We start from the raw sequence: 142,564 nt of genomic DNA on the forward strand, positions 1-142,564 counted from the left end.
ACTACCGTTGTCCCTACGGAAGAGATTCGTGTTCTGGGTCGTGCTTGGAGTTGGGGGTTGGTGAGGGTTAGGGTAAATAAAGTAGGGTTCAGGTTTGGGATTAGGGCGAGGGTTAGGGTACAAGTTGGGTTGGCGTAACGGTTAGTATTTCCCCTCGAGAAAGCGAGGATTGGCTTTAGGTTTGCAGTGTTGGTTTAGGATTAAGGTTGGTTTAAGATTAGGGCTGGAGTTCGGGTAAGAGTTGGGTATTGAGTGGAGGGTTGGGGTTTGGGTTTTACGATTGGGGTTGGAGTAAAAGTAGGGTTGAGACTGCCTGGACAAACGATGCACGACACACTTGGATACGACGGTGGCTCCTAAGTTTTCTTTTGGCTCGGTTTGGTTTTTTCGAGTCTCTGCAGGTGTGTGTGATTTTTGGTTTCCCTGTGTTGGGGGCCCCCTGATCGGCTGTGGCTCCTACTGTAGGTATCACAGAGAGCTCCGAAGATGCTATTTATAGACCATCAGTGCTGCTTAATTAGTATGGATTCATGTCAAATGCTTCCCAGTGAAGATGCACGTCTGTAGAAGTGCCACTGATGGCGCAAGTACAAAGGTGGCGGCACTCCAGGGCAAAGTAAACAGCGAGCTGGATGTTAATCGACGAGGCCCCACGAGTGCTTTTCCTCCCCAAGAGCAGACTGAAGTGTGCTCATCAAACTGTGGGAAATAATCCACGTTCTTCACCTCCTCACCTCCAACTGCATGAGGCGTTCGCACACGGCCGATATGTGGCGAGGAGATTACGACAGCTGGCGTCCTTTGAAGGAAGCGATGTTCTCTGCTTCAAGGAAGGATGCTACTGTGTTCACACATCAGAGCAGACATGCACAGCAATCTCACCAGATGCATTTGACAGTGACCACATCAAATGACCTGTTAGGATAGGCTGGACTAGGACTAGGACTAGGACTAGGACTAGGATGGTTCAGACACAGTTAAGGTCAAAGGGCTTGCAGTTCAGCAGAGGTGGGAGCAAGTCAGTGTTTGGCACGTCTCAAGTAAGTCCCAAGTCTTTAATATCAAGTCTCAAGTAAACACGTGCAAGTCCAGGTCAAGTCTCACGTCAAGACAAGTCCCAAGTCACAGGCTTGAAATGTTTGAGTCCTCACAAGTCATTAGCAGTGCTTCGTGTCACCAAATAAGATTCCATTTGAACAATTTGACCGATACAACAAATGCATTTGGAATTGATTGATCTGTGAAATCAAGTAAGACCAGCGTGACAAGACAAAGACAGAAAAAGAGTGCTGACACAGCATTCAGGAAATCAAATCCATACATGCACTGCTTATTCTCAAACCCGACTGGACGAGGCAGATTGAAAGGGAAAATACGACAGCCTTGCGGCATGTCTTTCTTCTTCTGTGGTTTGGTGTGCTTGTGTATGACATCACTTTCACTCAGTGATTCCTTCCCGTCCGGAAGCAACTACTTACTAATCCGGCACAGGATGGGCGCCACCTTTTTGCTCAGGGACGCTCCCGTTGTTTGATGACGTTGTCGGATAAAAGACGCGCCTTTCACAGAAATGTGTCACTTTCACTTTCGGTCATCAACTTCCGACTGTGAGCAGACAAGCCTTTGAAAAAACGTTCACCAGGGCTTCTTGCTTGTCCCATCATTTAGAAAAGCAAACTTTCCATGTCGCCATAAAATGGGCCCTGTCGAGATGTGACGGACAAACACTAAAGATGAAACCACCAATCTGACTGAGCACGCCGAGGTGATGTCGTCAACAGAAGCCCTTGCTGACGTTTGTTTAGCTTGGATTTGTCATCCTTTGTATTTCTGTGAAACAAGAAGAGAAACACAACACTTTTGTTGTTGCTCACGTCTTTCATGACATGAACTGAAAGATGTGAAGCTTATTTCCACGTACACAAAAGCCCGTTTTTCTCTCCCATAGTTGTCACAAACCTAATAAATAAATCATCCATCCACCTCACGACTGTGGCACATCGAGCATGATTAGCATGATTATTGCACAGGGGTGCCTTCGGCTGGCCACAATAAAAGGCCACTCCACAATGTGCAGAAGTGTAGAAGTGTGTGAGTGAAATAAAAAAGGACACAACTAAAAGAGAATATTCCTGTAGGTTTGTATTGCGCTACAATGTCAAGCATCTCATTTCAAACATGTCGTCATCTTCAGGGTTCACATGCAAGTAGCGGACGACTGGAATAAAAACACATGAAAACATGCAACATGTCAACATGATCAGCTATGATCAATGCCACAAGCCTTGGTGTTCTTGCTGTCAAAGACTGTTGTTTCGATATTCAAAGCTATACACAGGAAATGGAAATCCTAAGCGCTACTTCAGGACACGAGAGCTTCTAGAAGAGTGTGGCTTGCATTCATTGCAGGAAGACACGCCGTCGCCTAATCAATACTTCCAGTTGTCGCCACAGGATGTTTCTGGGTGAGCTTTTGTGGAAAGACGTTACCACAACAGTGCAAGTCTTAAAGTCTTAAAGGAAAAGTGCACTTTTTTTGGAATGTTGCCCATCATCCACAATCCTTATGTGAGACGCGAACACGTCTGCTACAGCGACATTGTCGTTATTATTATTATTATTAACACGGTTATGCCGATCGAACTACATTACTTAGCCATACCACACCAGCTAGCTACTAGCCGGCTAGCTACTAGCTTCAACCACAGACTCGCCCGTAGCGCGTCAGTGTCACGGTCAACGCCTCAGACACGACCTAAAGGTAAGGCTCAATATTGGAGATGTTGTGTTTTTATTTCTGGGTTTGGAAAAGTTAACGCTAGGTGTAGGCGTTCCTTTCTACGACGTTGCTATGTGAAATCAAGCAAGGAAGTTCCGCTAATGCTTAGAAATACGCAAAATAGTGTAAGTATGACTTGTTATCATGAATGTTCCTGTCAAGACACGCTCACAGCATGGATAGAACACCAGAAAACCTTGTTGGAGCTTTTTTAGATGGCTTTATAGTCGAAATAGGTGTCCCGTTATCAGAACGGCCTTTACTCTTTACACGTGTGCAGAGGAACAATCATCCGTCCACACATATACAACATACCAACCAATAAAACGGGGCTACACAGGACAGGATGAGTGGGCGATAAAAAGGGGAGAGAGGACAGGGAACAACAAGAGGGAAGGGGAGTGGCAAAAAAACCTCTGCAACAGACACAAATAACCAAATAACCATCTTGGCACCACAAGCCTGCAGGATGTCATCGCGAGAACACGGCAGTTGCCGTGGAGACGTCCATGAGCAGGCCCCCGACAGAGACAACAAACAACAAGTGTCCGTGAAGAAAAAAAATGAGGGGCAGAGCGTCTCACTGCAGCAGTCTCATGGCGGAGTTGTTACAGCACCCACCTTGGTGGAGGCAGATGCCGGGGTTGGGGGGGTGGTCAAATACAATTCAACTGTTCGGGTCAGTGCGGTAGCCACATTCCAATAGACTCGGCTGACCCGTTTGTCCATTCTGGTCTCTCGATCGAGCCATCAATCATGACGGGCAGCTGCTGGGTGTGTCGGACTGCTGTCTCTGTTTTTTGTGATACACCAGGGCAGTGCCCCATCCAATCAGCAGCAATCCTGTTATCATGGTTTCGAATGGGTAGATGATTCCGATGTCCTCAACGGAAAGTGAATTCGCCAGGCACCTGACCCTCCACTACCCCCAACTGTCCATCACGCAAGAAGATTTTGTCAATTGCGTGGAGATTCATGGAGATTGATCAATCCCATGATTAGGATTTGGAGAGCAATGCAGGACAAAAACAGGACATGAAACAAAGCAGGGAAGACAAGGGAGCGGAGGGGGGGGGAAGTTCAACCGCCTTTGTTGAGAGCTAGCAGAAAATGATGAGATATAACGTAACATAATATAAGATGATGACTATGATGACAAAATAGCGTATGACATGTTGTCATGCACGTGTTACTACGTGCTCACAGCACGGACACACAACCTTGCTGGAGGTCTTTTAGTGGGCGGTCTTTGCAGGCAGCATAGGTGTGTCCCATGACGTGCACTACTCAGCTCTCGCTTTTTATATCTTTGAAACGCACAGAAAGACGTGTGTTCATGTCTCACATAAAGATTGTGGATGATGTGCACTTTTCCTTGAAGTCACTTGAAAGAAGTTCATCAGTGTATTTTTATCACGAAGGAGGGCTGTGATTCATGCCAAATTAAACTCACTAAACCAGTCTGAGCAAACCTATTGAACTTGTCTATACAGCATTTTTTATTTTTTGTCTGCTGTTGATCTGCAAAGTTGTGAAGCTGGACGTGAGCGTGGAGTGGAGTGCGGGCACGCAGCTGCTGAGGGTACTGACCGTGTAAACACTGTTAGCAGAGCCACTTCATTCCTCAACTCCCGCTTTCGAGAGCGTCTGCCATCAGAGGATGCTGACCCGCTCGGTGAGCCCTTGCATGTCCGCGTCGTCCCTGCAGTCCCCGTCGTCGTCGGAGGTGGGCGCGGGGGCAGGGGCCACGAGGTGGGCCGGGTAAGATAGAGTGTACTGGTGGGCGAATGCTTGCCAGCGGCTGTCGTCGCTCTCGTGAGTGATGTAACGCTCGCACAGCTTGGTCTCCAGCTCTCGCAGGTCCAGCCATGTCTGATAGTCCTGGGGGGGTGATGGGTGGGAAGAAAGTTTCAGTTAGAAGCTTTGGAATTTGATCCAAAGTTGAAAAGGGCTTTGAGTGCATCATTAGGCAAACACATTAGAGGATGTCTGCATGAGGCCGTGGCTCAGCTTTCCCCTCACTCATCATTTTCATCCAAGTCATTAGAAAACATGATCAAAACATTTTATATTTGCAGGAAAACAAAATGAGGTGCTTTAATTAAGCGTCTTCAGGGCAATGAATCAAACATTGTAATCTTTTTCCTTTATTACCAGTCCCGTGTTCCCTCGTTCACCGTGGGGTAGGTTCCTGAAATAGCCCGCAATGATTATATACTGTATGTTTGAAGGCTGTAAAAGCCCTCACCATACACTTTATACACTTTTCTCAGACGGGCATGAACATTTTCTCACATTTCTCTCTTCATTAAACACTCTCACTCCTTTGAATTTGAATGATCAACCTACGAGGTTGGACACGAGAAATGACTCACGCGTATTTCACTCCTCAGATCGTAGGCAAGTGAAATGTATTTTTACAGCACCTTTCACAGATCCAGAACGTCATACAGTGCAAGATCGGGAACACTGATTACCTTTCTATGCTGATTGGCTGGGAGAAGTCACATGGTGTCATGACCATACTCGCAGCCACGGTGATCCCTGCCACTTCATGCTTCAAATTTCACGACTTCCCTCTATCACGGTTTTTCAAAAATGTATAAATGAATGAATCATGCTGTTTCCTGGTTAGATACGGCCAAAAAAACATGCTTGCTTAAAGAAATTGACAAAAGTAAGCATTGTCAAGCATAAAAATGTCTAAATGAACTAAAATACAAATATGAGGCATTCAGAAGCCACATTCAAAGACCTTGTGCTGAGCTGTAGTATTCTACACTGGTCACTAGGTGTCAGTAATGTTACTGTAATGTTGGGTGAGACACACAAGCACCAGACGTGATCACCAGAACAACAGGCTTTTATTGCAGCTTTGGATGACCTCACAACAGGCACAATAATCCCGAACACGAGCTTCAGCTGGTCCTGTCACTACGCAATATGTACCGGAAACGCAATGGCTTCTGCACCTGCGCACACGTCACATAACATCTTAATACTATGAGAAAAAAGAATGTCATTTTAGTAGCATAGTTGAAATATTAAAGAAAAAAAACACTTTTTTGTCAAAGTCATAATATTAGGAAAAAAAAAAAACAAATAAAGTTGTGGAAAAAGTTACAAGAACAGAGCCAAAATATTATGGGAATAAAGTCATAATATTATGAGAAGACAATTTATAAGAAATAGTTGAAATAGTTGGAAAATAAAAAAAACACACCAAAAAAACAGCAGAAATGGAAAAAACAGCCTTACTTATCAGAGAATAAAGTCAGAATATTAAGACAAAAAAGTCTGAGAATAAACTCGTAATCAACGTCAGAGTAGCACAGAGTTGACATATTCAAGAAAAAAATATTTGTTTAAAAGTCATCATATTGTGAGAAACAAACAAAACAAAGAATAAAGTTGAATAAAGTTTGAGAAAATTAGGATGTGTTTGGAAGCTGAAACTGGACTGAAATGCTGTGGAAATATGCTAAAACGTAGAATGAAAGTAAGAGTAGTTTGGAAGCTGAGATGAACACTAGATTTGAACTAGCAACCTCTGGGTTGGGAAACAAGCTCTGCATCAGCTGAGCTGAGCATTTTTTGTCTGCTAAGTTGTGCTTGCTCATGCTGCTTCCCAGCATGCTTTGCTGCACTGCTCTGTAAATAGTCGTGAATATTACGTGTTTAATGTTATATCATTAGCTTTTCTTCATTCCATGTAGTATTGGTAGATGCCCTGTGTGTATTTACTTATCTGTCAGTAGATGCTCTCAATCACAAATCAATGTTATCAATAAATCTGAATTTACTGTCTCCTCCTAGATTAGATTAGAGCTGATTGGAGGACAGTGGCTTCTGTATGTTGTCATTTATTTTTATTCAACATGATGAAGGCTTACACATGCGTCGAACCAGGCACCTTTGGGTTGGGAAGCACACACCATCAACCAAGCCATGCCACCGCTGTACAATCAGCAGATGGATTCAGTCATGGGAAATGGGAAATGATTTTTCACCAGCAGAGGGCGCCAGTTAAATTGACCATTCATTTTCAATGGGAACATCTTCATGGAAAATATGAAATTACACAAAATGTGGGAATATTTTGAAAAGTCTGAATTAGTAGCTCACATGTCCTGAGTGAGCAGAACATTTTGATGTTGGATTTGTTTGGATTGGTTACGAAATGGAGGAGGAGTTAGTGGACACAAATGAGGCAGAGTAAGAAAAATGGCCGATCACAATATTATACTGTATGTGTCCATGCTTTCAGCATGAATAATACGCTTTAATCTATGCTTTTTACCTCTATCACAAAGCATAAATATATATATAACTTGTTAGCATATGTACATGTGTTGGTTTACAAAATATCAAAGTGGCAAAGCTGCATCCTTTCATTTTTCACTATGTGGCCACCCCTGGTCTACGGGTGTTTATCAGCGGTGGGACTACATGCCTTATTACACACGACATTACACGGCTGATGTTTGTGTTACCTGCAAGTACGCGTGGCTCAGACTCTTGTCAACACTGAAGCGCTTCCTCATCTTCACTTGCAGCAGGTTGTTTATCAAGTCGATGGCTGGAAAGCAAAGAGATCATCATCTAAGTAAAGCCATAAAAGTACTTCCCCGTTTGTGTTTACAACTTGCACAGCTCCGCCACAGCTGTGTTTACCATCATTTGAGATCTGTTTCCAGGGGTTGGAAGGGTACATGAAGGCAGCGTTGTGTATCTGGTCGTTGATATCTTCGTCCTCGTTGAAAGGAAACGTGCCGCTGAGGCTGACGTACATGATGACGCCCACCGACCACATGTCCAGCGAGCGGTTGTAGCCCTGGTTCAAAAGGACCTCCGGGGCGAGGTAGGCCGGCGTGCCGACCACCGAGCGACGGAAGGACTTTTCCCCGATGATGCGGGCAAAGCCGAAATCGCACAGCTTCACCTGGGAGAAGAGCAGAATGGACGTAAAATAGGAGGTACGGCGTTAAGGATAACATACAAATTCAGCTTGTGAATGACGTCACATGGGAGCAGATTCCTCACAACAGTAGAGAGCTCCCGTCATGGAGACAATCTTTGACTACCGTTTTGCAATCTCCTCTTATTTGGAGTATCATTCACTGCTGTTTTTGAGAACCTACTGCAAAAACACTAAAGCGCTCCCGTCATAGAGACAATCTTTGACTACGGTCTTAGCAGTAAGGCACATGCATGTTTTTGGAATGTGGGAGGAAACCGGAGTACACGGAGAAAATCCACGTACTGTACGCACGGGGAGAACATGCAAACTCCACACAGAGATGCTCAATGGAGATTCCAACCCAGATCTTCCCCATCTCCTGACTGTGTGGCCAACATGCTAACCACTAGGCCACCTTGCGGGCCCAGTTGTGGAAATATGGGCCCTTATTTTATTGAAAAATAATACACACTTCGAAATCCCACAGTTTATGTTGTTTCAAGATTCAAGAGTTGTATTGTCATATGCACTGTCTGAAAGTCTATTTGTGTAACATTGATGTCTCTTATAAGTAGAACATTTGTAGCCTTTTTCTGTGATGTCCAAGTGCCCATGAACACAGAAGCAACTTGTTCCTGGGAGGTACGTGATGCACTTGAATGCAACCTTCTTACAAAGGAACTCGCTGAGCAATTGTAGCAGTTTTGCTAGTATGACCTTGCTTCCCATGTGGAGTATGAAGTGTCCATCCTTGGTGTGCGTTGTATGACTCAACAATGTGAGTTTGATAATTCTTTGTGCATTGTTGGTTGTGGTGTGATTGCGGCTACACTTCTGAGGCACGTGCTTGTGGTTGTTTGCTAGCTGGCTCACTGACTAGCATGTTTGCTCTCACTTGTGTATCTCTTAGCATGACTTGATATGTGTACTGTGCATGCCTTTATTTGTGTCATGTGATTGCTATTGGGCTGCTTTATCTGGCATTGTTTGCAATTTCATGCGTTCCTATTGCTTAGACCACACACATACAAGCCTTTGGACACACACCTACTTGGACAAATCCACTCATTTGGACAAACCCAATTTCATCTGCACTAACACACATTTCTAAAGAGCCCATCCACTTACATAATAAAGATGATTAAATGATTCTCTGACCGGAATCTTTCCATGGTGTCCCATCTCTAAAAGAACCACTGCCCCTTTCCCACATGCACAGTAAAACAGGTGTTTTTTGCTATGCAATGAAATTCTTGTTCTGTTCATTCTCCCAAAAAGAGAAAGAAAACATTGAGCGGCACCCCATGCCAGTTTGTTCAATGGTCCTTGAACACACCACAGTTGTGTGCTTTCTAACCATAACTGTAATCCCACACGGCGGATAGACTACTATACTGTATTTTTACCCGTTTTCCTTCACCTCATATTTGCTCCCAAACGCTGATACTATGTGGGAATGCATAAGGTAAGGTTTGAAGATGTTAACCTTTTAGGCACAAAATAGCGACAAGCAACATTGCTGAATTGACCACGGCATAGAGACAAATACGATGCCTCATGTAGTTAGTATTCTACACCAGGAGATGGCGGACAGCTGTAACTTTCATCTCAGCAACATTTGTGGGTGTGTTTCTATGCAAAGTTTAGGAGTTATGACCACAAAGCAGCACGTTTTGGAGCTTCCCCGTGTTTGGAGTTGCAGGAGGTGACGTCCCAGAGGAAAATGTTACTGGTCAAAGCTTGCTCTTCTACAGCTCAGAAGACAAATTTGATATCCTCATCTCAGCCTCATTTACTTTCTATTTTGTCTAAAAATGTTTCTCACATGATTCTCCTAAAATGCAGAATGAGAAATAGCTGAGACGTACGGTGCGTGTAGCACGGGTGGTCAAAACATCGCTATAAAAATATTCTCAGTAATTTCATGTTAAGCATAATAGGAACCACGCATCATAAGAATAATCAAATGGAACATGTGCACTACAACTAGTTCCCCCTGGGAAGACAATAACCTGCGGCACAAATGCGCCAAAATCATAACAGTTGTGGTACTTTTGGAGAATTATCAACACATATGAGTGAGGTGGTATTCATGGTACTCAGCCAAGCTGTCCTCCATGATGGACAAAGACTCCCACCCCCTCCAACATACACTTACTGCATTAAGGAGATCCAATAAAGACAGGATGTACCATGCTATAGTGTGCTCTTGTACGATGGTATAGTGTGCTCTTGTACGATGCTATAGTGTGCACTTGTACTATGCTATAGTGTGCACTTGTACTATGCTATAGTGTGCTCTTGTACTATGCTATAGTGTGCTCTTGTACTATGGTATAGTGTGTACTTGTACTATGCTATAGTGTGCCCTTGTACTATGCTATAGTGTGCTCTTGTACGATGGTATAGTGTGCACTTGTACTATGCTATAGTGTGCCCTTGTACCATGGTATAGTGTGCACTTGTACTATGCTATAGTGTGCCCTTGTACTATGCTATAGTGTGCCCTTGTACTATGCTATAGTGTGCACTTGTACTTTTGCTGCTGTAAACCTGGAATTCCCCCCTGTGGGACTAATAAAGGCATATCTTATGGTTGCCAAAAAGGCCCTGGGGATACATGTGAGGAAATAGGTTGGGTAACACTGTTATTTAGAGCATGTTTGACCAGACCCACTCTGACATGCTGTATTGTAGGCGTGCTGCAGTGTAACATGACCTTAAATGAGTAGTATAACATATCATCCAGCACTAATAAGAATGACAGTGTTGATTTCCTACTTGGGGAAAGGGGTCAGCAGAGGCAAGCAGCACATTCTCGGGTTTGAGATCGCAGTGGACGATGTTCTTAAAGTGCAGGTGTCTCAGTGCTGCAAGAATCTACAAGAAAACACAACCGCAACCACATCCAGACAAGCAAGATGTAGATTACACGCTTTCCTGTGCAAGCAGGCGATAACCTAAAAGCAGCACGCAAACATGAGCACTGAATGTAAATCCCCTCTGTGCCGACGTGTGTGCACACCTGAGTGATGAGGAATTTGGTGAGCCTCTCAGGCAGTCGGCCTTTCTCGCTGGAGAGGATCATTTCGAGCATGTCGCCGTGGAGTTTTTCCATAACAACAAACACTTTCTCGGGGGTCTCAAACATACACTCCAAGTTAACAATGCCCAAGTGGCGCAGACTCTGAAAGAAAGCGTGTGGGAGACATCATGGGAAGGATTCACATTCCTCACACGGAGAATGCACTTTTTGGCACGGAGGACAGAAAAGTGTTGCAAATAAATCACTGTTGAGCTTAAGGTGAGGGGAGCTCTTGAAAAGGTCCTAACCGACATTTTAACGTGGCCTTTGTCGCCACCTGCTGGTCAAAACATGCAATACATTTTTTTTTTCTTAGCCTAGAAACAAAATTACATCAATTCCACATTCACGTCTGGTCAAATGATTGTAAATGACCATGGTTTGAATTGTCAGTAACTTTGAATTTCATTTTCATTCTATCTGATCCTTAGTAGTACGGGTAGTACAAGTAGAATCAATAAAAGTAGCGTAGTAGCATAGTTACCTGCAGTATAGCCACCTCATTCCTCAGCTGGCTCTCCTGCTTCGTTGGGAAGCGAAGCTTGTCGATGACTTTAACGGCCACATCCCTTCCAGTCTTCCGGTGCTTTCCTGGTAAAGAAAATACACACATTTGGGTTAACACATGTTTTTTAGCGATATGACATCAATATGAGATCCTGTAAGCTTAAGCGAAGGTACATACCTCCATACACGATTCCAAATTGGCCAGATCCCAAAACTTCATCAGCAAATATTTGGTACACGGTTCCAATGTCCTGCAGGAAATCATAACAAAAACATGAGCAACCGTGTGTCTTTTGGAATTCATATACTGTGCATAAAAACATCGTACCACATTCTCTTGGATTTGACTGTTGGACACAGAAATGCTGACGGAGGCTTGCCCTACAGAGGAAATATGCACGTTACAGTGTAGAAAATATGGTAAAAACACTCCACAGCCATGAATCAATTACTGTATATCCACATCATCCACATCCATTATTTATTTATTTATTTGTATTATTTACTTGTATTAATGTCTCGTCTGTTGTTGTTGCTTAATTTATTGGTATATATGTTTATGTGTTTATGTTTCTTATGTTCTGATTCTTTCATTTGTTTTCTTTCTTTTCTTGGGAGAATGAACAGAATAAGATTTTCATTGCATGGTATAACTGCTGTTGTACTATGCACATGACAATAAAACTCTTGAATCTTGAATCTTGAATCTTGAATCCAAATACAAGAGTGGCATAAACATAAAAAAGAGCAAACTAAGGCAGGCTAGTGTGATGCAGTACAGGAGTACAACACTGTCAACCACAGTGTCAACAAAAGTAGTAGTGGGTACCAATATCCTTCTTGATACCGTTCTCATGCTGGATCCCATGTGAATTGGCTAACAACTGCAGTAATGTTACATTATCATTTTTATTGTTGCAACATTACGACTTTTGTTCTCACAACAGTAGAACTTTGTTCGCGTTCCATGGTAAGTTTCAGGAAAATATCAGTTCCCGACTAGAAAAGCAGCTTTTTGTGAAAAGCTACATTTCAATCATAACTTTCACTTTTTGTTTGTGACACAATTTTGTTTTTTGTTTTTGTGACAGCTCAAATATAATATAAATATAAACAACTATACCAACATAAACAACACAAAAAAGGCTTGTTTTACATCTGAATAACTTTTTCTTTCCAAATATAACACCATCAACTATTGACAATTTTCACATTTGGAACTAAACTGTGTGTGTGGACGCATGTGTGTGCGTGCATTAAAATTTCCCAACAATGCGTAAGTTTCTGCACGCTACACTCCTCCGCTCTCTTCCACTTCCTCCTCGCTGCGGAGTGTGTTTGTACATGCAAAACACCCATCTTATCAAATCTTATCAAATCTTGCATCTTATCAAATGCACTTGTGCCACCTTGTGGCCGTTTTTATGGCTTAGAACTCCTTGAAAAGTCAACTCTTTTATTGTGCACTTGCATCATCACCTCTTTTTGCCTCTCGCACAAAAAACTTAAACATTAAAATATGTCTTTGGTATTGAAAGAGTTCATTGATCTTTATTTATATCTTTTATTTGTTTATATAATCTATTTTTGAGGGTATAGCGTGTTGTATACTCATGTGAGAGTTAGATGTCTCCCCACAGTCTGAAGGGAGAACTCACCCATTGTATTCTGCGTGCTGATTGGCTGTAGACCACTGTCAATCAATCTCCTTCGTGCAGCACTGCCGTGTTTCCTGTTTGCTAGCGTCTTTACGGGCGTCTTTACAAAATAAAGGAATCTTTGGTTCATGGAGGACGAGGAGGACGAGTAAAATACGACAACAGGAGAGACAAGGATACAAAAGCGCTACAGCCGAATGGCGCCAGGACGAAGAGGCACGGTCAGAGGAGTGAAATATGCGCGAGTCACTCATTTTATGCATCGAACCTAGTGGTTTGATCATTAAAATTCTAATGAAATTTGAACTTGGATTGCTTCAACAAGAGAGAAATGTGATCAAATGTTAATGTCTGTCTGAGAACAGTGTATAAAGTGAATGGTGAGAGCTTTTACAGCCTTATAACGTATGGAATCATTGCGTCTGTGTAGCCTCTCAGTCGTACAGGAGTTGTCCATCGAGGGACGTTTCGCTCTTCGGATGAAGAGCGAAATGTCCGACACATTCTTCACAGAAGTACAGATGACGTCTCAAGAAGCCTTTCCCTCCATATAGAATCATTGGAAACAAAGTTGGCTACTTTGCAGACTTCACTTATTGCGGGCTATTTTGGGAACCTATCCCTCGTGATAAACCAGGGAACTGTATTTTGTAGTCTTTTGTAAATATTGTCAACCCTGTGTGCCCCCTGACTCACTGTGAGTGGTGTTTCCCTCCGCTGGCGGAGCATCCTGGAAGATGACGGGCATGAGTGCCTGGCGGATGGCGCTCTCCCACGCCGTGGCCACCTCGCGGCCGATGCCGCTGTTGGGCGCCACTTGGCTGGGCGAAGGGGGCGTCTGAGGGACAGCCTGCGGGGGGGACTGCGGCGGAAGCGTGTTGGGGTCCTCCCCCACAAAGTAGCACATGGTCCCTGTGATGATCTCAAAGCAGTGCTGGTTTGTTCGGGAGGGCACCAGAGTAAAGTTGCCGGCAGGTCGTACCTCCAGAATTTCTGAGAGAGGGATCTCCTGCAAGAAAGATGATCAGCATGGCAGCCTACTAGAAATGTGGCGTTCTCCACAATGAAACACCTACCTTGTAGTATTTGTTGGAGGTGTTGTTCTGGAAAAGGATGATGCACTTACAGTCCAGGCGCCAGTAGTGCCTCTTTCTCTGTTGGGGATTGAATCAGAGTGGGGGTATCGCAGGTCAGCGACATTCAAGGTGAGGATGGCGACTGACAGTCCATCTCAAAAGGAAGAGAAGAAGAAGAAAGGCCAGGTGGAAGGCTGACAGGTTGGAAACTCAGGAGTGACAAGTGAGAAAAAGAAGAGCAAGTGTTAATGCAGCAAGACAGGAAAGCAAAGTCAAAAGTAGAACGCTACCACAGTAAGTGTAGCACAGACCTCCTCCAAGGCCTCAAGTGGATCAGCACAAAACCATACGTGACACACACACACACACACACACAGTAACATCCGCCACTTCACACTTCCAATTTCGCCGCTTCACGCTCACGTTTTTTCCAAAATATCTTCATAAATCATTGCTGTTTTGTGGTTGAATATGGCCTGTTAGTCCAAACTTTGTGGATCGGAGATATAGAAGTGTGTAAAGATGGATCCTTTCTCAGCAAAGTGGCTTTTATCCATTATTGGCAGACGTAACGAGAGGGCAGCATTGTGGAAGAAAGGGAAAAGAAGGTAGAGGTAAAGAAGTGAGATGATTTAGTGGAGGTAAAGGTACCAGTGTGTCTTTATTGCTGTAGTGAACCATCCATCCCTCCTTGATGGCAGTACTGGATCGACGGGTGGTCTGCCTGACTGACTGGACCACCCTCATGAGGGGAATGTTAACACTGGAAAGAAGCACACAATTGTTCATCCAAATCCTAGGTGTGACGTGTTTATGTTGTTTTTCCACACCTCTGATCTCCACTGACTCCATCCTGGTTGCTCTCGGGGGAGAAGGAGCCTGGGATGCTGCAAGCCTCGTCCGAGTCATCCATGGATGACTTGTCTGAGGTGTCGTAGTCGCTGGTGTAGTCCATGGGCACCTCTGGGTCCATGCTGGAACTCAGCATATCTGGGACCGTAACAAGAGATGATTTATGTTGGCTTTGTGTTTCAAAATGGCTGCCTTTGTCCTTCTGTTGCTACCATTGAGGATGCACGATGCAGACTTACCACTGTTACTTCTGTTTTCTAAAGACAATAAAGACATTAAGCAGTAAGTACCAGTGTTTGTTGTATGAATATTACATGTCATTTGCAAGACAGTCTAAACTAGAGCCCGACGCTGATATATCGGCAGGACGATATTTCGGGCTGATTAAGACATATCGCAGATTCATCAATATCAGTGAAAATGTAGATTCCTCCAGGCAGAAAAAATCCTTATTTTTTGTACCCGAGGTACTGGAATTATTGGAGGAATCGTTGTATCCCTGTCTGCAGTCTTCTGCTTCTTTGTGTTGAATTTTGGTATGATAAGAATTTATGTTCACGTACAGTATATATCCTGTGTATATCTGTATCGGTCCCAAAAATCCCATATGGGTCGGGCTCTAGCGTAACCATGCAGATGAGACTGTTTTCATGCAGGGTTAGAGATGACATTTGAACCTACCTCCAATGGTCTCGCCAAGACAGTCGTTAGGAACTTTGTATGCACAGCGTTTGTGGCAGTTAAACTTGCAGTCTAAAACCAACACAGACAAATGGATTACAGTTAGAATCCCACACGGCAGTGTGCGCTATTATTGCATATTGGCTGACCTTTACACTGTAGGCCCTGTCTGAAGAGCCCTCGGAGGAGCCTCTTGCAGTAGTGGCACACCGTCGGACGCGTGTACGAGTGGATGGCGAACGTGTGCGGCACCTTCACTTTGCTCATCAGGATCTTGTCCAGGTGCACGGGTCGACCCTTGTAGAAGCGGCGGGCTTCACTCGGAGTACGGGGCTGTGGTGTAGTGGAATAGGAAATAAAGCAAAAAAACAGCAACCTGTAGTACTACTACTCTTTACTGTCGGAGTACTGCCACTATTTGAAAGGTATTGTGGTCTAACATATCAGAATGCAATTTATAACACTTGGAACACTCGACTCACATGACAATCATGTATGCAAAACTCATCAACCTGTACGGTGTTTTACCATTTTTATACTGGCAAAAATGTCATATGTTTATATGTGTATATGTATATGCTGGAATACATTGACCAAGAGTACTTTATAAAAATAACAGCAATATATGAAGTATTATAATAAATAAGTAATAATAATAATATAATAATAAATAAACAAATTAATAATAATTAATAACGGCATATTTTTAAATGATATTTTATTTAAATTAATTAATAAAAACACATACATTAAATTTAATTTTTTAAAGTTTATTTTAAAAATAATAATAATACAAATATCAATATATTTAGTATAGTAGTACTATTTTTTTTATCTTCAAATCTTAAGTCTCACTATGACAGAGACATTTAAAAATGGGTAATACTGGATTAGTTTATTATATATAAGCCTGTCATTGCTCGTCAATCAACATTAATGACAACATTTTTTGAGACCATTTTTTCATGATATGAAATGTATATACGGCATAATAATGCCGGTACATCGTATCAAAAGCAATAAACTTCAATTTCTCAAGAGTATTTAACACTGTAATTGGAATGTCAAGAGCTTTTAAATAAAATAAAATAAAATAAAATAAACAACATAATAAAGTCAATGAAAAACCCCAATGAAAATAGAATGGACTCTCTCTTTTAGCAAAAATTGCACTTAAGTAAAACTCACAATCATAACCAAAATAATAAAAAATAGATCTTGGGCCCCAAGATTGTTAATCGATTATTGTGGCAGGCCTGATTATATATACCATATTTTATATATATATATATATATTTTTTCTCTTTAACTACATGAAATACCATTAAATACATTTCATGTCATGATTCTACTAATTAAATAAAATGATTTAAAAATAAATAATTTTCTTGAGTTGGTAGCGTACATTAGTGCGCGTCAGTGAGTGCACTAAGGTAAAGTGCTCTAAATACCATTTGTGTATGTGAGCGCACCAGGCCTGAGTTCTCGGTGCAGGTGGACGCGGTCCCGACGCTGTAAACCGACTGGCTGCTGCTCTGGGAGATGGTGGACAGGCGCCTCTTCCGAGCTCCGCAGTTGTTTGGAATGCTGAATGCGCAGCGCTTGTGGTAGTTTAATCCACACCCTGCAGGGGGCACCGAGGAACCGGGAAACGGGTGAGCGGGACATCAACTGTGGACGGCATCATGTGAGCTCATGAAAAGGGGGTCGCACCATCACACTTGAGCCCTTGCCTGACCAGTCCAAACAACATCTCTCCACAGTAGTCGCAGAAAGCCGGGGCCCGATAGGAGTGCACGTTTAGAGTGTGAGGACGGATCTGGAAGTCTTCTGATGTAGCTGCCGCTGCAATACCATGAGGATGAGATGGTCACAGATGACATGACACAACAGAGCAGATCGCAACCAAGAGAATGGGATTTTCATTGACTCACCAGAGAGCACCACCTCCACCAGATCTCCCTCCTGAATGTCACTTGCAGCCTTAACCAGCTGCAGGATGTTGCTGGTGGAGGTGTCATGCTTAAACAGCAATATCTTATCATAGATGCCATAGAAGCCACACTCGGGGAACTGGAAGACACAAAAGAGAACACTGCACGCTTAGAAATGGAAATATGCCAGCTTTTAAAAACCCGTATTTACAAACTCCAACTACCAAAATATTCTGTTTATTTTGGGCCTGCGAGTGAAAGCGCGGCAGCCCACACTACTAGTCCTCATTATTCTTTATTATTAAAATGATATCTTATTCTGCTACTCCATGAACTGCATTGGCGAGGTCTTGATGATGGCTAGTGTGCTATTTACAGTGTGCAACATTTTGTGTAACCGTTGTGAAGTAATCTCCAAAAAAAGTCTCATTCTGGGGCAACAACCACACCTAAAAGCTGCGCTGAAGGCGTGGGTCACAGTGTGGCCGTTTAGCTCAGTGGTCTTGCTCGCACCTGTCATTCCCAAGGTTCACGGGTTACTCTTATCATTTATCCACTTGCACCATGGATATGATATATGAAACAACTGTTCATGAAACATAGCTACAGTATGCAAATGCAACAATTGCACACAGTCTTTAACCCTTTCTTCACTTGATTGTGAAATAAACATGATACAGTACATTATCATACAGTACAATATTCTTCAGGCAATGAACCAAACGTATTTCTACTGGTGGACTTTATAATGCACACAATAAAGCAAAATAAGCAGGATGCTACGGTAATGCTGTCTTTGTCCAAAAAATAACTTCCATTGAGTGACTAGCGAGGAATGCAATACTCACCGCGTCCTGCAGAGAGCAATCACAAACCACGTATATCACAAAGCCGAGATGTCAATCATCTCTACGTGTGTTGCTTGCTGGATAAAAAGCCTTTCAAGATTTAGCGGGTGGTTCGGGGGATACAGCAGGTCGACCAAAAAGTAGAGGTGATAGAACCCAGCTTCTTCTATCCCAGTCGCTGCCATTGTGTCCTTTGGCAACCCAAACAATTATTAGTACAGGGTTTCGGCTACATGTAATTCATCGTGGCGGCCCGCCACTACAAAATAAAAGCCTCCACACGTTAAAAATGATTTTTTTAAAACTTGAAAACAGTGTAGTAATGTAATGTATTGTATGAATGAATATACTGTATATGCTACATAGATACATATATAGCTTATCATTTACGCAAATATTGACTACAAATAGGTTGAAAACAATTTTAAATATCATAAAAATATTTCACAGTGCTTTATTTTGACAAACTTGCACCTGAATGGCCTGTCTGCCTTGTTGCTACTTGCATGTCTGACCAGATAAAAGTACAGTAATCTTTGTTGAAACGTTTTGCCCTTCACTGCCTCTCTGCGGCAGCTAGCTAGCTAGCTCATTTTTGTCCCGTGACGGACGAGCTACAAGTCATGTTCACTAACTTACTAACTTCGCTAACTTACTTTTTATTTAAGTGTCACTTGTGTGACGCACACAAAATGTATGGTCACATTTGGGAAATGTATTTTATTTTGTTTGAGTATAACAGGGACATTGTAATTGTTTTGGGTCATTATTCTTGTAAGCAAAATTGCACTTCCATTAGAACAACTTGTTTTGTTGAATACCTCATAATTAATGGGACATTCCTAGTTTCGCCACTAGGGGGCCGTGCAGCGATTCTCTCTCGCAAAGGACTGACGTAACTTCCTCATTCTGCTGAGGAGGCTTAATGGAAAAGACAACGCTTGCACGTCTCACTTATTTATCCCTGTTTTAACAGGTGGGTGTCCATTTAAAGTGTCACGAACGACATGTACATATTATTAATATGCTTAGGGACAACTAAGGTGTACTTCTGTGATATTTGGGAAAGATTTAAGTGGTTTTGTAGTCACCTTTGAACACTCCAGTATTTCCGTTTTTTTTCTGTCTGTTGTTCTTTGTGTAAAATGGCGGATCCCGCTCGTTTGTGTCGCTAACGAACAGAAATTATCCTTTTGGCTCCAGAACACGCACATATATATATGTATATAATATAATGTGTATATAATCTAATTTGATGGGATGTTGATGATTATATGTTTGTGACTTGTTGTATACATTAAGGTGATGTTAAGCACTTTGGGGGAAAAAACGTCTGTTTCTAAGCCTGCCATTTTATGCACATAGATATTCACTCAGTGCCCAATACATTAGTTGCAATATGCTAGCCTGTTGAATACATAGTTGAATATGCACTATGAAAATGTCTTTATTCATGCAATTGTCTTATTTTGACAAGAGAAGTATTGAGTTCATTTTAGAGAAATTTGATATGATATGTGGTGATGACTCAGAAGAACCCAATGTTGCATATCAATGTTTGTTAATGGAATGTAAATAAATTCTGCTGAGGAGGCTTAATGGAAAAGACACCGCTTGCACGTCTCACTTATTTATCCCTGTTTTAACAGGCCATTACACCCTCCACAACCAGCGGAACTATAATCTCGTTCATGGGTTCTCATACTGAGACCTGTAACACTTGCTCTCTTGTTATCGTTATATATTTAATACTTATGGCTTGTCTCCAAAACACTCGATATGTGAAACACGTCGTGTGTACAGCTTGAGACAGCAATGCTATCACAGGAGTCTCCAAGCTCACCAGCTGATGTTGAGTAGCTCACCAATGAATATTTGCTTCACTTCTTAGTAGTTTGTTGTATTCAAACATGACGCCTGTATTTAACGACAAATGAGCACACTGAGTGAAGATGTGCTTTGTCATTAAAGTACAATTGAAATGTTGGCAGTCACATCAAACACAAATAGCTAACCTCCACTTTGTTTTTGTCAAAGTAGCTTTAATAGTGCTGCAAGTTGGATACACCTGTGCTATCTTAACCCTGGACTCTCAATTTATAGTCTTTATGTAAAACATGCATTTCTATAACAATAATATTGAAATAGTTATTTTGTTAATTGTGTTATTTTGAACTAACTATATTACTGAACAATTCATTTCCCATGTATTCCTCTACAACAGGCATCAAATTAAATTTAGGATTGTGTCAAATATGTTTTATGTACTTTTATGTACTATTGGAGTAAATAAGGTCAGGTAACAAAAGGAGGCGCCACATTTTAAACTCTCACTTTAAGTGCTCTCAGCAACTTTGCCATTAAATTAACAGTTTTGAAATGTTCTCCGTTCATGTTCTGCTGGTTGTTGAAAAACATCAAACAAATAAGTTATATAAATAAATAAGTAATCAAAAAATATTATGTCATAATTTCAAAAAAAATAAAAAATTGCAGAAGCAGCGGCGGCAGTCCCATGCAGCCCACCACCACAGCTTCAGAAAATCCTACGGGAAACCCTGTAGTAGTAGTAGTAGTAGTAGTAGTAGTAGTAGTAGTTAGTTAGCAAGTGTTTTCTTTGTCAACTACAGTATATCATCATCACAGCAAAGATGATGAATGTAGAGAAACAACAGGTTGGTTGTTGTTTTTCCCGTGCTGGGGTCAAAGTTCACCATAAGGTCAGAAGCTAGCAATGTACAGGAAGCGGAACCTTGCACTGCACTACCTTGGAAGGATACAATGACACACACCTCTTCACTTCCCAACACACACACACACACACACATCGTTAAAACTGCAGTACACACCCTTTTTGTTGCCTTATTTTCACTCCAAGACACACGCACGCACACGCACACACACACACACACGTAGTGGAAGTTTCCAGATGGGTGATTCACGCATGAAATACACATCACCTGTGTGACACACCATCCTGACTGCCTCCTAACAAGACAACTTTTAAAGTTGCTGGATGCTTAATACTACATCAGGAGGTTGACTACAGCCACAGTCGTTAATGACAATATTTGCACCCCGGCGTTTATATGCTTAACCGCAACCCGCCGACTATAGGAGATTTGATAGTTAACTGAACAGAGGAGCTCTCAGTATCAATTCATGGTTTGTGTTTTTTTTAAACATTATTTTTAATAGGATAGGAGATTCTCGCTCCCTGAATGTTCGGAACTCCTGTTTCCAGGGTCATACTGCCCAGGGGAATCGCTCCATAGTATTATTTTGTATAATTGATCGTTTTTAGCTAAGCACGCTGTCCATGTGTTCTTATTTATTCATTGATTGCTTGATTAGATTTTTGTCATTGTCTACATAGCTTGTGCAGCACTTCGGCTGTTTTAAAAAGTGCTATACTGTGTTCCCTCGCTACATCGCGGTTCACCTTTCGTGGACTCGCTGTTTTGTGGATTTTTTTTGTGCTCTTTTTTTTTATATAGCATATGAACGCTGTCATAGGCCAAGCCCGGCCATTTAAGGAGAACTGCATTGTGGGAAGTTGAGTGTTGTAGTTCTGTGCTTTATCTTGAGGTGCCGGTGTCTCTCTATTCTCTCTCTTCTGTCTGCACCGCCCATTGTCTTCTGCGTCCTGATTGGCTGTAGACCACTGTCAATCAATCTCCTTCGTGCTGTCTCTTGTTGTGGTCATGGCTAGCAAACTAGCTAACCGTGTGAGTCGCTTGCTAACTGCCAATACCGTAAACCGTAGAAGAAACAGAAGAAGCTAACCGCGTGAAGAAAATACGATGACAGGAGCAACATGTTTTAACGAGGATACAAAAACGCTTCAGCCGAATGGTGCCAGGACGAAGAGGCACAGTCAGAGGAGTGAAATACGTGTTAGTCACTTTTCAAATTTCTTGTGTCCAACCTAGTAGGCTGATCATTAGAATTCAACGGAAATTTGAATTTTGAGAGAGTTTAAAATGTGAGAAAATGTTAATGCCTGTCTGAGAAAAGTGTATAAAGTGTACGGTGAGGGCTTTTACAGCCTTAAAACATATACCTGTATAATCATTGTAAACAAATACAGTTGGCTACTTTGCGGATTTCGGATTTCACTTATTGTGGGCTATTTTGGGAAGCCCGGTATTAATAAAGCTTGACTTGACTTGACTTGACTTGACATAGTAGCTGAACTTCCAGACAAGCTCTTACAAAGCATGACAGAGTTTCATATAAAAGGCGCTTAGCTTTTTCCACGGACTCCAAAAGACTACACACACACACACACACACACACACACACACACACACACACACAGAATCATTTGCGATAGTAGCGACACACATGCGTCAGTCAGCAAGGGCCAGTAAGGAGCAACAACTTGCATATCGAATTACAAACACCCACAGACCTCAGAACAGCACAGACATCCCACTTTTGCAAAATCCACAGAAAAACCCTCAACCTAAACCCCAAGGACACCCCCCCCCACCCCCCACTCGTGCACGCTTCATTCTAAAACAGGCAGCCCGGCCTTGTTGTCTCACACGGGTCGTCCAAAACATACACAGTGTGCTAACCACAACGCCAGCAGTCGTGTCTTAGTTGACCGCAAGGCTTCGCTACTTGTCTGTGGAGAATATTATAGAGTCGCCTCTGAGAAAATGACTGCTTTCTTTTCCTGCCTGCTGCTGGCTGGAGAGAGTGCGCATTTGTCTGAGTCATCATTTGTATTGACTGGCGTTGTGTACATTGTACGTTGAGGCCTTAGTAGAGTTGTTGTGCAGACGAGCTGTACAATCTTTGCATGTAACACGCTGTTGTCTACAGACTGGCTTATGTCTCCAGCCAGGATTTGGGTTACCAGGGATCAGGTTGCTTCACTATACCTGCGGTTCTTCGGGCCAATGACGCCATTATGCCTGAAATGAATTATGAACCAGGCCTTCTTTACCTCAACCCCACCTATCCCATTTTCCCCTTCATCAACATCTCCTTCCTATTCTTTGGTGGCTATCAGTCTATCTATCCATCATAACCACTGAAAGGGGCAGGAAACTTAAGAGAGTGGAAAAAGATGTTAACAAAAATGCTTGTGCATTGTAAGTCACATATCATCCCGAATGACGTGACTGACCTACTTTCTTCATCTCGCATGTTGTTTGTTCTCCTGGGGACGCGATAGACGTCTGTGGTCTGCATTGTGGAATTGGCTGTGTCTATATGGTTGACTCGGGTCTATGAAACTCTCACTTATGCCATGCCATGCCATGCCATGCCATGCCATGCCATGCCATGCGTATACAACTTCTTGATTTATATTACTTTGATGTTTGCACTTTCTCTGCTCTGGTGTGCTTTTGTATCTGCTCTTGTGCTCTTCTAGTTTTGCTGCTATAACCCTGGAATTTCCTCTTGTGGGACTGATAAAGGCATATCTTATCTCATCTTATGTCATAAGCTCGGAAATGGCACTGGGACCAGTGAAATTTGGTACAGTAAAACTTGAAAAGCAATGAAAATGCTTAGAGAGCACCATCGTACGACATACAGGTATTCCACGGTTAGCCTCCCATGAAGACGTACTCGAGTGCTGCTCATCTACAGAGCAGAGTATAGCGCTTGACAGCATCAATATGATCCTTAACACTGTTACTACAAGTATTACTGGTGTGGCACTAAAATAGTCAAAAGCTGCAGCAGAGTTTCCCCGTGTGACATGTGACAAGACAATTTAGTATATCTGGGGAAAACACACTTTTTTGTTGCTGAGGGCGCTGCTGCCGATAACGTCATCAAGGGCAAACAAGTTGGTACAGTCAGCCGTTATTAAAAACACACAAAAGGACGTACACGCTCAAAACAAAACAAGTAATATATCTCTGTGTGCATTGCACACACAAAAAGCGGTGATGTCATGGAAGCAGCATATCAGGGTGATGTCCCAGAACACGCCTATTGAGAGTGAAAGGTGAGCTGCACACACATCTGGCATCCTCGAGGCACGTTCATGCCTCCTCTCGTCGACCCTTGACCTGGAATGCTTGGTCATCCCTGAGCAAAATGAAGTTTATTCACATGAACTCTGAGTATACTTATTTTATACTAAAACTGAGGAAGTATACTTGAAGTTGACTTTTTATAAACTATATTTTATATACTTAAGAATAGTAGAGTGAAGTATGCTTGGCTTATACTGAATAGTACACGCAATAGTCTAAGATAAGTACATTAACACCAAGACTTACACTTACACTTACACTTTAATACGAAAACTTATACTTAGTAAACCTTTCATGTCTTTCTGCCACAAAGTACTAATACTTAGTATATGTTGCATAATAAGGTCAAGTCATTGACTTGTGCTTAACAGTGAACTTATTCATCATTTGTCATTTTCATTTTCTCCAGTAAGGACGTGATTTCATAGCTCTTTGTTTTTGAAATGTTTGAAAATATATCAAACTTCTGTCTTGTGATTTGATGTAAATGTACCACACTCTTGTGTACATCGAGGATGAGTAAACTTCAAGAATACTTTAAGGAGAATACGTAAGGAATGTAACATCGGTACACCTACGCTCTCGTCTCTGAAGGACCTGCATTGTCCAACCGGCAGTACATTGATAGTACAGTATATATATGAGTGTACTTCTTGTATACTTTAAAGCAGGGGTGCCCACATTATTTCCAGGAAGGACCACATACTGAAAAATGAAAGGATGCCAGGGCCACTTTGATTTTTAGTAAACCAACACATGGAGATGTGCTAAGAAGCTACATGTAGCTCAAGAAAAGACTGCATTTCACCTTTGTGATATACTGTTGGTGAAATGCTGCTAAAAATGACGTGTAATACGAGTTCATTCTTGTAAAATTGAAACTTTTGTTCTTCATTCTTTTATGACTTTTTTCTTAATATTTTGACTTTATTGTCACAAAATTACAGCTGTTTTTTTTTCCCATTTCAACAATAATGTATTTTTTCTTTATTTCAACAGTGTTACCAAAATTAGATTTTTCCAAGTTTATTCTTATAAAATTGCAACATTTTTTCTCATTAGAAATGTTTTTTTCTCTTAATATTTTGACTTTACTCTGGTCACATTTCTGCTGTGGATTTTTTCTGTATAATTTTCCAAATATTTCAACTTTCTTTCTAATATTTTGGCTTTATTCCAATGTTATACATTTTCCAAAAATAACAACTTTAGTAAAAAAATAATAAAAATAATAATAAAAATCTAACTTTTTTCTTTAATATTTCAACTTCATGCTACTAAAATGACATTTTTCCTCATACTATTACTTTATTCTTGTGAAATTATGGCTATAAGTTACAACTCTTCTCTTAATATTTTGACTTTTGATTGATTTTCCCATTTTTGCTGTTTTTTTTAGATTACATTTTTAGACTGTGCCGCGGGTCGCAAATGGCCCCGGGGCCGCACTTTGGACACCTGTGCTTTAAAGTGTAGTTTTGCAAACTTAAAATGAACTTGAAAAGTATCCTTCAAAGGATACTTTGATATGATCGTTGTCAGCGTACAGTCCGAGGCTATCTGGAAGCTGGTGAATGTGAAACAAATGACCTCAGTCTTGCTTCCGCTACAGCACGTGTTCACACGAGGCGCTACAGAAACATTACATGAACTTAACGTGTTGTGACTATGCATGCACTCCCGATGTCCATTGTACCATGTATCACCTCATTTCACACGCCATAGATGACTTGTTCTACAGTACAGTACATATGGCTACGCTATCTCTAATAAAAGGAACATACACACGTGAGGAATACAATGAGTTTTTGTCTGTGCAGCTGAGGAAGCCCTACGCTTCTGCTTTTCATCCTCCCCATCACTTCCCCCTCCTGCGGGTTGGCATGAGAAGCCGCCAAAGACGCACAAAAACAGGCGCGCATGTTCACATGATATCAGGTTCAGGCCTCTTCACCGCCGCCAGTTGTGCCACTATACTGTAGAACCATACTTTATAGACAAGCTTTAAAAAAAGTCAGCAGTGACTGAAGAATACTTTACTTTGAACAGCATTATTTTTTTAGAGAGACAAACATGAGTAAAAACACCTTCATTACCTTTAGAACTACAAATAAACTTCATCCTTAGTTTCTTCATTTAAAATTGGCCATCACTTCATCAAAATAAAATAATTGTAATATTTTATGTTGGCTAGCGCCTCTCAAAGTCTAGACAGCGTCATAATTACCTCCAGCCTCCACCTTTTATCTTGTAGTTAGGACTACTTGTCTATTTATCACACGTTCTGACACGTAAGTGAGCGAGTCCCAATGAGGCTTGAGTGTAAGGAGTTGTCATTTCATGAAGTTTAAGAACCATTTACGTTTGAGATCCTGCTTTTGTAAAACAGGGCAAGATCCGCCCCGGTGGCATCGCACCTCGAGGATGCGTGGATCTCCACCATGCAGCGTGCAGCGTGGGCTTTACTTTCACTTCATGTTCCCGAATACCAGGAAACTCTCCAACGAGCTAGACTTGTGAGAATATATGTCGCCAAGAGGGTTTGGACTGTCGGCAGATCGAGCACGGAGCAGGGCAGTGATGAGTGAGACGGACCTCCGTGTCAACATACAAGAGAACAGCGCGAATCCAGCCTATATCCATATCAATATGATATCGTGTTTTTGATATCGTGCTTAAAAGAAATGTGAATATTGTGAAAATATCAATATATCGCCCAGTCCTGCATCAGTCCTTTGAAATATACCTTATATTGTTTCAATGCTTTCATTTGAACAGATGGTAACCTATTTTCACACTTGTATGAAAACAAATGACGATACCCTGGAACTGACAGGGTAACATGATTTTACCGACCGTTTCAAAATCCCACCAGAACGAACGCCTGCTCCCTTCCCCTGCAGCTAAGATAACCATTTTATTGTTGGTGTATATGAGAGACTAGAGTAACAATAATAAATTGACATTTGAAATGCAGCTTCTCCTGACATGTCAAGACCAAAGCAAATATGCTTGAATGGCGTTGTTGATAGGAGGAGCGTGTGAGAATGACAGGTGCCACGCTGTCACGGTTGTGGTTGATGCCGGCATGAACCACAACTCGACTCTTCTTTGCATGCAACACTTTCTTTGTGCAACACAGCAAGCGAGTGAGGAAGAGGGTGAGATGCTGCAGAGCAATGCTGGCAGGACTCGTGTTTGGACACGGCGCTGTGTCCCAGAATGTGATGGACTCGTCTCAACAAGACAAACTTTTTGGCCCTACATGGTCGTCTGCAGCTCCTGTTGACTAACCCAACAGCAACCAGATCCAATCAGGAGGAAACACACATCAGTGCACTGCAATGTATCTGTGGCGTCGGGCGAACACAGGAAAGCCAAATCCTTCTGTTGCAGTCCAAATGTGACTGTGGAAGGCCGCCTCAAATCTATTTCTACATCCATGTGTGACCCCGCAAGCAATCATGCAGTCCACAATCAGTCCACAATGTGCGTTGAAATAAAGTCAGTGTTCTTTAGACGCCACTGATGGTCAGGCTGAACTTTCCCTTGCAAACATGTCAGGCATGGGACTCAACAGATGAGCAGCCCCACCTCTTTGGACAAGTTTCCGTAACAACATGCATGAGAGGACGTCAACCACCTGCCCTCATTAGATCCTCACAGCAACCTGGCAACAAAGGATTTTTTTTTTCTTTTCAGCAATGGAACAAACCCGGCGTGCTATTTTTAATCCCAATGAGGTCACACGGTGACGGAGATGTGGGGCAGACAACGTAAATGCTTGTCATTCCTCCAATGCTCTTCCTTCCAATGCCAGCCAGCCGAGTATTCACAGCCAGGCACGCCTGACTTAAGCAAACAAAAGACATGACATGCTCTGCTTGTCTTTTCCACACCGATTGCCTAAACGCTCACGACATCTCTTGGAAAAAAAGGGAAAATGAGAACCGATTTCACCTCATCTCTCCTATCAGGTGTGTTGGAGCTGTGGATGGCAAACATCAAAGATGATCTCTCTGCCTTCTTTCAGCTTCCTGGTGTGTTGGGATGGTGGTGCTCAACAGACAAAGTTGAAAGAAAAGAACCAAATGCAACTAAACATCATTTCTATTTCATGGCTGAGGTTAAGGCACATGTGGCACATTTGGTTTTTGTTCGTTTTTTTGGCCACGACACAAAAATAAAATCAAACGAGAAAACAAATGTTTTTAGGTTTGGGGTTTTTTGGCCACGGGCACTTTGGACAAATGAATAAACTTTTCTAAAAATAAAATTAAACAAGAAAAAAACTACTGCAACAAATAAAAGTCCAGGTAAAGTTGAAAGCATATCGACGATGGACTTTTTTGAAAATGAAAAAGTTCAACATGGCCCCCGCATCCTTTCTGCTGATTCTGATAAGTCTGTGCTCCACTTGACCTGATGCATGTGGACTGTAACTGCCACAAGTGAAGCTACTTGATTTGTGTGGAAACTTGAAAAGACTGTACTGGCTTCATGCTTAGCTTAAGGCAACATAACACTTGGCTGCTAAGGTTGGCACATCAGTTTCCTTTGTTGAGTAGTGTCCATTTGTACTTGTGCACAAGCGTCCTTGCTGCTATTACTAAATAATATAATAATAATAATAATAATAGACTCTAAATTGTCCATAGGTATGAATGTGAGTGTGAATGCTTGTTTGTCTATATGTGCCATGCCATTGGCTGGCCACCAGTCCAGGGTGTACCCTGCCTCTCGCCCAAGGGCATTGATGCAAAGGTGATATGGTGGCTGCGGTTTGCACCGGTGCAGAACGGTACTCAATCATACTGAAAGCAGATTGCAATATTTGGCTTCTTATAGGCAATGGAAAGAAAAGTTCGAAATAGCAATGTTTTGTGCAGCCCCAATGCCCCGTGTGACATACGGTGGGCATTTCAGTGACCAAGGATGCATTTTGAATAGAGCTCTTGTATTCAATGATTGCAGCCAACGTTGTGGAAGCCTGAAAGAAAGGCTGCTCATGTGCTTGGACAAACACAATAAAAGCGAGCAAAGCTTTTTCCCCATCTGATGTTCTCCCAAAAGCATGGACCTCGTTAGAATCGGTATGCATCCCTTTTCTCGTTTTTCCACTACAAAGTGCCACAGAGGCCAGAACACCAAATGACCTGAGATGTCCCGTCTGTGAGCTTCAGAAATATCTAGGTGCCCTTCGGAAGCATGCCGAGCCAAGCAGAGATGACATCTGGGCAACCCCAGTGTGATGCCTACATCGTTCCACTCTGTTGGTTTGGTCATCTGAAGGATACTACGATGATTACATCACCTCATGCCACGGGTGGATGTACTGTATCGTATCTAAATGTCACTTGAGTGAACGTGGTGTCACGATACAGTCTGGAAGATACTGTAGTACTGGGGGGTGAACACCACGTTAACAGCCGCTCCTGGCGAAGGATTTGGGGTGGAGTGGTACACTTATTGGTCCGATTTTTTTTGGTAAGGAATTTGGGTCCGGTACTGAGGCGTGTCGACTTTGCACACGGAGCGAGACACAGGAAGTGGAATGGCCTCGCCAACAAAAGCATATTAGCATAGCATCAATACATATTAATATAAGCTAATTTGCCTAAGATAAAAACACCTGGTAACTAGCGATGTCCCGATCCAATCTTCAGGATCGGGATCGCCTGCCAATCCGCTGTATTTTGAAGACCAGACAATATCGGCTTCCGCCACGACATCGGGCCGATGACCGGTTTCCGTATAGGTTCATAACCATTTCTTCACCATTTCTCTGGAACGCAATCACTTCCGACAGCGCTACTGCAGGGGTGTCCAAAGGGCAGCCCTGGGGCCGTTTTGGGCTGTGGCAGTTTTTTTATTGGCCCACAGCACATTCTCAAAATACAACTTACCAAGAAAACTTTGTACAAGAATAAAGTCAAAGTATTCAAAGAAATCCATCATTTTATGAGAATTAACGTACTCTAAAGGACTCATACATTTACGGAGCATAAAGTTGAGATCAAAGAAAACTATTTTTAAGTTGTAATATTATAAACAAATAAAAAGAACAAGTAGATAAATAAAGTTAAAAAATTAGGTTGCAAATATTATGGCAATAAAATCATATTAAGAGAAGAAAATTTCCAAGAAGAAAGTTGAAATAGACTTTAAATCTAGTCATTTTACAAGATTAAAGTCAAATTATTAAAAGAAAAAAGATGTATTCTAACGAGAATAAACTCAAAATAAGTGGACAAATGTTATTTTAGAGTTGAAATATTAAAGAAAAAAAGATTTTTTTTTAAAGTTGTAATAAAACAAACAAAACAAAGTTTACATTTTTTGGCTGGGGAAAAAAGTTATACATCATATTATATTTATATAATAAAGTCATAATATTATGAGAAGAAAATGTAATAAGTTGAAATATTCAAACAGTTTTAAAAAAGCAGAATAAATTGGGAGGGGGGGCAACTAATAATAGGCTTTTTCACCTGGTCCACAAAGCTGAGAGGCTGATTTTCTTCATTTTTCAGTATGGAAAACGTTCAGACACCCCTGATCTACAGCGTATCCATGTGCACACGCAAACGTGTGCGTGCGAGCAAGGCATCTCATTGAGCTCCAAGCATCGAGGACGACGGAAATGGTAACACGAGAGGTGTGAGCCGTCGGGAGGGAAGGACGGAAAGACTAATCAGATGTGCACTGAACATCACACAATCACCATCAACAATTTTCTGCAAGTTTATTTCCAGAGCACAACTCATACGCAAGTTCTTTACAGCCATTCCAAAAAAACATCAAAGCATTCTAAAACCTTACATGAACTTCCATAAATGAAGAGTGGTCACGTTGCACGGCTGGAGACAAACGTTTTCAGCTTGCATTTCAACATTGCCAAAGTTGAGGGTTGTCGCACATCTTCTGGAAGACTCTTCCAGATTTTGGCAGTAAAAAACTGAAACGCAGCCTCACAGTGTTTGGTCCTGGCTCTGGGCACCCGCAGGCGACCCCTCCCTGAGCTTTTCCCTTCATTTTACACTCTCTAAGACGGGGGTGCTCACACTTTTTCAGCCTGCGAGCTACTTTTAAATTGACCAAGTCCCAAGAGCTACCTGGAAAATATATATTTACTATATTTCTAAATATGAATATTTACACTGTCTGTTGTACATGTGTATCAGCGTGCACACACTTTTGCAGCATGCGCTATCTCTTACTATAAAACACATTTATACATATACATACATATATATATATACAGTATATACATATACATACATATATATATACAATATATACATATACATACATATATATATATATACATATATATACATACACATATATATATATAGTATACATACATACATACATATACATACATATATATATACAGTATATACATATATATATATATACATATATATATATATATATATATATATATATATATATATATAAAATCTGTGATTAATATTTCACATTCACCATTTCAAAGTTTACAGGTAATCAAAGTAGTTGATATCATTCACAAATAATCCACAATTGAATTCAATATGGCAATAAAGATAATGACACATCCTTCCTCAATAGTTGTGTACATAACCTGAGTACTGACAACATGTACGTCAAAATAGCGACGTAACGTTCATTAGACGCGCAATTCATGTATTAGCATGTGCTATCAAACGTTACTGGTATACAAGAATTGAAAATGATGATGCAAAAGGCAACGCAGCCCAAGTCAAGGCAACCCATTCTAAAGGTTTCAGCAATGGGAACATTTTCCACTTCATCATGAAATAATAGTTTAAGAAAGGGAAGAGTAGAAAAACACGCATTTCTACAGTGGAGTTCATGACGCCAAGCAAAGCCCTCAAACAATTCACTTTTTTTCTACGTAACTAGCCGCTACAAGTGGACGGATAACTTTTGTTATAGACATAAGCATCTTACGGCTCACTTAGTTTATACGTAATCAGAATAATTAAGATGAAAGCTGCATCGCTGTGCGTAGCTTGAGATGTCTGTTCACCACTTCATCTTTGCCGCAGTGGAGCAAGAGCCAATCAGGAGGGGAGCTTAATGTCAGCTGACTGATGTCATATGACCGGTACCTCGTGATCGACGTAATGGGCACCCCTGCTCTAAATGAAGCATAAATGATTTCATTAGACAACGGTGACAACAGCGTTCCACGGTGGCAGCGCTACACTTGATGATTGTGCGTGGCTGCAGATGAATGGCAGTGTTGTTTGGCCAATCGTCAGCCTCGTCATGGCATCAAGGAAAAGTGCCAGGATTGAAAACTCTAAATGCAATGGAGCACCAAAGATAACCGCATGATGCTATTTAAACACATATTAGTTCTGCAAAGTGATAAAGAGAAGCCACACGCAAACAAGCTGCAGATGTCTGCACAGCCTTTGACACGCACACACACACACACACACACACACACACACACACACGGCAAGCTGCATGCTGAGGGCCACAATAGACACATAGCTGAAGCGTGAGTCATCCCATCACACTTCATCACATCCCCTCCGTAAACTGTTTGTTTCTTCTCCCCGCGGCGCGGCTTCAAATCTTAATTGGACAGAAACACAAGGGCCAAACGTCGGACACCATTATGATGAACTCCCATCGCATGACTAACGAGTCTTTACATGTGGAGATGAGCCACTGGTGGGATAGAGCCCAAAACAATTGTTCTGCACTCGCAAAGCAGCAAAGAAGCTCCCACTCTGCAGAAATCCCAAAAAGCTTTCACTGGCAAAGCTTCCTCAAGATCACGGGTGTCCAAACCTTTTCCAGCGAAGATGCAACTTTGCCACTTTGATATCGTGTAAAGCAACACGTGTAGATATGCTAACAAGCTAGCTTTGTGATACAAGTGAAGAAGTGGATTCATACAAACTCCCGTCTTTGCTCTTGTTTATCCCAAATATTTCAACTTTCTTAAATAATCTTCATACTTTTTGTAATATTCTGACTTTATTCCCATATTTTTGCTTTATTCCTATATTATTACTTTATTTTGTTTTCTTTGTTTTTCATAATATTACCACTATTTTTAAAAAATAACATCTTTTTTCTTTAATATTTCAACTCATTTTTCCTCATAATATTACCAGTTTATTCTTGTAAAATTGCAACTTTTTTCTCCTAACATTTTAACTTCATTCTCATAAAATTCCAACTAGCCTAATTTCCAGCCTATAAGCCTCCATTTTTTTCTCACACTTTCCACCCCGCAGCTTGTACAGTGATGACTAATTTAGGCTAAAAAGCACATTTTGACTACGTTTTCACGTCTTATGCAGCCACCTCTGACACATCTTAAGGAACTTTGTGTGTGCTGAAGTACTCCAGCTTCTGTTTGGACTACGCGGGCCGCCAACCATCCGCTATCGCCGAGGGGTTTCTAAAGCTGGCCTTGCTGCGTGATGAAAAGGATAGCTGAAGCTAAATGGCTCATTTGCCTCGAGACAAAAGTGACACAGAGAGCATCAACGAAAAAAAGGAGAGAGTGACGAAGGAATTATGAGGCTGTTCAACTGTGATGCTGAAGAAGACAACTTGAGTGGTTTTAGTTCCCAGGAGGAGGAGGATGGCGATGAAGACTAGTGTTGAACTAGCCATGTTACATGCACTGTTCGGAAAAAAAGCATTTTTAAGTGCAATTTTGCATATTTTCTTAACAGCGTATGAACGCACATTGTGTTGTGCGTCCTTGTGGTGTATCAGAACGATCTATCGGTGCTGTGTCCCAAGTGTCTGTTGTTATATTTCCTACTGCTACCAGCAGGGGGTGCTGTATACACCTGTGAGAGTTGAAGACGTGTCCAGACATGTCCAGTTCTTCTCAGCATTAGCAGCCAGCCACAACAGCCCTGATTGGCCCTGTTCTGTGTCCTGATTGGCTGTAGACCATTGTCGCTATAGGGCGTCACTAATCATTTTAACAAGGATACAAAAACGCTACAGCCGAACGGCGCCAGGACAAAGAGCCGTGCTCAGAGGAGTGAAATATGTGTAATTCACTTCATCGTTTCTTGTATACACCTAGACTGTACATCAAAGTTGTAGTTTTTTTGTTAAATTCTATTTTCAGAATGTGCCGCGGACTGCATATGGCCCCCGGGCCACACCGCAAGACCCCGAATCTAGTTGACTGAATAAATGCAGCAGCCGTCCTGGCCGCTTCTATTGATGAATGCATGTGGCTTATTGGACGCCCTGCAAACTCTCCACGCAGGTTTAATACTGAATAGTGTTCAGGTCTGTTCTATGCTGCAAAAACTGGATTATGGTACAAACGCTTTTTACCAACGCTAATCACTGGATTTGTATCATACCGTTTCCTTTGCTCAGAGGAAGCATTGGAATGCAGGGAAATCCGAGACACTGAATGGGGCCCTCAGACTGAAATGAATGTTTTAAAGCAGCTTTGGTCACATATCTGTCAACCAGAGAATGAAGAATGAAGGCAAAGGAGCAAATTTTTAAGTGACAACTATGACAGCCTGGCATCTGTGGCAGAGCAAAGGACACTGAGGAGGCTCCTTTCCTTTCCATCATGGACAACTAGTATCATCCAACGCACAGCATCATCTCCCCACAGAAGAGCTGTTTCAGGAGCAGATTACTATCACTGTCCTGCTCCACTGATAGATGAGCAGATCATTCCTCCCCCACACCATAACGGGGGGCATAAGAACACACAGAACTGGACTTATCTATGTATGCATCTATGTATGTATGTGCTTATGTATGTACGTACGTACGTAAGTATGTATGCATGTATGTATGCATGCATCTTTGTATGTACGTATGCATGTATGTATGTATGCATCTATCTATGTATGTACATATGTACTGTATGTATCTATGTTTGCATCTATGTATCTATGTATGCATGTACGTATGCATGTACGTATGTATGTATGTATGTGTGCATCTATGTATCTATGTATGTATGTATCTATGTATGTATGTATGCATGTATCTATGTATGTATCTATGTATGTATGCATGTATGTATTTATGTATGTATCTATGTATGTATGTATGTATGTATGTATCTATGTATGTATGTATCTATGTATCTATGTATGTATGCATGTATGTATCTATGTACGAGCCTGATGGGTATCCTGGAGACAGGGATTTGACAAATTGAGAGGCTGGTGATGTCATAATATGCATGAGTAAATGTACTAATGCATATTATTCATGCATATGCATATTCATGCATATTATTAGAAGAGTAAATGTACTCCCATCACAAACGTTGAGTCATACTGATGATTTTTCTCATTTACACTATTCCTTCTTATCTCCAGTCATTTCCAAACCACGGCCTTTTCAAATAGTAATATCAAAACAGTATTTTCTTGAAAAACCCCTGGCGCCTGCAGGGTTAAGTCTTGAAGCATCACGCAAACCACGAGGCAGAAGAAAACAATGCAAACCGGCAAACGACAAAAGGAAGTCTGGTACGATGCACAAAAGGAAGTGCAGAGCTTGGCTAGTCGCTAACATCCACGCTATTGTCTGGTGCCTTACTTTCATTATGGGTTATGGTTAGGGTTGGCACGCCCAGTCCCGGTAAACCAGTTACACTCACAGGACTCGTGCAGAAACAAGAGCTGTAACAGCAGATCCAAACTCCACGCACCATTCCACTGATGCGTGTCCCCGTGTCTGGTCTGCAGGCACCAGTGTGTGCTTTGAATAAGCAAATGTGCTCGCACGGACTCCGAACGCGCCCTGAAGCTAACACCGCTAACAGCACGGAGACAGCGGGTTATGGTCAGTCGTGCAAATCTCTTCCACTACCTTGCAAATCAAGAGAGGGAAACACACACTAAGCAAGGCTGCAGGTGCGTCCATAAAAGTCTGCTATTTGACCCTTTGACCCTCTCCGTGTGCATTTCTTCCATCCTGCATTCAGCAGTAAGTAAGCATGAGGGATGGCACCGACCCGATCCAGTGTCAACGCCAGTTAAGTTTACCACTCCACTACTTGAAAAGCACTGGCTGAAGCAGTAACCATCACTCTAGCACGGGGCGCCCAAAGTGCGGCCCGTGAGGTTGATCAAGCCAAGTCATTCCAACAGGTGTTCCACGTTCTGGAGTACTTACTACCTCCTCTGTCTGCATAAGAACACACTGCGCTACTATACCCTGGTCAGCATCAGTTGAACAGCATTGCATGTGTTGTCATCAGTCATTTGTTGCTACAAAAATGGCAAGAAAAACAACGGAAGAGGGATAGAGCATCTTAACACTTCAAAATGGAGCTTTTTCCTCCACAGAAATTGGAGTCTTCCAAAACCTTTGACCAGTAGTGTAAATACAAATGACAAATGAATGGACAACTGATCATTTTTACCTATTTTGTCAGAAAAAAACACACAAAACCATCAATGAACAAAATTCAAAGAAAACCAAATTATTCTGCTGCAACCACAATTTGCAAAACACATCAAACTAAATATCAACACAGGAGAACCAAAGAACATATAGCTTGCCATTGAACATAGAAAATGAAAAAAACAACAACTGCTGCGGCCGGCAGTGAGGACGTGGAAGTGCGCTGGCGAGGATGCGTGTGCTGTGTTTGACTCCCTGCCGTGAACACGCTACAGTAGGTTGGACGCTTGTGTTTTGTCGTTGGAACCAGAAATGAGTGTGATGGATGAGACGGGCAGTCACCCCCGGTGCACCGCCGCGTCGACAGACTGTTACGCGGGAACCGGAGATGTGTATGCAAGTTTGTGTGTGTGCATCGCAGCCGATGACGGAGCCGCCTCTAAAATGACCACGGCCTTCTCCGTCAAATTCGGAGGTCTTGCATCCTTGTCTCGGCACGGTCCATCGCCTTTCTCTTTTGTGCGGTCCATGTATTTTGTTATATCGTCTCTCTATCTCTCTCTCGCTCCCTTTCTAGCACAGCAAGCAAACAAACGCTGTTGCTCTAAAATGGCGCCCGCGGCTCACAATGTATTGCGAGATCACGGCCTAGTATGACGAGATTTCGTCTTTGGCGCGTGATCCAAGAAGGCGACGGAAACAAACCGGACGGTATTTTGGACACTTAGGAAGCAGGCGAATGCAAGCCAAGGCAAAATTTTGGATGTTAACCGAACAACGCGCTAACCAGGGCGGGTGTTAACCGAGGTGCCGCTGTCATTTGGGGGTTGTTTTCGTTTCGCGTTTCAATACACAATTCCCTCGACAAGCAGAGTGGACGGAACGTACACCGTCAGCGCTCTAAGCGTGTTTGTCACACTGTCACATGACCTTGGCATGCGTGTGTTTGTGTAAATGGCACCTGCGAGAGAGAGACGTAAACAGGAGGTGGTGTGTATGATCCCATTCCTGAGGCCAAACAGCATCTCCTGGGAGGAGAATAAAAAACACAGCCTGTCCAAAACGGAGATGAAGGAACAATGGCCAGGGCAGCGGCACTTTAGTCACAGCTGCGTCTTTTTCTTTTACCCGCCGGCACCGCTGACTGAACTGGTGTCAGCTCCAACCGGCATGATGGTTCGGCTAGTGGAAAGAAACACGCCTTTCGCTAAACACAGTCAAAGAGGAACCCACAAAGAGGAAACCTGTTTGTTAACTAGTCCACACGACACAGGAGTCGACTCTCTGAAGTCAACCTCCCGTAAAAATCAGCAAAACGCTCAAAACTCCAAGTGATAAAATGCTAGGGGTGTAACAATCCACCCGCTACATCCACGTATCGATTTATATTCCTATCATCCAACTACATCCATCTGTGTTCAGCAAGTTGCCGGACAACAAAAGTAATCGATGGATTGCATGGATACTAGCAAATAAAGCATTGGATTTACATGGATGTCTTCTTTTTAGCACTTTTAATGATAAAGACGTGAAACAACACGACATAGAATGGCAGATGGCAGATCCTCAGCAAGCGAGGAATAGTTGCGGCCCAGTGTGTGGAAACACTTTGGCTTTTGCGAAGAGGGAGTTGTTCTAAATAAGTCGGCCACTGTTTGTACGTTTCAGTTTTCGTCAAGCCTTTTGGAACTATTTAATGATGGAAATATCCTTAAAGGCAATACACTGTAATATTGGAAAAGTACTGCAAGGGAAAAAAAGCAATCAAGGGTGTTCAAGACGACCGAGAGCCTTGGGAGAAGTGAGGGAGAGCGGAGGAGGAACATGGATGCAACAAGGAAGAGGATGCGTTGCCTGAGAGGAAGGTGGCTGAGCACATGCACGAGGTAGGGAGGAGTGGACAAGGAGAGGATGCAGGACATGGAAAGAGGATGGAGTGCGGGGGAGACAAGGCAGGAGGAAGAGTAGGACGCATTTCCCCTCAAAGATATTGAAAGAGGCCCCGTAGGTGGAACGAAAAAGGGAAGAAAGGCGCCATTGAGGGGCCAGTCCGACACCAAAGTTGCATCATGATTTCATGGAAACACACTTTTGCCTTCCAGGCCAAGAAAGCGGGCATTGACTGTTGGGGTCACGTTGGGAAGGTGGGGGTGAGTGGTGGAATTGGAGGCCGGTGCTCCGCACACCAGACATGGAAAACAAGGAGGGGAGCCTGTGAATAAACACAGCCTGTGACTCACCCTTTCTGGGATGGGACAGACGACCGTGAGCGGGGGTAGAGGTGGAGGGGGGCGCACCTCGCGAGCCCTCCAAAAACACACTAATGTAGGCATTCGTGCGTGCACACGCGGACACACAACCACGGGACCGGGGACAAGCGGCCTATTGTCCAAGTCTCGCACCTAGAAATCCTCCCCTCCTGGCGGGGCTGGGGTTTGGGGTTTAGGGGGATTTTGAGTGTGGCTGTGCAGCTCATGTGGTAAGACTTGAAAATAATCTGGTGTTTTTCTAATCTTCCAAGCGCCATAATTATCTCCCTCCCTGCCTGCACCACACTCAGCAGCACACTCGGTTACTTTTACTGCGCAGGACTCAGTTTGGACCATCAACATCATCTGCTTTCTGTTCTGCTTACTGCTGCTGATGACAAGTGGCTTACAGAAAGGATGCGAGGGAAGCTCCCCGCATGTAAGGGACTAACTTGCTGTGATATTCTCAGGTCTCCTCGCTTGTTCAGTGAACTTCTGCGTTGTCAGGAAGAAAAACCTCCGTCCTCGTGGCGATGACGGCATTGTCAGAAAAAACAGGCTTCGCTACACATCATAAAACTAAGCCTGGAGCTCTGACAACTGGGCAACAGCCGTCTACCAGCTACAGACGTAGAAGATGGAAGGTTGAATTCCTTATTGCAGTGAACAGGCTAACCTAGCATGATGTTGCTGTTCAAATGTAGCTGACATGCTGTAGCTACGCTAGCATTGCTAACGTTCGCATCATCATCCTGCCCCACTAAATAAAGTTACGTTGTTGTGCATCTATTACGTGCAGTTACAGTGGTGTGAAAAGTGTTTGCCCCCTTTCTGAGTTCTTTTTTTTTTTGTTTGCATGTTTGTCACACTGAAATGTTTGCGATCATCATCAAACAAATGTAAATATTAGTCAATGACAACACAGCTCAACACTTTATGCACTTTTTAAATGAAACCTTTTATTAGTGAGTCCAAAGCGACATGGCCCTGTGTGAAAAAGCGATTGCCCCCTAAACCTCCGTCGATCCAATACCAAAATATCTGCTGATTAACTGGATAATGGATTAATCGATTAATTGTTGCAGCTCTCCTCTGAGACTTAAAAAAATTGAAAAATGCTCCAGTATGGCAACTCTAATGTAACGCCGGAAAGGCACGTAGCCACAATGTAGGCTGTAGGCTACCAAAATCTTTTTCTGGGGTTCGAATTTCCAGACTGCAAAATGGAAAAGTGGGAGTTAAGTGGAACGTGTGTATTTGCAGGAAAGAAGGGGAATAGTTGACGATACAAGTCCAGGTTTGTCTACATCAGGGAACTTAAAACCGTCTGCATAGCTACGACATAACACCAGACCACAGCTGTCCTATCTAGTCTTTGCGCATGAACTGATGTATCCTCCTCAACGTCAACCGAACCGTCCAGTTGCGGTCGATTCAATGGCCTGAGAACCCAGACCAGACCTGGACACCCATACAGCTCCCGAGTCTCACTCCCGCCCACATGTGCTGCACGGAGCGTGGTGACTACCTTAAGTAACAATGGCACAGGCACTATGAAAGGTGCGTGTGTGCGTGCGCCTACCTTGGTGTCCACAATGGAGCAGGCAATCTGTTTGATGTAGGCCAGGTCTGCACTCTGTGGCATCAGCACCGACTCTCTGGTCAGGCCGATCTGGATGCTGAAGGACACCCCGGGTGGAGTTGGGGACATGAGGGGCAAGGGGCCACCCCCTAATGAACCCTGCCCCTGGGTCATGTCCATTGGTGGGAAGGCACTCTGGGGGGACAAGGACGGCGTGTGGACGGGGCTCAGGGCAGAAGAACCAGGCAGTGTTGCAGGGGTCCCTGGGGGGAAGAAGACCTGGCCCAGGTGTCCCGAGGGCATGCAGGGGCTGTGGTTGGCCATCTTCACACCTGTGAAGCTCTGGAAACTCAACAACACGCACTCGGGAGAGGAAAGGCTCATTCAAAGGTGCTCACGGAGCTCATTTGAGCTTCCCACCGGAATAAAAGGAAGGGATCCCACTCCAGGAGGTGCGCTTCAAACTTCTCGTTGCATAGGTGAGAAACACACTCGGAGGGAACGACCCTCCTCTTCCTCCTTGTTCTTCTCTTGTCACTTCTACCTCCTGCAGTTGTTCCACTAAGGAGAAAGTCCACAAACGTGATCGTCAGACCGTCAGAGAAAAAAAACAAAGAAGTTGGACAACTTTGCTGGTCTTCTTCTTAAGCTCTACAAAATGGCCTCCTCTTCAACAGGAAACAGCGACAATGAGCACGATCGACAGCCTGCGCTCATTTTACGAGTCTTTCGGTTTCAGCCCCACACAGTTTTTTGAAGAGAAAAGAAAAACAGCAGAGGAGAGAGAACTCAGTGAAAGAACCACCTACTGTTGCTCCTCCCGCAGCTCAAACAGGAAGTGAAATGAGTGACAGACGTCTCAGCCAATGGGGTACCAGCAAGGCTGGCGCTTTTGTTTTGGACTCCAAGGCTTCCGCCTTCAGCGCTCCTGGCTTTCTTTGCTTCTTCTTTATTCTTTTCCCTGCACAGATCCTCTTTCATTGCCCGAGGGGGGAACTCCACACTGAAAAACCAATCCTCCTCTTCCTCATGGCCCTCTGTGAAAATGAATTTCCCGTTTTTTTCTCTCTTTCTCCGATTTTGTCACACTTTATCCAGCACTTTCCCAAGACACACCTATCGCAAGCAGCAAAACACCACCACACCTATCACACTACGTGTTTTATGCTTCGGTACAATGGATTTAAGGTGGAAACAGAGGCCAAAATATTAGATACACTAAGAGCTAGATATAAAACAATCTGCCTTTACTCTTAGATCATGTTTTGTTTGACCCTGTCAATGAAAAAATTACAAATCAAGCAGTTGACTTTTTCTGTCATTGACTACAAAAATCAAAGTTTACGAGACAGGGATTCAAAGACGACATCGCCAAAAGAAGCCCCTGAACTGAAGGTGTAATGTCCATGCCAGGCCAGCAGTAGGCGATGTAGCTCCATAAGCCCCTATCAGATGTTGAAACTCAAAACAAAGTAAGAATCAAGTGTTTTTATCTTTAAAAACATTCTGTTTACACAACAGCCGCACGGTGGTCAAGTGGTTAGCATGTTGGCCTCACAGTAACAGTGTGGAGATCGGGAAGACCTGGGTTTGATTCTCCCTTGGAGTTCGATTCTGTGTGTGGAGTTTGCATGTTCTTCGCCTGCGTGGGTTTCCTCCCACATTCCAAAAATGCCAGGTTAATTGGTGACAGGGGTGAATGTTGTTTGTCTATATGTGCCCTGCGATTGGCTGGCGACCAGTCCAGGGTGCACCAAAGTCAGCTGGGATAGGCTCCAGCATGAGGAGAAGCGGCATAGGAAATGGATGGATGTTTACACGTTAACAGCAACCAACAGTTTTAGGGTGTTTGCAAGTTGTTGTTGTTTTTACATAATATAGACCCAGTCACTATTTTTTACATTATTTTTTACTTAAAAAAGAAAAAATATGTGCATTTTATAAAACTAATGATCTGATCTACAATGTCAGATATTCATTTACATCAAGCATTACCTTTGAAAATGCACTTTTCTCTCTCTCATTTAACAAACAGTTGCGAACCACACACATTAGCCAAAGAAAACAAAGGAAGACTGAGATTAGACAAAACAGAATAACGTAAAATGTGGGCAAATCCAGTATTTGTTGTGGTTCCACTTTTGGCCACAGAGGGGCGGTGTTTGCCAAAGTAGTAGCAGTACAACGAACTTATTGCAGCCGTAAATGAATGAATGAATCACAAACGTGCTGAACCATAAAATGAGGATATTGGCTACAGGTCTTCTATTATAAATGTGACGGTGGGTGTATTACAGTATAAGCTAGAGAAAACACACAATTCACACACTGTTACTGTACAAAATCATGTTTTTATCCTTTTTATCCTTAACAACATACAAGCGACCCATAAAACAAAAAAACAGGAGTCTCATTTGATACAAGCTAGAATGCAGTTCAAAAATATATAATAAAACCAAATTAATAATAATAATAATAAAAAGCAGGTCTCTTATCCCTTGTAGTTAGAGGAAATAGTTTGAATACAGCGTAATATGATGTACAAAGTATCACACAGTGATAAATTGCTAATAAAAAAATAAAAACACAAAGAGGAGTCCTTTACCTTGGCCTCTGACTGGTAGGTTTTTTGTTGTTTTCTTGATTTTTTTTTTTTTTTTTTTGCATTTATGTTGTGATTTATTTGTATTTTTTTTACAAGTTGTACATTGTTATCAATCACAAGCAAGTCCTACGCCTAGTAAAGGAGAATGAATCACTTTCAGAATACTACAGAATTCTTACATCTTCATTGCAATCAAAAGGCGCAAGAAAAGAAAGCCAACAAAGACTTTTTTCATTTTCTCACTGATTTGTCTGCACTCTCACCGGCTTTGAGCAAAACCCCACGAGATAAATATTGCGGATTGACACTTGTTTTGTACAGGAAGTCCACACTGTGTTGACACAGCACTGACCAAAGACACCGTTTTCAAAACACCCCCCTCGCCAAAACAACAGAAAAGGCTGCAATGTGTATGCCAGGCCAGTAGTTGGCACTGTGGCACATGCACCCAACTAATTGCTGGTCCTCCTGAGTGTTTTCCAACAGCAGGTTTGAAATTTGGCATACGCAAGTTGCGGTTCCAGGAAATGTACCCTTTGCTAGCAAAACTCATCCTGACTCACTGCTGCTACAGTTGTGGGACACCACCATCGTCTTGTGGTTCCCTGCTGGAGAAGGAGAACACCGGCATGTTTGAAAGCAGTGGTTCTCAACCGGTATGGCTGCGGGACCCGCCCTCTCTTTATGGCACGCTCTTCTCCAGCAGATATCAGCAGCTGTGTGTCGGACGGACGGCACGTTAAGGGGATAGCTGGGATTTTTTGACATGCAGTTGTAGGACATCCCATCAACGGTGACTTCCGTGAGTGGAGTTCTGGTGGGATTTCGCCGAGGAAGAATGTAGTTGTGGACAGGTGAGAACATGTAGTCGTACAAACCAAGAGGAAATGACGCCATCCGAAATCCGACCAGAACGCCGATCACGAAACATGGTGGGGGGGTAAGTCTCTGATGTGCTAGACTGCTGATGGGGATGTCATACGACGTCATGTCTAAACAACCCAACTATCCCTTTAAGTTCCTGTCCCGCTCAAGCTTGGCAAAGTGGCACATGAATGTGGCACGCACCTCGTGGCGGCGTAGCAAGCCAACAGCACAGACTAGAGCGCCAGGTGCTCCGCCACCCACCCCACCAGTTGCGACTGAATCGCCATTCTAAAGGATAAATTCAGACTCGGTGGGGACAAAAAGATCCGTTTGAATGCCGGGCTCCTCTTGATGATTAGGAACATTTCTGTGACCCCCGTGGTACCCTGTTATCTTAACAAGTTGCCAGTCGGACAACTTTTTTGCAGTCTCTGCTAGGGATGGGCATAATAGCTGACTAATCAGTAAACATGGTGAAGCAGTTCAGGCTGAACCGGACGTGCGCTGCTTGGCTGCAACCAGCAGAGGCGCTGTCCTTCTGGCTTTGTCGGAGCAACTCAGCAACTTCCTCTCTATTGCTGCTCCTTATTCATTTCATTATTCTGCTCATACCTGTCAACACCTGAAAGTATGGGACATTTCCCGGCAACATAAGGGAACATCAGACCCCATCCCCCTTTTTGTTCTAGAAAGTTAAAAAAAAAGAAAAACACAAAGATGAATCCCATAAAAAACAATGAAATGGACTCATCGTCCCCATTTAGTCCAATGCCCATCCCTGCTCTATAGGACTCCATGGAAAGTCAGGGGGTGCCTATCTACACCATGTATGCTTTTTTATGATTCTTAACAGACTACTACAAAACTGCACTCCCCCAAGTAAATAGCAGGTTAGTGAAGCCTCCTAAGAAAAACAAACCACGCTCTTCCACGGCTTCCCCACTTATGACACTGCTTCCTGTGTGTGGAGACAAAAGTGACGGATGTGATGTGATGGAGCTTTTTCTCCTGGGAGAGGAGACATGCTACCGCCATTAGCGTCCAGGAGGCTAACGTGCTACTGTGCAACTTGTGCACGACCAGCCAAGATGATGACCAGCTTTTTCTCTTTTTTTTTAAAGCCGGAATGCACCCACTGACCCCAACCAAAGGAACACAAAACAATGTGAGGAAGCTGCACTCGCATCTCACAGAGGAGGGGATTTAGTAAAAACACACACACACACACACACACTTGAAATGAATGACGAGTCCACTATGAAGTGTCTTCCTTGCACGTGCAAAACAAATCCTAACACATGCTTTCATAGCACCATGATTTGACGAGTGCCAACGCAGACACACACGCTGTACAGTAAAAATTTGCCGCCAACACACGCGCACACACACACACACACACACACAGGCCTCACCCTGCACTCCCTCCCAACTAGACCTGTCACGATAAAAACAAAACCAGGTGGCTAATTATGACACCCTGGATGAGCGGACGTGTGCGTGTATGCGTGTGGTTGATCTGCTGGCTGGATGACGAGAGGCTTTACTCTGCATCTGTCCTCTCATTCAGCTTCTTTGTGGAGGCGGGGCTACCAGTGAGTGGATACGGAGCAGCCAGCTCGGTGAGCCAGCATACGCTAACGTGAATGACGGCACAAGCGCGAATGCCACAGCCACAGTGTGGGGATATTTTGCTTCAAAACAGAATGAACACCGATGACCAACACGGACAGTTTTCTCAATCGGGAAAAAAAACAACTACCGATGGAGGTGCTCGGTCGGCAAATATAAACAAAACAGTGCAAAAAAAATGGTGGGCGCTCACAGACAGTGTCGCTGGCTACATTGCAAAAACATACATACAGCAACTTTTTTGTCAAGCTAATGTCTCACACGGGTACACCGTACACTATACTTGAGTACCATCTAGTGGTTCAAATGTGAATTACACCTCTCATGACAATCATTTATGAAAAAACGGTTTCACAAAATGTTGCCGATGATATCGAATATCGACGGTAATTTGTAGCACAATTAACCAACCAGCAGAATTTGCAATCGTGACAGGCCTGCTCCCAACCTTGAATGGGTTGAAACGTTCATGACACGCACACAGTGAACCTACAGGTCGTGGCAAAGTTGAAATTAAAGCTATTAAGGTGAAATATCGGCATGTACAACATTCTCGGACCTTGAATAAGAAAACCACACGCTCACACACTCACGCACGCACACTCACACACGCACACACACACTGCTCCTTTAAAGTCTTTGGAATGATATCACCTTTGTCAGCCATACTATGCGATACCAGCAGGCTAATTACTGGTTCATTCAATGACTACAAGTTTCTTGAGTTATTTAACAAAAAAAAAAAAAGAAATGCGACGTTGTGTTTGTGCGCCATGCACACACATCTACTTGTCACGTGCATTGAAATGAGTAGACTTGTAGGGGTGGGGTGGGGGGAAAGCACAATAGCGCACTGTAGTGTAGAAAAAAGTGTTTCTCCATGTGTGTTTTTTTTCATATCAGAGGAGCTTGTAGAGTTGATAAAAAACAGAAGTGTGGTTCGTATAACAACAAGTCACTGAGGCATAAAACTGCGAGGAAGTGAGGGGCTGCGACGTCCTGTGACAATAACCCAGCCAGTGGGGCGCAGGACAACAGTGTGTATGTGTGTGTGTGTGTGTGTGTGTGTGTGTGTGTGTGTGTGTGTGTGAGCGAGCATGAGAGAGGAGGGAATGACGTCCGCTGTTCTCTCGTTTGACCCAGTCGAGGGTGTCTGAAAAGATAAGAAGGCAGAAACAAAGTTACACTGGTGCAGCTTGGTTCCCTCTATCCATTTTCTCAACCGAGTGAGCTGGAGCCTACCCCAGCTGGCTTCAGGCAAGAGGCAAGGTGCCCACAGGAATGGACACACACACAGGGTGTGTCGAATTGGGGCCCTAAGTGCTGTTTTATTTGCATATTTATTCATTTAGAATTGTATTCTCTTAAAGGGATAGTTGGGATTTTTAGACATGAGGTTGTGTGACATCCCCATCAGCAGCGTAGCACATCAACAGTGACGTAGTAGTACATCTTCTTCCGCGACAAAGCGCCGCGGCCATCTTGTTAACGTGTGTGTCACTGTTGATGTGCTACACTGCTGATGGGGATGTCACACAACCTCATGTCTAAAAATTCCACCCATCGCTTTATTTCTGCTGTGTGATGTCAATCGTTGTGGCAACGAGTGCCGTGTCAGCAGTGTTGCCAACTTGGCGATGTTGTCGCTACATCTGGCGACATCCCAACCCCCCTTGATGACATGTTTTCTCAAAAGTGACCAGCGACAAATGTTGCGACTTTTTCTTGCCCCATTGGGGAGTTTTGTGGTATTTGGGGACTCAGAAGTGAAAGCATGTATTGTTGTGCATTTTTTACTAATTAGCCATTTTAATCAAGGTGTTTTTGTCTCTCCTGTGAGGTTATGTTTTTTCTTGCAGCATTTTACAACATCATATGTAAATGCCATGCAAATTAGCAATTTACATCCTTTGCGCATATGCAGAGAATGCACCCCCTTGCACAAAATGTGCTCTGTGTGTCAGAAAAGTTCCAGGACTGGTGAGATTTCTCCTTCGAAGTAATCCCCCCTGGAGCCTAACGCACTTTCCCAGCGTTCTCTGCTACGCCTTCATGCACTCCTTGAAGGATTATCACGGTATCCTCCACAGCTTCGTCGTCACGGCCATCTTGATGACGCGCACGTCTTCAATACGGGTGCCCTTGACGACCCCCTTGAGCTTGGAAAAGGGGAAATAGTCCCACAGAGCCACGTCGGGTGAGTAGGGACGTCGAGTTGCGAGCGGCCACGAGTTGACCTGCCACAACTTTCTCGCCTCTTCTCGCTCACTGAACTTAACAAATGTCGCAGGCTATCTTTGTAGACGTGATGGGATGGCCCTCGCATCCAAGAATGCCATCAACACCCCTGGAACCTTTTTGACACACATCTCCACTCACATTTACACCTACTCATTTAGAATCCTTCTTAAATGTTTCGTGTCTCGTACCCGGTGTGACCGCAGTGCTGTCAGACGAAGATCTTGGCGAGCGCGTCGGCGCCAGCACTGGCGATGAAGGGCTGCGAGCAGTGGAAGGCCACGTCGTGAATGGCCTCGTCGTGCTTCTTCCGGTGGGCGGTGATCTCTTGAACGCACGTCCTGTTGTCCAGCATCCACAGGCGCACCGAGCAGTCGTGGCCTGCAGGGGAAAGACGATCATCAATAATCAACAATCAATAATCCTAATCAAAACCCAACCGGACTACATGTGCTTTGTGCATTGGACCGTGTCCCTCACGGTGTCCTGTGGGGGGTGCTCCGGGAGTACGGGATTGGTGGCGCTACTACGTGCCATTGGGTACTTGTAGAACCGGAGCAGGAGCCTGGTTGGCATTGCCAGCAGTAAGTCCAGCCTGTTCCTGGTGAACGTTGGCCTCCGCCAAGGCTGCCCTTTCTCACCTATTCTGTTCATCATTTTCATAGACAATTTCTAGGCGCAGCCAAGGCGTTGAGGGAGTCCAGAATCTGGTCTCTGCTATTTGCAGACCATGTGGTCCTGATGGCCTCATCGGGCTGTGAACTTCAGCTTTGACTGGGGAGGTTTGCAGCTGAGTGTGAAGCTTCTGGAATGAAACTCTGCACCTCTGTGGTTCTCAGTGGGAAAAGAGTGGATTGCACCCTCCAGGTTGGGAATGAGGTCCTGCCAGGTGGGGGGTTCAAGTATCTCAGGGTCTTGTTCACCAGTGGGGGAAGGTTGGAGCGTGAGGCCGACAGGCGTCTGCAGTAATGCGGTCACTGTACCGGACCGTCGGACAATTAACCGCCCCAGAGTACAGCCGCTGCTCCTTCACATGGAGAGGAGCCATTCAAGGTGTTCATTATACTTTGATTGACCGTGACAAAGGACTCCATGTCCTTGATAAATCAAAGCCAGTAAGCCAACATGCTCATACGTATGTGGTGGTGCTTGGCTGTCACTTACTGCCAGAGATGAGGTAAGTGCCTTTAGGGTCTGTGGTCAGACATGTAACTGCATCCAGGTGGGCCACCATTGAGTGGACCACTTTACCTGGAAGACAAAGACACAGACAGCATATTCCTAGATGTTCCCTTGTTCCACAAAACAGGTGGTCTGCAGAGTAAACGTCCAGTAAAAAGAGCAATGCGCATACCAGTCTTGTTGTCTAAGAAGCGGATGGTGCGGTTCTCATGTGCAGTGATGGAGAGGGGCTCAGAGGGGTGACTGACCACACGGTTAATGAGTTCACTTCCTGCAGATAAAACAATCATTATTATGAAGTATTACATGGTCTTGATGCAGCTAATTGAGCAACACGTACCATCCTTGGTCTGCGTGTCTAGTGCTATGATGCTCTGCTCCGTGCTGAGGTCATAGAGCAGCGTCTCGCCGCCATCAAATGACACCACCACCTGGTTCGGGTCAGACGCCACAAAGGCCACCGAGGTGGGTGTTCCGTGCTCTGTGGAGAAGGCAGGAGCGTGACGTGTTACACGTGTGAACGACAGAAGATCAACCACAGGCACCGCACGCGGCTCTCACCTCTCTCCTTGTTGAAGACTGACAGGCAGGGGGCAGAGTTCCGCGGGTCCCAGATGCGAACGGTGCCGTCCGCCGAGCACGAGGCCAGTCGTCGGTGGACGGCGGAGTACGTCAGACCCCACACGCTGTCCTCGTGGCCTGCCAGCACGCTGCTCTCAATGCCAGGGTCTAATTATGGAGATCCACACCAGCTTCATATCACAGCACGTCATTTAAGCCAGCTGGTAACGCCATAACGCAGCTGCTCACTCACTGACCGTAGTTGTCGTAGGGATCCACATTGAGGTCCGGCATCTTCCAACATCGCACGCTTCCATCCAGACCTCCGCTGTAGCAGGAATCTCCACCTTCTCCCATGGTTAGTGACAGAACGGCACCACTGGACAGAAAGAGGGTGCTCAAAAGGTAGTAGACCTGCGCCATGTAGAATGCCTTTACTCCACTACACCACTGCTCAAACGTTTGGATATGCCTGCTCATGTTACTCAATGACAAAGTGTGTCAAAACATTCGAGCTAACACTGAACTGTCAAATGTGTAAATCTGTGTTAGTGAGCAACCATATTTCATAATTCATCCACCCTGTCATGTGCAGTAGAACTGTATCCGTATTGGTATTAACTGTATTTTTTGTGGAAATGAGCTGAGTAGTGACTTTGATCGTAATATAAAAAAAAAATACATAAAAAGTCTTTCTCATATCTTGTGCCTCTTTCCCCCCTAAATAAGAAGCCTAGCAACTGCCGTTTGACAACATTTCTTGATTGACTATGACTAAAATAAAAATTAATATGATCTTTTTTGGTTTTTACATCAGAACACTGTTGGAAAGTGTATTTTCAAATGTATTATTATTATTCAGGTTTCTAAGTGTATTATTATTATTATTATTATTATTATATCATTATTTTAAGTCAGCGTCCTCCTAAACTCAATGAGGCTGACTCAACAGCACCTCTGCTGGTGACAGCTAAGCAGTGCGCTCCATGTTGCCTCAATTACTTCAAGACAATCAATCAATTCTACACAATCAGACAGACATCAGTTCATTGACCAATGAATGATGTCCTTTCTTAAAATCAAACCAAATATGAGCAGCAATTCTTGGTATGATTCCAGCAATAATAAACATTGTCTGCATTGTTGGACGTTTGCTGCATGTGTGTGTATTCCACTCACCTGTGCGCTCTAAACGTGTAGATGGGCTCAACATCTAAAGCTGCATTCCTGTGGAGCAAAAGACACTTTAACTTGAGATTTCAATTCATCTCGCGTACATTTTAACCAGGGGGGGCAATCACTTTTCCCACACAGGGCCATGTAGCTTTGTAGATTTGTTTTTTCTACCTTAATAATAAAAAGTTTCATTTAAAAAGAGCATTTTGTGTTGAGTTGCGTGGTCATCGACTAATATTTACATTTGTTTGATGATCTGAAACATTTAAATGTGACAAACATGCAAAAAGAGAAGAGATCAGGAAGTGAATAAAAGAAATAAATAATAAATAAATACAGTAATAAATAAAACAAATACAAATCAAAATAAAAATAGAAATAAAAATATGAGTGTCAAGAGGCGGTGCTTGGGTCCTAATGACAAATGGATGAAACTTGTTGTTGATTGTTGATAAAGACTTCATGTACATCCTGGTGAAATTGAATTCAATAGAGTTTGTCACCTTCTTTACCATGCTGGCACTCGTCACTCTCTTTGGCCCCATGGCAGGTTATTTATCAGTAGCATTCAATGAAAAATACAACACATAAGGTGCTTTGTTTGGGTTCTTGATTTCGCAGAACAATACAGTACAGGGCAAATGGACTAGTAGGATACGTGCAATATTCTACAAAACAATATTTTAGCAACAATTTTTGACAAAAACTGGAGTGTCCAAAAACTGCGGTCGTCATCCAAGAACTCATCCAAGACCAAAGATGTATTTATACGTTTTTATAAACCTCAACGTGTTTAGACGTCTTTTTTACGTTTTTCTGGGCGAACGGCAAAAAGAGGTGCCGACGCAAATCCCCACTAATGCATTTCACTTCCGAGTAATTCTAAGCCATAAAAACGTCTACAAGGTGGCAGAAGTGCATTTGATAAGAGCTCGGCATGTGAATTTGAATGGAAAAAACACGCTTGACAGCAAGGAGGAAGTGAGAGACCGTGAAGTGTTGCGTGCAGGAGGTTACGCATTGCGGATGATTTTAAACACACGCACACACACGCGCGCACACATAGTTTAGTTCCAAATGTGAAAATAGTTAATTGTGTTATATTTGTAAATAACAAGCCGTTTTTGTGTTGTTTATGTTGTGGTATAGTTGTTTAGATATTTGATCTGTCACAAAAGCAAACAACATGTGTCAAAGTGAAAGTTACGCTGGCTTTTTTAGTCAGGAACTGATATTTTCCTGAAACTTACCTATGTTCTACTGCTGATTACAAAGGAAGGGAAAAAGATAGAAGCAAACTTTCTTTTTCTGAAGAAAGACGGGAGTGTAATCTTTCTTTTGGTCGCTTCCATTTTTATAAAGCCACAGAACACAATATTCGGTGTGCCTTCAAAGATCAGTCAAAATGGCCGCTACTGAAGGGGTTGTCGGGTTGGAAAAATGTCTGGGATTGAATGAGTTAATCATTTGGTGTAAAAGGTGTGAAGGTTCCTACTTCTTGGAGTGCATGGCCTTGTTGAGGTTCCACAGCTTTAGTGTTCCATCTTCGGAGGCTGTGAGCAGGACCGCCTGGCTGGGGTGAAAAGTCAACGCACGGATGGCATCAAAGTGGCTGCGTAGCGTGAAACGGGGGTTCCACGTCTTCTTAAACTCCTCTCTGTTATCCTGCATCTGCAACGCACACGTTTGCATCATGATCATCATCATCAAAGCAGGATGAGTCTGTGCTCGTGACGGCGGCGAGAGGGAACGTGTTCATTACATCCATGGAGAGATCGTTGTCATTGGCAACGGTGAGGTCAGCCAGTTCACCCAAGTTCATGTCTCCGCCTCCGACGGCGTCCATAATGAAGACGTCCGAAGAAAAACCCAAGGCGCCACCTGCAGGTTCGGAGGCAGGACAGTGTCAGTGCCGCAAACATCACCGTAAAATACAGGAAGGGGTTCTTGTCTGTCTTGTTGTCCTCCTTCCACCACGCATACCGGGACAAATTATTTATAGTCGGAGGAGCAACTCGACACCCCCGCAGTCTAATTTTGGGATAACATGCATAATATGGACGTCAAGGCAACATTGAGGATGGACACTCGGGTGCGGCTTGTCTTACCTTCCCCAGAGCGAGCTTGTCCAGACACAGAGGGAGACGGGGCAGGTTTTGAGGGGAAGTCGGACATCATGCCTTGTAACTTGTTCCTGCGGTTCTCTGAACGCGGCGACAGGAAAGAGACACAACACATCCAGTCATGCGGAAAAGAGGCAGAAAAAAATAGACTTCATTCCTCCCAAAGAGGACAAAGGTATCATTGTGACTTGTGGACATGTACAGGCTGCATGCATGATGCTTGTCCATCATGATACTCATGATGACATGACCCCAAGGAGAGAGAGAGAGCACGTCTAGAGACAGATGACTGCGACACGGTGCTAGGAGTCACAGACAGAGACAGAGAGACAAGCGCTTGGGAAAAGAGCTTGGTTTTATTGACAAGAAGAGACACAATGAGAAGTAACTCTTAAAAAAAACAAAAAGGTGAGCGTGTGTGGGGAGGAAGACAGATGCAGCGGTGGGGCAGGGATGTTGGAAGTAAGGATGATGTTGCTATGGCAACAGCGTACCTAACTCCCGTCCGTCCCCAGAGATCCTGGCCTCTCCCGCCCCCTCCCCATCCTCCCCGGAGCCCAGAAAGTCAAATTCACTGAGGGCGTCTTCCGAGTCGTCCTCATCCTCCTCGTCCTCCGGGTCCAGGTCTGTGGTCATGGGCTCTGAACCCATCTGGAAGAAAAAGAACAACAATTATTCATAAACATAACGTAGGAGTGCAGCAAAGGAGAAGGTCTTTAGAAGGTATAGGATTTAGATGGACTGTCACTGGCCTTTATAGAGGTTAAAAACATTTGATACATTTGAAATCAATCTACTATATTCATAGTCGACATACTGTACATCCTCCCACAGTGCCACTGGTGATCATATAGAGGTAAATATATTGAGTGGAACCTCTGTTTTCGTACACCCCACTTTTCCTAAGATTAGGTTTTCAATGAAAACGATACGTCAAACGGTGCGCCTAACAAACAAACACGTCGAGTGCCCAAACAAAACATCCACACGTTGGTGACTCAGTCTCTGAAGAAGGGACAGTGCTTCTTTTAGAGTTGGGACACCAGGGAATCCTTTAATCATCTTTATTGTGCGTGTGTGTGTGTGCGTGTGTGTGTGCATGCGCTGTGTTTGTTCATAAAACACACACAGAACGATGAACATCTCCCTATCGGTCTCCTTCCTTCCTGCTTTCAAGCACTGATGAGGCGTTCAAGCGCACTGTGTATTTCTGCGTTAGATGAATCTTCTTTTGTTTGTTTTTTTAGGACAGCTGCAAAAAAGGTTGCAAGTGCCAGAACTTCAATAAAGACGGCGAGGTGAGAAAGACTATTGAACTCAAGAAAGAAGTGTTGCAATAGGACCTCTTGTTGGGATCAGCTGCAGATCGGCAGTATTTTGAAGACGAATATCGGCTTCCTCCACGAGATCGGGCCAATCCAGTTGCCGTATAACTTTTGTAACTCTGGGCCACTCTCCAACACGGTGGGTGCAGTATGGCGCCTCAAAGCTGGTTGCCACTCGACTCCAGCCACCCGCAAGAAGAAGAAAAGTCCATGACGTGACATGTCACGTTGGACATTAGATATTGGGCTGCGTAGCTACAGCAGTAGTTCCCCCTCACGGTGCCTGGACTGCTGTGTCATGGTACGGGGAGCTCACACGAGAAGTGCTGCTCGAACCACTGGTTGTTTATACTGGGGATCGTCAATAAATTACTTTTGCGTTGAAGACAGTTTGTAAAAAAAACAAAAAAAAGTCATATATTCTAAATCACACCACAAATTGATCTATAATCATGTAAAATGATTAGTCCTACCCTAAAAGTATTTTGTGCGCCCCTTTTTTTCCAATTTTCTCTTATCTCGGATGGACTTTTACTGGATTAGGGACCTGACTCACTGATGTTTCTTACAAAAGCCAAATAATATTGTTGGTCATGCTGTGGAATAAAAAAGTACATTCAGCAATAATTTGCTTGCCTTATTTTTAATGCTATTTTCATAACCATATTCAACTCCATAAATTATTAAAAAAAAAAACAACAGCTTATTAAAAAAAAAAAAAAAGGAACTAGATCGGATTGGCAAGACTATAAAAAAATTCTGATCAGTGCAGAAGCCTAAAAAAGCGTATCGGGACGGGGGGAATGGTTTAAGGGAGGCACATAACAGATACCTGCTGCTGAAGTGTACAATAAAGTTGAAGTGAGCAAGTATCCAACTCTAACCATCCACTCTTTAAAGGTAATGGACTAGAATCTGCGTGGCTCTTTCATCCCTCCACTCATCTGTGTGTTTGCTAGTTTTGAATAAAGGTGAGTGATATTCAGCTGTCATTTATATGTATTGGACTTTTTCTCTGCATATAAAACTTGACTTATGTGATATTTTTGGCTGTCTGAGCCGGATTGATTATATTTACATTATTTCTATGCCGCTTATCCTCACTAGGGTTGCGGGGGTATGCTGGAGCCTATCCCAGCTGACTTTGTGTGAGAGGCGGGGTACACCCTGGACTGGAGGCCAGCCGATGGCAGCGCACATATAGACAAACAAGCATTCACGCTCACATTCATACCTATGGACAATTTAGAGTCTCCAATGAAGCTAACATGCATGTTATTGGAATGTGGGAGGAAGAAAACCCACGCACGCACAAGGAGAAGATGCAAACACCACACAGAGATGCCCAAACAGAGATTCCAACCCAGGTCTTCCACTGTGCAGCCCATTGACATTATTTCTTTTTTTTTTTTTGTAACATTTTTTAAATTTACATTATTTCTTATGGGAAATGGATTCCGTTGTTGTATGTTGAGACCTTTTGGATTCATGATGATAAGCGAGGTTCCACTGCATACAAATTGCAAAATCCTCAGTGCTAAATGAGTCCACGGCTAGGCTTTATTAAGTCTGTATTACTTCCCTCTCCTGTTTGGATATGGTTACACGTTGTGTTGTTGTGTCTTTACTGCGGTACGCGTAGTGTGCTTATGTGGTTGACTAACCAAGGCCAACAAATCTTAAACTTGGTATCAGTGGCAATGAAAAGTTCAGTTGCACCTTTACACGTGACTTTTTGTTCTTGCGAGGGCCGTCGATGCAGTCCGTGGCCATGCCTTGGAAGTCGTCTTCCTCATCGCTGTCGTCTTCGTCGTCGTCCTCGCATCCGTGCAGGAAGGGGATCTTATCGAGCACTGAACCACTGAGACGTTCCTTGGAGCTTTCTTTGCCTGCGTTCCTACAAAAGTGGATTTGGATTAGGTACACTTGCACAAGGTAATGACATTTAACTGCCTTTTTATTAGGGGTGCTCCGATCCACCTGTCATTATCATCTGATTCCCGTATATGCCGATACTTGCTTTTTAACGCAGATCAGCTCCGCCGCCATTGCAGCATCCAGCCTATAGTGACAGTGTCCCTCCGGCTTTCCCTCGACAAAGCCAAACCCAGCATGTCTGCCGTGTGGGACTTCCTGTCACTGTGAGACTGATAGAAGTTTTGCATGTTGCAAAACATGCCACCAAAAATATCTCGCCGGGCTGGCGCCTTAAAAAGCTTTAGTTTGGGCAAGCACTTGGCAGTGTGTGGTGAGTTTTCGTGGCTTGTGATGTGATCATAGGTCGGGCGGGGGCTAACTAGCCAAAACATGGGACACGCGCCCGTGTGTGCATGGCAGTCAGAGCTCTAAGGCGGATAGCCCGAAATGTGGTTGGATTCGTCAGACCGGATGGGTGGCCGAGTACCGACTGCCTGGGGGTCCTGCTGGAGCGCCATCAAGCTGCTCTTGCTTCCAAAGTCTCCATAAGCGGGCCTTACATCCCGACATACGTGTTACCACATGCATGGGCAGTGCTGAATGTTGGGTGTGGCCAGCACGTAGAGGAAGTAGGGTATCAGAGGGGTTGCAAGTGTGTCGTAGTGACACCCACATGCTTGCCGCTCGATAGGTGGTGAGTGCGGCGTGCGACTCGTGCCGGCTTCCTACGGCACCTATGGCTGTCGTGACCGTGAGAACCAGAGTGGAGTCGGGCAATGTAGGCAATATACTTTTAAACTTGCGACACATGCAAGGGTCACGCACCCCTCCTCTGCCTTGCCCTTGCGACCAGGCTGCACACAGAAAATAATTTGTATCCCAATTTTCTTCCTACGGGATTTGCGTGCTCTCTGCAGGTTTAAAAATCTGTGCCAGCCATGTGCGTGTCTCTTGCCATTTTCCCCATTTTGCACGTAGGAGCGCGTACGTGGGGATGTAAGCCCCGCTTTCAAGAAGGCGCCTGATCCTCTAAGTTCACCAGTGATTTTGAAAAGTAGGTCAAATACGTTTTTGTCTAAATTTGATGGTTCCCCTTTTATATCATATAGCACAGGGGTCACCTACGTCAACCCCCCACGACCACACGAGGCGCCTGCAAACCTGCTTTTCATTGAGGTTTTCTGTGAATAATGTGAGAAGACTAGAAAGAAATGCATTGTGAAATAGAAAATGCGACTTGTGGATAGCAGCATGTTGTTCATGTTCTGGTAAAACAAGCATATCGGCTTTGTTAAATCAGCTATGAAATTAAATGTTGCAAAAAAGGAGTCGCTCTTGGCCATTTTCATTTTGTAAAAGTAGCTCTCACAAGACAAAACCTTGGTGAGTCCTGATATAGCCAATAGTACATCTCAACATTTACACTTCATCTATGTCAGGGGTGTACAAAGTGCGTCCTGGTGGCCATTTGCGGCCCGCGGCTGTGATTTTATCAGCCCGCAGCACAGTCTAAAAATGTAACTTAACAAGGAAACTTAAAAAAAACAACTGCGGCAAAAATGGGAAAATCAATCAAAAGTCAAAATATTATGAGACGAGTTGTAATCTAGCAAGAACAAAAAGCCATACTTTCACAAGAATAAAGTAATAAGAGGAAAAATGTCATTTTAGTAGCATGAAGTTGACACATTAAAGAAAAAAGTTGTTGAGTTGTAATGTTGTAATGTTTTAAACTTAGGTGGGGTGCAAATTAATAACATAGGAATAAAGTCAAAATATTAGGAGAAGAAAAATATACAAGAAGAAAGTTTAAATATTTGGAAAATTATACAAATAAAATCAACAGCAGAAATTTTACCAGAATAAAGTTAAAATATTAAACGAAAAAGTAGAGAAAACATTTGCAATTTTATGAGAATAAACTTGTAAAATTAGGAAAAATCTTGTTTTAGTAATAATGTTGAAATAAGGAAAGCTGAAATGAAATATCTGGAAAATTTAAAATTTAGCAGAAATGGAAAAAACAGCTGTAATTTTATGGGAATAAAGTCAAACTATTAAGAAAAAAATTCATAGTCGAATGAAGAACAAAAGTCGCAATTTTACAAGAATGAACCCGTATTATTGTGGAAAAAACGTCATTTTTAGTAGCATTTCACCTATATTACAAGGGTGAAATGCAGTTTTTTCTTGAGCTACATTTAGCTTCTTAGCATATCTATGTACACTAAGTCCCCAACTAATGAACACAATTGGTTCCAGATGACCGTTCTTAAGTTGAATCGTTCTTAAGTAGGGGAAAAGGTAATATTACCAATGATATAGGTACTACATGTACGTGTATACATATACAGTATATGTGTATGTATGTAAATATGAGTTTGGATGCAGTAGTAATATTAAACCAGGATAATTAATGAAAAAAACAATAATAAAAGTGATATAATAATACGTAATGATAAATGTTATTTACCTTTGAAGAGGAGTGGTCGAGCATACGTCGTTGTGGAGGAGGAGGAGGAGGAGGAGGAGGAGGAGGAGATATTGAAAAAATATGTGCAGACTTCTCAACGAAGCACACAACACACGCACACACTCATAGCACTTTATTTATTTATTTGTATTATTTATCTGTATTAATGTCTCTTCTGTTGTTGCTTAATTTATTGGTATTTATGTTTCTTTCTTGTGTTTTCTTTCTTTTCTTGGGAGAATGAACAGAATAAGAATTTCATTGCATAATATAACTGCTGTTTTACTGTGCATATGACAAGAAAACTCTTGAATCTTGAATCTTGAAAAGAAGGACAAATGGTCGTCATAGTTAGACTCTTCTAAAAGAGGTAGTGTTCTGTGGGTGGTGTAGAATTAAGCAGGCCTATTAACTCTTCATAAACTTTAATCACACGCTCTGTCCAGGTTGTATCATACAGCTAACAATGTAGCTTTCTCTCTCCTCCCTCCTCCTCCTCCTGTTCTACCGCTGTTGGTCCCATTAGCAGTGTCACAGTGTCCTCTGCTGGTCAAGCATGTACAGTATACGTGTAAATATGGATTTTATAAGGCAAAACACATGAAAATATAGACTAGTCGGCTTTGTTCGTATCTCCGAAAGTTCGCACGTCAGATGTTCGTTAGTAGGGGACTTAGTGTATTGGTTTACTAAATATCAACGTGGCCCTGGCATCCTTTCATTTTTCACTATGTAGCCCTCGCTGGAAAAGGTTTGGACACCCCTGATCTATGTGATCCGTATCGGCCGATTTCGCTCATGGATGATTGGCATCGGCAGCGTAAAAGCCTGATCGGAGCATCCCTACTTTTTATACTTTTGATCAGAAAGTATGACTTCTTTGCGCTTTCTCTGCAGTCTCACCTCTTAATTTGCTCTTCTATCTGTCGGACCAACAAGGATTCTCCGCCCGATCGCGTCTCAGACTCCGGGGAGGCTTCGGGTGGTGGGGGTCCGTTGGCCTCGGGGCTGCTCCGGCCCAGCAGGGAGCGCACACGTTTGGAGCGCATGTCCAGTATGGTGTCCGAGTAGCCCACCTCCTCCAGGTATCTACGTGCACACGAATGAATGGTTATGACAGTTCCGGCAAACACGGCAGCAAGGCTCCCACATCATGCTGCCCTGGTGTCTGTCACGCCGCCTTCAACGTTCTTGCTGAAACGCACCAAATATTTCTGATGTGTGTGGTGTGCATGTGCGGAGCCTTCATTTCAAGAGAGGGGCATCTTTGGTAAGTTAGTTTTTCAATTGATTAAATGATTTACAGTTTCTTCCTTCAAAAAAAATATACAAATCCAACATAACCTGCACATGACTGTCTATATATTATTTACTCACATACTGCTGTCACTCACATACAAACTGCTTCTATACTCCCGCTGCTGCATTTATAGTATACATTTCAGAATGTACAGATGCTATTTATAGTAGGGGTGTAACAGTCTGATTCTTTGGTACGGAACACCGAGTCGTACCGTGTTCCCACATAGAACACATTAAGTGAGCGCCAGGAAGTGTAACTACCTCGCAATATTGTGCCAAGGAGAAGCCGGAGCTTGAAAACCTCCTTCTGTCGTTAAAAGTGTCCTGTTTGAGAACATTTCCCCTACTCGGTGAAATACGTCAATTGTTGGCGTTGCTCAGTAGAAATGGGGACCGAGGCTCCAAGATGGAACTATCAACACTGCACTTCCGTCAATGAGCAACTTTCATTTCCTAAAGCTAAAAGAATAATTTAGATTGTTCAAATTGTTACCGTTAACTTTTATTTACTGAATAATACCTGCTAGCAGTTTGCTGTTTTTTTTAGCTTCATTATAAAATACGTTAAAGCCGTTTGCACAAAAGCTAAGAACTTTCATGTCTTGCATTTTTTCCCTGACTGTCCCCAAAATGAAAAGCAAAGCGTGATTATGGCGTACCGTTACTCCCCCACTGTATTATTTGGTATTAAACAGCACCCTCTACAAGTAATGGAACAGTGAGCTCAATGTCTTTATTTTTGCTATAGACTGCAAACTTTGGGATTTGCCATGAAAAGATAAACATGGAACCCAACTGCAACATTCCAGATTTTATTTCCAGGGACAGCAACCCTTCACCACTGCACGCTTCACATTATGCAGCTTCATCACAGCTTTCAAATAATATATGAATTAATAAAGTATGCTGTTTTGTGGATGAATATGGCCTATTAGTCAAAAGGGCTCTGATAAAGTTAAAAAACAGATTTAGAAGGTAGTAAATAGGTAAGGAAGGTAAGGTAACGAGGGGGTCACAGTAGGAACCAGCTAACCATGACAAAGGAGGGATTTGTGTATTTACGCCTGCATTACAATGCACAGCTTAGAAGATGGCAACTTTTGTTCTAAGTCTGTGACTGACGAATGTGTTTTGCTGCTATTAAATTGCTTATTCAATCAATAAAGAGCACTCAGTGTCGACACTCGGTTTCAGATTGGGGAGCATAGGTTTAGCCTGTGTAGACTGGATTTAGAGGTGAAAACAACATAAAAACCACAGAGCTGTTATGGGTTTTGAATCTGAGAGAAGAATGATTCAATTTCTGAGGCTCATCCATCCATCCATCTTCTATGTCGCTTATCCTCACTAGAGTCGTGGGTGCTGGAGCCTATCCCAGCTGACTTTGGGCGAGAGGCGGGGTACACCCTGGACTGGTGGCCAGCTAGTGGCAGACAGGCAAGCATTCACGCTCACATTCATACCTACGGACAATTCGAGTGGCCAATGAACCCATGAACCTAACATGCGTGTTTTTGGAATGTGGGAGGAAGAAAACTCACGCATGCACGGGGAGAACATGCAAACTCCACACAACAGAGATTCAAACCCAGATCTTCCACATCTCCTGACTGTGTGGCCAACATGCTAACCACTAACCACTATTCCAGCCTACTGTTACTAATGAGTGGTTTGCATCTTCTGGTGTGGTTTACCCATGAAGCCTTCTACGAAGAGGAGATAGTGATAGCTTCACTCCTGCCCTCTGCAGCTTGTTTCTTTACAGCTCTCACAATGTTTCTGTCATCACCTGCTGCTGTTTTCAAATACATATATAATAGTAGTAGTAGTAGTAGTAATAGTATTGTTTATTTGTCTACACTATGTGCGCTACATAAATATTGTCAATTATTTATACGGCCAGTACTTATTGAGTGCTGCTGTTGACTTTGCTGTGGTGAATTTCTCCATCACGGAAGCACTAAAGGTGCCTTCTTTTCCCTTCCAAGTGCATGGAATAATAATAGCAGAACAAGGCATGGAAGGTCACTGCAAGGTGCTCACATGAATACCAGCAAAGGGAGAGATGACGGAAGTCTTACTTGCGTAGAAGCTGACGTCCCTCCTTCCAGGACATCTGATTGGCCGGTTCTGAGTCTGACTCAGCTGGGCCGTTGGGAACTGTAAAGAGGGAGATGGTTCAATAAATAACAAAGGTGGGGTTTGATAGAAAGAGTCAAAGCACTGCAGCAACACATGTTTAAAAATAGCTGATTAAAGAGGAGCTGAAAACGTACGTGGCTCTGCTTCCATCTCTGGTTTCTTGTCACCGGTGGTCGTGTCATTTCCTGTCTTCAGCTTCTGGTGTTTAGCCCTGCAAGGCCACACAAGACCACACGAGGGCGCCGTTACAAGACACTCAAAGGGAATCTCTAGTGACCGTCTTCAAGGCAGATTAGGAGGACATTAAGCCGGGTGAAATGCAGCGTAGGCATTCTGTCTTACCTTTCTTGTTTCAGAGCGTATTCCAACATTTTAATCCGTCTTACTAGGTCCTGTTTCATGTTTTCCTGTCCTTTCCGCTCACCTTGGAGGAATGCTACCTGAGCCTGACAACACACGACAGGAACAAATGAATTAGCAGAACTTTACAGAGGTACACCTGAACAAGCCGCTTGCATCCACATGTAGTCACTCTTAGCACATTTTTATTTTAGTTACATATGTCACGTATATTTGAAAAACGTCATTTTCATTTCAATATGATTTTAACTCATTCAATCCCAACCCCTTCATATTGTGTGTATGGCTACAGGAACATGGAACCTACCAAAAGAAAGATTACACTCAGCTGCAGCTGCAGCCCTCGCACGCACACACGCACACACACACAAGCACACACACAAGCGCAAAAAATATAACATATTATAATATATAATATCTTTTAATTTATAATAATATTTTTTACACTATAAGATAAAAAAGCCAGTCAGTTTACCACCCCTAACAAAAGAAAACATGAACAAAAACATAAATCAAGAAACATTCACACACTGTCTTATTGCAGAAAACTAAGCCATGTATGGAATATTCCAGAACCTGCATGATACTAAGAGCAGTTTGTAATATTTTGGCCCTCTGGTGGAGTTGAATAAGGTTATATAACAAGGTTACCAATACATCAGGAGCATCTTTAACTGTAAAGGCGCAGTCATTGTATCACACAGACTGCACGGCTGTATGAATCTATTTCTAAATCTAGAAGCATGAGTCAGTGGTGACTGTAAAGAAAGCAATATTCATTCTGCTGGAGTGAGTACTGTATAGTATTTCCTATAAGCGAAGGGACGCTGCGGAGACAAAAGGGCCAAAGCTGGAAGTGACAAGCGTAGCAAACAAGACTTATGGGAAGCCAGTGGAGTACATGTTAAGTAGAGGGTTGTGGACAACTCGCTTTTATTTTTAAACTTCTCCTAACCGAGCCCTCGACTGCGCATCGGCAGGAGCGGGGAAAAACACGAGAGACCAGGACAGATCCAAAAGGCCCTGTGTGCACATGTAAGACACATCCTTCCTTTATGCACTTCCTTTCTCTTTTTCCGTCCATTTCCTTCCTTGGCCAGCAGATAATACTTTGAGGAAAGAAGTAGTCATGGACTAAAAACAAATCAACGCACAGCTTGATGGAATAAGAAGAGTGACTTACATGTCTCACTAAAGTTAGCACATGCCTCACAATGCAGCATTGTCTTAAAAACCCTCTCAAGTGGCCATACTATTGACTTCAGGCTTGGATCAACTTTGGAGAAGTCAGTGTACAGCTTGGATAGCTGTACAGATTTACTAACCACTGAAAATGACTCAACCCAAAGCCATTCTTACGTGATAAAATGTCCAAATTCAGTAGGGATCGTGCTTCAGAAGGTCACAACCACAGCTTTCCAGTGCTGGCAGCTCTCATGCAGCCCCAGACCATGACGCTACTCCCACCATACTTGACTCTAGGCAAGACACAATACAGTAAGTGCTATGTAGGGATGCACCGATCCACATTTTTTCCCTTCTGATCAGATCCCAGAACCTGAATTTGGATACAATTCCGATGCAGGACCTCTGTTTGCTTTAATATGCAACCACGCAAAAAATACCAGCAAATGTAGCTCGAAGAATATCAGAATAAAACCTAGCTGTCTCGACACATGCGGCACCACACAACAGGGGTGCGACGATTCCTTGAATAATTCCAGCACCTCGATTACAAAGAATAATTGAGGACTTTTTTCTGCCTGGAGGAATCGCTTACGTCACCACTGAGCTTACATCACCCACACAGAAGACGGTTAAGCAAGCGGATGGCGCGGGAAGATTGAAGAGGCGAGAGAATGCGACAAGGCGACGAAAGACAAGGAATCCAAAATGTAAAAAACAGAAAATGTGTCTAAAGAGCAAGTTGAACACCGTGACGTGTATCCGTTGTAACGCGGCACTAACATACCACACCAGCACATCTTATATGTTGCATCATCTCCTCCGGAATGGAGCGAAAGATCCGAGACAAGGTAACATTAACTCAAATCTGCAAATGCAAATCTGTGAGATGAACGTTAGCCGCGTGGAGGGCTAGCTTTCTCTTACTGTCCGATGTGAGGCAGCTTATTACCTTGGTAACGTGGCTTCATACAGGCTTTATTTAGGTGGCAAAAACACAGCGCTGTGACAGAAAATAACAACACCAATCAGTAGCTGCTCATTTCTGGCAGACATTACTGGGTTTGGTTTGGTTTGGTTTGGTTTAGTTTATTTGAACATGAAGGTTCAAATAAGGTGGACAGTTCCACATGTCCAAAAGGAGTAGGAAGAAGCAAAGCTTATTTAATCCTACCCGGTCATGGAACAAGGAAGTGCGTGTCTCACTCACTTAGTTGAGAGTCATGTGTTCCACTCCAGAAGGTGTAAAAGACTGCAAAAACTCAATATCTTATAAAGAATATGTGTCTTATTTGTACGTTTAGGATTTATAAATGCACAGCCATCAACATCATGTCATTTGTCATTTAGTCTTAGTGAAGTCATTATTATTTCTCTCCTTTTGCAGTAAATAGTTCCAGTCTGGGATGGACACATTCATCTACAAAAGCACCATCATGTAGTCCATCACACCCAAGAAAATATACTTTGTTCCTTTGCACAATGTCAATTTAACAAATAAAACGCTTGATTTTACAAAAAATTCCACCAATTGGTCGTTGATTATTTGGTGAAATGTTTATTTTCTGGTGTATTTATCATAACCCTAACCAAGCAGAAATATGTCTTTCCCCATTACTCAAGTAATAGAAACATTTTTAGCAGAATACCGGATTACTAAAATGTTGGATAGCTGCAGCCCTCGCACGCACACATGCACACACGCACACACACACACGCACACACACACACACACACACACACACAAGCGCTTCACATGCAGTGGGACAACACAGAGCTCTTAACATCACACACTGATGTTAAATGAGGCTGTAATAAACTCCTCTCTCATGGAAAGTATGATACTGTAGCAACCCAGACATTTTTAGCCTTACTACCGGCTAGCGATGCACAACATTTATTTTTCAAGCCGCTATCAATACAGATAACTTTTTCTATCCGTTACTTTTCACATTGAGTTTTAAGTGGAGTTTGTGCACACCTGGAGGTGAGAAGGACTCAAAAAAAGCTGTATTTGACAAACTCTACCTGTACATTTGTCCTTGCCAAACATCATGACATCACTATCATAAAACAGCAGCGGCTCAGGGTACAATCCAAGGGGTTTACTAGTCGACAAAAGCCAACGATGGTAAAGTGCGGTCCGTCCAGTCTTCCGTCGTCTGTCCAAATAACAGATCGTTTTAGTCCTCGGGTCGTCTCTGGCAAACGTTTTTGTACTTTTCACATGCTGCGGCGATAGGAACAAGACCCGATCCCCCGACGTCTTCGCGATGCTGCTTTTTGGAGATCAATAAAGTACAGTATCTAAGTTTTTGGCTTCTTATTTTGTCCTTCTTTCTCACTCCGTTTGAAACACTTTACGTTTAGAATCAGTAAGTTGGAGAGGCTTACTAGTCAGCTCGGTAGCTTGCTATGCTAGCTGTCCCTGCACTGATTCTGTTGCCTGCACAATGTGTTGTAAACAAAAGAATAATAGGAGTGTAAAGGTAACTATAGGGGTGTTATTTCTTGTCTGCAGGGCTCTAATAATGATAAAAGCTATATTTAGAAAGTCATAAACAGGTTTTCTATATTCCATGTATTTATATTGAATCCTACTACACAGAAATTCACTTATCGCAGTTGGATCTGGAACCAGTTAACCGTGATAAATGAGGGACGATTGTAATGTAATAAAAATATGATGGGAGATACTGAAAAACAAAAGTTTAGAAGGTAGCGTCAATTGTCCTTGCAAAAACATGAACCAACAAAAAACGGCTGCCACCCTTAGCAAACACGCACACATGCAGTGCAATGTGGTGCACATCCATCATGAACATGTCGCTTTGAGGAAATGACTCACAATGAAAAGGTGGATTTTTGCTGAGCGAAGAGTCAAACGACAAAATTGGGTTAAACAATGATTGACACTTATTTACGGTCACATTTAAATGCATTTTTAACATTTTTACGTAAATGTGTGGTGTAGCTTTGCTATAAACCTGTACGAGCTGAGAGGAACATAAAAGACTCATAAATATGACTTCCTCATTATCACGCAGAAGCGGAAGGTTTGAGTATGTCCACTTCAAAATCAGATCAAAACACTGAAATGTACACCCAAAGAATATATTCATGATGTGTACTTGCACCGTTCATATGAAACATGTTGTTATAGTTTTTTTCTTCATTGCTACCAGAAAATGTGACATTTTATTGGACAGCAATCATGTGTGTATACTGTATGTACCATAAAATGCAGTATGTCCAACAAACCAATCAGATTCCAATAATAAAGTCATCTTAAATCAAAGTCCATCCATCCATGATAAATGGATGGACTTTTACTTGTGTAGCACTTTTCCACCTCCAAAGGCACTGCGAGCACATTTACCCACTGATGACGCAGCATCAGGAGCAACTCGGGGTTCAGTATCTTCCCCAAGGACACTTGGACATGATCACGGGAGGACGGAGGATCGAACTTGCAACCTTCAGGTTCTGAGCTACTGTATACCGCCCCATCCAACCATTTTCTTCTGCTTATCTGGGTCTGAGTCACGGGGACAGCAGTCTCAGTAGGGAAGCCCAGACCACCCGGCCACCTCTTCCAGTTCCACCGGGAGGACACCAAGGTGTTCCCAGGCCAGCTGTGAGATATAATCCCTGCAGCGTGTCATAGGTCTGCCCCGGGGGCCTTCTCCTGGCTGAACACCTCACCAGGGAGGCGTACGAGAGGCATCCGGACGAGATGCCCGAGCCACCTCAACTGGCTCCTCTCCATGTGAAGGAGCAGCGCCTCTACTCTGAGCCCCTCCCGGATGACTATCTTGGGGTGAGTCCAGCCACCATACGGAGGAAACTCGTTCTTTTGATCCTACTCAGTCCTGCTCCGGTTCTACAAGGGCCCAATGGCATGTAGTACCGTGCCACCAATCCCGTACTCCCAAAGCACCCCCCACAGGCCACCATGAGGGACATGGTCTGATGCCTTTTCCAAGTCCACAAAGCACATGTAGACCGGTTGGGCAAACTCCCAAGTACCCTCCAGTACCTTGCAAGGGTGTAGTGCTGGTCTTGTGTTCCACGACTGGGACCTAAGCCACATTGCACCTCCTGTAGCCAAGGTTGGACTAACGGTGGTACCCTTCTCTCCATCAACTTGAATAGACTTTCCCAGGGAGGCTGAGGAGTGTGATCCCCCTATAGTTGGAACACACCCTCCGGTCACCCTTCTTGAAAAGGGGGACCAGCACCCGTCTGTCAATCCAGAGGTACTGTTCCCAACTTTCACACAATGCTGAAGAGACATGTCAACCAAGACAGTCCCTCAACATCCAGAGCCTTGAGGAATTCAAGGCAAAAGTCGTCCACACCGGGAACTTTGCCACTGGGGAGCATTTTGACCACCCCAGATACCTCAGCCACGGTGGTGGAGTTGTCCGCGTCCTTGGACTCTGCTTCCTCTATGGAAGGTATGTCAGGGGCATTGAGAAGAGCCTCAAAGTCGCCTCTGCTGGTTGCAGCCAAGCAGTGCACTCCATTGTATCTCAAACATAAACGTTATGATGAATCAATACTCAATGACACATGATGGAGTCATTCATTGGTTATGATACCTATCCTAATGCATCTGGAAAATATGCTCGGAATACAGTACATTAAAACCTGTAAACCATTTGTTTTTACTAAACTTTGTACTTGAGAGGGCACACAAACACGCAAATACACACACACACACGCACACACACACACACACACACACACACACACACACACACACACCCCGATGCCTGCTGGATAAGTTGCCAGGCCAACCTGACTGCTGTGGCTGCTGAGTAAGCCCGATGAATGCAATGTGATTTTACATGCTTATCACAGACTTTGGGAGAGAATTGCCAGAGCCGGCGTGGACACGCTGCCGGCATGATCTGAAAGGTCTTCAAATGGAGACAGAAACTCGGTTACGCGAGACGTGTCCTGGGAGAATTATGTAAAAGAACCTGGAGTACAAATGAGGTCAATGAGAGAAGGTAGGCTAAAGTTAGCAAGAATGCTAAGTGAGTCTTTCCAACTGCACAAAATCTTGTGTGAGACTGAAGGTGGGACTGTGAAAAAAAACGCTTCTTATTTTGGCTGCTGACCCAAAAATATTCAGACATGAAATAACAGCCCTGTAGTCACCTTTAAACGCATGCTGTTCATTGTTTACACCGCATCGCAACTTTTACGCTGCAGGGATTCGAGACGGCCGCGAGCTGGCTAGCAAAAACGTACCACTTCCACACAGAATGGGAGGAGAAGTGTTTTTTAACTATCATGTGGGCCATGCCATGGCTGACTGCATGATTTCATGCAGGGTTAAGGTAATGTAAGGTAATGGCTCAATGTTTTGTGTCATTGCTGTGGCCTAGTGACCACAGTACAACACATCACATCTATTTCCTTATGTTTTGACTGATAATAGACCACATGTGTCAAACTCCTGCCATGGAGTGCCGAGATGCTGCAGGTGTTCCCACCAACCACTTTCTCCAGCAGGTGATTTAATTGATGAGCTCCTTCACTCAAATTGAAAGAGGTGTTGATTATTAAAAACACCTGCTTTAGTGACCAGCTGGAAAGAAAACCTGCAGTGTCTCGGCCCTCCATGGCACGAGTCTGACACCCCTGTAATAGACCATAGTCTACCACCAAACTGTGATTCTTTATTCAATAATTTATTTTTAAAAACCGTGGTATAGCAAGGAAGCAATAATCACATCTGCAATATTACGAGGAATGACTGTATTTTGTTCAACTTGCATGTTAAAAAAAATGAAAAAGGCATTGCTTTTTGGTTGTTTTTTTTTTAGATAATATGTAAACGACACCCAACATCCAGGTAACTGGCTTGTCGAGTAGGCCAGACCAGGCCAGGTAAAACTTGTATATTTCAGCATATCTATTTGAACTTGTACAATGCTTTCATATGTACGTGTCTCCTAGGGGTGCGACGGTACAGGCAACCCCCATTACAGTCCGTACCTCAGTATTTGTGCAATGGTTTTGGTAAAGAGAACAACTTTTTTTCCTCACAAAATTATGTTCCATCCATCCACTTTCTATGCCGCTTCTCCTCATTAGGGTCGCGGAGGCATGCTGGGGCCTATCCCAGCTGACTTCAGGCGACAAGCGGGGTACACCCTGGACTGGTGGCCAGCCAATGGCAGGGCACATATAGACAAACAATCATCACACTCACATTCATACCTATGGACAATTTAGAGTCTCCAATGAAGCTAACATGCATGTTTTTGGAATGTGGGAAGAAACCGGAGTACCTGCAGAAAACCCACACACGCACGGGGAGAACATGCAAACTCCACACAGAAATGCCCACAGAATCGAACCCAGGTCTTCCCAATCTCCAAGCTGTTACTGTGTTGGCCAACGTGCTAACCACTAGACCACCGTGCGGCCCCAAAATTATCTTTATTATTTATTATTATTTTCAATAATTTTTTTCTTTTTTAAATGAAGCATGAAAATAAAATATGAAAATTAAATTAAAAAATACAATTCTCAGATCAAAAAACTATTGACATAGCACACAAAGACTGAAGGATGTGGGGGCCACTTTGATGTGTACATTAAAGATGCTTAAAGCAATCCAGTGTGGGTCAGCATATTGTACTACTTGTATACATCTTTGAATTATAGCTAAATTAGTGTAATATCTAATAATGTACAGAATCTCATTAGAAAGAACAAAGAACAAGCTGCAGGCCCAAAATGGACCCTGGGCCACACTTTGGTCACCCCTGGTTTATGGTGTTTTTTTGGGAAGGTGCAAGTGCAACAGTAAGAGTGTCAACAGGGTGATGCTCATTTTATTTATTTAATTCTATTTTATTATTTCCTATGTGTTCAAAAGCAGATGCACCGCACCTTGACGTCAGGGCCAGGAGGTGGGGGCGCCCAGGGGGAACATAGCTGAAACATGGCTGTTCAAACCTTAACAACAAAGCTAGCTCAGCACCGTTAGCATTAAACTAGGAGAGTAACCTTCCCGCCTCCTTTAACATCCACAACGACGATACAGTAACCTTACTTTACGTCAGCAAGCACAAACAGGTGCACTGACTCATCAACTTCCTTCTCAATTTCACACCATGGCAGCCAAAAATGATACGACCCAAAGGAGAGCAACTTCAGCCAGCTCAAATGTTTTTTTTCCCCAAACTATATTTCAAAGCTAAAGTGGAATTACTACTGCTTCGGGGTGCAGATGTGTGCTGCTATCTGCCCACACGGGAACAAGTCATCACCTGCTTGCACACAAAAGGCCAAAAGTTGCCTTCTGGGGTCAAAGAACATGGAAATATTATTGTAATGTAGACATACAGTATGTGTACAGTGTTCCCTCGCGACATCGCGGTTCACCTTTCGCAGACTCAATGTTTTGCTGATTTTTTTAAAGTGCAATTTTGCATGTTTTTTAACAGTGTATGAACACACATTGTGTTGTGTGTCCTTGTGGTGTATTAAAACCATCTATGGGTGCTCTGTTGTATGTGTCTGGTATTGTATTTCCTACTGCTACCAGCAGAGGGTGTTGTATATGCATGTGAGAGTTGAAGACTGTGCAGCTCCACCTCTCTCAGTATGTGTTTACCTGTACGACCATATTAGGAACCCACAGTAGACAATAGCAGGCTAAATATAGAACCACAACAGCCCTTATTGGCTAAGGGAGAACCTGCCCATTGTGTTTTGCGTTCTGATTGGCTGTAGACCGTTGTCAATCAATCTCCTGCCATGTTTCCTGTTGTATGATCGCTAGCAAACAGCTAACAGTTGGGGAATCCAACCATCGCACAAAAAGTGGTGAAGGAAGGTAGACGTTGCGGCTGTAGGGCGCCATTACAAAATATTGTAAATGAATCTTTGGTTCATGGAGGAAGAGGAGGAGGAGGAAAATACAATGACAGGAGCAATATGTTTTAACAAGGATGCAAAAACGCTACAGCCCAACAGAGCCAGGACAAAGAGGCAGAGGAATGAAATACGCGTGAGTCACTGAATCTTTTCTTGTGTCCAACCTAGTAGGTTTATCATGAAAATTCAAAGGAAATGTGAACTTTGAGAGTGTTTAAACAAGAGAGAAACGTGAGGCAATGTTAACGTCTGTCTGAGAAAAGTCTATCAAGTGAATGGTGAGGACTTTTACAGCCTCAATTGAATCATTGGAAACAAATAAAGTTGGCTACTTCGCGGATTTCACTTAGTGCGGGCTCTTTTGGGAACCTATCGCCTGTATTCCAATGTTGCTGTTGGAGTTGACCACAAGGCAGGAGAAATGCATGGTAAAAACACCTAAAGGCATTTTGCAATGCTAAGGCAATGAAATGAAATGCGAGATGTCGTCATGTTTTTGCCCAGATTGAGGGTGAGATTGGGATGCGCCTGATCTTGCTAATGTGTGGGACAATTCAAGAGAAAGACGAGAAGAAGCACTGTGGAAATTAGAGAATGTTGAGATGGGTGCAACAAGGAGGTCAAATATGATCGCTTTGCTCTCTGGCGGCCTTGCTTGAGACCCCGCTCATTTTCTTGGTGTCATGACCGTAAACAAACAAAAGTACAGCGAAACTGATGCAAGCCAACCCGTCCTGCCACCTGATCTGGCCTTCCTGTGGGTGGCTTTCCCTCCACGTGACTGACAGACACTGCTCCTGCTGGCTTTAACATGCTTCCAAGGAAGCATGGCTAAGTGGCCCTGTACAAGATGCAGATAAGGGTCAAGGGCAGATTCCCTCCTCCACAGGCCACGCGCCATCTCCTCATCCCTTCCTCCTCGCATCCCTGAGTGGGCATCCATGGGTGAGCCAAAAAATAGAGCACAGGCTTTTTCCGGGACATTTTTAGATTATAGGTAGTAAGGAATAGGGGGCAAAAAAAATCATCCCTAACAGGCCGAGTAGAAGTAAATAAACATATAGAAAAGGAGCGTGGGCGGGAGGCAGGCGGTACATATGGATGTGGTATGTGTGTCATGGCTGGGAGCACAATGCTATTAATTAGAGATGTGCCCCCAGGGACCCCCTGAGCCATGCTCAACAGGAAGTGATGTCATCTAGGTTGCCAGAACTCTATCCTACACTTCCATTAAGGAAAGCACACAAAAGGAGAGCAGCTGTTCCAATTACATTATAGCGAGGGCCTCAACTCAAGTATACACCGTTTACGTGTGTTTTAATTTAACTTAAAAGTCATACTGGAGCATTTTTAAACAATTCTGAGTCTCAGAGATCCCACAATACGGTATTGGCATTAGTGTGTAAGCCAAAATGTAGCCTTGATGCTGGAATTGACAGTTTAAAGGTGCTTTTAGTCAACTCTACTGGGAACACACTGGTGTGCACGTGTAGCTTCAATGCTAATGACTCTTCACTTGTCCAACACAATGTACTGTATGACACATATCACATACATCTCATTCAACAAAGTCCGCTGAAGAAAAACTAAATGATCAAATTTGTGTTAATAAAGTATTGAAAATGACGTGCGTGTTTAATAGAAAACCTACAGAGTCTTGTGTTTTGTATTTTGCAGCATCAATGTTTTTATCACCGATCTTCGACTTGTCCCTGAGCTCTTGGGAGTACCGTAGTGTACCGTAGTCTACAAACACCACCCAGCCGGGCGGAAGTGCTCGCAAGCGGCATTGAGAATGTAAACAAAGGCGAGGTAGGTGCAGAGGAATACGAGCTAAGCTCAAGCTAACGCCGCACACTCTCCTCAGCGAGCATTTTCCTTGCTAATGCGCGGTGTTCAGTGAGTAGAATGATGAGTTACAACACTGCATCACCCACAGTAAGACACTTTTGGACGCCAATGTCATAATTTTCACTGAGACATGACTAAACAGCGGAGTACCGGACGATGCCGTTGCTGATAGAACAGCGGCTGAAACCAGCAAGACAAGAGGCGGAGGACTGTGTGGAAAGGTGAACGGTTGTCTACGTCTCTAAATAAATCAAAATAAAAGGTACAGTTGTTGCACACCTACCATGTTTATGTGTGTACTTGAGCATTTTAGCTTTTTATTTGAGATTGCAAAAGTCGCAAATGAGATCTGTTTGTTTGTAGGAATTGGCATTAGCGCTGCTCTTAAAAAAAAAAAAATGGACTATTGGTCGACTAAGGACAAAATCTAACGAGTCAGGTCCGACTATGAAAATCCTTTGTCGAGGACATCACTGCCGACAAATCTAGAGACTTTTTCTGGTCTTATTGGGCACTTTTGGAGACACAGAAGTCGCTCATCTCCACGAGCAGCAGGTCCTGCTGTACTCCACTCTCATTAATCTCCTTGCTAATTTCCTGGTTACGCTATGCTGTGACACGGTTCCAGCTAGACGTCTGTTAATGTGCAATAAGCACTTATTCTTCTGTTGTTTTGCTGCTTTACATTCAAGCTAGCATAGCTGTTAGCATGGCTTCTCTGTCTCCTGCTCTCTCTTGACGGCTGTGTCGCATGTAATGATTCTTGCAATAATGTCGTTTATTTGCCACCAGGGAGGCGGGGATTAGTAACTTAGAGGAGCGGCTCCGCACTATGGAAGGACATACTTTAGCCACACTAGCTAGCCACCTCTGCCTGGACGCTACATTACCTTGACAGCTTGTAAGCTCTCAATATTGCACGACACGGTTAAGTTGTGTCACCAACACGCATGGAACTCGAATCGCTATCGTAGGCCAAATTTATATCATCTCAATCGGGCATTCCTAGTGTGAGTACTAACCAGAAACACAAGCTCGGTGATGTTGGATGAAATGGTAGCAGACTTGTATGATATGTTGATATACGGGGGGGAAGACTTTCTGGTGCAAGTCAAAGACAAGGCCACTGCCACCTGTCTCCTGTGGGACGTCCCACCTGGCCCAATCCTGTCTTGACACAATAGCACAGGTGGTCCTTCACATGGTAAAAAAAAACAACGGGTTTTCCTGCTTGGCCACACAGATGATAGATAGCAGCGACATATGACAGGAAGCAAAGATTTACTTTGGATTTTTGAGGGCATTTCTGTCACGTGTATGTGACATGTGAGCCCACGTATGTTGGTGGGGGGTGGGAATGCCAACTTGCATGTTGAGCGCTCCACAGCCAGAGGCATGTGGCTTATTAAATGTAGAGTCCAGGGCTTTTTTTTCAGCCTCATGAACCAAAAGTTCCATAACGAGCCGAGTCGGACGTGGCGACGGGCGAGAGACGCTTTATTGTTCATCCATATTTTATCAGCATTCTATTTATAACCACACAGATAGGAGCGGAAGGCAAGAAAGCACAGCGAGTAAAAGCGTGTTAAGTAACAGTGTGTTTTCACATGTTCGGCCCATGTCGTATTTATGAGCGACCATCGGAGCAAGAATAGAAAGATGTTTACAAACATTGGGATTGTTGGTGCAGCTTGTAGCAATGCTCGGCCTCAAATGTGTCTTCAGAATCAAAAAATGCCCTAAATGTTCTCATATATTGGCACAAAAGAGCAATTAAACACACTTTTGACCAGGAACTCACACGTTTTAAAGAGATTTCATAAGGAAAATAAACGTTAACCTTAACTCACTTAACTACTAGTGGTGTACAACTTAACCGTGTCCTTCTCTGCTGTGCATATCTACATGGTCACTATTAGTGGTTGTTTGATGTGCAAAGGCAGTGGCAGAAATCATTTACAGGTACTTTGCTATTGTAAGATGGAAACACAGTCATGGACGTTATGCGCATTCCTGGAACTCAAGGTTTTAAAAGGAAAACAGTGAAAAATCTCGTTGTTCACGATTACACTCTCTGTTTACACGCTAATAGTGGCATTATTGTGTGCATTACTGAGAACGTAATTCAGAGATGTACATATCACAACAGAGGGTTAATGGCATTATTACTGGATAGACAGGCACACATTTGACCAGGCAGGAACTGAAGGGTTTAAGGGGATTTGATAAGGAAAACTGCTTAATCGCTATTTGTTTACAACACGTACACACTCTGCTCACACTCGAATAGTGGCGTTAACGTGTGCATGATTGTGGTGTAGGTTACAGTGGTGTAGACTTAAGCACTTTATACACTTTATATGTGTGTGGATATGAAAACAAGATTGTTTCCATCATGAGTAGTGGTGCTGTGTGACACAGCAATCATTTGCTACTGTAAGATGGAAACATGGTGATGTACTGTACGGTGCATGTGTACTTTGCTTTAATCGAGAATGGCAATTAAGGTAGCCACACCTTAACCCACTTTTTAATGTAAATGCTTGTGCAGGTTCAGTACTGTACACCTTACATCTTTCTGTCTATCTGCAAATTATACGACCATTACATTAACCAATTATGTTAAAACACATTTTTCACGTAACTATGTCACGTGCACACAGTTAAATAGTGTAAATAGCGGAGTAGCAGCTGGTTACTGCAATGTTAGCCTCTTAGCATGTTGTCATTCTGTGTGGTTGATAGTAGGGGGTGTTGTGTACTGTCACAAAACAGCCCCAAAGGCAAGGATTCGTGTTTCCCCGTAGTTTATTTAAGGGTAAACATTACTAATAAAAGGTAAGCAATAAAAAAATTACCCGAAGTTCGTCCCTCTCCGCCTCCCAGCGATATTTCTCGGCCTGGAAGCGTCCCCACTCGTACTGGATGAAGTGCAAGATCCCGGGGAGAGTCATTCCCGAATCGCCGTCCTGCTGTGATTCTCGGGGATGAGACGACCCAGGCATGACTCCGACTGCTGCTGCAGCAGCCGCCGCTGCCATCGCCCCGGTAGCCGCTACTGGTGCTGACTGGCCCGGTGCTGCTTTGGGCCCGTTTGGGTTGCGCCCCGCTCCGCTGCTGCCGCCGCCGCCTCCAAAGTTCGGGTTTGGTCCTCCGCCGGATCTGTCCGCCTCCATTTTAACCGTTCAAAATTTCGCCAGGTTAAGAAGGTGGAAATGGGCAATGATTGCGAGCAATAATGGCAATAAAGCGCCAGTGTCCTCCTTCTAACCCAGCGTAAACCCTCCTTTCTTCCTTTTCTCACACGCACAGAGCGAAATTACTATGCCGTCGGTAAAATACTACACATCCGGCTTGGGACCGTCAATATAAAACTGTCATTGACGCACTTATGCGCAACACAAGTATTTTTAGGGCTGAGTTAACTGAATTAATAAAATGTATCACCTGGTTACCCTCACTAATTATAAATGAAGCAAACTTATTGAATTTAATTTATATAACAACAGCTACATTTGTATATTACTTTTACTTTGGAATGCTCCAATCTGCGCTTCCTCCTCCTTGTGTTTGCTACTGGAAATACCCACCGTAGGTGACAAATACAGGGCTATGTTTTCTGTAATACACAATGAGCGCGTCGCAATGGGAGGTAGTTTCCTGCCATTTTGTGAGCAAGGAACGTTGTATGCGAAATAAAATGAATAACAGTCAGCTACGACTTAAAACCGTGTCTAGATTCATTGTTTAATTGCAAAATCAAGCTAGGATGACAATCTGATCCAGCGAGACAAGACAAATCTACAGTTCACAAATTTTCATTCAACAACCTACTAGAACTGTTTTAACATTCTGTATTGTCATGTTTTAAACCACTGCATCCATTTAACGTTAACAGTAATTGTTTTCACTTTGGGCCGAACCTTTATTTTGATAAACCTACCCCGGAGGTAATCTAACTCAACCCGGAAGTAATCACGTCAGCTGAATCCATGTTAGCCTCTTGGGTGTAATGATAAACACGAAAAGCTGATCTCGGCTTGTGTAAATCTTCCCCAATGTAAGCGAACTATCTGCTTTTACATTACACTTTAAAGTGTACGTGTCTGCCATTAGTCCACAATAAAGTTTAATTTGCGCCCTTGGTGCTGGTAGGTAGCACCTAAGCGGAATTACCGGATGGAGGAGCAGGAGGACCAAACATAGTGCGGTGGTGATGCTGACGTTATGGAGATGTGATACCGTGAAGGTAAAATGATTTGGTGCGTTCTGATCGATTCGGTCGTCATGACTTCCAAGCATATTACATAGTGTGTTGTATCTTAATATTGTCTATGAAATGACCCCTGCTTTTCCTCTAATTTACAGCTCGGACTCCACTTCCGGCCATGTGACATCAGTGGGGTGAGGTTTAATATCCTTCATTCAAATAGTGCTGTGTACTCCCCCTGGTGGCCATGCGCATCACTTTATGCCAAGGCGTGTTAACCGCAGCCATCCTCATCAACCTCCTCATTCTCTACTATGTGTCGCGGGCACAGCAGCAGATGATGGAGAAGAGGAGGGAGCACAGCAGGGGCACCAGGAAAGCTCCCTTACCCGCATCCGCTCTAGGGGCAGGCATAGGGCCCGCAGGTGAGCCCGGAGGAGCCGCGGTGGCCTCTCACCGCCGCACTCCTCGTGTGACTGTGCTCCTCAGAGAGTTTGAAAACTTTGAGAATTATGTTGGGGATGTGGCCACTTCATTTCTCAGACAACGACCTGAGCTTCCTTTCCTGGTTGTGGCCGACACGCCTCCGTACCCGCCGCTGGTGCTCGCCGACGGCGCTCGGCTTCTGGTGCTCTCGCCGAGCCCCGATCAGCCGCCGCAAGCTCACAGGCCTGAGTTCCACGTCCAGACAGAATTTGTGCTCCTGGTTCCTGACGGGGTAGAGCTGGAGCCGGCCCGAGCTATCGAGAGGCTGATTAAGGAGCTGGAAGGGGAGGGCGGGGGTCCGGTGAGGCTGGTGGCGTCACCCGTGCTGGCTCGATCCGCCGTGGAGTGTCTCCACCTGCGGGTGAACCTTCGAGAGTGGACCGCTGCTTACTCGACCGCTGCATCCGGAAGCAGCGGGAGCGTGTGTACAGCCTTGCAAGGCGATGCCGTGGTCCTCATCCGCACGGAGGATCTTTTTAATCTCTCCGTACCACTCGGGAGGCCCCTCCTCTCCTCGCTCTTCATCCAGACCGCTCTGCGGGGCTGGAAGGTTAAACTCCTGGAGAGCCCGTGTTTCTCCGCCAACCGCCGGCCCCTCTTCAGCTCGGCTCACAACCAGTGGAAGGCCGACACCCGCCTGAAGGAGGCCACTGGCAAGCTGATGAGGAGCTTCGGCGTGAAGCGCCTCCTGTTCCCTGAGGGGAAGGAGCAGTGGCACGGCTGCAGTAAAGAGACTCCTCGCTGCTTCGGCACGGTGCAGGATGACACCCCCGATTACCTCTATCTGGATCGCTGGACGCCGCCTTGTTGTCTTCGTGCTCTCAGAGAAACTACCAAATACGTCATCAACATCCTGGAGAGCTCCGGGGTACGCTACTGGCTGGAAGGCGGGAGCTTGCTCGGGGCCGTCCGCCACCAGGACATCATCCCATGGGATTACGACGTGGACTTGGGCATCTACCTGGAGGACGTGCCCAGCTGCGATCACCTGAAGAACCTGGACTCGGGCTCTTTGGTGGACGCCAACGGCTACGTGTGGGAACGTGCGGTGGAGGGCGACTTCTACAGGGTGCAGTACAGCGAGGCCAACCACCTGCACGTGGACCTGTGGCCCTTCTACCCCCGAAACGGCGTCATGACCAAAGACACGTGGACCGAGCACAAGCAGGATGTGGAGTTTCCCGAGCACTTCCTGCAGCCGCTCGTGCCCATGCCGTTCGCGGGCGTCACCGCCTACGGACCCAACAACCACCGCGCCTTTTTGGAACTCAAATTCGGAGAGGGGGTCATTGAGAACCCCCAGTATCCTAACCCTGCCAAGAAAGGCTTGGACAGGGCCAAATTATGAGAGGACTTGTGTTCAAGTCACTTTATCATCAGTACTGTAGTTTGCAACACTGGACTGTTTTTCAGCAGTGACATTCGTAATCAGTCGGCATTGAACATCTGCTGTGAATGTGGATGTGCTGTGCAATCAGATGATTTCCCGTCAGCAAGTGATTGGAAGGCCCTGTGCTGTGTGGAAGATGTACGCTTATCTTGCTGTTGCACCTTTTATCAATGGATGCTACTCTATAGCAGGGCTATTCAACCGGTGGCCATGAAAGAATGACATCACTACTTGGGAGCGACCCATGTTTTTGCAGCTGATTCCTAAAAACAGCAGCACACCCGCTGTGACATAGAGCAGCGGTCCCCAACCACCGGGCAGTACACTTAAAAATGAATTTGTAAATAACCACATCAATTATTTACGCAGTCGGGATATTTTTGCACGTGTTTGTTTCATTGGTTTTGGCGGGCGACCCGTCTCAGTTTGTTAGACAGTCCTTGAAGGCACCGAGCTATGTTGGTGTGCTAACTTTCTCCCGTGCTGCACAGATACTTGCGCTGTCATTTTCCCCATTGTTCTTTCAGCTGATATTTGGCCCCAAATGCTGCGTTGATGATGTCATTGAGTGCTAATGTGCATATTTGTCAAGTTAATTCATGCTAGCACACGGCCTATCACCACACACGGCAAACGGTGACGTCGTGATCTTCAGAAAACCAAGTGCAGGCTCATACTGGTGGATGCTGGGTGTGTATTCATTTTGCGCTTTTAATTTGATGTTGGTGGTCCTGTGTTAGTTTTACACGACACATAACAGCATTAGATCGCTACAATGTCCGACCCCCCCAGACAGATAACAGGTTCTCAATAAAGACTCCAGCTGATTCCATTTCAGAGCCTTTACTTTGAAGCACTGCAAAACTAAAAATAAAACATTTGTATTTAAACAAATGTGCTAGTTCGATGCTAATTTGCAAAGAAAATCCCATCTATACGTTAGCGATTAGCATTAGCCATTTTACATGACGAGTTCGAACACCTCAACAATTAAAGAGATTAAGATGCGCATTCCATATGAACAGCTGATATGTAATAAGCGTGAAATGCTCACACACTTTCTACGGCTCAACAAGACACAGGACTGACACACAACTATTAATCGACGACACCCTGCTGCATAAAAAAATGATCTTCAGAATGAACACGCCAGATTGACACTGACTGATTTAGAGGATCTTTGGCTAACGTAATGCTTCTTTTTATTCACTTTCTGAGGCCCACCAATAGACAGATCTGGCACATTCAACAGTGTTAAGAAAACACCCAGCTGCATGAAAAAACATTGAATGTGCAAGACTCACAAGTTGAGACTGATTTATTTAGTTCCTGGATGGTTTCCTGCACTTGCTGCCTGCTGGACGTTGCCAAGCAGCCAAGTTTGCAGAGTCAGCAGCAGATTCGGCATCAGTTTTTTTTTTTTTTGGTCCCAATAATCAGCTGCTGTTTTTTTGTCTTGTCCAGTCATTAGGGCAGATAGTATTTTTGATAGATAGTATTGAGACTGATTTAGAGGATCTTTGCTTTTATTTGCAACCATTCATTCACGTCGTGAGGCCCAACAAGAGACAGGAGTGGCACATTCAACAGTATTACAACAACACCCTAGTAGGTGGGAAAAGATTGAATGCGCAAGACCCACCAGTTGAGATCGATTGAGAGGATCAAACCTCGAGTCCATGGATATTTCAGAAATAAATTCTATTAAAAAAATAATCACACATGGCCTGAAGCAATTGTAAACAACATATAGTGCCAATTTGTGGGGACTGCTCGCAGTCTTAGATACTTGAAAGCTCCACTAGGTGGTGAAACATCTAAAGTACTCGGGTTCACCTTTCCTTTCAGACTTTTTTTTACTGTTTTCTTTTTTTTAATAATAGCAAATGAATGTTATGGGCTGAGCCAGGCCCTTTAAGAAGAATTGAATTGTGGGAAGTTGAGTATCATCTGTCTACACCGCCCTTTGTTTTCTGCGTCCTGATTGACAATGGTTTGCAAACTTAAACATTTGTGTTGATCATTAAAATTCAAACAAAATGTGAACTTTGAGAGTGTTCAAACAACAGAAGTGTGAGACAATGTCAATGTCTGTCTGAGAAAAGTGTATCAAGTGTATGGTGGGGGCTTTTACAACCTTAAGACATATAGAATCATTGGAAACAAATAAAGTTGGCTGCTTTTGGGAAACTATCCCCCACGATAAATGAGGGAACACTGTATTGGATGTCACAGCAAACAGGAGTGCTTGCTAGTCACAGGCTGGAGGGGGTGCGAGGGTCCTAATTCCATGAAGTCCGTGTTGCACACCAAGTAGAGTATACAGTATGCTATTCCTTTGCCATCATCAGCCCATGTAACAGCACATGTAGTGATGTGCATTGCATGCATTGTGTGATGTACATTGTGCATACATTGTGCTTGTAAGGAGAGGTTCTGCAGGTCCTTCATACCGACCGCTGTCAGGCTCTACAACACCTGCACCACCTGAACCATGTTGTAGTCACTATGTATTCTTTACTTGCGTATCTTGCTCGCTGCTGTAACAAGTGAATTTCCCTGCTGTGGGATTAATAAAGTACAATACATTACAATTCAATATGCACAGGCCCTTTCAAAACTTTTGGTCTGTAAATAAGCTTTGATACTGTTAAATCATAAAAAAATTTATTGTTGAGATCCCAAAAGGCATACTTTCATGTGCATAGTCACATCAAATAAAACAGTTCAACTTAACGGAAACCCAGCAATGAAAAGGACCTTGTACCAACAAGTTTGTAGTATCGGACGTATGGAGGTGTCACTTGGCTCATCATGTCGTCAATGTGATTTTAACCTAGACAAACCACAACAATAGATGACAAAACGAACATGAAGAGTGACATTCACCTGCTAAAAAAATGTAAAAGACAAAATCCCTGCACCCAAGCGGAAGTACCTTGAACACACAAAAGAAAGCATGGAAAAAAAAATCAAATCTGTTTGTAGAGTAATTGAATGAGATGTTCAAGGATGGCCCCGCAAAATAACCACTTTGGAAATCTTACAGGGAAAAAAATATCTTCGGATGTTTGACTTAGACGTAACATACACGTTTAACCTTTGAGGTCAATGAAGTTATTTCCATACTTTCATTCGCCACCAGGGGGAGCCATTCATTCAAAATGTCATTCTAACGTCCACACGTTGATACCTTGTTGTGCTTTCAAAACTCATCTCTGTGCTCTGCTAAGATGCTAAAGTACAAAAACAAAACAAAAAACGAGGTCTGGAAAACTAAATAAATAAAAAGGGATTCTTTTTGGTCTTTAGGAGGGAATCAACAGTCTTCACTTCAAGTCAGCAGAGCCTGACGTAAAGCAGTAACAGCACCGAGGTCCGATTATTTTTGAAAGAGGCAGAATGGCTTTGGTGTATCGCTGGATAGGTCCATTTGGTGGAAGAATATCAATGTTTGTTTTCCTCGCATGCGTACTAAAGTGACATGGACCAGTTCACACCACAACATACACCAAATAAAGCATTTTCAACCGTGGCCAATTAATACCAGAGGTCCAACTTGTCTCTTACCATCAATAAATTACGTTATTCCACTACAGTAGTCCTTCACGTCCCGATTGTATAATTACTGCTGACTTAACAATACCGCTGCTTAGAAAGTAGTCCATCAGCTTCCAGGACCAGGTCACATGGCTTTACATTTTACATGACAGATTCTTTTTCCCGGTGCAACTCGTTGGCGTTGTTGCTCGCTGCGTCTCCCACCCCACCTGGTTTCCGCATGAGCGGCGAGTGCTCGGCGGCGGTGTCGGCATGCGGTTTGACTTCCATCAGTTCCTCTCCTTCCCGTTTGGACGTGCGGTCTACGAAGAACTGAAGGAGCCCGGCTCCGAAGGCGTCGCCCTCCACGTTGAGCACCGTGCACGTGCGGTCGCTAAACACAAAGATGACAAAAGCGCCAGTAAGCTTTTAAAGGCTAAGAAAGTTACATTTTTTCCATGTTCAGGGCCATGTGCTTTCCTTTTATTGAAATCACGCTCTTTATTGTGATTAGGATTTCTTATCATAGTCTTGTGCTTTAAAGAAACTTCCAATTCCAATTCCTGCTGCCATTCATCATGGGAGTTCCCGGAAGGACAGCTTTAATTTGAATAGAAACGCAAGCACTCCTCAATACATTCATCCACATAAGAAAGACAAGTCAATTCATTAATGCAACTACTGCTTACGCAAGATGATGAATGATTGCCACCACGCCTCACCACAACTGGCTTGAGGTCACAGCTTGAGGTCACCAACAGATGGCCGGACATTCTCCTTCAGCAGAACTCATGCTTCCATTCATCACAGCAAGTCTTCCAGGTCCTGAAGACCATCACACTACCACCATCATATTTTACTGTTGCTATGATGTTCTTTTTCTGAAATGCCAAATGTAATGGGACACACGCCTTCCAAAAAGTTCAGCTTTTGAGTATTTTCCCAAAGGTGTTGGGGATCATCAAAATGTTTTCTGCCATGAGCCTTCATGTTGTTTTTGTTCAGCAGTGGTTTTGGTCTTGGAACTCTGCCAAGCAGGTCGTTTTTGCCCAGCGTCTTTCTTATGGTAGAGTCATGAACACTGACCTTAACTGAGGCAAGTGAGGCCTGCACTTCTTTGGATGTTGTTGTGGGGTCTTTTGTGACCTTTAGGATGAGTTGTGGCTGCGCTCTTGGGGTCATTTTGGTTGACCGGCCACTCCTGGGAATGGACAGCGCTGAACACGTGATGCAGCTGCTGTTGAAATTCTTTTGTGGCACGTCCAGTATATAAACACAGACACTCCCTTCTGCTGGATAGACTGATCTATGTCATCTTCCATTCATTAATCATTTACATTGAAATGAATATGCCGAACATCAAACGTCAAGAAAAACGAGGCTAAAGAAGCCAAAACTGTAAAAAGATGTGCTAAACAGTCCCAGTGTGTGTTTTGTGCCGCCAGCAGGCATTGGCATGCTTGTCCACAGTACTAGTATAGTTTAGTACTGCTGGAAACCTGATAGCATTGAAGGCATTCTGTATTTACTTTTCATTTCTGTATTTGATATCCTGTCGTCAGATCATGAATCAATCTGTACATCATTTCTGCCCTTTTCTGTTTCATTTGGGGTCGTACACCTTCCTGTTCTTTCATGTGATCACCATCTCAAGGCCGTAGGCCGTTGACTAATATCTTGATTCTGCACCACGGGCCCCTTGAACGCATCATTCGGAACGGGACGTGCTAGCAAACAACGATGGAGAACGAGGGTCTCCAGAGTTTACTTCTCACAATTTTTACCCTAGACGAGACTTGACGGGGGCAGTGGTTTCTCCTCCCTTTAACGTATCCAGAAGTTCAACCTTAAGTTTTCCCTGGCGCTCCTTTCCAGTGGATATGGCGCCACCAGCAGAAAGTAGGAGGTACAAAAGAAAGCGCTCACGCCAGCATGCACACGAGGGGGCTAGTGGTTCAAGTTGATGACCCTTTTTGTGCCAAGATGCTGTTAGCAAATTAAAGAGCACTTCCTTAAAGCAAGTTGAAGTTTGCCTCTGACCATTTCCTGTGCAACAATCGATATCATATAAGCACGATATCAAAAACAAGCATATGGTTGATATGGATATAGGCTGGATTTGCGCTGTTCTCTTTTAGCTTGACATGGAGGTCCGTCTCACTCATCACTGCCGTGTGGGGCAGCGCTCCTTAGCTGCCCCGCCCCTCTCCATGCTCCGTGCTAGATCTGGCAACAGTCCAAACGCTCTTGGCGACATATTTTCTCACAAGTCTAGCTACTCTTTCTGGCGTTGTTGGAGTTTTCTGGTATTTGGGAACATAAAAGTGAAAGTAAATACTATACAATACTACTGTATACAATACTATAAAAGATTGCCAACTTTGGGTAAAATGACGTTTTCCCAAAAATGTGATCAAAAATGCACAAAGGTGCAGGGTCTTGAATGCGGGTCCACTGTCACGGTACATGTACCGTATTTGCAATCCTGTTTTTGGATGGAGTACAGACGCATGCAGAGTTCCAGGCGGTACTGCCCGTAGTCCCGCGTCTATTCCATAAACAAATACGTGCAGCCCAGTGGGGTAGCGGGAGGGTCAAGGACAAGCCAGAGCTTGAAAACACGGTTCTGTTATTAAGTTGTTTGTTTCCTAAGAGTACCCAAAACAAAGCAAACGAGAATTATGGCGTAGTGTTACACCCCGAATAGAGACCCCTGGGTGGTCTTACGGACACAGTGTCAGTGTTGGGCTACAGGAGAACAAGCGTGTACTCACACAAGCCAATCGACAGCCAAGATGAGGGAGAGGTCATTGGTGGGCAGCCCGATTGCCTCCAGGATGATAGCGAGGGTCAGCACCCCGCCGGCGGGAATGCCGGCAGCTCCGACGCTTGACGCTGTGGCGGTCACGCTGATCGGAGGACAGAAGAAGAATGAGCTCCACAAAGCAAACTCTAAACTCCACAGCATCACAGGCGGTCCACACTTACAGGATGGTAATGATCTGGATGAAGTCGAGGGAAACGTCGTTGAGCTGAGCGATGAAAACGGCCGCCACGCACTGAAAGAGAGCGGCGCCGTCCATGTTGACGGTGGCGCCGATGGGGAGGATGAAGCGGCTGATTTGTTTAGAGACGCCGTTGTTTTCCTCCACGCACTTCATCATCAGGGGCAGAGTGGCAGAGCTGAGTTTGGAGGGGAAGTGAGTCGGATATTGAAACTAAACTCAAATGTAAGCCGCCACCATCCTGGACTGGTCATCAGTAGCGGTGTTCCTCTGGGCTCTTACCTAGAGCCGCATACTTTTTTGGGAGTGTACACTTTGAATACCTGGAGGCTGTTCCAAAAGCTGTGGCCAGAGCTGTGAATATCCCCCACAGGAAGGTGTAGGGGTTCTTCCTGGTGATGACAAAGTAGATCGCGGGCAGGACGAGCATGCCGTGAATGGCGTGTCCCACAATGCAGCAGGCGATGTATTTCCCCAGGCTGGCAAACAGCAGGCCCACGTCATCCATCTCCACAATCTTGCCGGCTACAAGGAACATGATACCGAGAGGGGCGTACCTGGAGGGGTGGAGAGAAATGGTCACGAGTGGGCCTGTCATGATAAATTTGGCTGGTTGATAATTCTGACAAATTATCGTCGATAATCAATATCATCAACCATTTTTTCATTAATTATATGGCACATGTCATAGTTATCAACCTTGTTTTTTTTAATCGTTTGATTAATCGATGTATCTATTATCGTGACAGGCCTAGTCACAAGCTCCTGTCTTCCTTACCACATGATCCAGGAGACCAGCACCATGGTGGCTTCATTGAAGGAGTTGAAGAACTTAATCAAGATCTCGCCTTCCTGCCCCAGTTTCCGCAAAGCCACGCCAAACACGATGGCGAACACCACCAGACCCAGAATATTCATACCATCCTGGTCTGTTGCAATGGGAAGCTGCATAAAACACCCAGTCAGTACACATGAGCCTCATACGGCTTATTCACGGGTCCACTTCACCTTCCCTTGCTCACCTTCTCTGTGGAGATGTTGAGGCGTTGCATTTTGTCAGTTGCGTTCACCACCTTGTAGCTGGTTGCGTACTGTCAAGAGAGCAGAGCTTAAGATCCCACCGGAAAACACATGGAGGTGCACTCCTGATCAAAATCTTAAGACCAGTTGAAAAATTGCTAGAATTTGCATTTTGCACATTTGGATCTTAATGAGGTTTTAAGAAGAGCTACAATATACAAAAGCAAGAAGGGGGAGCGAGACAAAAAGCATTGTGAAAAAGTCATTTATTGAAAACCACAATTAAACTGGAATAGGCTGTTTATCAGCTGATCAAAAGTTTAAGACCATTGCTCAAAAAAGAACAAAAAACTCTCTAAACCAGAACCAAAAATGTTCTCAGTAGGACTCAGTAAGGAGTAGCTCCACCGTTCTTGTTCATCACTTCCAAAATGGCTTTGGGCATGCTTGATGCCAGTGTTTCCAGGAGGCTAGTTTGAACATTGCCCCAAGTGGTGAAGATGGCTTCACTGAGGGCATCAACTGTCTGGAACTGATGGCCATTTTTATAAACTTCCCTTGCCATCCATCCCCAAATGTTCTCTACTGGATTTAACATGCAGGATGGTCCAAAAGAGTGATGTTATTCTCCCTGATGAAGTCCTTGGTCAAGCGAGCATTGTGTACTGCAGCGTTGTCCTGTTGAAGAACCCAGCTGGTACCACACAGACGAGGGTCCTCGGTCATGAGGGATGCCCGCCGCAACATCTGCACGTAAGCGGCCGCCGTTTGACGACCCCGCACCACTTGAAGCTCCGGTGTTCCACTGAATAGAAAAGCACCCCAGACCATGATGGACCCCCCTCCACTGTGCCTGGTAGAAAACATCTCAGGTGGGATCTCCTTGTCATGCCAGTAGCGTTGGAAGCCATCTGGACTATCGAGTTTACATTTTTTTCTCATCAGAGAATAAAACTTTTTTCCACCTTTCAATGTCCCATGTTTGATGCTCCCTGGCAAAGTCTAAACGGGCAGTTTTATGGCGTTGAAGGAGACCAGGTCTTTGAATTAATTGGGGTTTTTTTAAACCCTTTTCCCGCAGGTGCCATCTGATGGTTATTGCGCTGCAGTCGGCACCAGTAAGGGCCTTAATGTGGGTGGAAGACCGCCCTGTGTCTCAATGGACAGCCAATCGGATCCTCCGACTCAGCGCAGGTGTGATTTTTTTTGGGTCTACTACTTTACTTTTTTGTTCCATAATGCTCAGATCTTTCAAAAAACTTAGAATGACTGATTTACTGCTCCCTCAACAGCAACGGCACGCTGCGAGAGGCCTTGCTTATGCAGCTCCACAATCCCACCACAATGAAAAAGAGAAAGCTTCTTAGCTTTAGCCATCAGGGGGGCATGACAGTGTGAATGCCTGACAGAAAATGAACATTTGGAGTAGATTTTGGCTTTTATAGCCTGTGTTCTTAAACTTCTGATCAGGTGATAAACAACCCATTTCAGTTTTTTTTGTTTAAATTACAAGTTCCAAAGGCTTTTTGTCTCGCTCCCCCTTCTTGTTTTTGCATATTGTAGCTCTGCTTAAAACCTCATTAAGATCCAAATGTGCAAAATGCAAATTCTAGCAATTTTTCAACTGGTCTTAAGACTTTGATCAGGTCTGTATTTTCCTGTTATTCTTTTTGTTCTTCTAAAAAGTGTAAAAGGATGCAGTACTGACTGACTGGAAGGCAGCAGACACCAGGTTGGAAGGGAAGATGTTTCTGCAGACAAAACAAAATAATCAACAACATGTGCATCACATGAGACGCAAAAACAAATCACGCCTCCATCTACTCATTTATTTCCTTTTCCACAGAAAGCCCACAGACGCATCCGGATTAAACGGCGTCATGTGCCCGTGTGACAGGACAGCCTGCAGCCTGCTTTTACCTAGGCTACGATGGATTCTTTGGACAGGTCAATAAAAAGACAATAGTAGAATTTGGACAATAAAAAGTTAATTTAAAAAAATTGTCATAGCATGCAGACTTTATTTTCAATCAGAAAATTAGACGTTTTCTCATCGTATTAAAATGTTATTTGTTTGTGGAAAATTTTCCTCCTATTATGATTTTATTTGCAAAGGATTACAACATTTTTGCTCATAATATTAGGACGTTATTCTCCCAAAATGCGAATATTTCCCCCTCAATATTATGGGTTTATATGCAAAAATGTCAACATTATTGCTCATAATATAAGGACTCTATTTTCCTCAAATGCATATATTTCCCTTTATTTGGAAACAGCGCTTGGCTTCTTTTTCCACCTGAACGACAATGTTGAATGGCTCTATGACGGAAACAGTTTCACCCTGGAACAGATCAGTTCTATTTGCATGGTAAAAAGCGGCTGTTGTCACAATTAAAACACGGATTCATGCGAGTGCTTGGGAGCACAGCCACGATAAGAGGACGGACTTGACAAACGGGGTCAATAAGGTGCTGGTGGAGGTGCTATTGTGAGTTTAAACAGGTGGAGTGTGTGACGCGGTTTCTGGTCAATGACAGCAAAAGGGTGCCTCACTTCCTGTTCTGACGTGTGTGTGAGGAAGGGTTGTTCCATCTTTAGTGTTTCATCATATCCCTGCTCAAGCTTGTTTCCTGCATGTGTGTAAAAATGTGACTTATGTCAATTGTTTCCGAGTATAAGACTCGGAGATGAGTGTGTCAAATTACTCCCGCCCACAGGGTGTTAATTTAGCCCTCCAGTGTGAGGACAGCAACATGATGCAACCGCTGGTGTTATTGCATCTAGCTCCACGGGAGACCGTAGTGCCATGTGGCTCCAACTTAGAACTCACCGTGTCCCGGAACGGTGGCATTCTAACGTACACATCGGAGTTTTGACTCACCTGATCAAATCCAAAAAGGAGTCGATGATCTCTTTGGATTCCGGCACGCCGTCGTCCAAGTCGGCCACCGTCGGTTTGGTCATAGCAACTGAGCCCGGGTTGATGATGAAAGCCATCACTACTCCAATGGCCGAGGCTATCAAGGTGGTGAGCAGGAAGAAGAGCATCGCCCAGCCGCCTAACCTGCCCAGTGCTTTGGGGTCGATGCTAGCCGCTCCGGACACTAAACTGCACACCACCAGCGGGATGATGATCATCTTCAGCAGGCGGATGAGCAGCTCGCCGGGGAAGCCGATGTAGATGACCTGAGTGCGGGTGAGCGTCACGCTACGCACGCCGAGGCCGATGAAGACGCCGATGATAACTCCGACTACGGTGAGGATCACAAGCAAATTAGCTTCCACTATACGCTTGACGCGCCGGGACAGAGGCTCCGGGGAGCCGCCGCCATTACGACTGTGGGACGGTCCGTTGGCTAGTTTGTCGTCACCGTTGGACGCCTGGATTTCTTCCTCTGAAATTTCGGTCATTGTGAGTTTTAAAAGTTGCCCCAGAAAGTTACAACAGGGTCTTTGAGCGCGGAGAGCCTGCGCGGCTCGAGTCCGGCGCTTTTTTTGTACACTTGTTTGACGTCACGGCGCGTGACGTAAACATAAGGCGTGGCCTTTGGCCTTACCTACTGTGTATTTTTCTTTTATTTCATTATCTATGGCCACACATTAGCTATTCTTTTATTACCTACTGTGTATACTCCACCGCTTTTTGTCTTTTATTTCATTATCTATGGCCACACATTAGCTATTCTTTTATCTCCCTGTTACAAAAATGCGACACTTAACCACCAGAAAGTGAACTCGTGATGTGTCGGTCGCGAACGAATCGGCTCTAAGAGCCGTCTCTTTGAAATGAACGACAGGAGCCGGCTGGCGTCATTGGGAGTCAATTGGGAGCCGAATCGTTTTTTCCTCGTCTTTTTTCTGTTAGAGGCAACATTAGTCAAGATGTGTGGCGGCGTTTCTGTGTCCACGCAGAGCAAGGGGAGGTGCGGGGTTAAACACATTGTGGTGCTCTTTTAATGTGTAAGACTTGAGCTGTAAGCTTAATCATTTAAATGATTATTTTTTGGAAATAGAAACACATTCCTGAAATAACACACTGTGTGTAGTTAGTGGTTAGCATGTTGGCCTCACAGTCAGGAGATGAAATCAGTTAAGTTCTGGTGTAAGAATCTCTGTGTGGAGTTTGCATGTTCTCCCCGTGCGTGTGTGGGTTTTCTCCAGGTACTCCGGTTTCCTCCCACATTCCAAAAACATGCATGTTAGCTTCATTGGAGACTCTAAATTGTCCATAGGTATGAATGTGAGTGTGAATGGTTGTTTGTCTATATGTGCCCTGCCATTAGCTGGCTGCCCACCAGTCCAGGGTGTACCCCTGCCTCTCGCCCAAAGTCGCTGGGATAGGCCCCAGCATACCCTCGCGACCCTAGTGAGAATGAGCAGCATAGAAGATGGATGGATGGATTGACATATAGCAGCAACTTTGGATGTACCTCCAAAGAGTTTGTGTTGTTTTGTATTGAATGTCACGAGATGGTGCAGGTGTGCCTATGAAGTGTCCGCCAGCATCCCTTCGAGCAGCTGTATGCAAAAATAACACCTGCAAAGAGCATTTTCAGTTGGAGCTTGTTGCCAATATAGCCGTGGGGTTGGGACACCCCCGCCGCTCACTTTGCAGGTTGGTTGTTTTCCTCACAGGCCCGCTTTAAAGCGAGTGTGTCCAAGGCTTTTCCAGCGAGGGACACATAAAATGAAAGGATGCAAGGACCACTTTGGTATTTTGGGAAAGCAATGCTAAGAAGTTGTGTACAAGTTCAAGAAAAAAACTGCATCTCGTCTTTGTGATATACAGTAACGGTGAAACATTTTCCAAGACTCCAATTTCTGTGGAGGAAAAAGCTCCATTTTGAAGTGTTAAGATGGTCTGTCTCTCTTCCATTGTTTTTCTTGCCATTTTTGTAGCAACAAATGACTGATGACAACAAATACAATGCTGTTCAACTGATGCTGACCAGGGTATAGTACCACAGCAAGGTAGTAAGTACTCCTGTAGGACTGCGTTGGCTTGATTAACCTCCATTTCTGCACAACACCTTTAAAGTGTTGACCCATTTTGTGGTCCCTGAAACAGTATCATTCTGAAATACACATTCTTTTTCACTTTTGGCTAACCTTACCTTTTTTTTAAACCTCTGGCCACTTCACCGCTTACCTTTGTAGCATTTCAAGCTATTCATTGGACCGGAACCACTTGAATTTCAATTAGATGATGCAATGTCAGTAGACATTGCGTAGGAATGCTGAAAAGCTGAAGCGAAAGTCTAATGTTTTGAAAAGGTACAAGAATCCAAATTTAGAATGAACATAGGAGACGTTCAGAAGCTGAAAGAAGAAGCGTAAGAATAACTTGATGAAAAATGGCACACAATTTTCAATGTGTGAATGCTTTTGGCATTCACACAATGAATAACTTTTATGACTTTAATGTCATAAAAGTTTTCCACAACAGTTTTGCAAAATGGTTGTAATTTAGCAACAGTTACAACTTTATTCGTTGTGGACGGAGGATCAAACCTGCACTCCGCCTATCGCACGAAGTGAGCTGGGATAGGCCCCAGCATACCCCCGCGACCTCAGTGAGTAAAGAAAGAAACTTGACATTGTTGTGCTAATCAAATCAAAGGGCGCTGCACGTGGACTCAACACGGCGTTGCCATAACATTAACGTAACATCTGTTGTGTGAGAAATGACAAGGGGGAGCTGACTGAGGTGCTTGTTTTTCTAGCTGGGTCAGGTCATTAGAGGCTTTCTTAGAAAAAGTATTCATTCATTCATTCTCCAAAGAAATGGAAGTAAGAAAGGAAAAGGCTTCCGGGGCAGCTCCCAGGCTGGTAGGAATACGCACTTTGAGTTGCTTCTGGGGTCGTCTTTGGGCCCTGGTGCCGCATGAATGATTGCGGTGACCCTTTAGAATACAAAGACAGTGAGGGAGTTGACTTCAAAGAATGAACCCCACCGGCACACACAAGACTTGTTCTAGCGGAGGCCTCGTATAGAAAGACGAGCATGTGGAGCACACATGCTTGCATTTATTTGGACAGGGTTATCTAACGCGGTATGCCGCAAGCGGAACATAAAGAACCAAATGAATTGTTAAAACATGCACCAGCAGCCTCAAGAAGAAGGACGTCACACGCCTGGACAGACTGGTGAGGAAGGCAGGCTCTGTGATTGGCACTGAGCTGGACAGCCTGGCATCTGTGGCAGAGCAAAGGACACCGAGGAGGCTCCTTTCCTTTCCATCATGGACAACCAGCATCATCTAATGCACAGCATCATCTCCCCACAGAAGAGCAGTTTCAGTGGCAGATTACTATCACTGCCCTGCTCCACTGATAGATGAGCAGATCATGCCTCCCCCAACCCATGTGGCTTTACAACACAACAGAGCGGGGGCCATAAGAACACACACAGGACTGGACTTATTAACTTATTATGTATTTCTATTATTTATGTATTGTTGAAATTGAAGTGATCTGTTACATATTTGTTTACTTATTCTATTTTCTTCTCTCCTATTTTGCTTTGTTTGTTTTATTTTTAGATTTATTAGGACACTTTTGCAGAGCTGCTGGAAATGTGAATTTCTCTTGGCGATAAATAGTTTCCATAGTGACGGGTCATGACAAGTCATCCATAGACACAATGAGCGATGATTAAAATGCTTTCCTAGTGTAGGTACCGTACATGTGCAGATGCAACATAAACTCAACAGTGACAAAGTATGAGTGCCGCCGGTGCTGGGGGAGCTATGGTTCATTGAGGGGAATGGCAACACAATCAAGTAGCAAGGTAGTTGTGTCTTGTCTACATGATGGTCGTAGTATTCTGGCCTAGGGGTGCATGAGTCCTACCGACACAGAAGAGCTGCGGTTCCTTGAGGGGAAACGTAAAGTTGTGAAGATTGAGGGAACATGTCAGTTTTCCAACATGATAGGGAGCCCAAGCACACCTCCAAGATGATCAAGTGTCTTGCTGAGGAAGATGAAGGTGGAGGTGAGGGAGTGGCCAGGTATGCTTCCTCCAGCCTGGGCCCAAACGAGCACCTTTGGGACATCCTCAAGCGGAAGGAATGGTGTCTAACATCCAGCAGCTGGAAGTGGATTCCAGGAATAACCTCTGCAGTGCTGCTGAATTGCATGCCCAAGATGATTAAGGTCATGCTTGATAACAATGGCGCTTACACTAAATATTGGCATTTTGGACAAATACACATTTAAACTCACCCGCTGAAATGTATTGAATGTCACAGTATGTTTCCCTGAATGAACAGTCAGTGACGGCAGCACTCGTGCAGCCCCAGACTGTGACACCACTGTGACTGACACAATTGTCCTGCATCTCTCGTGTGTTGGCAGCTTTTTAGACAACAATGGCCGTGTCACGACTCATTTACAAGTTGTACACTGACTACTCTAAAGCCTGTCACCCAAGTTTCATTCAACAGTAACGAAGATATCATAAAATGTTTGCCGTATGCGTCGTTCATAGAGTCCATAGAGCTTTAGTACATCCTGTTCTTTGTTTAACTGCTATCAAGCAAAGTGACCGTGGCTCAAGGATGGTCATGTGACCACCAAACTTGGAAGACGTCCAGAACAAAAAAACCACGGGATAACAAACATCTGATGTCTCATGTGTCCCCCCCCCCACAGCAAATAAAGGAAACTGCAACTCAACACCTCCTATTAGTACTAAGCACTAGAGATGTCCTGATCCGGTTGCCGTGTCACGTTTGGTAACTCTGAGCCACATTCCAACACGGTAGGTGTGGTAATGCGCCTCCAAGCCGGTTGCCACTCGACTCCTGCCACCTGCAAGAAGAAGAAAAGGCAACACCACCATGCCGACATGTCTGCGGTGTACCGTGGTGAAGTTGGTTCCACATTGGACGTCGGATATTGGGCTCTGTAGCTACAGCGGTAGTTTCCCCTCACTGTGCCCAGACTGCTGTGTCATGGTACGGGGAGCTCACACGAGAAGTGCTGCTCTAACTGGTTGTTTATACTAGGGGCCATCAATAAATTACAATTGCGTTGCAGAGAGTTTGTTAATAAAAAGTCATATATTCTAAATGACAGCACAAATTGATGTATAACCATGTCAAATGATTAGTCCTACCCTAAAACTATTTTGCACGCCCGTTTTTTCCAATTGAATATTTGATTGTATTTTTTATTGGATGAGGGACCTGACTCACAGAGGTTTGTTCCAAAAGCCAAACAATATTGGTGGTCATGCTGGGTAATAAAAACGTACATTCAGCAATACTTTGGTTATTTTCATAACCATATTCAATTCCACAAATTCCTGTTTTTGAACAAAAGCTTATTATTAAAAAAAAAAAAGAAGAAAAAAGGATCGATACCGGATTGGATCGGATCAGCAAGACTATAAAAAAGATCAGATGGGAAGATCGGGACATCCCTACTAAGTACTATGAAGTACTGCAAACTACAGTACGAGTATGCTGCCTGCAAACAACCACAGGTAAAAGAAAAGCCAGCTTGTGAGAAAGAATGTGCTCAGTCACGATGAAACAGAATAAATAAATAGACATTGTCCCTTCTTCCTCCAAGTGGACGGTTGTGTGACATGGTACACTATGTGCGGCTGTGGGCGTACGAGGGCATGAGAAGATGGCAAAAGAAAGCAACGTCTTAGACAATCTGCGTTTGTGCTTCTTTGGCCGCACAAAGTACAAGCATGTGTTAGACAGCTGCCTTTTTTCACAGCACCGCTGGCTTTGTTTTGCTGGAGGAGCTGTACTCAATGTTCTGCATTTATTTAACTTATTTATCGTGCGTGACACTTTTAACTTTGCAGGAAAACAAACAAGCAAGAAAAAGGAGCATCTAGTTTGTTCTTGGTTTCTTATTGTCCATCTGGATGATTACCTTCTTATCTGCACACTCCCTGTGTGTTTGTACATACAGTTACCTGGTAGAGGTGATGCTTGGGTTGAGTGAAACACACCCTGTCACGGGGGCACCTTGGGACAAGGACACAATATTAGGCACGCGGGAGAAACCCAAAACAAGAGCCGTGTGGAATATCATGACCCGGCAAAGTTTACAATGCTCAATTGGGATTGACTGCGCTGGTGTTGAACTGCAGTGTTCAACAAAACATTGGATTCTTTTTAGGGCTGTCAGCGGATTAAAAATAGTAATCACATTAATCCCTTTTCAAATTAATCAGGATTAATCACCGTTTAGAACTGTCAAGTGGTTGGCCACACATGAGGTCTGGGTTGGAATCTCTGTTGCGCATCTCTGTGTGGAGTTTGCATGTTTTTTCCGGGTACTCCGGTTTCCTCCCACATTCCAAAAACGTGCATGTTAGCTTCATAGGAGACTCTAACGTGTCCGTAGGTGTTTGTCTTTATGTGCCTTGCCATTGGCTGGCGACCAGTCCACGGTGTACCCCGCCTCTCACCCAAACTCAGCTGGGATAGGCTCCAGCATCCCCCCCCATGACCCTAGAGAGTACAAGCAGCATAGAAGATGAATGTTTCGCTGCGTAAAATAATCTTCCTGTGGTGTGACATTAGATTAGAGGTATTGAAGAAAGATGCCTCACCCCACCCCTGCACAAATAGCGAGTTACTGTCATTGCAAATTGCATATGTACAATCTGAAGGTGAAACCTGGACATACTCTACCGGTCAAAAGTTTTACAATTCCCGATGTTTCCAGTTATTTATTGAAATTGAAGTCATTCAAGTCCATTGAATTGCTTGAAGCATTAAATAAACTCATCTTTGCGGACATGTTGAACTGTGCTGTGTAATCATGTGGCAGTGGCTCAGTCGGTAGAGCGGGTCGTCGGCCGGTGGTCCGGTTGGTGGTGCTTGGTGGTCAGAGAGGCCGCAGGTGCGAATTGGCAGCCACGTTTCCATCAGACTACGCCAGGGCAGCTGTGTCTATGTATGTAGTTTACCACCACGTGTGTGACTGAGGAGTGAATGAATAATGGCTTCACTTCATTGTGAAGCGCTTCATAAAATCTAATGCATTATTAACTAGTTAAGCATGTGTGAAACAAATAAACTGTTCCAACAGAGTAGTATCCTGAGGTAGCAACAACGGCCCAAAGCAGAATGGTTCAGCAGCCGGTGTGTGAGGACAAGTAGGACGTTCACACTACAGACTGAGAACACTCCCTTCCCACAGGCCACGTTCAGCCGCCACAAAACCACACGGCTCCTGAGCTCTGATTTGCTGACAGAAACACGCCCTTCTGGCCACACCCCTTTAAGGACACTTCTGCTGTGGAGTCACATGATCCGACTGGTTTTCCTACCCTCTTCTCACTCACTGGCACTCTTTGTGTGCCTGACTACTCAAACGCTGGAAACATACACATCTGTTTTTGCCAAACATACACATCTGTTTTTGCCCAAACCATCCCACATTTGTAGATGTTTGCAAGTTCCCTGTGATGGCACCGTTTCGTTGCACAGAAGAAGACTTGGAACATGCCGTACATTGCCAGAGTGTCAAGCACGATTAAAAATAACACAGCAGTACCGCCGTATTCGTGAACCGCTGGTGTGTCATGCAAGGAATTTGTTTTAATGATCGGGGCTGTGGAACGTACAGAATTCTGTTCCCGCTTCAGTTTACAGCAGTAGCATGGGGGCCTTCAGAGGGGAACCAGACAAACAGGTTAGGACACGGTGGTGGGCGTGCACCACCGCAACCAGCACAAGGCAGCGGGCGGGAAAACATTTGTTTCATGCTGTCGTGGTGGAATTCGACCTGTTAGTCCAAAATACACAAATATTATGTATTTTTTAACTTAAATTAAGCACCGTCAAGCATGAAAATGGCCAAATGCACTAAAATCCAAAGAATGAAGAAGCTGCATTCAAATAGTGAATGCAGTATTCTACATTGGTCACTAGATGTCAGTAAAGCTTTCATTGCACGTTGAAATGATCTCACAACGGACACAATCATAACATCATAATAATCACAACAACACGGGCTACTGTCAACCGCGAACCCCCGACGTCACTTCCTGTCCACACGTCATTTACTGCAACACACACGAGCACGAGTCTTATTTATGTCTTATTTTCTCTGATTGTGTCGACTATGTTGGCTAATGTGCACGTAAATGTGACTATAGGGGTGTTACTTCATGTCTAGAGGGCTCTAATCATGTTAAAAACGTATTTAGTAGGTGATCGTAAAGAGGTTTTCTGTGTCATAACTACGAAAATATTGCATTTATGAATAATTTTCGTCACGGGAAGACAACAGATGAAGCTCTAAAGATGCAAACACACCATTACATGTACAGTAGCCAAGACACTGTGGAATCTGGATCTGTTGTACCTTCAAACGCCGTGGAGCTACTGTAGATCCAGAAGAAAACCACCATTACGGAAAATGCCATTTTTGTGAGTAACTACTGAACTAGCATTGATGTCATTATCAGCCCATTGCTAATGCTATCTTTTCATGGTCAAGGAATCTAAATATGGAAGTCAAATACATGAAGGACTAATACTTATCATGTAAATCACAACACGGTTGGAACCATGGCGCCTGGCGGAGGTCTGCGCTCTCGGAGTGCTTTTCTAGTCTTTTTGTTTGTTTGTGTTCAAAATAACTTGAAACACACGTTTCCCGGCCGATTGAAGCCATTCCAACATCAGACTGTTCAACACGTTGGGGACATTCAGGCTATTTATATTCACACTGGAAAGTAATAGTTCCAAAATTCACACATTTCCTGCGATGACCTGCTACGACTGCCACATTTCTCAGCCGCTGCACCTCATTCCCACATCAGCTCATTCAACGAAGTCACGACATTCATGCTCGTAGCCACGGCACAAGCATTTTCTTGCGCAACGCGAAATGCCTTTGATCCAAAGACTTGTAGTTCAGCATGCGGCCCTCGCTGGGGAGCGTTTGTGCACCCCCGCTCTCGCGACACATCCACTATTACTGTTAGAACATCATCATCATCATCCTGTTCAGCACATGTTTTCATGCACAGCACGCACGTATTAGCAATCGCTGTCATGTTTTATGACGACACATCCTTTTCCTTCTGTACTGTAGCCTAAGATACTGTCGATGTTTGATTGACTCCTGGGAAGAATATGATGTTCAATGTATGAATATTTTGTTGTTTTTCAGTGACTGGTGGCTCAACGAGGCGGACATGCGAGCTGTACGGCTGCTCAAGCCCTGAGACTTATGTTGCAGGAGGACTCAGATGCGTCGGGTGATGCTGAGGAGCATCTTTCCGAACCACCAGATTACAGCGCCAGAGCCCATTCAGGCTGCACCAGATCTTAGCAGTGTGGTCAGGGTGGAGGCCAGAGACGTGGACCGGCAGGACCATGATGAAGATGGGGCTGATGGGGCATCGCGTGGCAGAAAAAGCCACCTAATGTAGGTAGACGTCACCAGATGTCACCAGACGGGCACCTGGCATAACCGATGCGGTGAACTGCACGTCACCTGTTGAAGCCTTCGCTCTCTCCGTTCCCCCACAAAGACACTGTAGATCTTGCTGTGTTGGAAACCAATCGAGAAGCTCCACGGCAAGTCACGGCATGGACCGAAACCAATCTGGACAATCCCAAAACTGGGGTGTGCCTTGACAGAAACGAAATGAAGGCATGGATGGGATCGTGCATCTGGGCTGGTGTTTACACGCCGAAACGTGAACCAGCGGCCTCACTTTGGTCAGAGAAAGAAGGAAGACCGTCCTTTGCTTATCCTTTCTGCTGTGTTCCAAACACAACGTGTAAATGGTCGCGTAAATCAGGGCTCCCCAGCCACCGGGCCGGGGCACAGTACCGGTCTGTGGGCGGGGCCGAACTGGGCCGAGGAAACTTTTTGGGCGCAATGATAAAAAAAAAATACACACACAAAAATACTTTTGTAAATAACTAAATGCATTTTTTTTAAATGCAATTTTAAATAAATACATGTCAATTTTTGGCCATTATTTTATTCAAAAAATAATATATTTTGAAGTTTTTGCATGTCCTTGAACGCACCATCGTATGTGCACTAGCCTTCTCCCACTCTGCACAGACTGTCAACTATACCGTATTTTTATCGGTTTTCTTTCACTTCATATTAGCTCCCAAATGCTGATACTCTGTGAGAATGCATAAAGGTAAAGTTTGATGACGTTATCGAGTGCTAATGTGTTTATTTGTTGTGTGCACAGCTTCAAGGTAATTCATGCTAGCACACTGCCTGTTAGCACACACGTCAAGCAGCGGCGCTAGCATCTTTAAACTCCAAGTACAAAAAGTACTTTTCAAGTACAAAACTGTGCTGCTGCTTAATAATCCAATGAAATGTAGTGTGGGGTCGAAACAGACCCCAGTTGGTACTATTTGAATATTAAATATGTTGGCAGGATGAGGGTTAAATCATCATTTTTCAGCAAAAGATGATAAAGAAGATAGAGGTGTTCCTCGTTACACAGGCGTACATGTCACCGGGTGCACATGCAGTCCGGTTTGTACCGCTTGGAGCGGAGGAGCTGACTTAGCTAATCACTGCTTAGCTACCTTAGACTTCCCAGCAATGGAGACATGTTCCCACGCTGCTGCAGTCGAAGCGCGTCTTTCCCACAAACCTTCAATATTGCAGACAGACGGCTGCTAAGTGGCGTGTAATACTCTCAGTGGGAGGATTGACCTGCGAGGAAGTACCGTGTGTACTCTGAGGTAGCGAGGCTGCTCTGTGATATTTAGGATATTAGAAGATGGAAATGAAGTCAGTGCATGTTCACTAGGGTGAAGAGTGCTGTGAAATGAAGGCATAAATCCCATTTAGGCCTTCATTGCCTCCCGCTGTGTGCTCACGGCAGCATAATCCCCTCACAGATGCCCCCTGCTGGCCTTGGACGCCTCTTCGCTGCAGCGGGGGGAGGGGGGGCGGATGAGTGGACACACACCGTGTTGCTGCACGAAGGCATGAGAAGAAGCACAGGTACAAAACAACCACGGCGCTCGCGTGATCCTCTTCTTACGTCCCGCATTCAAACGGGACTAATCTTCTTCTGCCGCTGCAGGCCAGGCTCACGCTGCCGGCTGGCCAATAGCGAGCTCGCGTTCAGCGTCTGCATGAAAACACGTTTGCCAGAGCAAGACATGGAAATTGAAGCCATCTGTTCCGGGGTCAAACTATTGCTGCCAGCGAGCGTGCGCCCGTTTCGATGGTAACGTTACCAACAAGTGTAAAAAGAAGCTAACCACTCTATAACGAGCCTTAATAAAAGCAAATTAACATAGAATCTATTTTTCCATCTGTACAATATTAGCTATATTTGTATAGTACATTTATTTAAATATATATACAGAAATAAAGAGAGAGAACAATAAAGCACTGTGAAATAGTTCAACACATGAAGCACTTTTTCCCCCAACCAGACCTGCACTGGGGGGGGGGCACGCAGGGGTCACACAGAGGTCACACAGAGGGACCAGACGGTCTGAGCCTGCCTGTGCTGGAGGTGATACACTTCAGGTGTTCGCCCTGTGAGAATGCAGAGAGGATCTAATCATGGCCGTGCATGTGCTCATGGAGCCAAGCGTGAAATGCAGTCTATTGATTGGAATATAAATAGACATCAGGAGGGTCAGGTGACCGCCGTATCAGACGCACATGCGCTTCCTACTGAGCTCCAGTACGAAACGTTTCGAGGAAGCGTTGGTTGCTGTGCTTGTACTTTGCATGATGTTTATCTTATCAAATCAATCTCTCACATTGGATGTCACTACAGCGTACGGCAGCATATCACCATGGCAACCTGACCCCCCAGGAGAGGACATGGGGATGGTGAAAGGCCGTACGAGGCCTTCTCAAACAAAAGTCAGCACAACCTCTCACATTGCAGGAAGTATTTAATTGAAGAATATCTTCTGGAGGGAAAATACAACACAAATTCAACTTGGAAATGCTTTAGAGTAGTCAGTGTACAGCTTACACAGCAGTACAGCGGTCCCTCGTTTATCACGGGGCATAGCTTCCTCTTGTTTAAACACTCAGTTCACATCTCCTTTGAATTGGAATGGTTGGCCTGCTGGGTTGGACACAAGACATGAAGTGACTCGTGTGTATTTCACTCCTCTGATGGTGGTTTGAAACAAGACATGAAGTGACTCGTGTGTATTTCACTCCTCTGATGGTGGTTTGAAACAAGACATGAAGTGACTCGTGTGTATTTCACTCCTGTGATGGTGGTTTGAAACAAGACATGAAGTGACTCGTGTGCATTTCACTCCTGTGATGGTGGTTTGAAACAAGACATGAAGTGACTCGCGTGTATTTCACTCCTCTGATGGTGGTTTGAAACAAGACATGAAGTGACTCGTGTGTATTTCACTCCTGTGATGGTGGTTTGAAACAAGACATGAAGTGACTCGCGTGTATTTCACTCCTGTGATGGTGGTTTGAAACAAGACATGAAGTGACTCGCGTGTATTTCACTCCTGTGATGGTGGTTTGAAACAAGACATGAAGTGACTCGTGTGTATTTCACTCCTGTGATGGTGGTTTGAAACAAGACATGAAGTGACTCGTGTGTATTTCACTCCTCTGATGGTGGTTTGAAACAAGACATGAAGTGACTCGTGTGTATTTCACTCCTGTGATGGTGGTTTGAAACAAGACATGAAGTGACTCGTGTGTGTTTCACTCCTGTGATGGTGGTTTGAAACAAGACATGAAGTGACTCGCGTGTATTTCACTCCTGTGATGGTGGTTTGAAACAAGACATGAAGTGACTCGTGTGTATTTCACTCCTCTGATGGTGGTTTGAAACAAGACATGAAGTGACTCGTGTGTATTTCACTCCTCTGATGGTGGTTTGAAACAAGACATGAAGTGACTCGTGTGTGTTTCACTCCTGTGATAGTGTTTTGAAACAAGACATGAAGTGACTCGTGTGTATTTCACTCCTGTGATGGTGGTTTGAAACAAGACATGAAGTGACTCGTGTGTATTTCACTCCTGTGATGGTGGTTTGAAACAAGACATGAAGTGACTCGCGTGTATTTCACTCCTGTGATGGTGGTTTGAAACAAGACATGAAGTGACTCGTGTGTATTTCACTCCTCTGATGGTGGTTTGAAACAAGACATGAAGTGACTCGTGTGTATTTCACTCCTGTGATGGTGGTTTGAAACAAGACATGAAGTGACTCGCGTGTATTTCACTCCTCTGATGGTGGTTTGAAACAAGACTCCTGTGATGGTGGTTTGAAACAAGACATGAAGTGACTCGTGTGTATTTCACTCCTGTGATGGTGGTTTGAAACAAGACATGAAGTGACTCGTGTGTATTTCACTCCTGTGATGGTGGTTTGAAACAAGACACGAAGTGACTCGCGTGTATTTCACTCCTCTGATGGTGGTTTGAAACAAGACTCCTGTGATGGTGGTTTGAAACAAGACATGAAGTGACTCGTGTGTATTTCACTCCTGTGATGGTGGTTTGAAACAAGACATGAAGTGACTCGTGTGTATTTCACTCCTCTGATGGTGGTTTGAAACAAGACATGAAGTGACTCGTGTGTATTTCACTCCTGTGATGGTGGTTTGAAACAAGACACGAAGTGACTCGCGTGTATTTCACTCCTCTGATGGTGGTTTGAAACAAGACTCCTGTGATGGTGGTTTGAAACAAGACATGAAGTGACTCGTGTGTATTTCACTCCTGTGATGGTGGTTTGAAACAAGACATGAAGTGACTCGTGTGTATTTCACTCCTGTGATGGTGGTTTGAAACAAGACATGAAGTGACTCGTGTGTATTTCACTCCTCTGATGGTGGTTTGAAACAAGACATGAAGTGACTCGTGTGTATTTCACTCCTCTGATGGTGGTTTGAAACAAGACATGAAGTGACTCGTGTGTATTTCACTCCTGTGATGGTGGTTTGAAACAAGACATGAAGTGACTCGTGTGTATTTCACTCCTGTGATGGTGGTTTGAAACAAGACATGAAGTGACTCGTGTGTATTTCACTCCTGTGATGGTGGTTTGAAACAAGACATGAAGTGACTCGTGTGTATTTCACTCCTGTGATGGTGGTTTGAAACAAGACATGAAGTGACTCGTGTGTATTTCACTCCTGTGATGGTGGTTTGAAACAAGACATGAAGTGACTCGTGTGTATTTCACTCCTGTGATGGTGGTTTGAAACAAGACATGAAGTGACTCGTGTGTATTTCACTCCTGTGATGGTGGTTTGAAACAAGACATGAAGTGACTCGCGTGTATTTCACTCCTGTGATGGTGGTTTGAAACAAGACATGAAGTGACTCGTGTGTATTTCACTCCTGTGATGGTGGTTTGAAACAAGACATGAAGTGACTCGTGTGTATTTCACTCCTGTGATGGTGGTTTGAAACAAGACATGAAGTGACTCGTGTGTATTTCACTCCTGTGATGGTGGTTTGAAACAAGACATGAAGTGACTCGTGTGTATTTCACTCCTGTGATGGTGGTTTGAAACAAGACATGAAGTGACTCGTGTGTATTTCACTCCTGTGATGGTGGTTTGAAACAAGACATGAAGTGACTCGTGTGTATTTCACTCCTGTGATGGTGGTTTGAAACAAGACATGAAGTGACTCGTGTGTATTTCACTCCTCTGATGGTGGTTTGAAACAAGACATGAAGTGACTCGCGTGTATTTCACTCCTCTGATGGTGGTTTGAAACAAGACATGAAGTGACTCGCGTGTATTTCACTCCTCTGATGGTGGTTTGAAACAAGACATGAAGTGACTCGTGTGTATTTCACTCCTGTGATGGTGGTTTGAAACAAGACATGAAGTGACTCGTGTGTATTTCACTCCTGTGATGGTGGTTTGAAACAAGACATGAAGTGACTCGCGTGTATTTCACTCCTGTGATGGTGGTTTGAAACAAGACATGAAGTGACTCGTGTGTATTTCACTCCTGTGATGGTGGTTTGAAACAAGACATGAAGTGACTCGTGTGTATTTCACTCCTGTGATGGTGGTTTGAAACAAGACATGAAGTGACTCGCGTGTATTTCACTCCTGTGATGGTGGTTTGAAACAAGACATGAAGTGACTCGTGTGTGTTTCACTCCTGTGATGGTGGTTTGAAACAAGACATGAAGTGACTCGCGTGTATTTCACTCCTCCTCGTCCTCCATGAGACAACAATTCCTTTGCAGTATTACAGCCGCGTAACTTCTGCCTTCATTCAGCATGTATGATCGCTAGCCGCTAGCTAGGGTTTCCGCTACATGTAAGGGATCGTGGCAGCCTGCCACTACAAAATAAAAGCCGCCACACTTAAAAAAATGAGGTTGTGAAGTAAAATATTGCATGAATGGATATATAGGCTATATGGCTACAAATATAGATTATTATTTACGCACATATTGACCACAATTAGTCTGAAAACAATTTCAAATATCATCCAAATGTTTCACTGTGCTTTATTTTGATAAGCACGCACAGGACTCAGCCGTCTGTGTTGCTGGCACTTGCGCATGCGACTAGATAGGCGACACATCCTGTGTTGACTTTCACGTTGTTTCTTCTTATCAGCAGAATGAACTATAGCCTGTAAAATGTGTATTCAGTGGACGACAGCTCGTCACATGCTGAGCCTATCTATGCCAGCGTGTGCCATCGCCCACCTTTCAATCTCATTCCACTTCCTGCCATTCTAGTGTACATGCCCGGCTGGCGGCATCCAGCTAGCTCGGAGCTACAAGTGGTTCATACGTTCATGGCACACATCAATCATCCATCATCGTCACAGCCTACACGTGTCACGTAGCAATGTCGCTCTCTTGTAAACATTAGAAGACTTCTGGCTTGTCTTCAGAACACTTGTTGTGTGTGGAAGCTCCGCATCTGAAAGGCGTGGTGCGTGCAGCTTTACACATTCATGCTAGCACAGGAGTCTCCAACAGGTAGCATGTAAGCTAGCGGTAGCTCACCAGCTGACGTGACAAATGAGCACACTGAGTGGAGATGCGCTTCGGAAATAAAGTACAATTGGAATGTTGGCATCTTTGCCATGAAATGAACAGTTTTGCAGTGTTCTGGGTTTATGTTTAAATAAAACTTTAAATAAATAAGTCAATCAATAAATAAGTCCTAAAAAAAAAAGCAGCGGCAGTCCACACTTCCATGCAGCCCCCCACCACAGCTTCAAAAATCCTAGAGGAAAGCATGAATGCGTCTTTTGTAGAGCAGCTACTTCATAGCCGTCCTAATTAGCAGTGGTATTTGTGTACAGAAGAACTAGAAATGACCAGAGAGTATTTTTCCTGGAACTTCCAGTACGTTACGACATGTTTCAGCTCTTTCCTGGCAGTGTGACCACCACGCAGGAAGCCATTGCGACACGCAGAGAATTCTGTGAATTCGGTAAAGTAATGCTTCCTGTATTGGCGCTTAAAATAAACACAGTGGAACAATCGTGTACACGATTGTCCGTGTAAAAAAAAAAAAAAAAGTTTTTCTTAAAAATCAGAAACTCTTCTTTTTTGCGCAATGTATTTTTTTTGTTGCCAAATCCAATTTTGAATGATTATTTTTGTTAATTACTGATCATGAATAATGACTGTAATGATGATGTATTATTCATAGAATGGTTATGATGCTTACAAGTGTACAATAGTTGGTGACTTCTGTTGGTAAAACGAGTGAAAGTGAAACTGGCCATCATGAAAAGTGTCTTAGCATCACGAGGCACACATGAATACATGAATATGGTTACATCGCTTCAGGCGGCCCGCTGAGGGTAACCATAACCGCACTGTGGCCTGCGGTGAAAACGGGTCTTCTCTAAAGCCACATACGTGTTGCTATCAAGCTACATACGTGCTGCTATCAAGCTACATACGTGCTGCTATCAAGCCACATACGTGCTGCTATCAAGCCACATACGTGCTGCTATCAAGCCACATACGTGCTGCTATCAAGCCACATACGTGCTGCTATCAAGCCACATACGTGCTGCTATCAAACCACATACGTGTTGCTATCAAGCCACATACGTGCTGCTATCAAGCCACATACGTGCTGCTATCAAACCACATACGTGTTGCTATCAAGCCACATACGTGCTGCTATCAAGCCACATACGTGCTGCTATCGTGGGGAACAACAACATTTGTGTGGAAAGCATCGCTCTGAGAACGTCCCAACTGTGACGCATCGCCGTACTTTCAACATTCTGCTATTCTGGGTATTGAACTTCCACAAAATAGAGAAACAACATCAGTGAGGCGGCCTGCATGCTTTTGGACTAGAAGTCGTACACCGTCGGTGCCAACATGGCGTAACTGTTGGAGATGGACTCCATCTGTGGCGCTCACAGTCTTCAAATGTAATCACTTACTCCAAAAGCGCACAGATGCATTCAAATTCGGTGTCTTTGCCGCTTGAGTTTTCATGTTTGCGCTTGTCGCTAGGCAGAGTGCACGGGGGCGGCATCATCTGTGTTTCCTTGCTAGCATTGTCAAGCAGTAGAAGCCATTTGTCGTCATAGGAAATAGGCTACATGGACGCACCCTTAGCAGCGCCGTCCAAACCTTTTCCACCCAGAAAAGCAAAAGCAGTTAAGAGCCCCTCGGATATTTTGAGAAGTTTGATCTATTTCAAGAAAAAACTGCATCTCAACTTTGTGATAAACTTTGGTGGGGTTTTTTTTGCATTTTTGCTGTTTTTTTTAAATATTTTCTAAATATTTCAACTTTCTTCTCAAATAATCTTTGTAAATTTTCTTCTTGTGATATTAGAACTTTTTCCCCAACATAATTTTCCATAAATCACTATTTTGTTTTGTTTCTCATAATATCATGACTATAAAAAAATAACATATTTTTACTTTAATATTTCAACTTTACGCTACTAAAATCATTATTGTTCCTCCTATTTATGTTACTCTCATAGAATTATGTTATTTTCTCATTAGATTCATTTTTTATTAACGTCTTGACTTTATTCATGTAAAATTACTGCATTTTTTAAAATGTTAAATAATATTTTTATAATGTCATAAATGGCCACACTTTGGACACACCTGATCTATAAGAAGAGAAAATGAAAGAAAATATGAAAATAATAGTTTGAATAAGATGTTGGATGTCATCCATCCATCCATTTTCTATGCCGCTTCTCCTTATTAGGGTCGCGGGGGCATGCTGGAGCCTATCCCAGCTGACTTTGGGTGAGAGGCGGGGTACACCCTGGACGGTGGCCAGCCAATGGCAGGGCACATACAGTATAGACAATCAACCATTCACACTCACATTCATACCTATGGACAATTTAGAGTCTCCAATCAAGCTAACATGCATGTTTTTGGAATGTGGGAGGAAACCGGAGAAAACGAGGAAAACATGCAAACTCCACACCGGAAATGTCCAACGGAGATTCGAACTCAAGTATTCTCGATCTCCTGACTGTGACTGTGTGGCCAACATGCTAAACACTCGACCACCGTGCGGCCGCCTCACGAAGCAATATAGTGAATATAATGACGCTGCACCCCTTTACGTTTGTCCATAAATACATGAAAGACTTGTAGAATTACACAATATGACACTGAATGAAATGAAATCATATTGCCAATATTCTAAAGGCAAGCAGGCAAAAAAAAAACCCACAAGAGAATATGGCCAACGTGACTAATTTTTCTGTTATAATAGTGGGACCCCTGGTGGTCAATGGGCGCACTACAGCGTCATTATTTCCGAAACTACAATGGAGCAAATTAACCGCTAGGGGGTGCTGGAAGAACCGTCCTTAAATTACGGTAAGCAAGCGTACAAATAGATAATGTGCCTCTTAAATCGCACACAAAAAACGTCCGACATTATGGAATGTTTTTCTTTGGCGTTTCTGCATGAACTTGAGACTTTATGCCTAATTACCTGTCACATTTCCAAGCAATAAGGCTAAAGTACCAGCCAAACGTTTGGAGTCCATTGCACGTGCTGTAGTAGAACAGGAGTGCTCACGCTTTTTCAGCCTGTGATTTACTTTTAAAAAGAACAAGTCCCAAAGATCTGTGTATGGAAAGATCATGACACATCGTTCCTCAATAGTTGTGTGCATAAGCTGAGTAATATGGCCTTAAAAATAGCTACGTAGCGTTCATTAGACACACACTTCACGTGCTGCAGCCAGTTTGCACATTATCCATTTCATCATGAAATAGTTTAAGAGGCAGACGTGCAGAAAACATGCATTCCTGTAGTGGAGTTGAGGTCATGTTTGTTGAAACGCTGACCGATGGTAAACAGCCGTGTGTGAATTGTGAATAAAGTACTTCTTAACAATCATGTCTTTTTTTTTACGTGTTTAAAATGCCATTTTCACATATTTTATGATTTTGTCCTGTTTTTCTCTTGTTTTATATGAGCTTGACTATACTGTAAATCACCCCCGCTACCTCAATATACTTCAGGGTTTAAGGTAAATCAAGAATTGATTGAAATGAATAATTCATTGAAATAATAATTTCCTTTCCGTGCACACAGTATGAACGTCATACGCTGCGTCTTGCTTCAGCGACATTTGCTTCAGTCTGGGCGTCCTTGCTTAGGCTGCTGCCCCCGCGACCCCATCTCGGCTAAGCGGTAGAAGGTGGATGGATGGACAGATACAGTATTTGTTCATTCCATCACAGAAGATATGTGGTATGTGTCACACATATCCGTATCGTCTGATATCGGGATAGGAAATTGAGAGATGGACAATATCGGCACATCTGTCATCAGCAAAGAAGCCAATCCCTATACATCAGACAAAAAAAACATTTTCATTATTTTTCTTTTGCATTTCAATGAGCACAACACCATCAAGCTGTTATTAGACTGAATTTAATTCCTTTTTTACATCATTCGCACACATTTCACAAGGGTTTGATTGTTGTCAAGCTTTAAAAACCCCACACACACATTATTGCGCTTTCTTCAACTACTACAGCAAGTCAAGAGTAGCTTTATCAGGCACCGGCTGGCCTTTTTTTTGTTGTTTTACATGTCTAGTAACAGTCACAGGCATTTCACTCAATAAAGTGCTTTTTTTTTTTTCTTATTCAGGCAAACGAAACACCCGCAACCATCATCAAGACAGTAGTTGATGACTCTGAGGTCAAATAGACATTTGAAGAGTCACACATGCACACAGCAGCAGTTCACATACAAGTGAGTGTGTGCCAAAACTTGTGCTTGCTATTATACGGTACTACACTGTACTGTACTATACTAGTACTGTACTATACTGGTGCTGTACTGTACTATGCTGTATACTTGATTTAATGGAGCACTACTGAGGTTTAAACTCACCAGCACATTCAAATGACGGCCGATACAAGAGTTGGATGAAAAGATAACCATGATTATTTCATTATTGCTAATGTCATGTCTTTATATTTGATTTAGAACGCAGTTAAGTTATGTTATTGTGAGATAATTCTTCTTTTAATGTTATTTTTATTTGAAAAAACACCGGCAAGAGATGATATTTTGATCCCCTCATATTGTTTTACACGTGGAGGTGTGGCCAGTGAGTGAGTAATGTCCTTCTATGATGGGACACCTGGGGTGTACAAACATTTCCCACCGGGGGCCACATGGTAAGAAATGTCAAAGGATGCAGGGGCCACTTTAGACATGCAAAGACTTTTGTTACATTTTAATAAAAAAACAGGCTGCATTTCAGCTTTGTGTTGTCTTCTTGTTCATGTTTTTCTCTTCAAATTGTGTCTTTAGTCTAATAATACTTTGACTTGATCCTATTCTAACTTTTACCCAACCTAATTTCCCTAAAATTGCAAATGTATTCTTTGTTTTGTTTTGTTTCTCATATTACGGCTTTTTTCCTGTCATTTTTCAACCTTATGCTATTTTTCCAGTTTATAGTACGACTTTAGTCTCCTAATATTTTGTCTTTATTCTCGTAAAATGACTCTGCCGTGCACTTGGGACACCCCCGTTCTTTGCCATAAAGCTCCACCTAGCGCCTCTATTCATGGCACTGCAGACTGCATGGCTGCTTAGTCTACAAAAGCAAATACCAGCTGAAAAACAACATCTGTGGCTGCCTAAAAATACAAACTACCCCTTGAAGTCCACAAGGTGGCAGTAGCTGTGCTTAAGTACTGTATTGCGAGTGGTCAGCATCCAGCAGCTTTATCTAGCTCTGCATGCACCTCTGCAGCCGTTGGTGTGAAACCCATGCGTGTTACACTTGCCATACGGTTGTCTACAGTTGCGGTTGAAGTAGAGCATCTACAGTAGTTACCTTGATTTGGTTTCATCTCCTGCGTGTGGGAAATGTTCACATTGGAGCTTTGTGCTGTTTTTGTCTCTTTTAAGCAAGCATGAAGCCTATAGGTGCATGACACACACACACACACACACACACACACACACACACACACACACACACATCCATAGCAACACTCGCAATGACATGAGACCCTGTTTGAGACCTGATGTGAAGGTCCACATCCATCCCACGGAGATCACGACATGTCAGGTTTTCTCTCAGGTTGTGTGATTTACTGAAATTCCATCCTGAAATGTTTGTTGTGCTTCTTTCTACTGAAAGATTGCAATCATTCAGTTTAGTGTTCAGTGTGTCAGGTCAGTACTGAACCAACAGGTACCATATTCTCCTCACGGTTATCGTTATTAGCGCACCTTTGACCTGACATATCACTGATAAGCGGCAAAATAACCTGCGAGGAGTCAGTGGGATGTCCTAAAAAGAAAAGGACCTTTTCTTTCCTCTCCAAGCCAGAGGAGCGTCTGCCTGCTCCGCTCCATTAACTGCCGAAAGAAGTGACACTTTAACAGCGTCTCCCTTCATGACATCCATTAAGAGCTCAGAAAGGCACATGCTGCTTTCATGCTGGCTCTCTGGTGATTAAGATGGGATTCATGTCCTGTTCTGACTGACAGGCACTTGAACACCTTTCTGTCCCATGGCTGTGGAGGAAGGAACACAGGAAACTAAGTATCAGTCACAAGGGGAAATACAAGCGTGCTAAATGGGACAGGTTTAAGCTCACCCAGTCTGTATTTCTCTTTTGCCTCTGCTCGCTCTTTGGCATCGAAGTACCAGACCGTGATGGCGTAGCTGGAAGACAAACACAGATGAAGTTATGAGGACCACAAATGTAGAATCTCATGCGAGGTGGAAAGAAGCTAAACTAGAATAGCGTTCCAGCTTAAGGCACCCACATTAAATCAACAATAAGTCATAGTTTGGACTCGAAAGGGTGGATTGTTACAGATAAATGCGCTCATCCCTCGTTTATCACAGTTAATTGGTTCCAGAACCAACTGCGTTAGGTGGATTTCTGCCAAGTAGGATTCATTATTAATAAATGGAATATTTATATAGTTGGAGCACAGAAAAGCTGTTTATGACTTTCTAAATATTTTACGTGAAATAACCCGCCTATAGTGACCTTTACACTTTATTCTTTGTTTACACCACCTTGTGCAAGTCTTAGCCCAGGCTACGGGATCACTGCAGGGACACAAACAACGGCTGCTGCTGCTTCAAACATCGCAAGCTGCCAAGCTAAAAAGTTAGCTTCCAATTTATTTATTCTAAACTTAAGAATGGGTTCAGACGGATTGGGAAATAAAGACAAAGAAAGAAGCAAAAACATACCACTTCCACACTGAATGTGAGGAGACCTTGTTTTCACGACGTAGTGTCGGACATGCCGTGGCTGACTCATGCAGTGTTCAGGTAATGTAACGTAAAGCGGACCTTACATCCCGACGCACGTGTAACCACACACGACTCGTAGCGCTGGTGCGCTTCATGAAAGGCTGTCGTACGTTTCACTCCCGGGCGCGTACGTGTGTGTGCAGCCCGCTCACTTCGATCCCAAGATGGGCGTACTGGCTTCCTACGCCACCTACGGCTATCGTGACCAGGAGAACCAGAGTGTACAGCGGGAAGCGCCACCTGGCGCGGGAGGAGCCGCTGCCGGGGCCGGGCAATGTACACAATGTACTCTTAACATGGCCACACACACAAGGAAAGGTCACGCACTCCTCCTCTGCCTTGCCCTTGCCACCCGGCTGCATGCAAGGTGAAAATCATTCGCATCCCAGTTGTCTTCCTACGGGCTTTGCGTGCTGTCTCAAGGTTTGAAAATCTGTGTGGGCGACATGCGTGTCTCTTGGGATTTTCCCAATTTTTGCACATAGCCAGCACATAGGAGCGCGCACGTCGGGATGTAAGGCACACTTAAAGTAACGTCTCCAGTGTAACATTACTGACACCTAGTGGCCAGAATACGACATGACTTGTCTTTTCATATTTGATTACTCATAATAGGCCATAGTCAACCACGAAACAGCCATCATCTATTCATTCATTCATTTTTGAAAAACGCGAATGCAAAGTGGCGAGCGATGACTGTACACTGCTCAACGTGCCTCTGAAGTCAGACAAGACTGCGGGGGCAAGAGACACCCCGCAAGACCTCCGTGCACCTCCCAGGACATCAGTTCAGCCAGCAAGGCTTTGGACACTTTTAAAACGGGAAGACTCCATGGTGTCCCAATGCCACAGGCCAGTCTGACCATGAGGATTGCCATTTGTTGACCGGGTGTTTTGTGCTTAACTTCTTTTTACACTTGTGTGACACATGACAATAGGTTTTACGATAGAGACAGTTTGACCCGTTCGCAATGAATCTCTTTCAAAAGGTCCAACAAAAACCACATTGGACGAAAACCAAGGACATTTTTTCCCTGATGAAATAATGCAAATCCAATTAGTCTGCTCCAGACACCCGAAATATTAAAGAAATACATCTTATAGAGAATAACTATCGTTGTACGTGGAGAAAGCAATGCAAAAACTGAGGTCTGACTGTACTCCTGTTGCTTCCTCTGCAAGTCTAAGCAAATGAGATCGCACGTGAGGTTGTGCTGGATTGATCAGCACTGCTTCAAGACAGGCTGATGTCTCGGACACGACGGGGTTAATTTGCACAGTTTTGCCTCTCCCCTGTGGCGCTGCGTTGTTTATTCCTGTCTCTCATGTCTGTGCCTCAGCGGCACGAGTCCTGCAATCGAACCTTCCTCCCCTCCGCCTCCACCGGCGCGTCTCCCCTCTCAGGAAACACATACTTCCTGCCTCTGAACCCACCTCGCCCCCCAGCTAGGAGAGGGGAGGTTGCAGCTACTATGACAGCAATTAACATCCACCTATGTCACACTTATCAATGGAAAGCTTTCCAATACAAAATCTGGATGCACAAAAAAACCCTGGGGTAAGCTCACCGAGTGGCGTAGGCTGGCTTGACCTCGTGGGGGTTCCGGCGGTCGGACCAGAAGATCAGCAGCCGGTCAAACAAGGGTTCGATGTTTGCAACCACATTTTTGCCTTCAGGGTAGATCTGCAGCAACCCTCCTTGTGTCTATCATAACAAAAACACACACACACGACTCGTTATGTTCATTCACTCCACTTGGTACACAAGGTAAGGACCATCATACCTGGACATCCCAGTTCTTGTTGAGATAGTAGATACATGTGATGCAGCGCCCATCGCCATTAGGGTTATCAACATGGCGGACATAACCGGCGCCGTTACCCGGGTAACAGGCAACCATGGCCTGAAACAGAGGGATTAACATGCTCAGCATCAATAAATAGCACAAGAGAAATAACGTACTGTACATTGGGCCATGGATTATTGTACTGATTCTATGCCACTATCAAATATTATTCATCATTGACAATGTCAAACAAACTATGGTAATGGCGTCATTCCTTTTGAACATGCATACAAGTCACACCCGAGTACATGACACAGGACAGTCCACAGTTCCACATGTCCAAAGCCGAGTAGGAAGAAGCTAAGCTTATTTAATCCCCCCCCCATCCGCTTCACATTAGTTGCAATACATTTGTTCGCCTCCTGTTTTCCAAATGTAGTCTTTGCCAATTGTGAATACATACTGTGCAAAGTGATAAGGCAATACAACAATGTGGTGCAATGACAGTCAGCGTACAGTACGTACACTATACTGCATATACTTACTGCAAAGACATTACAGCACACAGCAGACTTCATGATAATAACAAATAGATAAGAAGTGATGAGAGGGTTAACAGTTGACAGAAACAGTAGATAATGAGTGAGTACGGACAATGTACTCACCAGCGTCAGAGTGATTGGACTTAGCATTCTATGTCTCTTCCTTGTACTTTACAAACATCAACTGCTTGTACTGTTTCTTGAAATCGCTCATTTTAGTGCATTGTTTGAGTTCCTTGCTCAATCCGATCCATTATTGGACCCCACAAACTGAAATGGTGAAGGTTTTCAGCATTGCCCGTGCATGCAAGTGTTTCAGGTTGACTTTTTCCCTAAGGTCATAAGGTTCTCCTCTCCTGTTGAGAAGAATTGTTGGTATGGAATTGTACGGATTATCCGAACTGCCCTTTTTTGTAGCACAGTTAGTGAGTGAGCGTACCAACTAATGAGTAGTACTTGGTGTAACTAAGTACTACTATTGGATCTCATTGAGATATCTAGAGGTTCCCACAGTGCCAAAAGCACAGGAATATGTGGAAGTTCAGCCGCTGGTCAACACTATGCTCTCCGGATTGAGTATCCACAACCACAACAATGGTCTCACGCTGGTGTTTCCCCCGCTTGACGCCTGTGTGTTCAAGGCGGAGAGGCGGCTGGTGAGGTCACTTTTCCTGACCTGCGTGACCGCTTTATAGTCAGAGCGCATTCTGAACCAAAAGCGCCTGTGATGAGCTTAAAACGCGCCGGTGAGGTGTGCAAGAGTGACAGGGTAGGGTTACACAAACATGATCATGTGTCCCGTGTTGTGTAAGTAGCCCTCTGAGCATCTCCACTGACTAGCCAGGAAGCGGCTACACTAGATTGCTTTCCTGATTGGCTGCAGGGGGAGATGGCAGATGATGATACAAAGACGCCACTACCCGCTGGCTAAGGGCTGACAGTCAGGTGCCTGATTGTAGTGTGACGCAGTGGGACGACCTCCGCACTGTGGGAATAGAAAGAATGACGTCCGCTGCCAAAAGCCTTGACCTCAGCCCCGCTGATTGTATGACAATCTTGGGTGTGCTGATCCCGATCCAATCTGAGGATTGGGATCGGCTGCCGATCCGCTGTATTTTGAAGATCGGATAGTATCGGCTTCTGCCACGAGACCGGGCCGGTTGCCATATAGTGCTCGTAACTCTGGGCCACACTCATGCGCCTCAAAGCCGCACTCGCCTCCCGCCACCCGCAAGAAGAAGAAAAGGCAACACCACCGTGCAGACATGTCCGCCGTGTACCGTGGTGAAGTTGGTTTTCATGTTGGACGTCAGATATTGGGCTCCGTGGCTACAGCGGTAGTTCCCCTTCCCTGTGCCCGGACTACTGTGTCACACTGCGGGGAGCTCACACGCAGTGGAGGAGCTACGTGGCGGCCAACCGTGGCCATCTAGACATTTCAGGTATCAACTTATTACCACCCCTATGTGGGTAATGGTCTCACCCTGGCTACCCCAATGACACATTTCTGGCTCCAACACTGCCACTGCAACCACTGGTTGTTTATACTAGGGACCATCAATAAATTATGAAGAAAGATTGTTAAAAAAAAATATATATATATATATTCTAAATCACACCACAAATTGATGTATAACCATGTCAAATGGTTAGTCCTAGCCTAAAAATATTTTGCACGCCCGTTTATTCCAATTTGATCTTTTAGTGGATCCTTTATTGGATTAGGGACCTGACTCACAGAGGTTTGTTCCAAAAGCCAAACGATATTGTTGGTCAAGTTGTGGAATAAAAAAGTACATTCAGCAATACTTAACCCTAAAAAAAGGTTCTGTCACCTTGTCTTGCTATTATTCCAGGTGCATCCCTGCATCACATCATCTGAGATCCATAACACTCATTCATGACAAACCGGTTCCGCATGGCCCGAGTATTGATTGGCTGACACTCTCACAAGCTGTCGTACAACGAGAGTTTCCACCCTTAGGAAATGGAAAGACAGCTTACAAAGATTTCTGCTGCCACCTGTCCTGTCCCTGTGCTCCCTTCTGACTAATGAGCGGTCTTCTCCCAGGTTTCCTCTCACAGCCAAGTGACTTGGGGATTGACTCCGCCTATGCCTTTCTTTGCCTTTATCAGGAAATGACTCATGTTATACTTGCTTCAAATATGACATACAAATATGTGCAATTCTCATATAAATAAAAGGCTAGACGGTGCCAGTATGGTATATCCAGTTATCCCTCGTGCATAGAGGTTAACTGGTTCCAGATCTGATTGTGTTAAATAGGATTCAATGTTAATAAATGGACTGTTTTTGTAGCTGGAGCATTGCACATGACTTTCTAAATATTATTTTTAACATTATTACCGCCCTGTAGACATGAAATAACACCCCTATAGTTACCCATACACTCCTATTATTCATTGTTTACAGCATCTCTTATGCTGCAACCACTCGAGACGGCTGCTAGCTAGCAAGCTAGCATCCTAGCGAGCTAACCAGTTAGCCTCAATTTACGTATGATCAATTTAAGGAACCAACAATTTACCACTTCCACATATATGTGAGGAGAACTTATCTCATGTCTGCTGCGCTGTATCTGCATGCAGTGTTAAGGTAATGTCATGTAATGTAAGCTAATGTCCCAATGTTTTGTGTCATTACTGACACCTAGTGGCCAGAATACCATTTGTATTTCAATGTTTTCACTAATAATAGTCCATAGTCTACCACCCAACAGTGATCATTTACTAATTAATTTCTGAAAAAACGTGATATAGCAAGGGACGACGGTACTGAGACTGTAGTAGTAAAACTCATTTGTTTTTATTAGGAAGCTAATAAATCCTCAATTCTTCAACGCAGAAGATAGTAAAATTTGGAGTCTTAAAGAGGTTCTTGGGAATGAAATATGCCTAAAAATGTTGCACAAATTTTGATCCAATTGGCTGGCTTTGTGTGTGTTATGTTTTACCGCTCCTCATGTGATCATGTAGTGTTGAAAGAGTGTTTTCATTGCTTTTGACTTATCAATGTAAGAATGTGTAACTTCTGTGGGACTGTTAATGCAAAAACGGGTTTTACGTGGCCAAGATTTGCGACTGGAACAAATTATTTCAACTAGAATTAAAATCCTTTTGAAATTAGAACAAAGTGGAAGCAGACAGGGACGCAACAGTAGATATACTATACGTAGATAAGAATGATTCTTTTGGATATGCACAAACAATTGTGTAACTTTTTTTTCAAGTTGGTAACAATCTTAACAGCAATGTACAGTCATGCACATTAGCTTGTGTTACACCACCAGACAGTGCAGCCCTTGCCTGCAGCATAAGCACACCCCCCCATTACATTACATTACATTACATTACATTACATTACATACTGTACGCACTTATAGGAAGATGCTATTAGAGCTAAAGCAAATGGAAGTATTGAAGAAAAGATGTCAATAAGTAATTTATCATTTGAGAAACGTCTGTGCCAGGAGGCTGACACGCACGCAGACACACACACACACACACACACACACTGAGTCACACGGCGTGACACGGCATGCCGCGATCCTATCTACGGCCCGCTGCTCTCGTCACATCTCTGCTGGCATCTGTGCCCTCAGTAAATTGAAGTCTAATTGGCACCGAGCAACCAGCATGGCCGACAGACACCAGCATTAATACCAGGGATGCGCACATCAGGGTTTTATGCTGCCGATTCCGATACCGATCAGCTGTGAGTGAGATCGGCCGATACTGATCACATGGATTAAGTGTACATTTTTCATTTCATTTATGATAAGTGGTATTGGTCAGCGGCGCCGTTAGATAATTTCAAGGGCCCCCTGCCAAATACCGTATGTCGTAATTAAGAAAGAAACGTTTGGGCGGACTGTGAAACAATTTTTGTACCATTTGACACAAACCTGAATTTCATTTGATGCAAGAGGATCACATGGGAAATAAACTTGGAATATGAAAATAATGCTGTCTGTCTTTTAGTTCAAGATAACAAAATTAACACAATAAAATAAGAAATCTGTCCTGCTCCACTTAGAAGAGAATAAATTGAGTGTGGAGGTTGCAGGGGTGTCCAACTTTCATCGCTATTAGAGCTGCCAACTGGCAACATTTCAGTTGTACGCGACTTTATTTACTCCACTAAAACAGCGTGGCCATCGTCTTTATGCTACTTGTGCTCATTTGTCATTATATAAAAGGCACAAAGTCTCAATTCCAAACTATAATAAAGAAACCCCTGGAAATATTCACATATTATGTTGGCTTGTCGTCAAAGCTCCCTTCTGGTCACGTGACGGCGACGGATCTGTGACGTCATCGTTTCTGTAAAACAGAGGTTCGGCGGTCTACATGGAAAACTTTTCTGATTTTCCCACTCTGGAAGCCAATTTCAAGAAATACCGTTTCAGGTCACCCGCAACGCCGTTTCCATGTGGCTGAGAGGATGAAAGCATGAAAAACCTGCCGTGTGGATCGCCCCAAGACTACTTTGACCCTTTGGTGAACTGCTCAAAATGACCTGGCGAGATAAGAGACCCCTGTCATGCTGGAGGGTGGACACACTGTGTGTTGATGTTTGTATCATGACACTTGAAAAGGTTAGTACGTACCCCGTGAACGTGATATCCACTTGTGGCTTCCCGTGGGACAAAAATGAGTTCCGAATTAACAGCATTGCTTGTTTGTTTGAAAAACAAAATGTCGCTGTGGTAGAAAGTCACGTTCGGAGTCCGAAGACCAGAAGCTAGGCGGATAATGCTAGCTAGCTACTAGCTACTGCCAATTTAAAGTAAGCCTGTGTTAAACACAGATGCAAGAATAGTCGAGCTTCAATGGGTTGGGTAAACACGCTGGCATGGGTTGGCGTAGCATGTGTCAAGCTCAACACGAGACACAGCAGACATGTCGGGTTTGTGTGATCGGCTTTGAGAGGCGTTTATCGGCATACCGCCGATCAGGTGTTTTTTATGGAAATGGGCCGATATTGACCGGCGGCCCATCGATTGGAGCATCCCTAATAAATACCTGACCACTCACCACCATGTGCCACGTTGCCCGACCCGGCCCGGTGACGGCTGGACAGGAAGAACAGGCTGTTCTGCACACAAACAAAAATAAACTCGTGTTGCAAGGAGATTCTGATAAGCAGCATGTTGGTTGGACGAGGTAGGAATGGAGAGGTGGGTGTCTACTGCCCCGAATGAAGACATTACCGCTTGAGAAACTCTATTAGGTGTCCAACCCTTGCCACATATGGTTAGCACCTCCTACTGTATAGCATGTGATCTATGATAATAATCACACACATATACATATATATATATATATATATATATATATGTGTAGAGCTACAACAATAAATCCATGATTTGATTATCCAAATGATCACCAACTATTTCGGTGTTTGATTTGTTGGGGACCAAAGCCACCGTTTATGTTTGTTTAATATTGATCTTGAATAGATTACTCGATTAATCAACACAGGCTTCGTTAATTGACTAAGAAAAGAAAGTTAGTTCATTGTGCAAGTCATCCACAATCCTTATGTGAGACATGAACACACACGTCTCTCTCGCTTCTGGGCATTCTAAAGATATAAAAACAGATAAAAAGAGGCAGCTCATTATTGCAAATAATGGGACACACCTACACCGACGAAATAAAATGCTATTAAAACACCTCCAACAAGGTATTCTGGTTTTAAATCCATGCTGTGGCCATGCATGTGACGTATTTTGGTCCTTTTAAGCATTACCCGAACTTCCTTCCTGGGTGCATTGATTTCACATAGCAACACAGGCGAACGCTTACACCTAGAATTAACCTTTCCAAACTCAAAAACAAAAACATAGCAGCAATAGCGGCAGCTCCAATATGTAGCGCCACCTTTTGGTAGTGGACTGAGGTAACACGCTGCAGGCGAGTGTGTGGTGAAGCTAGGCGCTAGCTGGCTAGTATTATTAATAATAATAATGATAACAATGTCGCTGTGGTTAACATACATGTCATATTACTTAATGGAGAGTCGTTGGTGCTGTTGGGGGTTTTTATCAAAAGGCTTCATAGACAGAATAGGTGATTATCATTACGTGCATTCTGAGCTGCATCTTTTTAGCTGTTTTTATATCTTTAGAACGCACAGAAAAGCGAGACATAAGGATTGTGGATGATGGGCAAATTTCAAGAAAAACAGTGCAGTGTTCCTTTCATCTAATCAAACCTAATACATGTGCTATTAGGGTTTGCAGTGGTGCAAAACTGCACTGCACCAGGCCGCATTATTATAGTCATAAAAGTGTGAAAGGTGTAACTTTAGGGTTGTCAGAGTCCTTGATCGTGATGGCAGTTGTGGGCTGAGGTCATGTTGAAGGAGGTTTGTGGGATGAAAATGAATGAATCGAGAGAGAAAATGGGCATAGGAGTGTATGTAAAATAGAATCAGACATGATTAATCGTTGCCATTATGATTTTCCTGTAACAGGGTAATTAAATGAATGATGGCCTATTATGTCACTTTGTCCTTCTAACGCCACGTCATGGCTCAATACTTGGCAGGGAAGAAATGACTCGTATGAGTACAACAGCAGCTAATTATTGGTGCAATTGTGTGTGAATGACGTGTCATGTCACCATTATTTAGGAACCCTCCAGCTGTATTAGCTTCACCTCAACATTATCTGAAAGGACGCACTTCCTAACAAGCTGGACGTTATGCAACAGCTTTAAATGCACAGTTACTACCCACTGCAGCCTGCATGGTGGCACTACTGAGCACGTGGAAGGGCGTCTGAGGACATGCGGCTGCAGCAGACGCTCACATAACGGACAAGATTGTGCTGCATGGCTCCCGCTAACTAGATAGCTCAACACTCTAAGGTCAACAAAATCAACAACCTCAGTCCAGATGAATAAAAATGAGGGCATACCGGCAGGACTCTGCTGCTGCCGCCGCCGCTGAAGTGGTGTTCCCGGAAAAGCAAGCTCACCCCCCCATCTTTTCTCAGCGCCATCTGAGCTCTACTCTGTATGGGCCTGTTACCAAGGAAACAGCTTGAAAATATTTTGTCCAAAAAAAAAAAAAAAAAAAAAAAAAAAGGAGTGTTGATCTTTGTGCAGAACAGCCTGTGCTGCTGCCCAACCGTCAACGGGTCGGGTCGGGTCGGGCAGTTTGGCACGGGTTAGGCATTAATGCTGGTGTCTGCCGGCTATGCAGGTTGCTTGGTGCCAGTTAGACTTTCATTTACTGAGGTCACTGGTCTCAGCATGGATGTGACGAGAGCAGAGGGCCGTAGACGGGATTGCGGCATGCTGTGTCATGCCATGCGACTCAGTGTGTGTGTGTGTGTGTGTGTGTGTGTGTGTGTGTGTGTGTGTGTGTGTGTGTCGGCCTCCTGTCACAGATGTTCATGAAATGATTCGTCTATTTACATCTTTTCTTCAATACTTCTGTCTGCTAAAGTAAATGAGACGGGGTGCAGAAACATTAAGGAAGAGGCAGTTTAAAAACAAATTGTTGTTGTGGAGGACAGCATAGACTCTTTGACCTTCTGTCCGGTTGTGCCCCACCCTGATCCTCCTCTTTCCTATCACTTCCTCTCTTACTCACACACACTTAGCGTTCACACCCTGCAAGGACATTGCGTACAAAATCTGGAAAACTTGGCAATGGTTTATATATAAGTTATATAAGGTATATATCAAGGTTTAATATATATGTATAAAAAAAAAATTTTTTAAAAAGAGGCTTCGCTACACATCTTAAAATAAAGCCTGGCGCTCTGCCAGCTATTTGCTGGAACTGGAAGTTTGATCACTGTTTTCTGTCTGCCAATAGGCTAGCCTAGCATGATGTTGCTGTTAAAATATGCGTGGAGTGTTAGCACTGTGGCTCATATAGCTATGCTAACGTTGCTAACGTTTGTGGCTAACTTTTCTAACAGGATGTCAGCCTCTATACACATTGCTAACATCCTCGTGCTTGTGGTTAAGGAAGACGCAGTCACCGATGCAATTTCAATTACATCATTTATGTAAGACACCCTTATTTTGTTTACATAATGAGACAGTATGTGGTGAACAGCGCTCTTATTTTGAAGGCCAGAAGTTGAGACTATCGATGGTTAAGACAAGCTGGGACAAGAATAAACGTGACTCTTGTGCTTATTTCACTCGCAACTTGCACGTCAGCAGGCCTCCTAGAACGCTTGTTTGCATTATTAACAAGCGGTGAAACACAACATGGTGTAAACACACACAGCCGCACTAGCATGCTCTGCTAAACTAAGATAACCCTGTTTCAGGTTGCTGATTCGAGGGGGCAGGTTCGTGTTTGTGATGACATTTCACCACAATTAAGCGGTTCGCCAGGGAAGTACTTCCCCACACAAACGTCCCTTCTCCTCACGATGACAGCGTTTCATCATTTCTGCAAGATTCCACGTTAGCAGTGGATTCCGTTTTTATTGGCCAATTCCGCGAGTCCGTTAATGCGGAAATCCTAGGGCCCTAATTGCATCGGACAAGAGCAGAGTTAGCGTGTATATTTAAAAAGTGGGTAAAGTACACTAAAGCACTTCTTGGTGCCACGCACTGTCAGACACAGCTTGTTAGCATTAAAGCTACAGACACTCACACCAGCATGTTCCTTGTAGGGGTTACTAAAACTTTTAAAGTGCCGAAATTCCTTTACCAGGTTACATTTTGGGCAACACTCTTGTGCACTATACACTATTGTGGGACCTCTGAGAATGATTCAAAATGATTAAAAACACAGTATCATATAGGACCATAAACCACCTATACTGTCTTGTACGGCAGAACTTGAAAGCAGCACAGGCCCGGGGGCAGGGCAAAGGTCGCAGACAGGAGGCTAAACATGGCCTCGGTCTTACGTAAAAGCCAAATGCAGCGCGAGGGCAAGGTGCTACGACTGGTGCGGGGTGAATGAGGTTGTTGGGCCATAGTTTACATGGAGATCAACAAGTGAGAATTTGGATGGGTTCCAATGATAATGACTGTACTTTTACATCAGCTGGTCAAAGGCACCACGACTGCACCTGACACCGGACTTTTATAGCTTGGGAGCACACCTGTATCTATTATGGAAGCCCCAAAGGGACATAAAGGCTTTCCTCCTGACAGTGCTGTAGCATGTTTGCATGTTTAAAGTTAAGGAGAAGAATTGCCTTCAAAGCCAAAAGAGATAGGAATGTGATTGTGATGGAGATAGAGCTCCACGTGTTTTTTTCCCGTGGGTGCCAGTGTGATGAGGGCAGAACGTGGGGGCCGGCCTAAACATAAGGAAGTAAATAATTAACCTGCTCCAAAGGTAAGGGAGCAAGCTCCCTCCAACCTCTCACCTTAGTGCGTCCATTGATGACACAGTCCCCCAGCTGTCCGTTGGCCGCGCTGTACATGACAGCCTCATCAATATGGGCCATCAGCGCCCCGATGTTCTTACATCCAGCCTCATGTCCTTCCACCCAGGCAATCTGGTCGCCCCGGATGTTCCGGGATGGAATGCCCCTCTGGCTCACCAGCTGCCCGCCGCGGAATTTCCCGCTCTGGTTTAAGACTTCGACCTCCTCCAAGACTCGCTCGCCCAGCACAGGGCCGAGGAAGTTGTCCTTCACGCATATGCCGTAGTACTTAATGCAGGGCACGATGTACTGCAGGGCGACGCGCTCCGCTGACCAGCCCTCCAAAGGGGGTGAGGTGGGGATGCCGTTAGCCTCCACAGGCGAGGTTTGGCTGCAGGGGCCAGGGGTTGCTACCTGATATATGTTGTGTTGGAAACTCGGAGGGACTGTGGGGGCAAAGGGGGTCTGGGGAGTGACACAGTGACTGGAAATCATCTGGTCACCGTAGCAACTTCTAGTGCAGTCAGGAGTCACTCTGGCACATTTGTGAGCAATACTTCTATCAGCCAACCGCCTTCGTTTTAAGTCTGACTCCCCCAAGGCAAACACTGAATCAGCAGAACACCCCAAGTCTGGTGACCCGGTCAGCGTCTCTAATCCTAAATCCCGGTTCTCCCCACCTCTCCTTTTCTGTTGCTTGGTTCTTAGGTCATTGTTGATCCTGCGCATCAAAGCAGGGTCCCCATTCTCCACTAGACAGGCTCTACTGGTGAGGGGGTGCACAGAGGTCCCAGCTGTGCCCTTCATTTGTGCCGGGTTCGGCGTGCGAGCCAAAGCACCTGGGGGGCTCCCCTCCACAGACGGAGATGCGACGCCACCGCCGTGGAGCGGAACGCCGCTTCTGCATTGTTTTGTCGGGGTCGTGAGTCCAGGGGGTTCGGCTAGACCTGCCAGAAAATCTTCAGCGGTCGGTTCCCCGACCGCCGCCCCGCACAAACCGTTGAGCCCCATGTCCTCTTGGTGTGTGTACACAATCTCTGCCGGTGAGCAGGGAAGCTGCAGTCCGCTGATCCTTTTCTCTTGAGACGCTGAAGCCGTGACCGACCTCGGCTTTAAAAGGTCCGTGCGTCTCCAAGTCTCCATTTCATCTCATCTTGCGCCGTATGATGTGCACGTAGCCCACGTCCGCGCTTCATCTTCTAGCCAAGCCGCTGGGTGCCGTGCCGGAGAGGAGCTCTGCTGCAACTGCCTTCATGTCCGAGACTTGTTTTTCCTTTGCAAGCATCATCTCTCACCCTCCGAGCTGTCGGGCAGCTTGCATTATTCTAAAAACATTTTGAGGTCGTCCCGAGTGTCTAGGAAGAGCAAGATGAGACACTTTAGCAACTACTAATAGCATAAGGCAGGTCACTTGACATACAGCACAAGTATAACAAATGCTGAGTTTTGCTTTACCCAAAAAGCACAGATATACTGACTTGCACAATTAAATAAAGCTTAATACGACATACTCACAAACAAAAGCTTTTAAAGCGTGTTTGCTGTTGTGAATGGGTTAATTTGGCTTTCATGCTGTCGCTAATCTTTAAAAATATTTATAGGCAATTCAAAGCAAAGTCTCTAATCAGCTCAGTAGCAACTTCAATCATCATTAACATAAACCAACGCACGCGTTTTCATGGCAAACAGCTAAGGATTCGGTGCAAAAAGAGTTCAATTTGAAGGCGTGAGATGAAATAAAGCGAGTGGGAACTGATAATGACTTACCGCAGCCCACAGCAATGCAAATCCACTCCTGAGCGTACGTGACAGGCTGCGTGTACGCATGTTATTTCCGGGAGTGTCTTCCCCTCCGTGCGCGCGTCCCACGCAGCGTCTCTAAATACATTGAAAACACACACACCATAAGAGATGATGTCGGAAGAGGAGCCAGAGCCGGCCTGGCACTAGTGTGTGAGCAAGGCAGGGGAAGATGCTCCTCCAACGGTCCTCCTCGTATTCAACGTGCACTGTGATGTGTCTACGCGAGGTTCTTCCCTGCCCCCACTCCCTCCTGTCACTTCCATACGTACCGACCATGTGACCACGACCTGCTTTCACCAACTGGCCGCCCATAAAAGATAGCGGGACACGTAAAGTTAACGAAACTAATTCACTTCGTGTTCACGTTACTCAGTTACCAAAAAATGGTGACAAACAACTTCGCTAGGCTACATTCAAGGAAAATGACGACTAATACTCGCTGAGTCTTCAAATGTGCTTTTCTCTACATTTGCATTTCTAAGCCGTCTTGTCCAATGTCAATATTATAACAACAAAAAAGCGTCAATAATACAAAAAACGTAAAAAATTGTAACAGTAGCTAGCCTAACCAAGTAAAGAAATTTTCGTAGGGTTTATCAACACATCACGTGTTTGCCTCGTCCACGATTGCTTGACAGAAATCACGTGACTCTATCATTAAAAAATATAGCATATGAAAGTTGCTCACAAGCTGTCTGAATGACAAATCACTACACTATTAATGAATGCTATAAACTTGGTCCATCAGAAATGTTTGATGATGCAATGAAGGTATACGCCCCCTACAGGTTGTTTTGAGTATCACATTAAAGTGTACAGTATGTTTTCATTGACTCCAAAACATTGATATCGGAAAAACATGTCTAATTTCATGTCATCCCTATGCCACTAGCAACCTCTCAGGGGTGTATTTGTTTAGTTACATTCGTTTTCATTTGGTGACTTCTTTTGAGTCTTTTTATTTTTCTCTCTATGATGCAAGGTGGTGGTTGTCATTAATAACTGGCAGCAGGAACACTCGGATTAATTATACGACACGGATGTTGCGTGTGCATGTGCTCATAAATGGCTGATTTTGATGATGCAATGTGGTGGTTATCGTTAATAACCCATTTGTGCTATACAAGGTGGCGGTTATCAGGCTTCCAAAATATCCCAGTATCTTCCGACAGTGACGTCAGCTGGTATGAATAGAAGTGATGTTGTACTGTGTAGTGTAAATAGTGCATTTCCTCCTTTATGACAACATTCACACACATTAGAGGCAGAAGTTTCCAGAACTAGATGGCGCACATGACTGTCAGCCAGTGTGTATATATAAAACATGTGCAGTGGGAGGAAGTGTGGTAAATCCAGGTCTGGGTGACGGGGTGAGGATTATCGACTCACCGGCAGGGATTAGGGACATGTATTGACATCAGAGTGGCACGCAACATCACTCTCAGCCGACAATGCGCCCATACACCACACTCATGCCACAAAAGGTACGCAAACACATGTAAAGATACAAAAATAGCACTTCAGCTGCAAGGCTGATGGCCCCCATAAAGGCTGCACTGTCTGCATGTACACATTACCACTAACATGATACTCTGTTCCCTCGCTTCATCACGGTTCACCTTTTGCGGACTTGCTGTTTTGCTGATTTTTTTGGTGCAATTTTAGTGCTTTTTTTTTTACAGCGTATGAATGCTGTCACAGGCCGAGCCTGGCCCTTTAAGAAGAATTGCATTGTGGGAAGTTGACTGTTGTAGTTCTGTGCTTTAGCACAGGCAGCTGTGTCTCTCTCTTCTGTCTGCACCACCCACTGTCTTCTGCGTCCTGATTGGCTGTAGACCATTGTCAGTCAATCTCCTTCATGCCGTCTCCTGTTGTGGTCATGGCTACCAAACTAGCTAACCGTGTGAGCTGCTTGCTAACCGCCAACACTGTAAAAAGGATACAAAAACGCTACAGCAGCACGGCGCCAGGACGAAGACGCACGGTCAAAGGAGTGAAATATGCATGAGTCACTTAATAATTTATTGTGTCCAAGCTGGTAGGTTGAGCATTAACTTTGAGAGTGTTTAAACAAGAGAGAAATGTGAGAAAATGTTCACGTCTGTCTGGGAATAGTGTATAAAGTGTATGCTGAGGGCTTTTACAGCCCTAAAACATAAAGAATCATGATGGCGCTGTTATTAAACACCAAAGAAGTCATACTTACTTGGAATTTCGCACATATCTCCAATGCACTCTACAAAACTGCAATGTTTGGGTGTTTAGCCGAATCAACACAAAATTTGGTACACACCTTCGGGGGACTGAGAAGTGCATGTGTGTAAAATTTGAGCAAGATTTATTGAAAAACATGGCCGCCATCAAGCAAAATGTGACTTAGCAACTATCTCATTGACCGTATGTCTAATGACAATAAAACTTTGAGGATATCTATGGTGCATGTTTGCATCTATGTCTTCCAAATATTCCACATAGCGTGGAACCCATCAGGCCAGGATGCAGCAGTCACAGACATAAAAGCTCCGGTTGGAGCAAACACAAATAAATAGTCTGTCTTCTCACACCTGCATTGTTAAATGACCCCAAGAAGCATCACATCCAGCCTCCAAGTTACTTACTAGATCGTACAATGTGAAGAAAAAAACGTCTTTTGCTACCGTCATGAAATGTTTGCATGGTTTTGTTCCAGTAAGTGAATAAGAGTATTGTCTTTGCCAAGGTCAGCGCTCCCTCCACAGCTGGCTGGAAGCATCCAGTCGAGTGCAGCTCTGCACGTATACATCTCCTCCTCCTCCTCCTCCTCCCTGACCTCCTCAAGTTCCCCCTTTCCTTTTCACACCACCGGAATAAAGCTGAGAGGGCAGTGAACAGTCACAAAGGAGGTCAAAGGCCAAGCGGTTGCTGCTGACTGTCTGCTTTTGCTTATAAGACAATAGTTTTTACACCCAGTACTCACGGATGACTGGCTTAGCGTGCATGACGTGAGTTAAACATGAATATTTCAGCAAAGAAGACGTTTGATGACTAAATTGTAATACTTTTACAACAAAAATATTCCTGAGTACCACTAGATGGAACACCCGCATACTACCACGTTCCAAGAGACCACTGCACTGGTCAAAACAGAGCCAGCTGGCCCATTAGGCAATATAACCAAATGCTAAGGGCACTGTCACCTACAGGGGGCGCCAAAAAATCAGGGGGAAAAAAATCACCTTCAATATAATTATATTCCATCCATCCATCCATCCATTTTCTATACCGCTTCTCCTCATTAGGGTCGCCGGGGCATGCTGGAGCCTATCCCAGCTGACTTCGGGCGACAGGCAGGGTACACAATAACATGGACAAGTTCACATTGATTCAAATGTAAAGCAATGGACAATTAATAATTACGGATGTCCGATAATAAAATGCAATATTGGTCAATATCGGTATCGTTTTTTCCCTTATAATGAAAGCCGACACAGCCTTTTAAGCGCCAAAGTCACAAAACACTGCTGAATTTGCTGCCTCGTGTAGTTAATACTTTACACCAGGAGATGGTGGACATCTTTAACTTCCAATCTGAGCAACATTTGTGGGGGTTTCTGTGCAAAGTTGAGGAGTTTACAGACATTGACCCCGTGTGCCTGCAGCTGCTGCAGGAGCGAGTCCGCTCCACATAAAGTCCACACGCAGCACATACTTGAGCCGATGCTTTGCTGCACCGTGTTCGGGGTGGCAGGACGTGATGGGTTGTCAAAACATCGCTAATGGTGAGGGGGGTAGAGGAAATGTACAAACACGAGGAAATAGTGGCAGGCAGACACAGAAGGCTGGACTGCCAAAATAAAACAACCAAGGCAAGACATGAGCGATAAGGAAAAATGAGAAAATAGAATAAGAATAAATAAATAAATACAGAACAGATCACGTCAAATTTGTAGTGCAATAATATATAATAAATAATAATAGTACATAATAAGTTAATAAGTCCAGTCCAGTCCTTCCATGACAGGAGATAATTGATGTTACACATATCGGTATCGGTATAGGTTGTTACCGGAAGCGGAAATTATGAGTTGGACATATCGGATTACTGGCAAAAAAGCCAATATCAGACATCCCTATTGATAATACTACAAATGATAACAAATAAGTCTCATTATTTGTGTTTATACAAACTATGCATATACAGCAATCCCTCCTTTAAGGCAGTTCATTGGTTCCAGACCCGACCGTGCAAGTCAATTTCCGCAAAGTAGGATTTCTTTTATATGAATGGAATATTTTCTTAGTTGGTGCATAGAAAACCTGTTTACAACCTTCTACATACGGTTTACAACTTTACTAGAGCCCTCTAAACATGACATAACACCCCTATAGTCACTTGTACACGTATCACCCAATATAGTAGACATAATAAGACAAAATAAGACATATTAGACATCAATACGACAAAATAATAGACTCACACATGTTAGCATTGGGAAAGTTCCTGTTCTGTACAATAATCGCTGTGGAGGCTATTGTCTCATCAATGTGACCCCGAGTGACGAGTGTAGAACACTACATATCATCACAACGTCTTTGAATGCGTCTTCTGAATGTCGTATATTAGTATTTTACTTCATTTAGTTATGTTCATGCTTGAAAATGCTTAATTTTTTATGAAAAATTTGCTTAAATGTGGATATTTTTGGAGAAAGGAGGCCGTATTCAACCATGAAACAGCTTCATTTATGAATTCATATTAATTTATTCATATATTTTTGAAAAAACTGTGATAAAAGTGAAGCCGTGAAATTTGAAGCTCAAAGTGGCGAGGGATTACTGTAGTTGTGTATAGCTTTTGTCAAGTCATTTTATTTTATTTGTGTCAATAATTATTGCAAAGGGTAAAGGTAGAGTTATTGTGTGCAAACTGTGTGGTTATTTAAATTGATTTTAAATGTTGTATTTATAATGTATTACCATTATTTTTATCCCCTTATTTACATGATTTGTATGTTCTGGTTGGGGTATAAATGCAGTATTATATTTGTATCATATTTCACAATAATTCCTGCTTAATAATGTACGAAGCATGAAAACTGGGTGACGCCTTATCTTGCAAATTCAAGTCAATGGGAAAAACTATGCCATATAAAATCTCGGCTAGGACGCCACTTGGGGTCAAAACAATAGGTTCAACAGCGCACCACAAGAAATATATCAAACATGTGACATTTACATAGAAAATGATAAGATATAGTACCTGAATAAAAAACAGTTCCTTTGCTTTTATGTTTCCTTGGCTCTCCTCTGTGTGTTCAATCACCTGATATTTGTCAGCCCCGCCTTCTTCCTTAGTCTCTGATCAATCAGCTCCAGGTCCTTTCTCGACAGTCATTTGTTAATCGTTCGTTTTTGACTCCTTTTGTTGAAACTGAACAAAATTATTTCACTCCTTTCCTGGTTCTCTGCTTGACAGGCATAGTGGACAAAAAATGCATGTACACATCACATACAGGCTTACAGTATGTTCACACACACACATGCAGATACTGCAGCTACACAGAAAAAGCCAATATGATTTCCTTCAAAGCTGAGGACTATCTAATTGTAAGTATGCAATTATGCGCGTGCTTGTTGTGTACACAAACACCGCTGTCCTATTCAAGATGTTACTATTGTATTGTCCTGTGAGAGCAAGGCGTAGGTCAGCTGTGCATCACATCAAACGTCTGGCCTTGTAAGAGACTCTACTATCAACACACACAAAGTCCCATGTGAGACCCCCGTGTAGATCTCTGTGGCCCAAATAACACAAAAGACGCTCAGGAAGTGAGAATGCACTTATTTCACCGTGCTCAATGACTTTGTTTACAACTGAATTATTATTCTAAGCAGTTTACACGATCGATCTACCTACTTGTTTAGCGGCAGCGCTATTTAGCTATCCTGTGTGACCCTCTGGCGCCACCCTGCGGCGAGTCTGTGGACTTGCAGGTTATTTTGATTTAGTCGTGCCTTCTGTTATCAACCGCGCGGGGGCGCTGTGCACATTCCACTCACCCAGTTGACAGCTTCTCTCCCACTCTTCTCGGTAACTCGTCGGTTGTGTCAGAGTTCAGAGGTCACTCAGAGGTCGTGTTGATGCTTTTCCGCCTCACACAGATTTAGCGAGAGATGTGATGGCCTTCCTGCGGTTGTTCATGCGGCGACAGTTGCCGATGGCAGCGTTTCAGTTGTCCCGCGTCGGGAAGCTACTACTCCGGCCTCCGAGTGGAGGGCTACACGGCACCGCGCGGTGGCGGATCGGGGACAAGGGACCGTGGGGGAAGAGTCAGAGCCGGGGACCGGAGCAGCCGCAGCAGTACCAGCACCAGCAGCTGACAGATCTAGACAGAGCGGACGCTTTGGTAGACAGCTTTTCAGCAATTATTTGTCAGCTGTCAAAGACTACTCTCTTATAGTTGTTTTTCTTGCAGATACTGAGAAAATCTCACGAAACAGGTATCGAACCATTCCATTCTACCATGTTTCTATATGCTAGCCTAATCGGAAAAATACACTTACCAGCTGGCCCAGCTTTTGGTGCTTCCAAACATTCAGGGTAATTATATTTGCTGTAAACATACTAACTTAAGCAATGACACTGGAAGTGGAGGCTAAAACTTGTAGGGTCGTTTGTTTGCATTATACTTCCAGGTTAATGTGTTTGTTAGCATTTTATACTTTTGCGTTCCAGTTTATAGTTAGAATTATACTTCCGGGTCCATGGGTGGTGGCGCGGATTGTACCATTTCTTCACCTCTTTTTTTTTTTTTACTAAACCAAAGGTTAAAAAGGAAAAATAAATACTTCACTCCACACCAAAATACAATAATGACTCCTAGTTTCCTACTTTACGAGCCATCCAACTAATAACAGTAGCTCACACTTTATATAGCTAGTTAGCTAGCGTGTATCATATAGTTTGTTCGCCAGTTTTGCCACCATTAGAGTCCCCTCTGCACTCCTGTAAACTACAACCACAGCAATAAACATATTTTGTCATCAGAAAATGTGGGCTGACATGTAGTAGCATTAGTGTCAATTGTGTGTGTGGCTTTTTTTTTTGCAGGTTTCCTCTCTTGGTTCAGAAACGGTCTGCTAGCGACTGGAATCGGCGTCCTCGCCTTCGTCCAGAGCGAAATGGGACGAGAAGCAGCATACGGTAGCAACTCTAGAGGCTTTCTGTGCAGTAACATGCCAAGAAAAACTGCAATGACTGCACTCGTTGCTCATTTTTCCTCTCTAAATGCTGTCTTTTTCACAACACTTGACTTTGCTGGGCTAACACCGGCGCATCTAATTGACATGAGAGGTAGTTTGTCATGACCGGACATACACAAGTCCTTCAAGATCCTGTACGGTAAAATGCACAGGTGGACAGCCATTTCCAGTGGTTATACTCCAACAAACTCCTCCTGGGGAATTCGCCCTTTCGCCACCAAAATTGAATGTAGAATAATAGACAAATGGGCGATGATAAATAGCGAAAATGTAAAATTTCCCCCTCAACGTGTGTGTGTGTAGCGTGTAATATGCCACTCTGTTTCACCACAGTGTTTTTCACCCTGGGTGGAGCCTGCGTGTCGTTAGGAGCCGCCACCTACATCGGCAGCCTCGTCACCCTGCGCAGGCTGATGCTGCTGTCCGTGCCCGCCGTGCTCTTCCACGGCGCCATGGTGGGAAGCGTCGCCCTCTTCTGGCTGTGCGCCGTATCGCTCTACATAGGCAGCCTGGAGGTGAAGATAGTCTTTGAGGACGAGGACGAAGAGGAGTGCCAGGAGTGTCGGGAGAGGCGCGGGCACAGGGTGCACCGTGGCACCGAGGACGAGGACGGCAAGGGGGGCCACAAGTAGAGGTCTTCCTCTGTGCGTGTGTGTGTGTGTGTCTACATGATGAATGAAAATGTGGGCGTCATGTGGGCCAAAGCCAACTATGGACTTGAACCACAAGGCCACTTTTCCAGCACCCATCATGACCATGGACGCTCACCAGCCACAACATTAGGTACACCTGCACACTCTTAAAAAAGGCAAATATTTGACACCGTCATCAGTATGAAAGACTGCAATTGTACACCATTGAAAACCAGAGTAGTACACAACACCCGTCTAAGCAGTCGTCCCTTCGAGTGAGTGGAATGTTGTTTACCTGAAATATACATTGTGAGTGCATTAACTTGATGCATGGTTTTTGTTGTTGTTGTATTTTAAATGTAATTCAACAAGGGCTTGCAGCTTTGACAGCAGTGTAAGCTTTTTATTTTGAAAATATTTTTGGCAAGTTGCCTTTTGTTGTACAGTAGTTCCATTGTAAAGTCAGCGTTTTTACTTGTGGGTGTGTGTCACATCACACGTTCCAGATGGGAGGTTGTTTGTACATGGCGGTGGTGTGTCGTTGTATTTCTTCACTTACTGCTTTGTGTTTGTGTCATCAAGTGAAACCAAATAGAAAACATTACCAACGTCTTTATTTTATTGTAGTCGCGTTTTTGTTACTATTGCTTCTAAGATACTCTGTTTTTCTAATGTAGTTCTGAACTGGTTTAGCTCTACTCACTGACAGCAGAAGTGTGAGAAAGTAGTTCATAAATGATCTTATAAATACATTTTTAAAGGGGCAGAAGCTAGAATTTAAAAAAAATCAACAGAAATGGGCTAAAACACGCAATATGCAATATTTTTTTAAAAATGAGGTGCAAAAGTGCAATATTTGGGATGCGCTTATTACAGCCTTGACTAGGGCAGTAATTGATAACAATATTGATTTTGATGCATTATTGTTGGAGCGCACGAGAGTCCACGTTTGACCCTTAAAGGGATAGTTGGGAATTTTTGACATGAAAATCAGATGTGACAAATGGCTCGGCGTTATATTTGTCCCCCGCACTGTCGCCTCTCATTCTTGTGTGTGTGGTGGACACGCTCACATCGACGGAGCAGCGCAGCCATCTTGTTTCCGTGTGTGTGCCACAGTGGACGACGATGCAAGCGTCTTCATCACATACACAAGAATGGAGAAGCGACAGTGCGTAGGGACACGGCGGCAGACAAATACAACGCTGAGCCATTTGTGAGGTCTGATTTATTGGAGGAGGCATTTTTGTGATGCAAATGTGTCTCTCTTTTGAACGCATGTTGTTTTGAGAAGCCAAACTCTTAAGTGGTCCCAGCAACTAATCAGAACTACGTTCCTTGTCATGGATCTTTGACCAGAACCGGTCTCACGGGACCAAATGGGGGGGCTAAGTCACTGTTGATGTACTACACTGCTGATGGGGGTGTCCTACAACTTCATGTCCAAAAACCCCAGCTATCCCTTCAAGTCCCAAGACACACAACAAGTATAAGGAAAATATCTCTTTTTTTCTGCTTTCATCACATCAAATCTTATCAACACCTTCCGATTACAAAAATCAATATGATATTGATTATTCTGTATTACATGATTATTTATTTATATCACATTTATTATATCAGGGCCACACGGTGGACGAGTGGTTAGCATGTTGGCCACACAGGAGATCTGGGTTTGAATCTGCGTTAGACATCTGTGTGGACTTAGCATGTTCTCCCCGTGCGTGTGTGGGTTTTCTACGTTGACTCCGGTTTCCTCCCACATCCCAAAAACATGCATGTTAGCTTCACTGGAGACTCTAAATTGTCCATAGGTATGAATGTGAGTGTGAATGCTAGTTTGTCTATATGTGCCCTGCCATTGGCTGGCCACCGGTCTCGCCCAAAGTCAGCTGGGATAGGCTCCAGCATAGCCCCGTAATGATGTGGTGTGAAAAAGTGTCTTTCTTATATTTTTGCATGTTTGTCACACTTAAATGTTTCAGATAACAAATGTAAATATTAGTCAATGACAACACAACTCAACACTTTATGCACTTTTTAAATGAAACTTTTTATTATTAAGGGAGAAAACATCCAAAGCTACATGTCCCTGTGTGATAAAGTGAAGGCCCCCTAAAGCTAATAAGTGGTTGGGCCCCCCTTAGCAGCAACAACTGCAATCAAGCGTTTGTGATAACTTGCAATGAGTCTCTTCCAGCGCTGGGGAGGAATTTAGCAGAATTGTTGTCATTCAGCCACATTGGAGGCTTTTCCTTTTTAAGGTCATGCCACAGCATCTCAATAGGATCCAGATCAGGACTTGGACTAGACCACTCCAAAGTCTTCAGCCATTCAGAGGTGGACTTGCTGGTGTGTTTTGGATCATTGTCCTGCTGCAGAACCCAAGTTGCTTTCAGCTTGAGGTCACCAACAGATGGCCGGACATTCTCCTTCAGCAGAATTCATGCTTCCATTCATCACAGCAAGTCTTCCAGGTCCTGAAGACCATCACACTACCACCACCATATTTTACTGTTGCTATGATGTTCTTTTTCTGAAATGCCAGATGTAATGGGACACACTCCTTCCAAAAAGTTCAACTTTTGAGTATTTTCCCAAAGGTGTTGGGGATCATCAAGATGTTTTCTGGTAAAATTGAGACGATCCTTAATGTTGTTTTTGTTCAGCAGTGGTTTTGGTCTTGGAACTCGGCCATGCAGGCCGTTTTTGCCCAGTGTCTTTCTTATGGTGGAGTCATGAACACTGACCTTAACTGAGGCAAGTGAGGCCTGCCGTTCTTTGGATGTTGTTGTGGGGTCTTTTGTGACCTCTCGGATGAGTCGTCGCTGCGCTCTTGGGGTCATTTTGGTTGGCCGGCCACTCCTGGGAAGGTTCACCACTGTTCCATGTTTTGGCCATTTGTGGATAATGGCTCTCACTGTGGTTGGCTGGAGTCCCAAAGCTTTAGGAATAAACAGATAGATCTCAATGCATCTCAGTTATGTTTTAAAAGAGGGGCAATCACTTTATCACACAGGGACATGTAGCTTTGGATGTTTTCTCCCTTAATAATAAAAAGTTTCATGTAAAAAGTGCATGAAGTGTTGAGTTGTGTTGTCATTGACTAATATTTACATTTTCTTGATGATCTGAAACATTTAAGTGTGACAAACATGCAAAATATAAAATAAATCAGGAAGGGGGCAAACACTTTTTCACACCACTGGATATATTATTTTAAAATATTTCTATATTTAAAGAATATCATGTTTACGCCCCTTTTTGTTTATGCAATAGTTGGAAAAATGAGGTGCAAATGGAATATTTTGATGAGGTTATTGCAGCCGTGACAAGGACAATAATAAATACATGATTATTAGTATTATTTATTATTATTATTATTATGCATGATTATTGTTGCAGCAAATGAGTCCCAAAGCAAGAAAAACGTAACAATTTGTTTCTTTGTCATCACCGCAGCAAACTTTTTAATGACTTTAAATGTTGTTACGTTTTTTTTATTATTATGATATATATTCATATTACCTCATATATTATATTATATGAGGTACCTCATATATTATATTACCTCATATATTATTTTAAAGATGGTTTATTTTATGTTTATTCAAATATTGTTGTCATTAGAACCCCTCCATTGGGCAAAAAGCAGACAATATTTTGGTCAATAATGACAAAAGTCATTTTGATGCAGTATTATATTTGAATCTAATTTATTTAAAAAAATTAAATGATAAAAAGTGACATCAGCCTTTTGAGAAAAGAACACATTTGGTTGGTGAGCCTCAAGGAAAACACCCTCATCATCCTTAATTGGAATATTTGATTAGAGAATGAAACGGCTTTTTATTCAGTGTCTTTCTGATTGGGAAATAAAAAAACGAGTGTGCAAATGAGGAGCGTGCACATTCACCCTCAAGACAGACCTCGTGTTAACACCCCCCCCCACATAAATATTAGAGAAGACGGTATCAGCAGTGGACGTGTAAACTGTCCACATGCACGCATAATTTTTATAATGAGGCCATCATCTGAAAGCATGCATGAATACACACATACAGTATATGTGTGTGTGGGGGGGGGCCTGGCGGTGGGCGTGTGGGTTGTGATAACCCGCCGGCCACTGGAGGGCGAAGGTGTGCGATATCGCTCAGCCATCGACATGAGGCTCGGTTATTGAGACTCACCTCCTCTGCGGTGCATCAGGGTGTGTCACCTGACCCGCGTCCTCCTCCTCCTCCTCCCCCTCCTCCTCCTCCCCTCCCTCGTCGGCTGCATCTGACCGCACAGGTCTGCTTGGCATGCAGCAGGCTCCCGAGGCCTGGCGCGTCTAAAGGGCAGGGCGCCTACAGGCGAGAGACGCGCGCTCCCTGACAAACACCGTCCGCCGCGGCCGACCTCCAGCGCCACCGTCACAAACGCCGCAGCCTCTTTCCGGAGGAGCTCGGAGGTGCTAAATGCCAGCAGCATGGATCACAGGCTTGCGTCAGCAGCCGACCGGCTGGCGCTTTATGGCTGGGAGGAAGGAGGAGGCTGTGACATCGCGACTCTTTCACATACTTTCACATGTGCTAACATATTTCACCTTTGCATCTGAAAAACAAAAACACACCTTTTTTGTGTTTTTTTTAGACTTTATTTGTTTTTCAGCTGCTTGACAAGAGATTTATACACGTAACAGGTGGCGCCAACCTCCCCTCAGAGCTTTTCGTCCCGTCACTCACGCATATTAGTAACCTGGAAAGATGCGGCGACCTGCTGGAAAAACGTGTCTGACAGGTTAGCTTAACAAGTTAGCAAACAACACAGGACGAGCTCCGATGCTCATTTTCAGGCAACGCTGATCAAAGGAGCATCAAACAACTGCCAAGCAGCTACAAAATATTAATAAAGATTTTAAAAAAAACATTCATTTTGTGAGGTTTTTTTGTCATTACAAATATTTTAAGACTTAAACATACTAAGAAAACAAAGTGTTGTTATTCTGCAGTGCCTAAAAAACACCACTAGGTGCCAGTATAGGAACAGGAATAGGAATCCATTACGCTCAAAGGGTGAGTAGTTTTACTTTAGTTTTGTTGACTTACTGGGGCAAATGGCGCACTGACTGAGCGGATCCAGCAGAGGGAGCCAGATGGCCTAGCACATGGGTGGCCCATGTGCCATTTGCGCCCGTGCCTGTTTTTATTCATTGGCCCGCGACACATTCTAACAAGAAAACAACAACAAAAAAGGGAAAATCAGCAGTTATTTCACAAGAATAACATCAAATTATTAAGAAAAAAAAGTTGTAATCTAACGAGAAAGTGGAAATATTACGAGAATAACGTCGTAATACTTTGAGGAAAATATTTTAGCAGCATAAAGTTGAAAAATTAAAGAAAAAAAACACTTTGAATGTTGTAATATTATGAGAAACAAATAAAAGAACAAATGACGTTAGAAAATTAAAGAAAGTCAAAATGTTATGCGAATAAAGTCACAATTACGAGAAGAAAGCGGAAATCGTTGGAAACTGAAAAAAACAGGTGTCATTTTATGTGAATAAAATTCTAAATATTAAAAGAAAAATGTCGTACATTAACGAGAAAAAAAGCTGCAATTTTACAGGAATAAACTTGTTTATGTTTTGAGGAAAAATAACTTAGTCGTATAGATTTGAAATATAATATATATACATATTAATATTTGTAATATAGGTGGCCGGGGAGAGGGAAATCCACTAAAGATATATATATATATATATATATATCTTTAAATTGAAATGTAATTGTAAACAAAACAAAATAAAGTTGTAATTTTTGGACAGTTAGGTTGTGGGACACGTGATATTAAGGGAATAAAGTAAAACTACGAAGGGTCATAGAGGGGTCATCGTACGGTGTTCCCTCGCTCCATCGCAGTTCACCTTTCATGGATTTCGCAGATTTTTTTTGGTGCAATTTTAGTGCTTCTTTTTTTATTTTTTATTTTTCCAGCATATGAACGCTGTTACAGGCCGAGCCTGGCCCTTTAAGAAGAACTGCATTGTGGGAAGTTGAGTGTTGTAGTTCTGTGCTTTAGCAGGAGGCGGTGTCTCTTTTCTGCATCCTGATTGGCTGTAGACCAATGTCAATCAATCTCCTTCACGCCATCTCCTGTTGTGGTCATGACTAGCAAACTAGCTAAGCGTGTGAGCTGCTTGCTAACTGCCAACACTGTAAGAAACAGAAGAAGCTAACCGTGTGAGGAAAATACCACGACAGGAGCAGCATGTTTTAACGAGGATGCAAAAACGCTCCGGTGCAGCGGAACGGCGCCAGGATGGATGGGCACGGTCTGATGAGTGAAACACGCGTGAGTCACTTCATCATTTCTTGTGTCCAAACTAGTGGCTAGATCATTCAAATTCAAAGGAAATGTGAACTTTTTTACATTTTGTACAAAGATAATTTAAGAAGAAAGTTGAAATATTTGGAAAAGGAAAAAAAAGGGAAACAAAACAGCAAAGCCTGAAGTTCAGACTAAGAATGCGCTTTTTCACCTATATCACAAAAATGAGATGCCGTTTTTGAGAAAGCCTTGAGGTATCCTACAAAACACCAAAGTTGTCCTTTCATAGGCTGGAACAGGTTGGCCACCCGCCCACGAGCTGCCATATTAGGACGCCCATGTCAGATCCTGCATCGGATCACGCGGTCGACACATCTTGTCTCTACTTTTAGTAAAAAAAAAAAGGACATCAAGGAGAAACGTAAGCATGCCCCCCCCCGGCGCCCTTCCCCCTCCCTCGGTGTACAATACATACATAGGCTGTTGCATTTTCTCCCCAACAACTGCTCTTGTTTAGTATGCGCTTCCTTTGGTCCTGAGGAGGAATGATCCTCACTCTAATGAACTTGGGCCCGCCACTTGAATGTAAAACAGGATTTAACCCGTCTTCAATGTCACAGCCCCTCCCGGGGGCTGCTTCAGACAACACACACACACACACACACACACACACACACACACACACACACACCGACGACGAGGCACGCCTGCATATGATCTCTCATAAGACACACACACGCACACACGCACATATTGTGTTTTTGTCTTCATTTTCAAAGCCATTGAGTCTTGGTGGAATCCATCAAGTCACACCGCATGGCTTCGTGTCAAGGTTGAACACTTCTTCTTGCTAGTCTTCGTATTATGTTTCACAATATGCATGACTGCGATGCGTTCAGGCTTTCTGGGACTTTCGGCGCGTCGAACCGACGGCTCCCCTCGTTTATTAGTCGTCGATATCCCACATTTCTTTCATCTTTCACCCGAATCCTGCTGCAAGATGTGTGCCGCGCACGTGTGTTTTTGTTTTTGGGCACTTTGTGCTTTAGCTAAACGGACGTGAACATGAGTAGTACTCGAACTCAGTAGTACTTGGTAGCAGTAAAGCTGCACAGGAAACATAAACACAAACATAACGTGGTGCTGCTACATTTGACAACAAACATTTTGCCATAATTTCGGTGTAGTTTAGATTAAAGGTGATAATTAATTCAAGTTAATTCACGGGAAAAAATATATTTCAAGTAATCCCAAAAACATGTTTCAGTATTTATTTGAACAAACTACACTTGGATACTAAACACAAGTGCCAACACATCAAATGTATGCACAATAAATGATCACTCCAAATGGAAAACCGACAAATATCAATAAAGTAAAAAAAAAAAAAGGTGTCTGATAAATATACATATGTCAAAATGATAAAAAAATGCTCGTGTAGAAATGATGAAATTGTAAAAATAAATCCATTATCAGTATATGTATAAGTACAGTGTATGGAAATATATATATATATATATATATATAATGATATGAATGTAAAAATGATACATTAGCGGTATAGAAGAAAATAACGTATTATCCAAATAAATAGTGTGTGCAAAAATGATAAATATTATCAGTATAGAAATGCTAACATTGCAATCAATCATCCACATAAGTACAGTATATGTAGAAAAGACAAAACAGTAAAATGAATAAAATTGTGTGTAAAAATATATAATGATGTGTATGTAAAAATGATAAATATTGTGGTGTAAAAATGATAATGTCAAAATAAACAATCAAAATAGGTTCAGGAAAAAAACAAATCAATGACTAACTAAAACAAGAACTGAATGAAAGAGTGATGTGGAAAAATGAAATGTATGAATGACAACATGAAAGCCCAAAAGAAGAGACGGCGCGCTCCTCTACTGACTGGAATATTTTATTTATTGTTATTGTCTTTCCCTTTGTTTTGTTTTTTTTACATTGATCATTTTGTTCAATAAAGCGGCTGGAATATTCACAAGGATGCCAG

At 43.7% G+C, this 142,564-nt stretch overlaps 6 protein-coding genes across 16 annotated transcripts; 2 read left to right on the forward strand and 4 right to left on the reverse strand.

Annotated features, from left to right (window-relative positions):
* Window positions 1-1,855: 1,855 nt before the first annotated feature.
* On the reverse strand, window positions 1,856-41,435 carry prkd2 (protein kinase D2). Of its 2 annotated transcripts, none has more exons than XM_054794242.1 (19): window positions 40,604-41,435; window positions 17,533-17,671; window positions 17,312-17,443; window positions 17,071-17,222; window positions 15,748-15,931; window positions 15,599-15,670; window positions 15,157-15,174; window positions 14,896-15,055; window positions 14,717-14,828; window positions 14,066-14,143; window positions 13,686-13,998; window positions 11,660-11,712; window positions 11,510-11,582; window positions 11,309-11,415; window positions 10,765-10,926; window positions 10,521-10,619; window positions 7,454-7,721; window positions 7,273-7,358; window positions 1,856-4,660 (listed from the first exon to the last, which is right to left on the reverse strand). In XM_054794242.1, exons 1-19 carry the CDS (start codon window positions 40,985-40,987, stop codon window positions 4,433-4,435), a joined length of 2,820 nt encoding a protein of 939 aa, XP_054650217.1. In that variant the 5' UTR covers window positions 40,988-41,435; the 3' UTR covers window positions 1,856-4,432. The 2 variants fall into 2 exon arrangements, with proteins under 2 accessions (XP_054650217.1, XP_054650216.1); XM_054794241.1 differs by having other exon boundaries at window positions 1,857-4,660; window positions 17,050-17,222; window positions 40,604-41,434.
* A 760-nt stretch (window positions 41,436-42,195) lies between these two features.
* strn4 (striatin, calmodulin binding protein 4) lies at window positions 42,196-76,771 on the reverse strand. The gene is made up of 18 exons (XM_054794290.1): window positions 76,303-76,771; window positions 62,486-62,589; window positions 62,278-62,354; window positions 62,083-62,161; window positions 59,603-59,788; window positions 56,029-56,206; window positions 53,479-53,635; window positions 52,970-53,065; window positions 52,624-52,742; window positions 52,357-52,532; window positions 50,865-50,912; window positions 49,943-50,064; window positions 49,686-49,853; window positions 49,465-49,605; window positions 49,297-49,395; window positions 49,107-49,193; window positions 48,134-48,323; window positions 42,196-46,857 (listed from the first exon to the last, which is right to left on the reverse strand). Exons 1-17 carry the CDS (start codon window positions 76,618-76,620, stop codon window positions 48,154-48,156), a joined length of 2,325 nt encoding a protein of 774 aa, XP_054650265.1. The 5' UTR covers window positions 76,621-76,771; the 3' UTR covers window positions 42,196-46,857; window positions 48,134-48,153.
* A 454-nt stretch (window positions 76,772-77,225) lies between these two features.
* On the forward strand, window positions 77,226-83,556 carry fkrp (fukutin related protein). Of its 8 annotated transcripts, XM_054794207.1 has the most exons (4): window positions 77,226-77,504; window positions 77,600-77,693; window positions 77,813-77,848; window positions 77,986-83,556. In XM_054794207.1, the coding sequence occupies exons 2-4, from the start codon at window positions 77,661-77,663 to the stop codon at window positions 79,486-79,488; spliced, it is 1,572 nt and encodes a 523-aa protein (XP_054650182.1). In that variant the 5' UTR covers window positions 77,226-77,504; window positions 77,600-77,660; the 3' UTR covers window positions 79,489-83,556. The 8 variants fall into 8 exon arrangements, with proteins under 8 accessions (XP_054650182.1, XP_054650188.1, XP_054650184.1 ...); XM_054794213.1 differs by having other exon boundaries at window positions 77,226-77,706; window positions 77,813-78,079; window positions 78,198-83,556; XM_054794209.1 differs by having other exon boundaries at window positions 77,226-77,706.
* On the reverse strand, window positions 82,181-90,619 carry slc1a5 (solute carrier family 1 member 5). The gene is made up of 8 exons (XM_054794204.1): window positions 89,980-90,619; window positions 88,804-88,846; window positions 87,098-87,166; window positions 86,854-87,020; window positions 86,399-86,632; window positions 86,059-86,253; window positions 85,845-85,979; window positions 82,181-83,464 (listed from the first exon to the last, which is right to left on the reverse strand). The coding sequence occupies exons 1-8, from the start codon at window positions 90,507-90,509 to the stop codon at window positions 83,233-83,235; spliced, it is 1,605 nt and encodes a 534-aa protein (XP_054650179.1). The 5' UTR covers window positions 90,510-90,619; the 3' UTR covers window positions 82,181-83,232.
* Window positions 90,620-109,946: 19,327 nt separating this feature from the next.
* On the reverse strand, window positions 109,947-126,938 carry egln2 (egl-9 family hypoxia-inducible factor 2). 3 transcript variants are annotated; one of them, XM_054794873.1, is made up of 6 exons: window positions 126,317-126,935; window positions 124,550-125,904; window positions 114,625-114,744; window positions 114,409-114,545; window positions 112,167-112,234; window positions 109,947-112,083 (listed from the first exon to the last, which is right to left on the reverse strand). In XM_054794873.1, the coding sequence occupies exons 2-6, from the start codon at window positions 125,690-125,692 to the stop codon at window positions 112,034-112,036; spliced, it is 1,518 nt and encodes a 505-aa protein (XP_054650848.1). In that variant the 5' UTR covers window positions 125,693-125,904; window positions 126,317-126,935; the 3' UTR covers window positions 109,947-112,033. The 3 variants fall into 3 exon arrangements, 2 of the variants coding, with proteins under 2 accessions (XP_054650848.1, XP_054650849.1); XM_054794874.1 differs by lacking the exon at window positions 126,317-126,935 and adding an exon at window positions 126,065-126,260; XR_008573220.1 differs by lacking the exons at window positions 109,947-112,083; window positions 112,167-112,234 and adding an exon at window positions 120,228-120,288 and having other exon boundaries at window positions 126,317-126,938.
* A 5,448-nt stretch (window positions 126,939-132,386) lies between these two features.
* tmem160 (transmembrane protein 160) lies at window positions 132,387-134,837 on the forward strand. The gene is made up of 4 exons (XM_054794135.1): window positions 132,387-132,738; window positions 132,808-132,832; window positions 133,443-133,535; window positions 133,928-134,837. Exons 1-4 carry the CDS (start codon window positions 132,511-132,513, stop codon window positions 134,224-134,226), a joined length of 645 nt encoding a protein of 214 aa, XP_054650110.1. The 5' UTR covers window positions 132,387-132,510; the 3' UTR covers window positions 134,227-134,837.
* The last annotated feature ends 7,727 nt before the right edge of the window (window positions 134,838-142,564 follow it).

This window comes from Dunckerocampus dactyliophorus, chromosome 12 (genome assembly GCF_027744805.1).
Source record: "Dunckerocampus dactyliophorus isolate RoL2022-P2 chromosome 12, RoL_Ddac_1.1, whole genome shotgun sequence".
Taxonomy (NCBI): domain Eukaryota; kingdom Metazoa; phylum Chordata; class Actinopteri; order Syngnathiformes; family Syngnathidae; genus Dunckerocampus; species Dunckerocampus dactyliophorus.

Excerpts from the sequence above, each read along its gene's own strand:
- prkd2 (XM_054794241.1), bottom strand. The coding sequence starts at position 40,987 with ATGAGCCTTTCCTCTCCCGAGTGCGTGTTGTTGAGTTTCCAGAGCTTC. Across the intron at positions 17,223-17,311 it reads GCAAGGGCTCAAGTGTGATG|GGTGTGGATTAAACTACCAC; the intron begins GTGCGACCCCCT and ends TGCCCCCTGCAG. Across the intron at positions 10,620-10,764 it reads CCAAATTCCTCATCACTCAG|ATTCTTGCAGCACTGAGACA; the intron begins GTGTGCACACAC and ends GTTTTCTTGTAG.
- strn4 (XM_054794290.1), bottom strand. The coding sequence starts at position 76,620 with ATGGAGGCGGACAGATCCGGCGGAGGACCAAACCCGAACTTTGGAGGC. Across the intron at positions 62,355-62,485 it reads TACGCTCTGAAACAAGAAAG|GGCTAAACACCAGAAGCTGA; the intron begins GTAAGACAGAAT and ends GTGGCCTTGCAG. Across the intron at positions 50,913-52,356 it reads AAGGCCATGCACTCCAAGAA|GAATGCAGCTTTAGATGTTG; the intron begins GTAGGAACCTTC and ends TTTGCTCCACAG.
- fkrp (XM_054794206.1), top strand. The coding sequence starts at position 77,902 with ATGCGCATCACTTTATGCCAAGGCGTGTTAACCGCAGCCATCCTCATC.
- slc1a5 (XM_054794204.1), bottom strand. The coding sequence starts at position 90,509 with ATGACCGAAATTTCAGAGGAAGAAATCCAGGCGTCCAACGGTGACGAC. Across the intron at positions 88,847-89,979 it reads TCCTTTTTGGATTTGATCAG|AAACATCTTCCCTTCCAACC; the intron begins GTGAGTCAAAAC and ends TTTTGTCTGCAG. Across the intron at positions 87,167-88,803 it reads TGTCTGCTGCCTTCCAGTCA|TACGCAACCAGCTACAAGGT; the intron begins GTCAGTACTGCA and ends CTCTCTTGACAG.
- egln2 (XM_054794873.1), bottom strand. The coding sequence starts at position 125,692 with ATGGAGACTTGGAGACGCACGGACCTTTTAAAGCCGAGGTCGGTCACG. Across the intron at positions 114,745-124,549 it reads TCATCAATGGACGCACTAAG|GCCATGGTTGCCTGTTACCC; the intron begins GTGAGAGGTTGG and ends CCTCTGTTTCAG. Across the intron at positions 112,084-112,166 it reads AAAAGAGAAATACAGACTGG|CCATGGGACAGAAAGGTGTT; the intron begins GTGAGCTTAAAC and ends CTTCCTCCACAG.
- tmem160 (XM_054794135.1), top strand. The coding sequence starts at position 132,511 with ATGGCCTTCCTGCGGTTGTTCATGCGGCGACAGTTGCCGATGGCAGCG. Across the intron at positions 132,739-132,807 it reads TAGACAGAGCGGACGCTTTG|ATACTGAGAAAATCTCACGA; the intron begins GTAGACAGCTTT and ends TTTTTCTTGCAG. Across the intron at positions 132,833-133,442 it reads GAGAAAATCTCACGAAACAG|GTTTCCTCTCTTGGTTCAGA; the intron begins GTATCGAACCAT and ends TTTTTTTTGCAG.